Here is a 144,179-nt window from a genome sequence, read left to right as displayed (position 1 = left end):
CATGCACGCATACACACACATACATACGTACGTGCTGTCACATGCGATTCCTTTTTCAGACTCCCTGTTATCCCGTGGGCTTTTTTTCGGGTGAATACTTGACTTACCTTTGCATGTGTTTGTGACGGGTGTCACCTGTGGCGCAGGGTACGCTCACCTTTTCGCGAGCACCTGGTATCATCACTATTTGATGGTGATTCATAAATATTATACTCGTGTAATCGGAATCGTACAATTGTCTCTGTCTTAGGCAGAGAATCTGATGTATATGGAAAGGCCTTGTTGCTCTTATTTATCGTGACGGGAGCCACCGGTGAGACAGGATACGCTCCCCTTTTCGCGAACACCTGGTATCATCACTATTTGACAGCGATTCATAAACACATGATTTTGAAATAGTCGGAATCGTACAGTGGACTGTTTACTTAGCAAAACTTTCTTATGATCGTTGAAAGGGTTTTGTCGCTTTTGTTTTTGTTTGTGAAATAGTGGTGCATTTTTTTATTTGATTATTTTAAAAGATTAATATTTTCCGAATGTTGAACGGCATCGTTGATTAGAAAATTAGCAGACCGTGCAGAATCGCAAAGGAATGTTTTATGATTAATATAAGCACACAAAGAAAATATTTTAGGTTTTGAAAAATTCAACATGTTTTACAAATAAAAACACTTTATGAAAACATTTGTCACTTTGAGTTAGCGAGTCACGTGACACATACAATCCCACGATGTTGCTGAAACACCCTTTGTAAGTAACAAAGGAAATATGACCCTGAAGACTGCCACATGTCTTAATTGACTCCGTTAATTCTGAATCTGCATCTTTAACAAGAAACCTATGGCTTTATTTATGTAATGACGGTGCTCTCATTCCGAAGCCCCTATACCATCCCGGTATCCACATGTACCCGGGGGTGAGGCTGGCTGGTAGCCCCTGTGACAAGTGCTGCGGTCCGGGGATAATGATATATGTTGGTGGGGAGAGTGATGAGTGGCGACCACCGTTAAATAACGGTAATTGCGAGCTTAACACTCACATCAAAAGATTACCCTACTCTTTAATTCAACCACGACACCTGATGATTAAGACTTTCGCGACAATCTCGTTTCCACGGTCTCATGTGTTTTGGGAGAATTTCAAATCCCTGATAGTATAACGAAAAACAATGTACTGAATTGTCTATCTTTGTAGTAGCGGACTGAACTTCACAATATCAAATAAAGGTCTGGTGCTTAATTTATTTTGTCAACCGCTTTTTTAACCGGGCTTCTGTTTGAGGTCAGATTTTTTTTATTTTCAAATCGTTTAGACTTGACCCATAAGCAGTAAAAATTTGAAACATGTTAATGTTAATGTTTTCAGTGATCCATTCATATCATTTTCACCGATATTTTGCCTTTTAAGCCCGATGGTATCTGTTTCGGAGACTGGTTCTTTCCTGGCGTGGATGTTATACATTGTTCTTATGACGATTGTGATTTGTTAATATGCATCTTTTGTCAACTAATCATAGACTTAGTCCATTGTCGAGTTGTCTCTGTTAATTACAGGAACTTGCAGAGATGGAGGTTTCTGATTCAATTAGATACTAGTATTCAGTCTGTCCTTGGAGTCGAATAACATTATATTACCTATCAGATAATATGAATAAATCGTAATATTTTTTAAATATTAAAATGAGAACGGATATTGTGTTTTTTTTACGGTTACATTCAAATTTAATGGGTTCAATTTGCCGTACAAATACAATCTTGACACATTTAGTGAGCTACTATTTCCGTGGCATGTAGCGGTAAATAATTGTGACATTATAGCGCTGTCGTCATAGTAATATAAAAGCAATAAAGTAGAAACATACGGGGCATTACCGTAACTGTCAATCATGTGGCTCTGTGGCGCAGAACAAGTAGTGAATCACTGAATCATGAATGATGTGTATGCCGACTGTAATATTTAAGACACTACCGATTTTGAAACACACATCAAGCGGTAACTGTTTTCTTGCGTTTGCGTTCCAGGGTAAATATCCAAGTAAATTTGTCCTGGTGAAAATGATAAAAAGTTTACAATTCTTTAATTCTTCCTTATAACAGGAGATATATGTAACGGATATCTTTCTATGATATTCGGATTTATACCCGATTGGAAAATCTATACAGAGTGAAGCGATCTCGCGACTTTTAGAAAGTGCCATGAAGAGCATGTTATACTACTTTGTCCAAATAAAATACACAACATATGAAGATCATCCCTCGGTTATGTTCGCAAATTATAGTTACAAACGTCATCAACTCATTTGCATTTAAAAAAAAGGAGATCATATTCGAAGGTTATGTAAATTTACGCTTGTGGTTTATATATCCACTTTTGGAAACTTAAAATACATCCATACTGTTAGACATTGACAAAACATTCTATTGTGGACAATATTTAAAAAATAAACAAGAGCAAGAACTCTTTTTTTACAAATGCCATCAGGTCATTTACATATAATTTAAAAAAGAGAAAATATCAGAAGGCTATGAAAACATTACACTTGTAGTTCATATACGCACTTTCGGAAACTTAAAATAAATCCATATTTTTAGACTTTGACAAAACATTCTGTTGTGGAAAATATTTAAAAAACAAACGAGAACTTTGTAGTCTGCATTTGTAGTGTGTGAGTCGACAATTCGTAAAACACGTCAAATGTTTTCTTCGTCCTGAGTCGATGTCTACAGTGTTTGGTATAAGGCTCTTTTAAGTTTCGTTGGGTCCTAAACTGGTATTTAATCAATCACTTGCACATTTTAGAACATGTTGACAGGGATTTAAGGAAATCTAGAGGTCTGAAGAGGAATATACTCGTTTGGTCCTAAACTGGTATTTAATCAATCGCTTGCACATTTTAGAACATGTTGACAGGGATTTAAGGAAATCTAGAGGTCTGAAGAGGAATATACTCGTTTGGTCCTAAACTGGTATTTAATCAATCGCTTGCACATTTTAGAACATGTTGACAAGGATTTAAGGAAATCTAGAGGTCTGAAGAGGAATATACTCGTTTGGTCCTAAACTGGTATTTAATCAATCGCTTGCACATTTTAGAACATGTTGACAGGGATTTAAGGAAATCTAGAGGTCTGAAGAGGAATATACTCGTTTGGTCCTAAACTGGTATTTAATCAATCACTTGCACATTTTAGAACATGTTGACAGGGATTTAAGGAAATCTAGAGGTCTGAAGAGGAATATACTCGTTTGGTCCTAAACTGGTATTTAATCAATCGCTTGTACATTTTAGAACATGTTGACAGGGATTAGAGGATATCTGGAGGTCTGGAGAGGAATATACGTTTCTCCTGTATATTGGTTTTTCTCATCAAACGGTTCTGATAAATGGAACATGAACATCAGTGTACGCAGCATGTAACAACCTTTAACATATTTCCTAAGCTTCTCAGTATTATACACACAATTGGATTATTTAATAGTAATTTCACATCGTACTGTCATGTGTAGCTGTAGCCGAGGTCGACTATTTCACGCCGACAAATTCTGAAATCATTCTACAAGAGTCTCAAAATATAAAAAAAATAATTCCGAAAATTGTAGTGTACATTAAACGGAATATGAATTCAACATAATAAGGTAATTATGGTTAATCGACAACTAACTGCCCATTCGTAAATGACAATCCATCGTTTAAGCAAAAGGTGACGTCACGGATGTGTTGTAAATTCTGATAATATCATGGAATGGTGCCAAGGACATATAGCCCGAGCAAGACTATTTGAAAAAAACCCTTTAAACTTGAACTTCTTTTTACCATGAGGCTAATTAAGTCCCGTAAGTCACTCTATGTGATCTATTTATGTCAAAGATTATGTCACTCTTTGTTTTGTATTCCACTGTTATAAAGCCCTCTCGTCGATAGCCTTGCATACGAGATCAATCAAACATCTTATATTTAAGAAAGATACAGAGAGCGAGCTATGTACATCCATATAAATTTGTAAAGAATATAATTTGAAAAATTATCTTCACAAATGAACATAGGGAAATTGTATTAACACACATACTATACCTAATGAAATCGTACAAACGAGTAAACGTGTTTATCACAAAGACCCAGATCTTCAAAGCGAATTCCTTGTGTATTTGCCGATTTGGAAAGATATTTGTGTAAAAATGATAAATGGTCAGTGATTAATTTGTGTTTGTATCAAATCTTGATGAAAGGGATATGGGTGAGATCGTTCAAAGTGGAAATATGATCTGCTCAGGTCCGCGGCAATAATAAATCAAGGGGCCACGACAGTATCTTGCAGAATATACCGCCGACAGTAATACCGGTTCTCTGTACACCATGAAGCCATCTCCACAGGAGTACCTTCCGTGCATATATAGAAATGTCCAGTCTGTACCCATGGTGAAAACGAAATATGTGATGGCAGTACGTGTGAGGGTTGTGGTGAGGGGTCGACTGGTCACCACAGTTGAAACGACTCAAAAAATGTCTGACATACACCCGTCGCTAATAATCTAAAAAAAAACCAAACAAACAATTGTAAGGATTAAGGAATGAGACATGAGGCTTAGGGTCCGACAGTTCTACCTTTTGTTTGTTTGTTGTTTAACGCCACACTCAGCAATATTCCAGTTATGTGACGGCGGTCTGTAAATAAAGAAGTCTGGAACAGACAATCCAGTGATTGATACCATGGACATCGATCCACGCAGTTGGGATACGATGACATGCATCAGCAAAGTAAGCCATCCTGATCCCATTAGTCACCTCTTACGACAAGCATCGTCGCCTTTACGTCAAACATGGGTTGTTGAAGACCTATTCTACCCCGGATCTTCACGGGTTGACACTTCTACCTATCAGATGATATTACAATATGACAATGTTTGATTTATGTTATATCGTTAGAATAGATATGGAGCCCTGGGGTATTGATTTGTACTGGATATTTGCTAAATAATAGATTAATTATTATGATTGTGATCAAATCAGACGCTATTGCTATAATACAACGTTCCCATGGCGCTGACGTCATGGCAGAAAACCTACATACTTATTGGGCAAATCTAAAAATTATCCGCCTGGAAGTCAGACACTATGAGTGCACTATGTGGTTCTGAGATTAAGTGGAATCAATAAGTGGGTGCATATTGTCAATGCCTGTAAAACACCGACTCTGGACCAGTCAAATAAAAGCCACAAACCCGTTACCATTTTCATAAAAGCCACAAACCCCTTTCCATATTCATAAGAAATCTCTGCTAAAAGCACAATTGTGCGATTCTTATTATATCATAATCATGTAATTATGAATCCCTATCAAATAGTGATAATACCAGGTGTTGGCGAAAAGTCGAGAGTCTCCTGCTAAAGTGGTTGCACCCGTCACAAATACATACAAGGGCAAGTCAATTGTTCACCTGAAAAATCGCGGAACATATGGTACAAGTTAAAAAACGGAATTGCATCGGCCATATTTTTGATACTATGCGTCAAATCTATAAATGTTCTCCAGATGTCTACCATTAAAGCGTTTGAAAGGTGCACTGAGGCCTTGGATGTTGAAACCTTGATCAAACAACTTTTGAACAAGAGTCACATGACGCTCTTTGAAATCTTCAAATGCTGCTAGAATATTGCTTGACATGAAAGGAAAGTTGAATATTGGAAAGTTGAAGTCATCCTTCTTGTCATACAGTCTTGTGAAATGTATTGTGTGACTCTGAATCTTTATGCACAGATCTAAACATGAAACGGATGAGGAGTTTCACTGGTCTCTTTTATTTCTAGGTCAGGTGGAACAATCTTTTGAGAGAATTGACTATTTGACCGAAACTGAACAATAAATTGAAACCACACAGTAATTGATAACATGTGCGGTGATCTCCACGGTCCCAATACGATAATACACTCTCAGTAACCAACCGATTCTAATTGTACCCGACTTGACAGGGATAGGGTGCTGGTAAACTATTCTCACTGGTATTCCCGCCGGGAGCATGTCGACTTAACATAATGTGCTTCTTTCTCTCTCCTGGCAACAAAACATCCTGGCTTTCTTGTGTATGTGTTGTCAGTGTCAGTGGTCTTCAACAAGGAGCTGTTCTAAGGCACGGCCTGTTTTGATCGCTATTAATGACAAATGTGTTAATTTAGACAAGATAACAAGATGATTGCTAAAGACATCCACTCCTCATTAGGATTGTCTGCTTAGAATAATCAACTATTGAATATCAGACTCACATTAACATGAGTCCTGTCACATTTAGAGCCTTGTTCGTTTTGTCCAATTAAAAAATAATTTATGTCCTTCCTGAAAAGAAAGTAGTTCAGGAATAACGATTAATCATATTATTCAGGCGTTAAAACTCAACATGTTTCATTTGCGCAGTCAGAGTGACTATCATTTTTTACAATGTTTTTTGGGAAATTACGTATTTACTCGTTTCATTCACGTATCAAACATAGTGTGAGCTTCACTTTGAGATTATTATGCCAGTAATGTATATGTGTGCAAGTTCTCAGTGTATATTACGCATTGTGAGTTACATAGAGACTCTTATTTCATCTTTTGATATTAAATACATCTACAGGAGCTCATGAATTAGGAATTGTTCGCGAAACCGAGGTTAGGTTATATTATTTCTCCATATTTCTCCACTGAATTCATATCTACAAAAAAGTGATTTAATATAATGTGAACGTTGAAGTTTGAGGTTATTTTCAAATGGAACAAAAGTATCAAAATGCCCTTTTTTATTAGACTGAAACTGTTGCTGCCTAACTATTCCATGTACGCTATGAACGTGGATCACGCCACTCCCTTGATATTGTATTTGCATGTGGTCATTAATTCAATTTAGACAACACGTCTTTTATTGGTACAAACTGTGAATGAAAGCTTTGGTTTAATGTCGCATTATTTCTGTATATCACGGGGTGTCAGTTTACGGGGTGTGGGAGGAAAGCCCGAAGTGATTTAGGTCTTATGCGTTTACCACTTTGAAACCCCAGGAGCAAAGGTATGTTGACAAACATAGAAACATAGGTGGGAAGTATTGGATGAGAGGTCGCTGGCATGTGTAACTCTACACAGCGCAGTGCGCTGCCTCACGCCACCAATGTAGACTTGGAAAGAGATGTCTATGTTGAGAAATATGAAAGAATAAAATCGATATTTCGCTCGGGTGAAATAAAGCTTTACGGAGGAACTGCTTTCTGTGTGCTTCAATGACACTATGGTTTTCATATGAAAATCAGTTGCAAAATACATTATAAATAAAACATTTGACTTTTCTTGCCAAATAAAGAGTTTATCTCTTCTCGTCACCTGAGAAATGTTGACATTTTAACTCATAAATATATCAATTTTGGCAGGTCAGATGAGATTAACAGTCACACAAAGCGAGTTATCCCAGATAGTTCACCAATAATGAAGCGGTGAAATTGAAGTAATTAATCATTAATTGGTTAAACTTCCTAACGTTTTTTTAAAATATTTTGTATAAAGACCACAGATTGAGGAGCTGGTCGTGAGACTCTCCAGTACATCACCTGATTGTCTGGTTTGTTCACAGGCCGCCATCGCATGGGAAAAGTACTGCTGTGTGACGTCAGGCAACAAACACCTATTTTTTATGCAAATTATATGAGTGGCGGTTGATACCGGTAGGTGTCAGCACTGATGTCCAGTTATTCATTCATATATGTTTTACAGCTATTTTTACGTCCTATTAAATCTGTTTCGGGAGGAAATCACGACTGGTTATTCCCGGGTGTTGACGTTTTATATTTAAAATAACAAACTCCCCATTAGAATATAATTATTAAGTTCTAATTTCGCCCAGTTGATATTTGAGTCTTATAAACCTTGCCCCAGTGTGTATAAGGCAATGCGTCACCCACGAAAATACATGAATGATCCTTGGATATGCAAAACTCATACCGATTTTACTCTTAGAACCTTTGTGTCATTTTACAGATATACGTTCGTAGGTAAACATGATCATGCAAAACACAGAGTAAAATCCCATTTAGAACAATGTTTTTTTTTGACGAAGGGTAGTGGTAATTCCGATAAACGATAGATATATTGGCGTCCCATATTTAGACGTCATGATGAATGTGTTCGTCGCGACTGTCGCCTCACTCGATTGTATTGAGAATCAGTGCAACAATTATTTTACCAGATGAAGAGGATATTTTTTTAGATTTCGTATATTCCGATTGATTCTGTTGAATGATATTTGCGCAGATGTGATTTGTCATCTTGAAATCTGACTGGTCCCCGTGTTCTTGATAAAATACTATGTATCCCGCCTGTGAGGAAAATAAATTAATCAATGGGTGAATAAATCCCTTATACCCCGCCACTAGCAAGACAGGCTGCACGTGGATTTCTGAGAGGCAGAATATATCCCTTATACCCACACGCTTTTTCCTAGTCAATGAAAATCACGAGACAGGTCGGTTGAAGATCTGTTTTCTATCAATTTAGAATTTGTTCTAATTCGTTTACATATTAAAACATGTCGGTAAGATAAATTCGGATCACTCGGGGTACATAGGGTCTTTATGCGCCCCTCGTTAGGGTTTATACCTCTCCGGCTCGTGTATAAAAAACCGGTTCCAAAAATAAAACGAAATGAAACGATGAAACATATATCCTAGATAGAACTTTGCTTGAAATTACGTTCCTCGTGGCAATCAATGTCAAAACGCCAAAAATCAATTTGGAAAAACACCCACAAAGTACAAGACAACAAAAGAGAAAATTCTAAATTGAATTCTTGATTGTCTGAAGAAAAAGAAAGTGTGACAAGAAAATTATTTTCATAAAATAAACTCCTCAAATGTAATGAAAAACAGTTTTACAGGCAATTAAATGCAACCAATGTCAGTGATGAGAAAAGACCAACCATGGATTGCAGCTTTTGAAATCAGTTGTGGTCTATACCCGGCAAATGTAACCACGAGGAACCATGGGTAGATGATTACAATATTGTACATGACAAGATAAGGTCACCGTTGATGTGTTTCGTTACACCCGATTGCCTAAAAAATAAAATTAAAAAGGGCCTTATGGTATTAGAAACCGGTATTGGAAACGGTTTCCTTGTATCCGAACACCATTACTTAACTATTTAAATTCTCTTTTGGATACAGGATGTTCTTCCTTGGTTGTGCAAAAGTCGAACAATACTTCTCGCAAAGAAACATGATTTGACATTTGACTGATCCCCAACCTCCTTTACAGACCCGTGAAGATTCCGGGGTAGAATAGGTTTTCAGCAACCCATACTTGACGTAAAAGGCGACTATGCTTGTCGTGAAAGGCGACTAACGGGATCGGGTGGTCAGGCTCGCTGACTTGGTTGATACATGTCATCGATCCCAACTGCGTGGATCGATGCCCATGATGTCAATCACTGGATTGTCTGGTCCAGACTCGATTATTTACAGACTGCCGTCATATGGCTGGAATATTGCTGAGTGCGGCGTAAAACAACAAACAAACACCTCCTTTACATGAACGATCTTGAACTTATTGCCAATGGAGAATCCACTCTAAAACCAGATTATCATTGACGAGTCCTTTTCTAATGGATATTGGTATGTCCTTTGGACTTGAAAAATGAAAGATTCTTCATCTGAAAAGTAGAGACCGCCTCCGTGATCTAATGGTAGAGCGTCCGCCCGGAGACCGGAAGGTCCGCGGTTCGATCCCCAGCCGCGTCATACCAAAAGACGTTAAAAGATGGTACTTGTTGTTACCCTGTCTGGCGCTCGGCATTAAGGGGATAAAACAAGGACTGGTCGGCTCGGAGTCAGTATTCTGTGTCTGAGTGGGGTATTCATGTTAAACTGCGGCATGGTATCTCAGTGTGCTAGCACTATAAATCAGCATCAGTCCGGACTAGTAGAAGCAGCCACACACACACATACACGTGCATGCACGTCGCTATATAAGTGAAATAATCTTGGACGCAACGTTAAACCCCATTTCACCTCACCTCATCTGAAAGTGGAAAGGCAGAAGGATCAGTCAGGATATTGGTGTTGTTGATTGGACGAAACAAGAAATCCAGAGAGACAGACTCACACAAAAAACATGTCAGACAATAGATCCCACCACTCTCGCTCTTCCCTTAATCGCTTATATTTAACAATAATAACGGGAGGAAGTGATTTCAGTAAAAATGGTGATAGGACTGTATTGTGCACTTTTGCACACATTTATTTGTCTGATGATCCCCTTGTGAAGCATGTTCAGACACATAATGAAAACAAGGCATTCCACTGTTTTCTTAAACGATCCAAGGATGTGGGAAATAATCTCAATGTCAGTGTTGATTTTGTTGATGGTTCTGTACTGCTGGACGGTTCAGAAATGAGTGTCAACCATGCGGATCTTCATATCAAATCAGCTCAGACTCAGTTTATCAAGGAGAAACTATATGAACGACCACTGCATAGAGTTTATGCACAGTGTGTTGAGAAGAAAAGCAACCCCGCAGAGTCCTTCGCGTGGATGAAGTCGGCTGGCTTGAAAAGGGATACAGAAGGTTTTCTGTTTACTGCTCAGGACAAATCACTTCCCACTCGAAAACGTCAATGTGTGATTTTGCATCAAAATGAAACTATGAAATGTAGATTATGCAATGAATTTAATGAGACTGACCAACACATTGTTAGTTGGCACAAACACAGTATCTTAAGCGACATGATGCAGTGGCATCTTTTATCACCGTCTTCGCCATGCTTGTGGTTTTGACTCAGAGGTTCATCCATATGAAGATGGCATCATGGAAAATGAAAAATTGTGCTTTTTTATAAATCTAATGAAATCATTTACATCATTGACCCTGTCCCTAATTATGTGATTGACAAGATTCAGGAAAAACATGGCAAATATGTGAACCTCTCTGTCACGATGGCATCCCAAGTTCTTGGTGCCTGACATTGGGAGAGTACCCGAGTTTACTGCCAGGAATACATACCGTCTCTCTGACAATCTGGGTAATACAGAAGGCTGAAGTGTTGGGGAGTCTTCACATTCTCCGAAAAGTTCTGGGTGAGTTCGACTCGGCAGCACTTCCTGGGAGAAGTCCCATTCGCTGTCTGGGCTGCGTGTAGAGGGGGCAAGGGTCCAGAGCTGATGATGAGCCAAGCCAGCCTGACTGTGCCAGGATCACACAAACCGTCTTTGTTGCATTTTTTAATTTTAATCTGTAAATAATAATAATAATAATAATAATAATAATAGATATATAATGTGTTACAAGTGATTGTTCATGATGAGAATGTTTCGTATGTGTAATGTTTCAGGTATATAACAATTCGAAGATTTGACGTTGGGCCCAGGTGATCTAATCTTTTGATATTTAACTATTTAATATGTTCAAACATATTTGGTTTTACAACATATTTGTTAACTAGTGACAGACATTCGAGAACACCATGCTGAACTGAGACGCCACTATATATACAGGTATGTGCGCCCCTCTGTGGTGAATTGAAATGCCTTCCCTTGGCCTTTCGTATGTGCACTTCTTACAAAATATTTTTCAGTCATCTACATATTAATTATCCTTTTTGATGGGCCATATATGCGCAAACATGACCCTGAAAAGATATATTGTGTATTAACTCATTTCGTTCTACCAAGAATCTACTACCAAACTAAAAGTGTGCTCAATGCATCGGTTAAAACGTCGGTTAAGGAACTTATATTCATACAAATAAAGTCTGACTATTAGTCCTAGTGTTGATTTATTAAATTCATAATTTCACATAATTTCTTCCAGGCCAAGGTAGCAGAATGCTTATTTATTAATTGTGGACTGACTTCGGGTTGTGACGCCACTAGCGATATTGTTTGTCATTAAAATACTCTCTCATCAATGTAAAAATTCCTATGTTATCAAGCATTGTCTAATTAAAGTGAATTCAAATTTGAGTTAGTCTAAGGGTGAAGACAATGGATCCAATGGTTAGAAAGTATATATTTGATGAGACAATATATTCACTAGTTTGGAAGTTGAGGTATGATCATATATATCAATGGTTCTAAAGTTGATATATGATGAGACAATGGATCCAATTGTAAGTAAGTTGATATATGATGAGACAATGGATCCAATGGTAAGTAAGTTGATATATGATTGTATATCAAACCAATCGCCAGCCATCGGCTCCTACCAACATTATTTTCAATACTTGACGAATCGGACATACTTTATTATTTGCCATGAATTTTGTTTGTTTTGGTTTTGATGCCTATTATAATATAAAAACAAAGCTTAACATCTATTAGACGCATCAAACAAAATTAAACTTATCGAACATCTCAGAGATATAAAGAAGATCCATTTGAAACTTAATTTCACATTTCACTCTTACAGTCGATGATTTCAACAGTAATACAACTCCTTCATGGTGACGAGAACACATGTCAGTTGGACTTTCAATGAATCTAATTGCGTTTGACAAACAGTTTGTCAATAATTGCCCTTAAAGTTACATTTGATACACACAAACACGTTTTTATGTTTTTAAACTTGAGTACTGAATTGTATTCTTTAAAAACATATTAAGAAGGTAAAAATTAAAGGAGTGTGTAGAAAACTAAAAAACGCCTTTATGAACATATAGAAATATTGAACAAACCATCAAATATGATATTTTTCTCATTTACTAAAAGCCAAAATGAAAGGAGAGTATGGTATTTTCTAAAACAGATTCTTAATATCGTCCTACCTGTTTCGGCCACTTAAACGTATTAAAAACATCGTCTGTAATCCGTAGTAACTCATACCATGCACACTTCTCGGTTTTCAATAATCATAACATTGTTTCATTTTGCCAAAAATCTGGTCCATGATTTATGTATTTCATTAGAGCGAGATTTGTTGCAGGTAGCGGTTATGCGCCCGACCCACGGACATATTGCTGCTGGCGGCATATGCTGGCCCCACCCCCGGGCTCGGGTTCCCTCGGAAATGGATTACCCCGTTACTGACCTAGTAATTACAAGCTCGCGGTCCAGACTCAGGGCAAAGTCTCTATCTCAAGACAGAGGAAACACCGTGTAAATTATCTCGCTAATAGTACAATAGAAATACACCATATGTTGGTGAAAACCGCATGTAAACAACTACCACGAGGCAGTTCCGTGTTTCTCCGTCTTAGCTCCACCCCTTCCAAGAGATAGACGGAAAAAATACACGAGTGTGTAGCTACCTGTCAACCGTTCGTTACCAACTTGTCTTATTATACCAACGCGACTGCGCAGACGCACGCGCTGAGACTAATGAACCAATGAGAATCGTTGATATTAACACCTATCTAATACGCGCTTATAACAATTTCAGTCCTATTGGCAGCCAGCATTTGGTAATTGACTAGTGACATGTCTGTTCATTAAAGTAATTACAAGTGAAGTATTTGACTTGTTAAGTCTGCGAATCTTCACGGAAGATCAAAAGGGTTTGCATCAGTCACCACTTGTCAACAGCCATCGTTGTGAAAGGAAGACCAAACCGTTACCATGTTATCATCATTTCTGTCGAATACTTACAATTACCAGCATCCAGACAACTCGCATCTTTTCTTCCCAACTCCGCTCAACGTTCCCCAGTTCTCATACGGTAGACAGTCCATATTTCCCCCTTCGTCGACACCATCTTCATCAACAACACCGACGACACTAACGACGTCATCATCACCAACAGACGCCTGCAGCATGGAGGTGAAGCAAGAAGTTGAGGGAGACTCCATTCCTGTGGCAAACACGTCCTCCGCCACCATAAAGTTCTCCATAGATAATATCCTGGGTCTCAAGTCGGAGGCGGTCAAGAGGGACGGTGGCGGTGGCGACGTTCCACAACAACCCATGTGTGGAGACGAGGACGACAACGACGACAACCAAGGAGCTTTGGATGAAGAGTCTCCTAGATTCCCCTGGCTTCAGTGTACCCGCTACAAGCCACCAAAACTGCCAAGTAAGCCTATTATTCCTTTCTCAGTGATTCATTATCAGGTTCTTAAATTAATCATTCTTTGAACTTTCTTCTTCTTTTTGTGACAGATGCGTGAATATAACACTGTACTGAACCAACACTAATATGGTTTCAGTGATTCATTAACACATGCTCATGACATGGTCTGAATTATACAATCAACTCTGCTTTGTGCAGAGATTTCTTATGATTTCCTATGTGTTTCGTCGCTTCTATTTAGTTGATGTGTGCGAAAATATGTGGGAAATAATATTTTAGAGAAGCCAATCAATGAATTCATTCTGAGATTAAAATAGCATTAATTGCTATCTGTGAACATTCTAGCATCCGTGTTTTCGTTGTTGTAGAGATGGCTCCTTGTTTGGTTCGCACTGGGTTCCCGTCCGGCAATTTGACGTTTTAATTCATGTGTAATCATTTTCAGATCTTCATTTTGACATTTTGCGAACACCTGGTGTCCCCACTGTTTGATAGTGATTTATAGATATAATATAAAAGCCAACGCCAAAGAATAATTAGCCTCGATTACCTGCCGAAACAGATTCCGTGGGGCATAAAAGGCAAAATATTGGTTAAAATTATATGAATGGATCACAGAAAGTCAGTGCTGACACCAGGCGTTCGCGAATAGGGTACCCTTGTTCTGCTCTAATTGCACATGTTCATGATGTGTTTTTTGTTGTTGTATTATGATTATGGAAAGGGTTTTGTCGCTTGCATTTCCAATTCAAGAAATCTTCAGTACATTACTGACAAAGAGGTTTAAAAATCAAATATACTCGGTATATCGATTTTGAATGGATGTATGCTGATCAATGATTTTTGTTCACTCATGGACGTATCAAATATGCTTTACATTTATAAATACAGCGTACGTTTTTTTTGTGGTATTTGAAATATGTTACTGCCAATCGCAGTTCAACGATAGAACAAAACAAATATATAAAAGACGCATACAAAATGCTGACCACTGGGATGTGACATAACATAATATCAATGAACTTAAACAGCGTTCCACAGATATTGATTTGATACATAACCACACACAGCCAAAAACTGATTACACGATGTAGATTGAATAAGCAATGTACGGTGTCACAGTTTAATCAAATATGGTAACGCACCCGAGACAAGGTATTATATATAATCCTGTATTCTCCCTGGACTGAACGCAAAATTAACAACAGCGGTCACATCGCTCACTATTAGACACTTACACAATGTCCTCGTTGGAGAAATCAATGATTTTACAGGAATTGACATGACAAACCATGTCCGCTCTCTGTTCTTGCATATGTGAATTAATCACATACATAAGAGCTTTGATTGTAATTACCTGCTAGGTGTGTGTAGGTGTCACCCCCTGTCTGCAGATGGTGTCTCTGTCAATGAGAGAGGTTAATTATAACATTCGTTTCCTTCAATAGTAATCCATTAGTTAGTACAAGTAGTACATTTCACTTGTAGAAGAGAAAAAAAAGTTTAAAAATTGATTTTAACAGATTCCAATTTTATTGGTTTGATTTGTTTAAATGTATTTGTTTCTCTTTTATTTATTCGATGTTATGTATTGTGAGGTGGAATAAATTGACTTTATGTAGTATTTTGGGAATATATGTTTAGATTTGTTCACCTTAACGTCGTGCTCTATCAATGAAATAAACCAAATTAATTTCGCATAAGCATGAACGTACAGACATGCTGGTGGAAAGAACTTTGGATTTATTTTGTTTTAATTCTTATTTTCGGAAAACAAATACACTGTTTTCTGATCTATACAGTCCTTTAAATGGCCCTAATATATTTCCTAGATGCTTTAGCTCCTTTGGTTCATGAGACTTGCTATCAAATTATGAACATTTCAAGTAATGATGATCGGTTTATAGTAATCTGTTTCTTTTTTATTGTGATCTATTTGGATTTGCTTTTACGGCAAAAACTGGTAATTTAGATTATTCACGAGTTAATGAAATTATATCGTCTTCGACGATTAGACACCGGGAAAAAATAGTTTTAGGAGTAGGAACAACAGAAAATGAGAAAGTATTACTATCGCTAGAGGCAAGTTCTGATTATTGTGCTTTGTTCATTCCATACAGTGGGCCATTGTAAATACTGCTATTAGTATCAAAGATTAAATGAAAATTGAAAAAGTAAGTTTGATTAGACATTATTAATATTATACCTGTTACACAGATTTTAATCATAATAATAAAACACACAATTCTTAATTATAGAGTATTTGAAAAATAATCATTTTTCTATGAATCACATAAAAACCCTTTATAAAAATCAATTTATCGTTATTGTGTATTATCCATACTAATTTATATATTTTTAATTTACCATTAAATTAAACAAGTAATCTTGATGACATTTTTACTTTTTAGTACCGTTTCTTTATTTCCAGACATGCCATGCATTTGACAGTCGGACAAATTCTAGCGTTTTCAGGCTTGGTGTTAATATTTTTAAACGGTCATACGATTAAGAATATGACCTTATTTACATAAACATTTTCACGTCATCTTCGGTATTAATTTAACATAATTCATAAAATGCTTATTTTTTTCCAATGTCCTATTAATACTAATTGGAAGTGATCTGAAAAAACCCCACTTGAATAGTTACCGCTTCCTTTCTTTATTTTATGTTTCTGAATGAGTAGCGATTATTATTCGGATGTTGTTAATGTTAACTCAAATGATCCTTTCGACAATATTTCGTTTAGGTTACCATGTCCATCCGTTTCTTAAGCTTCTTGTATCGTCACTACAACTGTACAGTGATTCGTGTGTGCACTTGAATTTGTCACTTGTATTTTGTTTGCTCGTTTTCGTGTGACTGACACACAAAAGTGAACAGCCCTAAGTGGTTAAGGTTTCAATTATACACGGTATGTTATGTTAGAGTTGTGGTCAAAACTATTTCTTTATTAATGTAAGGTTAATTTTAAACTGCCTTGTGAAGAAGAAAATTACATAACAGTAACTATAAACCAAAAGTGTCTCTCATAAAGTGACAAAATGACTAGCGAGCATTAGGTGTACAATTCTTCAAAGGTTTAGCATCGCAGTTATCTAGCCTTATTTCATGTTGGTTTCGTCATCCGGTTTCCACATTACAAAATTTCAAGTGCGTTCATCAACTAGATTTATAGGTACATTTAATATCAGTTTCATATGTTAGCGCAGCACAGCCAGCCATCAGTAATAGTCGTACGTTATAATTCAACAGAACGTATGGTAGACTATGCGCGTCCTCGGTGAGATTAATGATTTCTCATTATTGTGTTTCTTCTTCCTCTACGAACTAAAATAAATATGTATAGCGTAAAGGGTTTGGGTGATCCTGGCACAGTCATGTTGGATAGGCTCATTATTAGCTCAGGGCCCTTGCTCACTGTACACAGAAAGCGAATGGGACTTCTCCAAAGAAGCGCTGTCTAGTCAATCCCACCAAGAACCTTTCGGAGAATGTGTAGGCTTCCCATTCCCAACGCCTAATACCTTCTGCATTACCCTGCTTGAAGGGCCGTGTTCCTGACAACAAACCCGGGTTCTTTCCAAATGTCAGTCAACAAATTGGGAGGTACCAAACCAAAGGCATCGAGAACAATGGTGAGTCGGACAACTTGGAATGCAAGCGTGACATTTCTCATTTCGTATTTGCCATGTTTTTTCCTGAATCTTGTCAATCACATTTGTGTCAAAAGGGACAGAGAATGCAATGATATGAATTATTTCTTTGGATTTATCAAAAAGGACACGGTCAGGTTTGTTGGCCTGGATATGTCTGAGGTTGTATAAGGGCCTATTCCTCAGAGTTTATAAATTTTCGTTATTATCATGACGCCCTCTATATATTCTCTCTCATACCATGGATGTACCTCTGTGTCAAAACCACAAGCAAGGCGAAGACCACTCCATCATGTCGCTTAAGATATGTTGTTATTATTATGTAGAGATTAAAATAAAAAATGCAGCAAAGAGGGTTTGAGTGATCCTGGCACAGTCAGGCTGGTTAGGCTCATCATCAGTTTTGGACCCTTGCCCCCTCTACACGCAGCCCAGACAGCGAATGGGACTTCACCCAGGAAGTGCTGCCGAGTCGAACTCATCCAGAATTATTATTATTATTATTATTATTATTATTATTATTATTATTATTATTATTATTATTATTTCTATTTCGTCTTCTTATACGGGTGAAGGGAAGCTAACATGTTTCTAAATTTTCGCTTTTCCTTTGTTCTTAGTGCAGTTCGTCTGTAACATTCAATACATGTAATATATTATACAGTTTTATAGCATTATCGATCATATCAGTACTGTACTGTACTGACATCGTGGCAGTGGGTCGCTTGAAGCGATCGCTCGTCATATCCGGGTTCGATGTCCCACATGGCGACAATGTATCAAGCCATGATATTGATGGGATATTGCTAAAAGCGGCGTAAAACCATTCTCCCTCACGGAAAGGAACAATGAAGAGGAAGATGGAGAGACAACTGAAAAAAAACTCCCACACCAACACGTTCCATCATAGCCATACAAATACAAGCCTGTTATGTTATCTGTTAGTATTTATAAACTTATTATATAATGTCAATACAGGAGAATAACCAGTCTAGAGTACCTGCCGAAGCAGATTAAAAATTGGCGCAAAGGTCAAAATGGCTGTGTAAATGATTAAATGGGCCACTGAATACCAGTGATGACACCAGAAAGTAATTAGCTCTAGGAATTAGATGGAATCAGATGTCTGAACTTTCTACAATATTTTTTGGGCATGATTTGCTGTTACTTTCATCGCTATCTGCATGATTGCCATTTAACAAGGAACTTTGTTTAGTAATTCAATATGTTTGATCATTTCGTGAGGCCTAGTGTTGCAGTTTGTTTCTCTTCAACCCAATACTACTGAGAGCTGTTGCAATGACATATAAAGGTTTGAACGTGCACCTTTTTTAATTTCTATAGTTAACAACGAGCCTACACTCTGTCGGATATAGGAGCCATGTTAAACCACTGATGTATATATATTAAAATGTGCCCATTGCTTGAGAGAGATATGAGGTAATGGCCTGTGTGTCTTCGTTTTCAAATCATTAAAGTATTGTGTTCACGTTTAATTCTGGACGTGTCAGATAATCCGCTCGTACGTATGTCACGTACATCGTTAGGGTTATCAGAAGAGTGCGATAGCATTCAGGGAGGCCGGAATACTGGAATCGATTTAAACTTATTCCAAAGGTTACAGTGACACCGAATGACTCTTGTATCATTCAACAGGAAGACATATACGCGCGCTTATATTTGAAAAAGGCATATTTATAGTAAAATTAAAAAAACCTTGTATCACTCATTTTCTTATTAAAGGGAGTTAGACACGTCCAGAGCCAGGGTAAGAATTCCTGCTCCTCTTAGTGTACCCCCCCTCCCCCACCCCTCCGTATCCTAACAAGGACCGGCTCCACCCTGTCCTGAGGCGACATTTCACATCAAATTCTCTTTAATTTCGCGGCTGCGCTAGCTTTAATGACAGGTGCTAGCTCCAAAGACGTGTGATGAGCTCCTCGCTAATACATAGCTATACACACGTGTTGATCACTGCTACTTTGACCAGGTAATGAAATAGTGGCGCGTTTCCGTCAATTAATTTAGAGAGGTGATGAGAGGATACAAGATAGTGCGTTGATCCTGTAAAGACCCCATGCATGGAGCTGGAGACTGATCTCAGCTGATACCATCTTGCACTGATCCCCAGTTCCTGTGTTGGGCTGCAGCAAGGGAAAAACTTACTGCCTGCCCTCATCGGGTGGATCTCTTTAGTGAAAGCCACTTGTTTAACTCGTATCAACCATGGACTGGGATATAAATATAATGCCACATAGAGGTATATGTATATTACATTGAGTGAAATTTGTGGAAATGAATTATTTTCTACCTTATTTAGTGAAAATGAATTCAGTTCTAAATTATCCAGTAAAATGAATCACTATCTACAATATCCGGTGAAGAGCAATTATTATTTAATTGACATAGTTATTTTAACGTTTAAAAATTATTTAACATCAATAAACTGCACTCAGCATTGTACTAAATTATTGTATTTGTTGAAAACGTCATATACAAAAGTATTAAAACTTTTATTACCAAATCTATGAATCGCAATTAAATATTTTAAAAAACCCCATAAAGTACATCAAAATCATATTGAGGATAATAAAATATTATTATAAAAGCAATATCTTAAATACAACCCCACTCTGAACTCTCTTATCGTGGTCATTTGTTAAATCTGTCCTCGTTTGATTCCAATTCTGTTTCTACAACTAATATTACCTGAATCCTCGCAAAGACATTTCAAAATAAACAAGTAAAAAATAGCAAATATCTGTGAGGAAATGTAATTATCTACGGAACATTGGTTCGATGTCTTTCATTACCTTAATGAAACTGACTACTGTTTGAAATAGATTTATTGACATCTGAATATCTCCATTAATTAGATTTTTCTGCAGTTATCACTGAGTGTATAGACGAACAGTACACCGCAATATAGTGCGCTGTCTCTACATAGACTAGAATGAGTGCGTTCAGTTGTGGGAATAATGGGGGACCCTAATCAGTCCGGGTTTTCTATTTCAATTCGCTTTCTCTTTGAAAATGATTTCATTAGCTTCTGATTTGATTGTATTTGGTCATTTTCCATAGGAAACGATTAATTAGAATGGGACAAGGTTGTTTATTGCTACTATATTTTATTGGCGACTTATTTCAACGAGGGAGCGAAGTAGCCGATACTGTTAGTCTTAACGGTAGGTTAAACTATTGCCATCATACGAGTGAGTTTTGACCAATCGCATCAGACTAGTCATCGACATTTCAAAAGAAGATCTCCAATTCTCCCTTACATCATATCGTCCTTGCGATCAGGTGTATGTTCCAACAACTCAAAAGGACGTTAAGGAATATTATACCAATGACTTTGTGTAATGAAAAGTTAAAGGGGCAGAATAAAATTGCTATCAGGCAAGTGGAGCTTAATATTGCTCAGCGATGCTTGTGATCGCATTAGCCTCTGTTAGCTCAGGCGTTTGTAGGATCGTCATGTTGACGCGAAATAAAGCGCAACCTATGACATTAAAGTAAATGCCCACGATGAAACCTCTTGTAGAAGTAAGTAATCTTATTATTAAATCATTTTTATTTTGGATATTATTTCAGCGATTATAGAAACTAGTGTGGCACTGAAAGGTGATACAGTATTAGACAAATCATTTATCGCCGCTAATGAATAAATCCGTTATCACATTGATATTTTCCTTTGTTGTAATGTTATATGTTTTAATATATATTTTTTATACAGTTTGCAAATTTCACATGCGTAAATTCATGTACTAGCAAAAAAGTGATCGCGTTTGTTCTATTCATATAAATTGTAATATCTTTTGGTTTTATAAGAACTGTATTTTATATCTTAGTATTTACTTCAATGTCCCTGTCTTAGCATGTAATGTGGTGTGAGAAATTTGCCCTGAAGTCTTGAAACAGTTTCTATAAAATGTGTATGATATTAAAAGTAACCTAAAAATATTGTGTTTTTTTATATCGATAACGCCTTTATGTTACAAATAAAGGACACAGTATAATCAGAGGCATTTTCATCCATCAAGAAATTAGCAAAACTTCTAAAAATCGTTATACAATAATTATACCATTTTCAAATATAATGGCAGTAAAAGTTAAGGCTAACGTGTTTCAGAACTGATTAAAGTAATTTTCGGCGTTTTCTGATTGTATCACGGTTATTTTGTTGGAACTAGGCAAAAATAATAAAAACACATCGTTCGAAAAATACCAAAATTAACCATGCTTATGTACATGCGGTTGAGGATGTCATAAATCATATCAGCATGTCCCAAAATAGTCATAACACTATTTATCATCCCAAACTGGTTCTCACAGGAGATATCGCTTGGGTGATATCAAGTGTTGATATATTTGATATCAAAAGGACACAAGGGTGAGATTTTATTTATCATTCAGAATCATTCTTCCAACTTTTTCAGTTTGTAGACAAAGGACATCAAGCGATATCTACACTGTAGATATCGCTGCAATGAAATTGCAACACAATGCTTTGCAGACCATTGTGACGTCATTGTTACATGACGTCACAATCAAATGACATCACTAATGGTTCTGCTACTGAAGCTGTTAGTACTTTTTACACTTAAGATTCTGCTTATTACTGTCTACAAGCTGAAAAAGTTGGACGAATGATTCCGAATGATAAATAAAATTTCACCCTTGTGTCTTTTGATATCAAATATATCAACACTTGTTGATAAAAGTGGAAAAACTCAGAGGGGATATTGAAGTAAATACTAAGATATAAAATAATAATAATATATAATCATTAATATATAGTATGTAATTATAAATAATAATTATTAATAACATATAATTATTACTTTTATCAACTTTTGTTGATATATTTGATATCAAAAGACACTCCGGTGAGATTCTCTTTTTCCAATAACTTAAATATTTGACATGTGGGCGAAAAGGGGCTTTTTGATGTATCCTCAATGCTTTGCTTATCACTGAAACACAAAAGGCCACGACGAATATACACTCACCGTTGAATGAGTGAGTGAGTGAGTGAGTGAGTGAGCGACTGCTGAAGGGCAATTGAAGAAACGAGTCACGAGTACTGACAGGAGAAGTGATTAATGACAACGTCCAATGATATTCTTCATAGAGCTGTGTCATATATGTTTCATATCCAATAACCCAGCGGCTACAGAGATACACAATTCAATACTTTTAACGAAAGTTAATTAATCAGATGATCGTGTTGAAACGTAATCCTATGTCACGTATATCATATATGCAGTTAGCTTTGTCACGTGTATCCTATAGGCAGTTAGCTATGTCAAGTATATCATGTAGATGGTTAAGTATATGAAGTATATCGTATAGATGGTAAGCTGTATCACGTATAGCATATAGGTACATAGCTATATCATGTATATCATATATATAGTTAGCTATGTCACGTATATCATATAGATAGTTGGCCATATGTATACCATATAGATAGTTAGCTATGTCATGTTTATCATATAGATGGTTAGCTATATCACGTATATCATATAGATGGTTAACTATAGCATGTACATCATAGATATAGTTAGCTATATCACGTATATCATATAGATGGTTAGCTATATCATGTACATCATAGATATAGTTAGCTATGTCACGTAAATCATATAGATAGTCAGCTATATCACGCATATCATATATATAAATAGTCAGCTATATCACGCATACCATAAAGATAGTTAGCTATGTCATGTATATCATGTAGATAGTTTTCTATGTCATGTATATCATATAAATGGTTAGCTATATCATGTATATCATATAGATAGTAAGCTATGTCACGAATATCATATAGATAGTGACCTATATCACGTATATCATATAGATGGTAAGCTATATCACGTATATCATATAGATAGTCAGCTATGTCTCGTTATCATATAGATGGTAAGCTATATCACGCATGTCATGTACATATAGGTAGTTAGCATATGACTACGTCACATGTGACTGTATAACAGCATTGATATTTGGCTAAAGCTGTCATTAAGCTCCATTCCTGTTTATAAAGGCGAAGCATATTCATTAGAAATCTCTGCTAAAAGCAGTGTCCAGTGCAGGCTTTCGATTAAATCATCAACACGTGTCTATGAATCACTATCAAACAGTTATAATACTAGGTGTCCATGCTAACCGTAAAAGGCGACTTTGCTTGTCTTAAAGGCGACTAACGGGATTGGGTGGTCAGACTCGCTGACTTGGTTGATGCATGTCATCGATCCCAATTGCGTGGATCGATGCTCATGATGTCAATCACTGGATTGTCTGGTCCAGACTCGATTATTTACAGACCGCCGTCATATAGCTGGAATATTGCTGAGTGCGGCGTTAAACAACAAACTAACCAACCAACAACTAGGTGTCCGTGATAAGGTGAGTTTATCCTGCCCTCCCGGAGGCACCCGTCACAAACACATGCAAAGGAAAGGTTTTTATCACCTTAAAAAACACGGGAACATATGTTTCAAATCAAAACAGGGAACTGCATCACACGAATGTTTGGGCACTGATGCGTCAAATTTGTAAATGTCCTCCACATATCTACGTTTGGAAACTTTAATAAGGTCTTGAGTACTGAAGAAGCAAGTTTTGAGCACGAGTCGTATGACGCTTTCTGAAAACAGAGCGTGCTCGATTGTACCTCAAAGGTTGTGACATGCAGACACCAAGCACTGGAGCAGCTGGAGAACTGCTTGACATAAATGGAATGTTGACTATCGGAAAATTGACTATTAATGCCTTTTCATATAGTCTTGTAGGGAGTCTTTTGTCATCCTGAATCTTCTGCATAGATCTAAATGTGAAACGGATGAGGTGGTTTATTTTATTTCTTTCGCCCCGATTAGGTTTCTAGGTTTGTCAGCACCATACCCGTGCTCGTGGGTTTCACCGAAGTGGTAAACGTCTGAGACCTGCATCACTCCGGGCTTTCCTTCCACATTAAGCTGACTCGCCGTGATGTAACTGGAATACTGTTAAAGGGGCGTTAAACCCAACTCACTCACTCACTCTTTTATTTCTGGTTCAGGTAGATCAATCCGTGGAAGGAAGCAGTACACTGTGGCGAATTAGGGGACTCGTATGTCCATTAACCGCCATGATGTCTAATTTATTTTTGTCAGTGTGATTTGTGAAGGTTGTTGAGTTGAAAATTTGATGATAGTCTCGTCTGCCTTATAAACTATCAAACTTGACGAACATATCAGAGAAGAATTGTCACGTACGGACATTCAATGTTAATCGTCCTTCTCAAGTATACTTCTTTGATGGTTAATTTATATGATGAATGAGTTAATGATAATTACAACTTAAGTTACCTGTCATTAACACAACAGGGGATATCCAGTTTGACATTTTCTATTCATACAGTCAAAGCAGTGTCCTTTATGGCCATGTGGAACCAGTAGACGAAGTGTCGTGTTATAACCTAGCTGTCTGGGCGTACTGTAGCACACACAGCATTCACCTCGTCCACACTATGTAGCTATCCCACTATCCCGGGTCAACCTGTTCCCAACAATATATTGGTCCTCACTCTATCCCGGTAAACCCGTTCCCACAATGTAGTGGTCCTCACGCTATCCCGGGTCAACCTGTTCCCACAATGTAGTGGTCCTCACGCTATCCTGGGTAAACCCGTTCCCACAATGTAGTGGTCCTCACGCTATCCCGGGTGAACCTGTTCCCTCAATGCAGTGGTCCTCAGCTATCCTGGGTCCCCTAGTTCCCCACAATGTAGTGGCCCTTACGCTATCCTGGGGCCCCTAGTACCCCACATGGTACTGGTCCTCAGCTGTCCTGGGTCCCCTAGTTCCCCACATGGTACTGGTCCTGCGCTATCCTGGGTCCCCTAGTTCCCCACATGGTACTGGTCATCCGCTATCCTGGGTCCCCTAGTTCCCCACAATGTAGTGGCCCTTACGCTATCCTGGGGCCCCTAGTACCCCACATGGTACTGGTCCTCAGCTGTCCTGGGTCCCCTAGTTCCCCACATGGTACTGGTCCTGCGCTATCCTGGGTCCCCTAGTTCCCCACATGGTACTGGTCCTCCGCTATCCTGGGTCCCCTAGTTCCCCACATGGTACTGGTCCTCCGCTATCCTGGGTCCCCTAGTACCCCACATGGTACTGGTCCTTCGCTTTCCTGGGTCCCCTAGTTCCCCACATGGTACTGGTTCTGCGCTATCCTGGGTCCCCTAGTTCCCCACATGGTACTGGTCCTCCGCTATCCTGGGTTCCCTAGTTCCCCACATGGTACTGGTCTTCCGCTATCCTGGGTCCTCTAGTTCCCCACATGGTACTGGTCCTCCGCTATCCTGGGTCCCCTAGTACCCCACATGGTACTGGTCCTCCGCTATCCTGGGTCCCCTAGTTCCCCACATGGTACTGGTCCTCCGCTATCCTGGGTCCCCTAGTTAGGATAGGATAAGTTTTATTCCATACTGAAAGGCCTCAGGCCCGTAGTACAATTCTGTTTTCGGGAGTGGTTACAGATCCGTTTAACAGGTCATATTCTAATTAACATAGCATGATAAATGAACATTGATAGATTTTTTAGAGTATCTTTATCAGTTGTTGACATGATCGTTGTAAATCTTTGAATAGTGGGATGTACATAACCAGGCAGATCAATATATTTTCTTCTAAGGTAGTCGTATTTTGGACAAACTAACAGAAAATGAAACTCATCTTCAATCACATTTAAATCACATTGCTCACATATTCTCAATTATCTGTCTATGTTTCTATGCCTGCCTACTTCGATCCTAAGTCTATGAGAGCTGCATCTAAATTGTGCTAAACTTATTCTAAACCTTGTAAAGTTGATGTCAAACAAATAGTATTCTGGGGAAATTGTTGTCTTGAAAAGCTTGTAATAATTGCATTTTTCTGAACTTAAAACATGCGATGCCCATTTTTGCAAGTATATATCCTTAAGTCTTTGGCGTAAAGATACTAAAAATGAATCTGGATTGTTTGGTACACATTGATTACGCCAAACATAACCATTGCCGCAATCATTTAATAACGACTTTACATCATATACCCAATTGCGGCTTCCATGTTTTTCATACAATAACATCATATTGTAACATTTTCTAGGTAATCTATCAATAGGCATTTTAAGAATCTTGAACCAATACTTGAGAATTCTAATATGTTGAAATATGTAAAGTGGTACACGTCCACATTCACCATATACCATAACACTCGATGTAGAGTTTTTTACGCCAAGGAATCGTTTACAAGCATATAGATGGACCAGTTCAATAGTTCTGTATTCTGTATGCCCCCAGACCTCTGCTCCATATAAAAGAATTGGAGTAATTTTTGTATCAAATATTTTAAAAAAGGTTTGATATGAGAGATCAGTGAAGTTTTTCAAACTATGTAAGATGCCCATTAGTATCTTTTTTGCCTGCATTGCTGCATTACTGGTGTGGTAATTCCACGTTAATCTGCCTGTGAAGGTTACTCCCAGATATTTATAAGAAGTGACAATTTTTAACGGTTGTGGGTTGAAGAACCATTTTTCCCTACTTGATAGTTTATTTCCCTTTTTGAAAACTAACACTTTCGTTTTCTCAGTGTTCACTTGGAGTTTACAATTAGAACAGTACAGCTCCAGTTGATCTATCAAATTCTGTAAACCTTTTATCGTACTAGAGGCCCTTACGCTATCCTGGGTCCCCTAGTTCCCCACATGGTACTGGTCCTCCGCTATCCTGGGTACCCTAGTTCCCCACATGGTACTGGCCCTTACGCTATCCTGGGGCCCCTAGTTCCCCACATGGTACTGGTCCTCCGCTATCCTGGGTACCCTAGTTCCCCACATGGTACTGGCCCTTACGCTATCCTGGAGCCCCTAGTTCCCCACATGGTACTGGTCCTCCGCTATCCTGGGTCCCCTAGTTCCCCACATGGTACTGGTCCTCCGCTATCCTGGGTCCCCTAGTACCCCACATGGTACTGGTCCTCCGCTATCCTGGGTCCCCTAGTACCCCACATGGTACTGGTCCTCCGCTATCCTGGGTCCCATGATAACCCACAAAGTACTGGTCCTAACGCTAATTGCAATAGATTCATACAATTTCACAGCCTTTAAGACTGTTGCATATAGTATATTCCTCTTATGAAGCTCTTCGTATTGCTGGCACATGAAAAGTACAAAATATGCAATTCAAAAATATTTTGAGGTACAATCGAGCGTGATCATTATACGAAAGTTTTTAAGAACGTCTAGATATATTCATAAAGATTCAGAGTGACAATAAACTCTCCACAAGGCTATGTGAGAAGAGGGATGATAAATCAAAGTTTTCCTTATGTCGAGCAATTTTCAGCAGGTCCAGCCTTTGGTGTCTTCTTTTCACAACATCTGAGGTAGAATCGAGCATCCCCTTTCTTCGAAGGTTTCAAAGAGCTTCATACGCCTCTTGCTGAAACGATGTATGGTAAAGGGTTACAATATTCAAGTCCTTAGTAAAATTTAATATATCTATGGTACACATGTGTGGGACTTTTTCCAAATATGACGCATCAGTGACAAAACGGATACCCGATGCAATTCCATATTTTGACTTGTACCATTCCTCAAAATGGCAGTGATGACGTCATGTTCTGCACTGCCGGAAATGGTCGTCATTTGTGAAGGTCAGGGACGTTGGTAATAGAAATAGCAGCATCAAAGTCGGAGAACTAGTTCTTTTTCCAATTCGTCTCTATTACAGGAGTAAAGTAGAGGGTTTGTCGTAAAGTGTTGGTATACTTGGCTTGAAGACTGGTAGGACAGGACATTCTCACCCGTTTCACGAACACCTGGTGGCATCATTGTAACTTTATGGTCATTTCTGAGTGTAGGTGTCTATGAATGTGTTTGAACCAGACTATGTTTGAACTATTAATCTTAACGACACAGGGGAGGTTGGGTTACCTGGTGGTTAAAGCGTCTGTTCTTCACACCGAAGACCCTGGTTCGACTCCCCACATTGAGTGAAGCCGGACTGGTCCCCCACCGTTGTGACATGTGGAATATTGGTAAATGCTGCGTAAAACTCACTTACACACTTGATGATAGAGAAACGAATGTGAACACACTTTAACGTTTTAACTGACCATTTTAGTGAACTTTAATAAATTTCAATATAATTCCAATTCTAGGACTAAAGAAGAAGGACGGCGTAAAAAGGAGAAAGCTCGGCCGCAACCCACGTGTTCCCTTCACTCAGCACCAGGTTGCGGTGTTAGAAGAGAAGTTCCGCCGAACTCACTACCTCAGCAGTATGGATGTTGCCGAACTGTCGACAGCTCTCAACCTATCGGACAACAGGGTAAGTGTCAAATTTTGCCGAACCATTAGATACAAAGTCCACCAAGGCAATCTTATTAAAATCAGACCTCAGTTCTCGCTACCGCTAAACAAAGATCTGAGGACATCACATTAGGGGTCACGTTAGAACGACCTTTCATCCGACCAATCAGAGCATCGCTTACCAGATTATGAAAGTGACAGCCGGAATGTGATTTCTAACCATGCAACCTCGAAAACTTTAACTCCGAACGATAGTTACGGGTTTAACGACTGAATCCATACAATCTAGACCATCTATTAGCCATTCCAGAATGTTCTTTTGTTCAGGTTTCAAATTTATAATCGAGAATTTGTCAAAATATATTTCGAAGCGTAGTCGCCAATTTCAAATTAGTGCCGAAAAGCACGAGAAAGCTGCCTTCTGATTGGTCATTCCATTGGTCGGTCAAAGTTGGCCGAAGGTCGGTCTGACGTGACCCGTAATGGGATGTCCTCAGATCTTTGTTTAGCGGAAGCGAGAACTAGGATCTGATTTCAATGAGATTGCCACCAAGGTGAACGAACACTTCTCTGCATATTTGCACATATGTTGCAGCGAGTGTCCTGATAATATTGACTTTGGTCAGCTATACCAGCAAGATGAATTGACGTTTTTCATCGGTAGATGTTGTTGTTTCGAGACAATGGATCTAGCGTTTATTCAAAGGGGTTGGGAGGAGGGTATGGGGTGATATGGAAAGAATCTTCTGAGGCAAACAGTTTGAGTGGTTGAGTTTGTTTTAACGCTGTTTTGAACAGTATTTAAATCACAAAACAGCGTGTCAGCTTGAAGTGGGAGGAAAGCTCGAAGTGAAACAGGTCGCAAACGTTTACCACTTTGGTGAAACGTATATGTTTCTGGCCTAATCAAGGCGAAACTTGGAATCTAAACACGATCACAAGATCCTGACACGTCACAGGGACGCAACTCTACAAGAGGATTAACGACAACTGGGTCCCCCCGTGTCCCCCGGATAGTTTGCATGCCTGGTTGGTTCCCCGTCGTTATGACGTCACAAGTCTCCGATCGGTCCAACATGAAGTGTGTGTGTGTGCGTACGTGAGTGCGCGTGCGTGTGCGTCCGTGTGTGTGTGTGTTGGGGTAGGGGTAGGGGTAGGGGTAGGGGTAGGGGAGCAAATGTCCCTAGTGTATCTCCATAAATGGTTCCCTAAATTCATAATTCTGTCTCTGGCGCTGCTCCCGTCATCTAGATTACCAATGACCTATTTATGGCATTTATTTTCACGTAACTTACATTACTGTACACTTGGTCAAGTTTGACGTACATCGAAAAACAACTGTAATAACGCTTCACTAAAGATGCGTAGTATATGTACAATTTATGTCGAGTGTCAAATACAATGTAAATAACTTTATGAGAAAGTTTGGAACTTTCTAATGAAATATGATACGTCGTATTTCTTGGGGCTCTGCGTCTATTATGAAGCCTTCTATTATCCTGCCACATATTAATTTATACATCTAATAACATTTTACCTCGAAGGTATCTCTGAACAAACTGCTGACATTTTAAAAATAATAAATTTTCGACAAATTGATGAGCTGTCAAACGTAACTGTTTTTCACTTGGGTATTAATGTTTAATCTAGTTGACAATATTGCTTCTCCGCTTGTCGGCTATTGTGTGTATTTCTTGCCGTCATTGCTATCAGATGAAGAGCACGGTAATATGACAATATACATGATTTGAGAATTCATTTAGTGCACTGATTAAAGGAAACTCGATCCAACTACTAGAAAGGCATATCGCCGCCATCAAAGATTAGAAGAAAAGAAATCAAGGCAATATGATGAATTAACTTGACCAAACTACTCTGCGTTATAACTTTTCATAAGCACTTATCACAAACTAATTGTCTACTCTCTGAATCGCTGAAAGGTTATGTGTAATTCTCTTGCCAGACATTTCGCTTGCCATGTTTTAAAGAAAGAACCTGCCGCCATGGGCAGAAATTCTCCAAGGTTGAAAGGGGATAATCCTTAATACGAGCTTTAACATACTGAGCGTTCCCTGACAAATTCTGAATGTTTTGTAAACTCAACTGCCAGGCAAAAAAAAGTATGCCAGTGAAATTTGAATTTAAGCAAATATTACGAACGTTATCAAAACGTTCCTGAATAAAAACATTCATTTAAACACTGCAAACACAAGGTCCATATCACAACTGTGATACCCGAACCAACGACATCACCATCGAATAACTATTTCTTGTTTGTTTCATTTTTAGCCACCATCAAACCTGGTTGTATACTATCCCTTGTCCGGCGGATAAAACACATAATAAAACCCGTATTCAAGTTACTATAGAAACCCAGCTACCACTGTAAATTTAAGTCCGTTTGCTGCAAAATCGTATTGATGATATGCAAAATATACATCCGAAAGCAACAGTTCGTCTTAAATGGCATAAAAGTTATTTATTTGTTTGTACCAACTCGCCAACATAATTTCAGACATTGTTGTAATGTAGAGAAAACGTTGTTGAGCCAACTTTCATGTATTTGTTCGTGTTTCAATGCCTGGTGTTACAAAGGGCATCGCGGAACACAGGGATGATTTCAAAATTCTATTCTAAAATATTTTATTGTCACTGTCACTGTTGCTGCCAGTTGAAATATTAATTTGACTGACAATTGCATGATCTAAACCATCTCTTTTACAGTATGAAGCTTATTATTCGCTCTCCACTTTGTCAATCCCTCCGACTTGCAAATAATCACAAACGTGAAATAGCAAGGTTCTTGAGATCAACTGTCAATTTCATCATGTATCGTATTGCAATGATATATTGAGCTCGTTCTGTTTATTTTATTGTTTGCCTTTGAAATTAGCTGAATAGCAATACCAGGAGCATCCCTTACATTGCTTTTGGAATGTTTTACAGATTCTCATTGTATATTCCATTTAATAGCTCTTACAGAAATATACGCTTCTGATTTAGATTTTTCCTTTGAGATGTTTTTATTACAGAAATGACCGTAGTAGGTGGGCCTAACACGTGTAAATTTCACGTGCAAATGTAGGGCTATTCAGTTTACAGTGTTCGACGCCCTTTTAACAACATGCATTGATACCCTTCATGACTGAAATTGTGGTGACGAGTTGGTACGGACAAATAAAGAACTTTCAAGCCATTTAAGACGAATTGTTGCTTTCGAATTTATATCTATTTAGCATTTCATCGGTACGATTTTTCATCCAAAGGACTATAGTTGAGAATTCTAATGAAAGGTTTTTGTCGCTTTTATTAATACGACATGGATAGCGTTCCTCCTAGAAAAAAATATAACAAAAGTAAATAACAATATAATAAATGACATTTACTTGACGTATTCGTTCTGTGAGTATGTACTATATTTACGTCTTAAATTAAACAAGGATAATGCGTGTCGTGGAAGCAGCTGTTCCCTATACACTCTATAGTACTATGTAGCGATAAACAACTTGAGTTTGTGTCGGGGGCTTATCGTTGATGGCGTACGGCTTCCTGGACATGTGTCTGTGTTTAGAGCACTTGAGAAAGACGCTGTTGGGAGTTTAACCGAGCGACGTCCACCCTCACGACGACAGGGGCGTGGTCAGAAAAGTATAGATTGCTTTCCAGTGGGCGTGGCGGTCAAGCCAGATTGTCGTCTTCTCGTTGTCTAAACTAAAGAGACATGCCCCGGGTGGATCGTTGACGTTTATCGGTCGGTAATGACTGGTTTGTGGCCGGAGCTGACAAATGTAATCTTTCTGATTGATGACAGAGCTGACTTCTGCTACTGCCTCATCAAAACAGAGTTACCGCTTCACTTTGATACGCCGTTAAATGAAAATACTGAACTTATGTTCACTTAGTTTCAAGACGTTGTTTTAGAGTGCAATGTTTCACAATACATTTTATTCATTTTCTGACATTTATATAGGACTACGATTCAAATCAGGATCTGAAAATGGAACTATCGCCTTGGGTTTCTGAGGCTGAATATGTTTTCAGCCCATGTTTTCTCACTGAAAGGATAGACCAATCTTTTGGGAATATTATTTTCACATCCAGTATTAGATTTAGTAAAATTGATGACATCCTCAACGTTAAATGGTCAGCTCTTTAAAATCCTGACCAAGGGGGATTGTGGAGAAGATACTGTTAACTTCACAATGACTGTGTGCGGATGTCTAACTCTGATAGGGTCAAATATGGTATGCATACTTGAATAATGTCTTAAACTGTGACCACCTCCTCCTTTTCGTGTAATAAAAATCAACCCTTCCCTTACCATTTAAATACAATATGCCAGAGAAACATTGAATTATGTTTATGCAACCGTGAGGAATAAATCAATGCGGCTAGTATATGTTGGTGTGATGTCAAGATTTAAGGGCTTTATTTCAGATACAAATTACAATGATTTAACTTTCAAATATTAGGAGTGAGCACATATCCCTCGTTCGCAAAACATGAGATACACGTTTGAACAATTTAATCATATTAACAATCTTTTGTATGTATGCATGGTACATCGATTGCATGTTGGGGAGTAGTTTATTTTTATTCCTTTATTGTTAACAGATGGAAATTTGGGGATTACACATTTAAACAAGCCGTGGGCATCACCATAGACACCAAGTGTGCTCACCATCTGAATTTTTGCTTGCTTGGATTGGCAAAATTAGAACAAGGAAATTTAGCCAAAAAGTTAACTGAAGCTTTAGAAATATCGATGATCGGATATCGTTCAATATCGGTTAAATAGCCACTTCCCTTCCACTGATTTACCCACCTGAACTGGAAATATACAGACCAGTGAAATCGCCTCATTTTTAGATCTATACTTAAAGATTTAGAGTGACAGAACACTCTACTCAAGACTTCAACTTTCCAATAGTAAACTTTATAGTTGACCAATAGTCCATGGTGATGTATTTGATACCGAAAACATAGTTGTGTTTTAGACCTTAAGTGTGCAGTGGTCCAGCGACTGTTTTCAGCCTAGTAACGTTTTGATATCGCTTGTAAATATTGGGTCAAATTCAATTTTCAAGTTTATACAGTATTATACTTTCGTTTGCCGGAGAATCTAGTATCCTTATTTTCTATCACAAATACAGTGTATGCATATATACATGAATATTGACAGACCTTTGTAAGACGGATACAACTGATACTTTTATTCTGTGTGCAATGTAGGCATTATTCAAAGGTCTCTGAAATAGTGGTCCTTCACTTTATCTAATAACATGTTTCTAACCCGCAGCATCATACTTGCTACCTTGCGTGGCTTCCCATTGTTTCATGCTTTGTGTCGGCGTTTGACTTTAGTTAGGACTCAACCGGCGACCGTCCCCACCCCTCGACTCACTTCAACAACCGTCCCCCTCCCCACGGCTCACTTCAATAACCGCCCCCACCCACGGCTCACTTCATCCTTTGTTTTTCTCACCCACCCCACAATGAGAACAGTTTCTCTGGTCGGAACCCGCAGTGGGGGCAAATAATAATTAGCTCTGTACGGCAAGAATCACGTATCTAATATTGTCAGGTAGCAGACCGATACTTTCGCATCTCGTCATTATCTCCGGGCGAATCGCGCGGGTAACCTTACCTGTCCAGCAACTCGCGTGCGTTGTTGCTCCAGTCCCATCTGTGCCGAGCATATTAAAGGCTGAACCAGTCGAGCCATTAACGACTTTCTAATCTCAGGTAGAATCGCCTCAAAACAAATCCCGGCTTTTGAAGCCAGTGTAACATTTAAACACCAGCTTCTGCTACACCTATCATTTGGACAGATTTGTTTAGGAAACTAATTTTGCGCACAGTTGACATCGACGCCGCTAAAACCATTGTTTCACGTGTCGCAGGTGTAGGCCATTGTGTTTTTTATCCTTTGCCATTCGACTTCAGACATATACTGTTAAGAAACAGGTAATGTATCAATGTGCTTGCTGGGGACTAAGTATGTTCAACGTCCTTGTTAAGTCGTTTTAAAACTGCACATCTGTTTTCTGTTACATTCATTACACAAATGTGTCAACACGTTGTTCACACCCAAACAAATCATACTACTAACAAGACCAACAGTCGCTTAGGAGCATCACCGTGAATTTGAAGCCTGAACTACTAAACTAAAAATACCTGATTAAAAAATTACTAATTCTTCAAAACTCGTCATACAATAAAAGAATTATAAGCTACTGGTTTTCGTGTTAGACTGTCTAATAGCAGTTTACTTACCACTTTACATATTCTGATTCCAATCCCAGTAAACCATGAGTTACATTTTTCAAATATACTAAATGTAAATTAGATCGACTGTTTATCAATCTGTCAATTTACTTCATGTTTAAGATTATAATAGGACTGTATTGCAATGAAATCGCTTATTCTTTTATTCGACCAGACAGTCTCGCAAATAAATTCGTGTAGTTTGAAAACAAATTGATAAAAGTGATTTTCGTATTTAATTGAATATTGGGTACTAAAAAACTTGATTGTTTGAACACGCAAAGGTCTTATTTGATTCCAAAGTTCTGTGAAGATTTACTTTCCTGATTGATCCGCGCAACATGAAATAAGGCGCCATATTGCCGGTAGACGCGACAAGTAACATGAACGACGGAATAGGCATGATAGACATAAGAACCGCCTACAGCCATCACTCATATTTAAGTAATATCTGAAATTGTTCATATATAAGTATAAATACTCGTATTGAAGTATAATTCTTCATTCGGGAATGCCATGGGCAAATTTCATACTTGTTATAAAGCAAAGTCTATTATACAGAAACTTGCAGATATCAGTCCCCGTGTCAGGTTACATATTTTGACAATTTAATAAAAACTTGTTGTTCTAAGATCTAATATAGGATATCGTATTTACCTACCATATTTCATTGACATTATATCATGGTTAAAGGCATTATATTCTGAAATGAGGTATGCCGGAACGATATAGAGAGATAATAAAACTAGGTAACGGGCTCATAACTATTTGTTCTGTGTAGGGTTATGTCAGAAATGTAACATCATGGATTATGTTATTGGCTTATATCTTATATTTGAATGTTCAAAATATCTCGCAGATGTCTTATTTGATAAATGACATGCGGAATTGCGTTGATTAATATTTGTATCTGAATATAATATATATTATACCACTAATTCTAAATATATAAACATTTCATAATTCTGTCTGGAATATATCATTTATATGAACAATGATATTGATATTCTATAACTTATCTGTTTGATAAGTTGCTGTTTCGTTTCCATGTCCAGCTGTCTGTTACACGTGAAAGATGGTAGGTAGACATGGGATAGAGCTAGTTCTACCTTCGATTCACAACTTGTACGGGAAATACGACCCTCTCACTCGAATCATGATGATTTAAGTGTTAAGAAGCTTGATAAAATTTCATTCATTCCCTCACTAAAATTTGAAGACGGATGTGACGTATTGGATTATATCAAGTGAGTGAGTGAGTTTGGATTAAGGCCACCATGAACGGTATTTCAGTTATTTCTGGGCGTGTCAGCGTCACGGGTGTTGGTTGGTTTGTTGGTTTGTTGTTTAACGGCGCACTCAGCAATATTCCAGCTATATGACAGCGGTCTGTAAAATAATCGAGTCTGGACCAGACAATCCAGTGATTGACATCATGAGCATCGATCCACGCAATTGGGATCGATGACATGTATCAACCAAGTCAGCGAGCCTGACCACCCGATCACGTTAGTCGCTTTTTATGACAATCATAGTATGGGTTGCTGAAGACGTCACGGATGTGGGAGGAAAGCACGGCACGGTGCTGACAAACCTAGAAACACTATTAGGGTATCATAGACTACTGGCACGGTTAGGGGACGCAACTCTGCACAGATAATATGCGCGAGTGAGTCTCAATTTAATGGTCTTTCTCAGATGTGTCAATCTCATTAAAATGATCTTTGGTCTCGCTATCGCTAAACAAAGTGGCAGCGAGAACTTAGATTTGATTTTAATGAGACTGCAGATGTGTTCAAATATGATTTTTACGGAATCACCAACGACAAGATACGGATTTAACAATACCCTAGTTAGCGCATAGACCACGACAACCCTTGTTCAGTTAGATCATTTAACGAGTGTTGCGTCTGGATTTGTTCTTAAAACATATGTAATTTTTGTCACAGGTGAAGATCTGGTTCCAGAACCGACGTGCGCGTGAACGTCGCGACCGAGAGGCAGCGCAGACATCAGCACTTTTCCCGCCTAAACCCTCCCAGCCACTTATGGTGCCCTCAGTCACGTGGCCCATCCCTTCCACCACGACCAACACGGCTTTCGCCCAACTCCGCACAGCCATCCAGCAGAGTCGGGGGGGCTTCCTCCCCTCAGCGTTCAGCCTGTACCTCCCCCGTCCCGCGGGCCAGGAGGGGGTCAAGTGTGGCGTGGACGCAGATGACCGTGCAGACCAGTACTGTAGTTGAAGTCACGAGGCGGGTCGAGACAAGCGTCGTACTCGAACTGAAAATATTTCTGTATGTCTGCTGCTTTGAAAAATAAAGGTAGTAGACATGCATAGACTTGTATATCTGAATAAGGAGATTCAGACTTAATGGTACCGCAGTGGTGAAAAGATGACAGCCGGTTGGTTCACCGTATACCATGGTACATTACATAGAAGAGGACAACGCAGTAGACACTGTCATGATTGTAAGGGGCGGTCAGGTAGTCTAGTGGTTAAAGCGTTCGCTCGTCACGCCCGAGACCAGGGTTCGATTCTTCTCATGGGTACAATGTGAGAAGCCCATTTCTGGTGTCCCCCGCCGTGATATAGCTGGAATATTGCAAAAAGCGGCGTAACACCATACTCACTCACTCACTCATGATTGTAAACATTTGAAGGCCCCGGAGTATACAAATACAGACTAGAACAATGACTATGAAATCAGCACCACCAGAGGCCACGCTGTGCGTAGATATCTGTCCAGTTATCCGTGTTAGCAAGGTAACATGTCACCCGATTCTACACCTGAATACTGACTGCAGTTCTTGAAGCCGACCAGAGCGACCACCACGGGAACAAATCATGAACTTGTTCATGCTGAGCCATGATTAAAACGAGTGTGTCTCGTGGGGAGCGGGGTTGCGTCATCAGCAATGATAACATTCCCAGATCTGACGTGATGATCACATGGTCAACATGACATCGATGTCACAAGTAAGGCATGAGAAACTGTCAGCGTATCGTTTGTAAATAAAAACGTCATATTCAAATGCCGCTTTGCTATTTTTCATTGTATAAATGGAGAATATATTATCTCACAAAGACCACAAAGACTCTATGATTTAAAGACTCTATGATTCAAAGACTCTATGTTTCAAAGACTCTATGATTCAAAGACTCTATGATTCAAAGACTCTATGTTTCAAAGACTCTATGATTCAAAGACTCTATGATTCAAAGACTCTATGTTTCAAAGACTCTATGATTCAAATGACATACACGAGTGTGTCCCGACAGTGCGCTATCGACTTTCCTGGACTGCACGTTTTTAAGCCCTGGGCCTAATTACGGATTTTGCCTATTTTAATTGAGCAACATTTTATACAAATTTAAGCCCATGGCTTAAAAAGGAAAAAGAAGAAGGAAAAAAAAACAGGATGGGAAGATTGAATATCCCAAGTTTAATGAACCAATACTCACAAATGAAATGACAGATCAATGCTTTAAGATAAGACATTATTTCCTTTTTCAACTTTTTCAAATTATGAGTCGAGAACACATTCAAAATTGAAATGACAGCTGTCAAGAAGTCCCCCCAAAACAAATATCGCAGTTATGTCATCACTATACGTTTAAAATGTCAGTCTGAGTGTCTGAGACACCACCAACGTTAGGAGTCCAAGTGTCTTGTATATATTGACACGTCAAACAGCGTTTAAGGTCTAATATTGGTGCAAATTGGCCATATAGAAGCGTGCTACAACACGTGTTTAAGAACATCAGGACAGGGATATCAATCATTTTATCATTTTTTTAAATTAAGCCCATGGGCTTAAAAGCGTTTTATTGTTCCTTTTTGAAGCCCGTGGGCTAACGAAGGGCATAAACACGTGCAGTCCCAGAAAACTTCGACATACTGATTTGCTTTCTTTATCCAAGTGGCGATGGGGTAGCCTTGTGGCTACAGTGTTTACTCGTCACACTGAAGACCCCGGGTCGATTCCCCTAATTGGTACAATGTGTGAAGCACATTTCTGGTGTCTCCCGCCCTGGTATTGTTGGAATATTGCTAAGAGCGGCGTAAAACCATACACACGCACTCGCTCCTTTTTCCAAAAGTCTATATAGCCAACACATTTTATGAAAAATAACCATCCATGGGTATGTTGTTTCAGACAGGGGTAAATGCACATGTTCTTTTTCAGATCCTCGATAGAGATTAAACAATTGGCCGTGTTTGGAGCCTGTATGGATCCACACTGTCATTGCAGCCTACTCAAACTGGTATAATGCTGGTTAATAGAGAGGTACAGTATCAATGGTGAACAGTATCAATGTAGACTGCGACTTATTGAGTGAACATTGCAATGTCAGATGTAAGACGGCGCCCTTAAAGTAATTTAGTTTGTACTAAGGGGCTAAAAGTATGGAACCTAGAAGGGACACTTTTGCGTTATCGTCCTTACGAAAAGAGAGTGCAAAAAGTGTCTTAATTAACCAAAGCGCCACATGGCGACAATGTCCTGAGATTTACTATATTGACACGTTTTGTAATTGCGACAACACGACAATGTTCCTTCTAGGATTTCATATTAAAGCTCGAACAACAGCCAGCTACGTAAGAGCACGATGGAATTAATCACTATGTCGCAATGTGTCCTCAATAGTAAGAAGCACCTTGGCGCTCTATGTATGCGCTATATACTAGTATGCTGTTCCAACGCGGGTCCTGGCGGGTCAAAATCATGGCATGAGCAATGTTCCGTACCATTGGGTCTTTTTTAAAAGTCGACTCTTAAAACATGCATGGAGTACAGAAGTTTCTCCGATTCGGATTCCTTTATTATTTCAGCACAACTTATTCTTCATAGAGTCGACGTTACATCTTATGTGTTTATGTCACGCACGCAAAATTTATAGTCCCATGATTGGATTCGGGCCTTGGATCTTCTGATCTGAGCTGGGACGCCTTGTCCACATGCCAAAGAGGTTACACCCCCCCCCCCCTCCCCCCCAAGCTGACAAGGTATGGGAGTCATCTGGGTGAAAACTCCACGCCTTCGACATCTATTCTAATATCTCATTCTTGAAGTTTGTTCGTTTAGGACATCTAACGTTGGCAATCCATGTTTTTGTCTATTTTCTGCTTTTATAAATTTTCCCTATCAAGTAACATTTGGGACCTATAGCGTTCGCTTCTGGAACCGAGTATTTGGTTTGATTCTCCAAATCGGTACATCGATAGACCTTAAAATGGTCAAATATTCGAAAATCATCGAAAAATACATTCATTCAGTTAATAGCCCATATGCCCTGATTATCATTTTTTTCGAACACTCAAAGCGTTGTTGTTTTAGGGGAGTGGCGGTTTCTGCAAGTTGGGCAGGTCATGCTTACCCTTTTCGTGAACACCCTGTGTCATCACTGATTTAAGAGTGGTCTTGTTCGCGTATATGTTGCATACTTGCCCATTTCCTAAGGGTAGCAACCAAAACCGTGAGCATACAAACATTTTTTATCATGTCAATATCCTATATCAAATAAAGACGTCTGGTAGTATAATGTGACGACCAATAAACCAACTACCTGCTTGAAGCCATTCTCCTGTAGATTATGAAAACTTAAGCGTGTTTCTATTAAACAAAGTAATTATTAATATAATGGTATTCCATTGGCTATATTTCATGAAATAGACGTTTTGAGTTTCAAGAATTCTAGTCGTATGTCCTTTAACCTGATCAGGTTTTATCAGAGTTATTGCAGGTACTTGTAGAATGTCATAGTCTCGATTTTCTGACCGGTTTACAAAAAAAACCAGAATTTCTGCCACACATATTTAAATTGAACATTGAACTTAAATACAGGGACACAAGGGTGGCCCATTCGTTTAAGGCGCCGTCGATTCGCTGTGTAGCGTCCCTTGGGCACGCCAGAAACCTATGATTGTGGGTTTTCGCCCCGATTATGTTTCTAGGTTTGTCAGCACCATACCCGTGCTCGTGGGTTTCACCGAAGTGGTAAACGTCGGAGACCTGCATCACTTCGGGCTTTCCTCCCACATTAAGCTGACACGCCGTGATATAACTGGAATACTGTTAAAAGCGGCGTAAAACCCAACTCATTCACTCACTGAACTTAAACACAGACCGCATTAGAGTGATGTGCACTTTAGGCAAACAAAAGCGACAAAGCCTTTTGCATAATCATTTGACATCTGTCGGGGATGAGTGGTAGCCTAATGGTTAAAGCATTCGCTCGTCACGTCGAAGACCCGGGTTCGATTCCCCTGCATGGGTGCATAGCCTATTTCTGGGGTACCCCGTCGTGAGGCGTAAAATCACATTCACTCACTAGACTGGTTTCTGTCAAATCCACCATATGCAGTAAGGATAATTTTGACGGAACTATTGTCATACAAGTGTTACCTCCCCTTAAATTATCTCCCTTTGTCGTGTGTGACCAGCCCCTACACAAACTGTTGACGTCCTTTTCACGTTAGGTCCACTTTGACATGGCAAAACAATGACGGACAGTCGTTTATGGAGTTAATATCACTTCTTGTCGTTTGTTATTCTCGCTAAAATGTTTCCTTATAAACTGTAAATTTCTCCATTTAACTCGTCAATCGAGACTGTTCGTTTCGCAAAGCGCCATTTTTGTTACTTGACCCGCATGTATTCTTTCGCTTCCAACAGCGGTCTTCTAGTTTTCAGGAACATTTTTGGTTAAAGTTGTTTATGTATATAATAAAATACTAAATGTATGTGAGTGAGTGAGTTGGGTTTAACGCCGCTTTTAACATTATTCCAGTCATATCGCGGCGTGTCAGCTTCATGTGGGAGGAAAGCCCGAAGTGATGCAGGTCTCAGACGTTAACCACTTCGGTGAAACCCACGAGCACGGGTATGGTGCTGAAAAACCTAGAAAAATAATTGAGGCGAATCGGGATTCGAACCCACAATCATAGGTTTCTGGCTTGCCCAAGGGACGCAACTCTGCACAGGGTATCGCGGCGCCTTAGACGACTGGGCCACCCGTGCCCCAGTATATTCAAGAAATTTCGTGACCATAAATATTTTTGTCCTACTTTGGTATATATGTTTTAAGATTTTGCAAACACGAAACTACTTTTTAAGTCGCAAATACAAGGGGTGGTGAACCATGCCTTTGTGTTAGGTAGGGAGAATTTACGTTTCAAGGTTTTACATTTGTAATGAAATAATTTAATCTTCTGGAAGACAACTACACAAAAAGTATATGATACATAGGATATTCCATGTGCCGAAAAAAATATCATATTTCTCTCATCTCGTGGTGGGAAAAAGGAGATTTTTTCACTCGTGGTTACGCCAAAATCTCTCTCTCTCCCCCCTTCACTCGATGAAAGAAACTCGACACATGAAATATCCTCTATCTATTGGCCTCTTGTTGATGACAGAGTTACCTTCCACAGATATCACCAGGACGTCACATCTGTTGTTTATTCGGTGAACTTGGCATTTACTGCGATCAAGATCGGAGACCTGCCGTGCTCGAAAAGTCAGAAGCACATTTAGGTGTTTTAATAAAATCGATATATATACCTCACACATCAAGTTGGTTTAATTCCATGGCTGTTCAGTTTTTAAAAACACATTAACCAATTGAATGTGCTGTAAGAAAATCCATTCAAAATTCTACCCAAATTCAACAAGATTCACTGGACTAGATGATTAGCCTTGGGTCTTCATGAACATAAAGTACTTCTCCTAGACAATGGAATAGATGTTCCTTTGTGTGGAAAATTGGCAACCATCCAGGCGACTGATTTGTTTGTCTTTCATTCAGATACAAACAAGCAAGAACAATGGCGTCTCCAAGCACGTATAATTTCAATGCTAGTAAAGCAATGTACATTTTCTCAATTTAAGATACTGTGATATCAGCTGAAAAGAAAGTTTTGATACAGCGATAAATTAAGATCACTCCAGTGCTCAGAGCAAGCGGACCAGAAAGAAATCACTCTGTTATCTCAAGTTTCAGGATGTAGGTCAGTCTATAGCAGTTAGAACTTAACTGCACAGATATAAGGTGTTAATTACGTCTTGGCCCAGACTGAAGCCCTACCTTGACCCGCGGGACAACAGTTCTACTTTAAATACCCAAAGAAACGTGGAGATTAGAATATAAAATGTCAGCGCCAGAGAATGACCAGTCTCGTTCATCCGCCGAAAAGATTCCATGGGGCGTAAGGCAAGATAGCGGTGAACGTTATATGAATAAGGATCTATACCGAAACGTCGCTTTTCACTGTATTAAATAAGTTGTTATCCATAAAATTGTGTCTATCTTGTCATCCGTCAACTTCTAAGTAATGCCTATCAAACAAGTTATATGAATGGATCACTGAAAATCAGTGACGAAAGCAGGTGTTTGCGAAAAGGGTAAAGTTGTCCTGCCCCACCGGTAGCAGGTGTCGTCGCTGAAGCTGGAGATTCAGCGAGATTCATTGCTTTGAAAGTACGGATAAAGTATGAAGTTTCAGATTGGAATATATGATTTCTTTGATTTTCACTTCTTGGGATAGCCTGTATATATTTTCGGAAATTATGAAGATTTTATATATACATATATTCTGAAAGAAAATCTCATTCGTAGTTATAGTGAAAAGATCCGACTTTGAAGTGGGGTGTGTTCATAAATATAAAAAGCACAAGTTTATAGATAGCATATAAGGCTTTTTTTATAAAAGTTGGTTTACGGGGAAAATGGACTTCAAATGAACATGACGGAGGTCTTGTTTCCCATATCGGATGGCATGTAATCCTTTCGTAAATGAAAGCCATGAAAAAAATTTAATTAAAGCAATATATCAAAAGGCGTGCTCTTATCATAGATTATCAATTAGAGTTTCTTTTAGTAATCAGGCTACACTCCAGACAATGAATGGAAGAATACCTTAGCTTGTGCAAAATCTTCCATGTTTTCATTTTCAGTCATATTCAGTGCAGGTCTACAGCCTGGATTTAATAACATAATGGTTTAAATGTGGGGTAAAACCTAGTATGTTACTTTTTAGAGGATGCAAGTTTTTGTTTTGTTTTGTTTTTTTGTGTGTTTTTTGGTGGTGGTGGTGGGGGTGGGGGGGTGTGTATTTTTCGAATATCATGCGCAGTAAAAAAGGACATCTTATCCTTTCAGATGAACGAACAGGTGATAACAAACATGGTCAACAAGATTATGAAATTGGCGATAGAATATCACTAGACATGATGATTTACCATTTAAATTGTATTTCCTATTCTGTTAGGCATCGTCTTATATGCAGATATTAAGATTACTGTGTGTATTTTCTCGTAAACTAAGCTGGAAATTTTAATCAGCTGTACACGATTTTTTTAACGGAAAGAACAATTTGACCAAACACATCTAAAACTTCCCGCATTCTTGTATGTATGTATGTATGTATGTATGTATGTATGTATGTATGTATGTATGTATGTATGTATGTATGTATGTATGTATGTATGTATGTATGTATTCTATCACTATCAACTTAAGTTCGTTTCAAGGCGTTAATAGCGGTTATTTGTATGCTTGCTGTAAATCTCGATCACTTCACCGAAAATTATGTAAACACTTTAACAAATAAAATTTTGAATCAAATAAATGAAAGAGAACGATTTTATAACCAGATAGTGTAATAACAGGATTACGATGCGTCTGGGCAAAAACCAAATTGTAGGCGTGTGTTATTGGGGGAGAGTGTGCACTATGCTCAAGAAAACACAAACCAAACTGTAGGCGTGTGTTATTAGGGGGAGAGTGTGCACTATGCTCAAGAAAACACAAACCAAACTGTAGGCGTGTGTTATTAGGGGGAGAGTGTGCACTATGCTCAAGAAAGCACAAACCAAACTGTAGGCGTGTGTTATTGGGGGGAGAGTGTGCACTATGCTCAAGAAAACACAAACCAAACTGTAGGCGTGTGTTATTGGGGAGAGTGTGCACTATGCTCAAGAAAACACAAACCAAACTGTAGGCGTGTGTTATTAGGGGGAGAGTGTGCACTATGCTCAAGAAAACACAAACCAAACTGTAGGCGTGTGTTATTAGGGGGAGAGTGTGCACTATGCTCAAGAAAGCACAAACCAAACTGTAGGCGTGTGTTATTGGGGGGAGAGTGTGCACTATGCTCAAGAAAACACAAACCAAACTGTAGGCGTGTGTTATTGGGGAGAGTGTGCACTATGCTCAAGAAAACACAAACCAAACTGTAGGCGTGTGTTATTAGGGGGAGAGTGTGCACTATGCTTAAGAAAACACAAACCAAACCAGTATGTTTATGCCCCTCGACTGCTCTAACGAATTTTGTCAATTTCCCTTACAGTAAAAATTTGGCTATGCATTATTTTGTATTTTACAATGAATTCTCCTTTCAAAACAAACTAATTTTAGTGATATTTCACGTCAACTCTTTACATATGTTTATACCCTTAGAGTCGAAGGTATTTAAATCATATCAGAAGAGACATTTCAATTTTATTTTCATTTTGCTATTTTTCATTGTGGCGGATCCGCAAACCAACCGAAAAAAATATCGTTTTGTCAGGGTATTCAACCTTGTTTTTCTCCCTTTTCTCAGAAAAAAGCAAGGCACTACACTGTTAAAATATGAGGACAAAAATAACAATTTTGAAAATGTTTTTGGTTTTATTTTTCAACAGAATCTCTCTGCTTTTCAATACACTTCTCTTTTCGATTGTGAAGCTTTTCAGCTCCAGTCAGGAAGAGGTTTTCTGAAGCCACCCTGAAAAACCCATTCACGGCCGCTTTGAGATCATCACAGCGCTTTCCACGAAGGTATTCTTTCAGTTTAGGAAACAGGTGGAAATAACTTTGCGCCATGTCTGGCGAGTATGGAGGGTGAGGAAGCTCCTCGAACCAACATTGTCGCACAGCAACCTTTGCAAGTCGAGGGATGTGAGAAGAGGCATTGTCATGAAGTAGAAGAACTCCAACATTCGGCATTCCTCGCCGCTTTTCTTTGATACAATCTGTCAGGCGATGAAGCAAATCAGCATAGTGGGGACCGGTAATCATATTTTGACTTTCTAAGTAATCAACAAGGATCACACCCTATATGACAGTATACATTTTTCTATCACCTTCATTGATGGAAGCCGAGGGGCGTCATCAAGGTATGTTTTTCCAGGCTTAAACATAGCTGCCCAACGTTTAACAGTAGAATAGCTAGGGCACTTATCCCCATACACTTGTGACACGCGGTCATGAATTTCTATGGGAGTACTTTTCAAAAATCAAGAGTAAAAAAATGACGGCTGCTCGGCACTCGTTCCTTTCCGTTTCTATGTCCATTTGGACCCCTATCGCGTTCAACTGGCTGTCACTAATATACAAACGGCCAAAACAGACCCAATACACTTGCAATGAACTACTTAAACAATGTACTACAATGCCTAGTTCACTTTGTTATGGCCCATAGTTGAAAGTTAGTCAGGCTTAGAACATTTTGACCAGCCCTCCTAGTATAAGCCGAAGGTGATCCCGAACATAATCTACCAACAAATTTAGTTATTACCTTAGTGCAACCGTAATCAATTTTGTAAGGGTTCCACCAAACTTAATACAGTCATTAAAGGTTAACAACAAAGACCAGATGAAATACCAGCCGTCTGAAAAGCGTATTCAAATTACGATGACTCATATCACGTATACATCTGCGAGTTCAGTATTGTTGAGTGTGAGTAGCTGATCGGTATACGAATCAGCATCAGACAATGGTGTTTAAGACGAATTGAAAACGTGATATCTTCTTACTTTTTTTGCAAATTGTGCGAGTGGCGTGCTAGCGGTAGGGCAGGACATGCTTACCCTTTTCACGCACACCTGACCCCGATTTCTCGAAACAATAAGTGATCCATTCATATACTGAACCTCGAAAGAAACGTCACCATAGATAGATATATGAGAAACCTTATTTGTCCACTGTAAACATACTTTGAGACTTATTTAAAACACGAAACTTGGCAAAACTGATCATCAGTGTTGAAATTAAAGTGTCAAATGTTCTTAAAGTGAAACTTAACACTAGTGTCTTCATTTCAAGTCAGTATCTCGTGTGTCCGCCATGTGCATTAAAGAGGGGGTTGATGGAGGCCATAGGCACTTGAGCCCACATTCTGAGGAACGCCTGATGCAGTTCAGCTGCAGTTGTCGGCCTTGGTCGGACGTCATTCAGTCGTCTTTGAATCACGTCCCGCAGATGTTCAATGGGATTTCAATCGGGACTGAGGGCAGGCCACATGTATGGTTCTGATGCAATTCTGCTGGAGGAAGTCTCTTGTTGCTCTCGCAGTGTGAGTACGGGCGTTATCATGCTGGAACTCATGGTTGCGGCGACGTGCCAAATGAGGTATGGCGTGTGGTCTCAAGACTTGATCAATGAACCGAGCTGCTTAAACCCCATTGCCTCTCCCTGAACCGATGTTCTGGAAGACCACAGGGCCGACCCTCTGTGCAAGACCAATTCCTACCCACTCCATTATGCTCGGACCACCCCACGAGTCAGATTTGGATTTTTATAGGGCAAGAAATGGGGGAACGCATGTACATTTCAATTTGCACGGAACTGACGTGCATCGGGTCACCATGGCCGTTGCCGTGATGCGTTTGGGCGATCGGTTTTATTGTCATCTGCTTTGTTTTTTTATCATCAAATTTCATTTTTCCGGACAAGGTAATGTTAAATTTTGGAAACTTTGACAAATATTACCCTGCTATTTAAATGACAACTTTTCATGCAATGTTACTTGGGGTGACGTTTCTTTTGCGGTTCAGTATATAATTTTCACCGCTATTTTGCCTTTTACCCTAACGTAATCTGTTTCGGCGGACAAACGAGACTGGTTATTTTCTGGTGTTGACGTTTTATTTAAGGATAACATACCTCAATGAACCGAGAAACGTCCACAGTCAGTCCTTGTCATTAAATTCGAAAACGAAATCATGTGTTATCTGCAATAGTTTAACCAACAGTTGTATATATCAAAGCAGACAAAAACGACTAGATTGATAAACATTCCATTTGTAGGAATACATACTGTAACATGAATAAGGTGATTTTTTAATTTATGCACATAAGTTGACACGCTCACAAAATCAGTAGCCAATCAACGGAGAGTAGGATCAAAAAAGAGTTCATCGGGCATTTCAATAAAGGCAAGAGACGAAAAGAACTGCAACAGTCAGTCTGTAACGAACCGGAACAAATATGTCTGTTTCCTTGTTTCAAATGACATTATCAGTTCCTGCTAGATTCAAACATTAGTTACCCGAAAACTGGAAGACACAGTTGAAAAATGCGGGTGAGAAATGAAACACGAAGACATGAAATTTGTGGAACCCAGAGAGAGCAAGCCTGCACGTTTGCTGTTTCTTTCCTTCTCGGCCTTCGGTCTCAAAGGGTAGTTGGAACAATGAATATGCATTGATTTTGATAAATGACCTATGCATGACGATACACGTGAGCAGAAAGGAAATTCCCTCGACTGTAACATTGGGATTCCCCAACAATCCGCTACGGTGGGCATGGCTTAATTTTGTACATTCATCTGGAAATGAATGCAATAACAGGTGACAAATTCAGCAAATCAGAATGCAGGAATTACAATGAACTCAACGAAAATTTAATTATATTCTAATGGCGAACGGGTCGAACGGGTCGTGGCGTTTATTTCATGATAAGACATCGTTCTATAATGATGTAATTTCTAGAGATTCGACTTGAAGACGTCGTATATTGGACGACGTTATTTTTGAGAGGGGGTGTCTAGTGAGTTGTTCCCCATATAAGTTGTTGGGCAACGCCGGTAAATGCGATGGCAGAACTATCATATCCAAAAGCGGGAGAGATATGACAATCGGTATTGGGAGAAAAGGTACAGGTTATTGACGTCAGGATTGTGAGAATATTTAGGAAATACCCACCTGTGCATAAAATGGACTTGTCCAACATTGCCGGGTCGGATTCTAATGCGGGAGTCATCATTATCAAAATTCTCCCTGCAGTGTTTTATTGTACTACAAACAACTCCCATTCGTCGTTTATTTCTTAAAATAGAAAACCTTAGTTGTTTACTCTCGTGTGTGTTTCAAATTATGCCACTTACGTTGATATATTTGTCATCCTAATCAACCAAATCAGCTATATAATGGCGCCGTGGCCAAGTATATGTAACAAATGCTACTATTTATTCATTTAGCATTTTCACACACACAATGTCTGAATTCTCCAAGCTGTACGAGTATCAAAGTGAGGGAGAGGGTCAGTTGGCCAACTCGCGTTATTCCGGGACAAGCCGAATAGCGACTCGTGCCCCTCTCATTGCCATTTTTTGCTACCGGGTTCCGTCTTAGCGCAAACGGGCATATCTAAAACAATTGTCAATTTCCCCATACATTATATATATATATTTCAGATGCAATTTAAAGCACATCGGGACGTGCGGAATTATACAGTATGATTAACTGTGTCTTGGGTATATCTTTAAATGCAAGATATATGTAAAATCAAAAATTATTTCTGAGGGATTCTTTGACGAAGAACTTGAAATCATACACGCATTCTTATTGGGTTGTTGTATTTTCGCACATAACATTCATCGATAGGAGAACGAGTCTTTTTACAGGTTACGGAAAGAGGCGAGTGGTGACGAATGGGTCAGTTGGGTTTAATGCCGCTTTGAACTGTATTCCAGTTGCATCATGGCGTGTCAGTTTCATGTCAAAGCAAATTTAAAATGCCAATGCAAGAGAATACCCAGTCTTGATTATAAGCCGAAAAAGATTCCATTTAGCGCAAAGGGCCAAATAGCTGTGAAAACTGAATGTGAATTGAATATGAACTGACCACTGAAAATCTGTATTGACGCGAATAGGGTAAACATGTCCGAAAGACCGAAGTGATGCAGGTCTTGGACGTTTACCACTTTGGTGTGAGTGAGTGAGTGAGTTAATATTTAACGTCACATCGGAAATATGGTGAAATCCACGAACACTGTTATGGTGCTGACAAACCTAGAACCAAAATCTGGGCGACACAAGTATCCAAACCGTATAAGCTAAAAGACTCGTATATTGAGCACCAACGGTGCCATCTTGTCGCCATTATGGTCTGCAAAATGATAGTGAATCGCGTTTCAAGCTTAGCAAGTTACAAATATATCTTCACCTGAACTCAGAAATGAACAGACAGGAGTAGGTACATTAATATAAAAACAACTCCTTATTGTAATAACAAGGGAATGGTTTGAACATGCGATTGATTTCATTACTTGTATCCTACAATAACTCCCTACTCCCATCAGTCATCAGTCAACAGAGAGCGAAACTAATAACCCCGGCCTGTCAACACAATCATTACTGCCTTGAGATGGCGCGGTTATTAAGGTTGGGCCTGCATTGACGAGTGTCGGGTATCAAGGGGTGGGGACAAAGTGAGGGGGGAGGCACAGGCAGAACCTAAATCAACGGCATCAGAGGATCCGGCGTTAGCAAGGCGATGTCTTTATCGTGCAGGTTGTAACATGAGAACATGATGAAATTAAAACAGATGAGAGGGAAAGAGAGAGATGCTTCAGAGATGATTCTACTGAAGTTGCTGAAACCGCCGTCCTGGCTGCACGCGTTGTGATGAGTTGTCACAAGAACAGTGCATGGACACTTGAGATTAACCCTGACTGGGGAAGGTACACCTGAGGCCCTGGGGGTGGAGGAAGGGGGAGGTGGTGACGGTGCTTCGACAGATTGGAAACTGGATCTCTCAATGACATATCGGCATTCACACGCGCATCTCCTTTATAGAACACAGCCAGTGCAGTCTTGTTATTAAATTTCCACGTTTGAAGAATTAATAATGAAATTGATTTTCTTCCGGTGTCTTTACTCGATATTTAGCGGCAATAAACTTCAGAAACAAACAGCTAGTATCGTGTGTTGTTACAGCATTTCCGACACACGTGAAGGGACACTTACCTGCATGTTCAAAGTTAAAAATATGATTTACATAAATAACATTTGACTAATGAAGTTATTGCAGCCTTCTGTATTCTACTCAAGCCGCCATTACTTCGATGACTTAACTTGAACATCGGCTTTCAAGATTGAAATAGACCCCTCTAGTGTGTCTACAGTAGCGGGAGGTAACAACGCGCTTCTGTCCTTCTTCTTAGACAAAGCAGCCACTGTGAGATGTATCTGAAATCTGATGTAATATTCATCGGACTGATTAAGACAGAGGTAAAATTGCCAATTTGATTGAAAGCTAAACTGCAAAAATGATCTTATATTATATGGTATAATGACAGCATTCGCTTCAATGATAATGTATTAATTTTGGAACTAGAAATACGAGAACTAAATGTATCCTTCCTAAATACACGGCATGCTGCAATGGAAATGCAGAGATGACGAGAGTCCGTATCCAAATGAACATTCTGTCTAGCTGACAAGTATCCAAATATTTGTTTATTAAGGGCATGTTACTATTATGTCTTTCCCTTGAAGATAGGAGTAAGAATTGGTCTTCAGCAAACCATGCTTGTTGAAGGAGGCGACTAACGGGATCGGGGGGTCAGGCTCACTGACCTTGTTGATGCATGTCATCGTTTCCCTGTTGCGTAGATCGATGCTTATGATGTCAATCACTGGATTGTCTGGCCCAGGCTCGATTAGTTACAGACAGCCATCATATAGCTGGAATATTGCCAAGTGCGGCGTTAAACAACAAACAAACAAAGTCTATTGTCTGAATAAGAGTTTAAATTTATTGAAGCTTCTATTTCAAACGTAAATTAGAAAAGGTTCAAATCTTTGTAATTGAACAATGAGCAGGCATATATCTACAATGACAAACTTCACCGAACGTTTGACAAAGAAACTAATGATTGCCGCGCGTACCTGTAAATCTGAGAGTTTATCGGGAGATACCATGTATCATCATATGAAAAGAATCGGAATGTGGGTGAGTGAGTGAGTGAGTTGGAATTAACGCCGCTTTTAACAGTATTCCAGTTATATCACGGCGTGTCAGCTTAATGTGGGAGGAAAGCCCGAAGTGATGCAGGTCTCAGACGTTTACCACTTCGGTGAAACCCACGAGCACGGGTATGGTGCTGACAAACCTAGAAACATAATTGGGGCGAACCGGGATTCGAACCCACAATCATAGGGAACGTGGGTGGGTGATGCTCTAAACGTCACTTCTGTTATTGCACGAGTATTGTTCAGTTATAAAGATGGCGGAGGGAAGCCGGAAGGAAGCAGGCCGTAAGACGTCACGACTTTGGATAAACCCCATTAGCACGGATAATGTGCACACAGACCAGGGATCATAATGGGGTGAATGAGGATCCTGACTCGGGGAGGGGGAGTGTCCATTATGATATTTATCAAATCTATTTAAGTCCATGAGAAAATAGTTTATCTCAACATGAATTAATCACTTAAATGTTTCCATATATTTAAAAAAAGGAGTTAATTGTTTCAGCTTATTTATCAAGAAGAATTGTTTTCTTGTTTGAATTCTGAATCATAGTGTTATTTTGGAAGAAGTCAATCGTATGCCGGTTTAGTCAGTTGGATTGATAAGTAACAGTTCCAATGATGTGCATCGTTGATTGAATGACACATTAACTGTACTTTACATTCTCCTAACGGCATATTGTGAACTTGTAAAAACTGCTTCCTAAATCTAAACCTGTGGATGATTAGGAACTAAAGTTATTTAGACGTTAACTTGTGACCTGAGAAGTGAATTTGGTTTTACGCCACTGTGAACAGTGTATTTCAGATACATCACTCTGTCGGCTGAAAGTAGGAAGAAAGGATCCGTCTAAGGGACGCAACTCTGCATGGCGAATTGCTGCGCATTAGACTACTGGACCACCTGTGCCCCCATATGGGAGAGTTAAGGAACCAGGTACAATGAAATGTGTTTGATATACGTATCTTCTTTATAGATAGTGACCTTACCATAAACACACCAGCATGTGAATTATATCATAAGTCATTATTAACGCCTGTTTTCGTTACATGGTTTGCAGTTACGTCGCGTAAAGGCTAGTTCATACACCCCTGCAATCAATGTGTATTGACTTGGTTGATGCCGTGCTTTCCTCCCACATCCGTGACGTCTTCAGCAACCCATACTTGTCGTAAAAGGCGACTAACGGGATCGGGTGGTCAGGCTCGCTGACTTGGTTGATACATGTCATCGATCCAAATTGCGTGGATCGATGCTCATGCTGTCAATCACTGGATGAATGAAAAGTGGGAATTCACTGAAATACATCACATCCCTTTCCTTTCGGACTTTTGAATAAGTTGGTTATTACCAAAACTTTAGCAAACATGTAAAAGAGCATTTAAAGAAAAACAAAAGTTAACAAAATGGACGGATTACACCACTACTTTGCGATGTATCTGTTAAAGCCACTGTCTGTATAGTAAAGTTCTGCAAAAGTTCAGTGTAATGTCCTGAAAAGAAAGAAATTGGCCTTGATTGGAAAAGGCCCTGTGAAGTCTCTTATAATAATAAAACACTGAAAACAGATTCACACTGTGGCACTGACTAGGAAATGTTCTGTTAATGTCTATGTAACATAGTCTTTGTACTTTGCAGGTGGCACCACTATTCTTCCTCTACTTGTCTTCTGTAAGTTGTCTGTCTCTGGTAGATCTACTTGCTGACTAGTTGGGTTGACCGCAGGATCTTTCAAGTTCTCTTCGGTCGTATTGCCTGATGAAGTCTTTGTTTCCGTTCTTTCCATGTCCTCTGCTGTAGCCCTCGTTGGTTTCAAGTGTCTCCTGTTTCTGCGGTATTGACGGCCATCAGGGGTCTCCAGTACATAGGATCGAGGTGTCCCATGCTGACTCATCACTTCTGCACTCACCCACTTCTTATTAGCTGTCTTCATCATTACCGGATCACCCTGGTGAAAGGGAGATAATTCACGCCTGTTTGGGTAATATGAGAGCTGCCTCTGTTGCCTGGCTTGTAGTTTCAGCTGCATGTCCTCCCCATCCTGAGGCTTTAGCAGAGGTGTTGTCACCGGTAGTTTAGTTTTCAGTCTCCTACCTAGGAACAGCTGTGCCGGGGACTTGTTCAAGCCTTCAAGTGGACTATTTCTGTAAGTCATCAGGGCTATGTATGGATCCTTTGCCTTCCGTAGCAGATTTTTTACCGTCTGTACCATGCGCTCCGCTTGTCCATTTGACTGGGGGTAATGTGGGCTGGATGTCACATGCCTGAAGCCATATGAACTTGCGAAAGCCTTGACATCAGCACTAGCATACTGAGGTCCATTGTCGCTGAAAACAATGTCTGGGATTCCATATTTGGAAAACTGGCTCTTTAATTGAGTGATTACTTGAGAGCTTGTGGTTGTTGTGAGCTTAGCGATTTCTGGCCATTTAGAGTAGTAGTCAACAGTCAGCAGATAGTGGTTGCCATTAAATTCGAACATATCAGTTCCAATTTTGGACCATGGACGATTAGGCAGTTCAACCTGTATTAGTGGCTCTTTTGGACTTTCTTTCTGGTGCTGGGCACACACTGCACATTTTCCAACAATGTCCTCTATTTGCGAGGCCATTCCATTCCAGAACAAAACTTCTCTGGCATGGCTTTTACATTTTACTATACCAAGATGTGACTCATGGATCTTGTTCAGCATTTCACCCTGAAGAGATCTGGGTACAATCAGTTTGTGGCCTTTGTAGAGGAGTCCATCTATGCATGATATTTCTTCCTTGAAGTGCCAGTATTGTCTTAAAGTTCCTGAAAGTGTGTCTCTGGTAGCTGGCCATCCATCCATTACCAAAGATCGGAGTTCTCTTAAACTCTCATCCTCATTCGTAGCTCTTTTGAAGTGGTCATACTTTTCTTCCGTGATTGGCAAGTAGCTGAGGATATTTACCTCCAAGTCTGGCAGCAGTTTATCATCCATGTCTGGGAGATATGACCGACTTAGCTGGTCTGCAATGTGCATCTCTGATCCTGGCTTGTAGGATACCTCAAGGTCATACCTTTGTAGCACCATCAACAGCTTTTGTAGTCGTAAAGGGGCCTGATGCAGTGGTTTTCTGAAAATAGCCTGGAGGGGCTTATGGTCAGTCTCCACCTTCACAGTCTTGCCATAGAGGTACTGGTGGAATTTTTTACAACCGAAAGCTATCGCAAGAGCCTCTTTTTCAATCTGTGCATATCTTGTTTGCGTTGCAGTTAGGGCACGTGAGGCATAAGTAACAGGTTTTCCTTCTTGAAGCAGTACTGCACCGAGCCCGGTAGAATTAGCATCAACAGACAGGGTGACTGTCTTATCAGAATCATAGTAGGCAAGGACAGGAGCACTTGCCGCCATTTTCATCAGCATGGCAAAACTTTGTTCCTGCTCATGATCCCAGTGCCACTGAACATCTTTTGAGATGAGGATTCGGAGAGGCCTGGCAACATCAGATATGTTTGGCATGAACTTTGCCAAATATTGGATGAATCCTAAAAACGTATGAAGTTCTTTGACATTTTCCGGTCTGTTCATGTTCTGAACAGCTCTTACTTTTTCAGAGTCTGGCTTCAAACCATCACTGGTAAGCAGATGTCCGACATATGTTACTTGTTCTTTGCGGAATTCACACTTGGACTTGCTCAGTCTTAGGTTGTACTGTCTGGCCTTGTCTAGTACTTGCTTCAGCCGTTCATCATGTTCCTGTGTGTTTGTTCCCCAGACCAAGATGTCGTCCATAATAGATTCTGCACCTTTGATATCTTCAACCATCTGGCTCATAATTTTCTGAAATACTTCAGGAGCAGACTTTACCCCGAATGGAAGCCTTGTAAAACTGTATCTTCCATATGGTGAATTGAATGTGCATAGCTTTGTGCTATCTTCATCAAGCTGTATCTGCCAAAACCCTGACGTGGCATCAAGCTTGGTAAAGACTTTTGCATCTGGCATTTGTGCTACAACTTCTTCAATTGTCCTCAGTGGATAGTGCTCTCTCTTTATTGCTCGGTTGAGATCAACTGGATCAATGCATATCCGGATTTTGTTGGGCTTTATGACCGTAACCATACTGTTTACCCACTCAGTGGGTTCTGTTTGCTTCACAATAACTCCTGCCTTCTCCATTCTGTCTAATTCGTCTTTAATTCTCTCTTGTAAGGCATATGGGACCTTTCTTGGTGGATGTACGACTGGACGGTAAGTTTTGTCAATCTGAATGCTGTGTTTTCCAGGCAGGCATCCTAGTCCCTCAAACAAATCTGTGTACTCTTCTTCTATGCTAGGTTCTGAGATTTGATGTAACTGCTGGACAAGACCCATCTCACTACTATGTGGCTGGCTGTCATATCTACAACATGGAACAGGACGTGATGTTCAACTCCCTTTACCATACAAGGCAATGTTACTGTTCCTTCAACTGGAATGATATGTCCAGAATAAGATTTCAAGGGAGTTGATGATTTTCTCAGTGGCCCTGCTGTTATCGTCCTAACAGTTGCCAATGGTAACACATTACACTTGGCCCCTGTGTCAATCTGAAATGTTACAGTGTTTCCATTAATTGTTGCCTCTGTGGTCCAGTCTTCAGATTCCTCGTCCAGACCATGTATATTTAACATTCCGATGAAGAAGTCATCTCCATCACTGTCATCACACACATAGTTGTGGGGGTCTTCCTTCAGATCTAGTTGGTTTACAGTTTGGCGCTGTGAACTGCTGTGAAATGGTGGTTGTGAGCGGCATACAGATGCAAAGTGATTGAATCGGCCACATTTGTTGCACTTCCTGCTGTCAGCCGGGCACTTTTGGTTTCGGTAGTGATCGTAACCACAGTTGCCGCACATTTTCTCTCGGTCTCTTTTCACAGCTCTAACTATCCCTCTACCTCTACCTCTCATATGCTGTCCACCTAGGGGACCTGGCCCTCCATGTCTGGAAATTGCATCTATATCCTTGGTTTCTGTCGTCATGGATTTAAGTTGTGCCATAGTTGTCTCATATGTTCTGGTGATGTTAACTGCCTTATCCAGGGTAAGGTCTGATCCTTCACTGATGAGCTGTTCCCGTACTTTGTTGTGTCGGGTGCCAAACACAATTCTGTCTCTCACCATTTCATCTGGATTGTCATAGCCACAATCTTTAACTAAAAGTTTGAGCTGCGTGACAAACTGTTCACAAGTTTCCCCTTCCTCTTGTACCTTGCAACCAAATTTGTATCTTGAAAACACATGGTTTGTTTTGGGTGCCACATATTCTTCAAACCTGTCGTAGTAAGTTTTCAATAATTTTGCCTCTTCTTCGGTTAAATCCCATGTCGAGAATATCATTCTTCCCTTTTCTCCTATCCATATCATAAGGTAATTGCAGCTTTCTTCCTCTGTTTTCTTCTTCAGAGGCCCATTAAACATGAACTGTGCATGCGTTTTGAATGACTTCCATGCAGCAAACAAGTCAGTACTCTCCCAGTTCATACTTGGATAATTACTACCAGCTCCCTCCATTTCAACATTTATTTACCTGCTTGATCTCTATTCTAGCTTCTTACACTAGTGTTACCACTTCTGACACCATGTCACGTATTGGTAATCAAGACTCAACAGGAGAGCTCATCTGACTTAGTTTATTCAGCCATGTGCTCATTCCAGGGACACCCAAAAGTTGCACAGGCAAACTCAACTGAATGGTTGTAATGAAAAGTGGGAATTCACTGAAATACATCACAACAGACACGACACTTCAGAGGATATTTCCTCATCTAAAGGTAAACATGTATTTGAGAACGTGCGTTTACAGGACCCAAAAGACTCCCGATGCAACGACCATACATGTAAGTATATACTCTTCAAAAAAAAGAAAAAAAAAAGGCAAAGCTAGATTTGTGTGAGATAGGAAAATACATTTATACAAAATGTTGTGGAGTGAACACTGGAATCGATAGCGGCCTGACTCCTCTGCCCATGGAAGAGATGAGTATGCGAATCACGTTCTGGGGAATGGTAGCCTACTCGGCCTGCAACGCAAAAGTCAACTGCTGCAACGTCTAGGGTTTTGGTTGACGTCGGCGTAGCTGTCTATCCAATTCATCCCACAGGTGCTGTATCAGGTACAAACACAGGGATCTGGAGGGCCTGGGGAGAGCATCAACGTTGTTGTATTGTAAACAGGCTCTTGTGATCCGCGCCGTATGCGGTCGAGCGTTTCCCTGGGATACACCGTTGCCGTTGGCTGCAATTGGGAGGACGTGTAGTAGGAGAATGTCGTTGATGTATCGTTGAGCCGCAAGATTGCAAACCGGTCCTGCCATGATGAGAGATAGTTGCCCATATCATAACGCTACCCCTACCAAACCTGTCCATTTTCCGGCGTAAAACTCTCCCAGATGTCTGTAGACCCGTGCTCTTCCATCCCCTCGACGGAGCAGAAATCTTGATTCGTCGCTGAACCAGACATCTCCCCATCGCAGTCGAGGCCATACCCTGTGTTGACGACACCAATGAGGTCGTTGTTGACGATGTTGTCGAATCAACATGGTGGCTTAGTCGGATGTAGCAATCTTGGCCGGGGGTAGTTACTCTTGGTCGTTCCAACCTTGGCCGATCACGTGTTGACACATGCTGTTGAAACCGATCCCATAGCCTTGTGATGGTGCTGGGCGCTACATTGAAAACCCTGGCTACAGCTGATCGGGATTCCCCTGCCTGCAAGCGGTCTATAACATTGTTTCTTTGCACTTTTGTTAATATTGGCATGTTGTTGAACTGTCACTGTTCGATTGACGAAGATGCCAGGCAATCAAAAACCCTGCACATTAATACCGCTCATTGTGCTGCTGCACGTGCAGTACGTGCAGCTCTAAGGCCCTTTTTTAATGCACTGGGTGAGGTTTTCCGAATCGTACGTGTTTCCCGACTTATGGTTTGCATGTCCTTGTTGTGATCATTTTGATCCGGGAAATTTGTCACTGACACTATAACACATTAATTCTCTTTATTTTGCACCTCTTCATCAGCTAATTTTGCTTTTATGGCCAAAAATATCCGTATTGCGTTTCTTTTCTTTTTGAAGAGTATATATTTGAAAGTTTACCTAATAAGTAAATATAGGTATTTTGTCAAACCTTTTATGTGGCCACTTTCGTTTACCTTTGTCTCGTATATGTATATTGAACATATGCAATTGTGTCCCTACAATCGGAGCTTAAAGCGCCGCGATTCTTTCTGGGCTAATATCGGATTCGACCTGAATATATTTCAAGGTTTGTCAGACACTGTACCCGTGCTCGTGGGTTTCACCAAGACCTGATTCACCGTTCGGGCTTTTCACCCACCTAAGCTCGAGATAAATCTCACATACTGTTCAGAGCGGCGTTAAACCCTCTCAAACACTCCGTTCACACGGGCCAGACATGGTCAACAAACAGTGGTGTGACGGCATGCAATGGCATGAAGAATGAGCCTTAATGTGGGGATATACCACAAAAATAACGCAGTTGCGTCCCTTTGGCGCGCCAGAAACCTATGATCGTCGGTTCGAATACCGGTTCACCCCGATTATGTTTCTAGGTTTGTCACCACCATGCCCCTGCTCTTGGGTTTCACCAAAGTTGTAAACGCCTGAGACCCCACATTAAGCTGACACACCGTGATATAACGAATACTATTCAAAGCGATGTTAAACCCAGCTCACTCACTCAACACCAATTCACCTATTTTTGAATACGAGGCGACATGTGAATAAGATTGAATTAACCAAAAAACGCATTTGACAATTTGTTCCAAATCTTGTGTTCCAATTTGTGGATAGATTGAGCGGATCATGGACCCATACACATAACTTCCAAAATATTTACACAACCGATGTGCATCAAACATGTTTTTTTCTTCTGACGAACCATTAAAATATTTTTTAAAACATCTTTCTTTATCATATTCTACTTGATATGCGATATTTCTGTGAATAATTTGATATGGAGGAAACTTATTATGAAACGCAATTTCTTACTAGAAAAAATATTTCTCAGTATCCTACACAACCCGTTGTGATCACATTCACTGATACCATGTCCTTATATAGACATTGTTTTTTCCTATCCATACTAAATACATGACCGCCTCCGTGGTCTAGTGGTAGAGCGTCCCATCCCCGGCCACGGCGTCATACCAAAAGATGTTAAAAGGATGGTACTTGTTGTTACCCTGTCTGGCTGTAAGGGGCTGGTCGGCTCGGAGTCAGTGTGCTGTGTCTGAGTCGGGTATTCATGTTAAACTGCGGAATGGTATCTCAGTGAGCTAGCACTACAAATCGGCAGCAGTCCGGACTAGTACTAGCAGCCTGGTTGATGCATGTCATCGATCCCAATTGCGTGGATCGATGCTCCTGATGTCAATCACTGGATTGTCTGGTCCAGACTCGATTATTTACAGACCGCTGTCATGTAGTTGGAATATTGCTGAGTGCAACGTTAAACAACAAACAAACAAACATATTAGTCTTATAAAGGTTTATTTTGAGAACGTGATATCTAATTAAATAGTGCATGGTGGGCAGATTCTTTGTCAATATAGCTGGAATATTGCTGAGTCCAGCGTTAACCAACTACAATCTTTATCCAACTGATTTGGGGCTTGTCAAACTCTCGTGTCAAAAAATCCAGTGTACTACGAAAGGCACGGGTGTTCCAGTCATTTAAGGATTCCCATGTGCAGAGTTGCGTCCCTTACGCATGTCAGAAACCATTGATCGTAGGTTCGAATTCCGGTTCGACATGATTATGGTTCTAGGTTTGACAGCACCATACCCATAGTCCTGGGTTTCACCGAAGTGGTAAACGTCTGAGACCTGCATCACATCAGGCTTTCCTCCCACATTAAGCTGACACGCCGTGATATAACTGGAATACTGTTAAAAGCGGCGTTAAACCAAATTCACTCATTTACCCATTTAAGTTCCTTGACTATATACTTAGACGTTGCTTAACGATACAACATTATTGTGTTTTATTATTACCACAGTGAAGTATATTTTTCATTATGAACAATCTCATTAAAATCAGATCTTAGTTCTCGCTATCGCTAAACAAAGATCTGAGGACATGCCATTCAGGGTCACGTCAGAACGACCTTTCATCCAACCAATCAGAGCGTCGCTTACCAGATCATGAAAGTGACATTCTGAATGTGTTTTCTTATCATGCAACCACGAAATATTTAACACGGGGTATTCCGAACGACAGTTACGTTTTTTTAATATTATATCCATACAATCTAGGCCATCTATAAGCAATTCCAGAATGTTCTTCTTATCAATTATAATTTTTTTTAATCGAGAATATGTCAAAATAAGTTTCGAAACGTAGTCGCCAGTTTGAAATTAGTGTCGTAAAGCTCGAGAAAGCTGCCTTCGGATTTGCTTCTGTCGATTTCTTGTCAGTCAATTCATTGGTCGGTCAAAATTCGCGAAAGGTCGTTCTGACGTGACCCGTAATGGGATGTCCTCAGATCTTTGTTTAGCGGTAGCGAAAACTAAGATCAGATTTTAATGAGATTGCATTATGAACCAACTGAAAGAAAGAAAATGAATTATCATGGCCATGAAAACTGAACAGGAACCTGAAGAGTTAAGTTGGAGGGGAGGATTCTTCATTTTATTACAGTAATAACAATTATTGCAACAAACATAATGCAAAAACATCAGTTACATTTGAAATATTGCTCTTAAATAGTTATGAAATAGATACTGGGAGAACATGTATTTGGTTCTTCTTTTGGAACACACCAGGGACGAGGGAAAACTATATCTCTGAATATTTATATATTAATTTTGAAAACAGGGTTCTGTTGGCAGCCTAGTAATCTATGAGCCCTTCCCATTACTAACTGATGTTTATTATTGGGTTTAAACTTGATATTTCAGTGTATAACTTGAATTTTCATGTTTATTAAATGTAAATCTTACTTGAAGACCATGTCCTTGAATCCGGTCAACCCGTTAAAGTGACATTCACTGGTACCTGGACCTAATAGCAGTTACAATGCCAGTTTACATTTACATTGCACCAACCCTGTTAATCCGGAAACCCCGCCTTCATGCGATCGTTATTATTAAAAGGAACATTACTGTGTCCCATGATTCGTTAATCAGGACACTTGTTAATCCAGACGATTTCACTTGAAACGTTACAGTCCGGATTAACGGGGTTTTGTTTATAATCCTTCACTCTTACATGGAAGCATATAGGCTTAATGATAGTGACATCAAACTCCCTATCTGCATCACACAAGGTATTCAACGTGTAAAATGCAGGCGTGTAAAAGTAAATGGTGAGTATGCCAAGTGCGTGCACAAGCTGTTAACGGTATATCATATATCGTATATCGTGTATCCCATTTGCGTAGATCGTCACCCATATCTCTATCACTGGATTGTCTAGGCCCAGACTCGATTATTTACAGACCGCCCTAATAGCTGGAATATTGCTGAGTGAGGCGTTAAACAACAAACAAACAATGCATAGCAAACTGACAGGAAACAAGGATGTTTCCAATGTCAAATTAAGAGTTTAAAAAAAAAGAAAATTTAATGTTCACTATATCAAAGGAAGGCATTTTAGAATAGCATTTATAAAGTCCTGTGTCAGCTCTTATTACAATTTATCACCACACTAGTTACAATGTCATTTTGCAGAATGTATTTTGAGACAGAGAAAAAGCAACAGCAAAATCACGGCAAAAAATATTAAAACTTGGCTTTTTTCTGTAAAAAAGTATCGACGCTTTTGGATGTGATGCTAAGCATAAATGTTTAGGTTTTGTTCAAATTTAAAAGTGTAATAAAACGAGAGATGCATATCAGTCTGATTTTATAATAATATCGATTTCATCAACCACATGATCTCGAACGCGAGGATTAAACATGTGCAATCTCATTAAAATCAGATCTTAGTTCTCGCTACCGCCAAACAAAGATCTGAAGACTTCCCATTAGGGGTCACGTCAGAACGACCTTTCATCCGACCAATCAGTGCGTCGCTTACCAGATTATGAAAGTGACAGTCGGAATGTGATTTCTAATCATGCAATCTCGAAAACTTTAACGATAGTTACGGGTTTAACGACTGAATCCTTACAATCTGGACGATCTATTAGTCATTCCAGAATGTTTTTTGTTCAGGTTTCAAATTAGTAATCGAGAATTTGTCAAAATATGCTTCGAAGCGTAGTCCCCAATTTGAAATTCGTACCGTGAAGCACGAGAAAGCTACCTTCTGATTGGTCATTCCATTGGTCGGTCGAAGTTAGCGCAAGGTCGGTCTGACGTGACCCGTAATGGGATGTCCTCAGATCTTTGTTTAGCTGTAGCGAGAACTAAGATCTGATTTTAATGAGATTGAAACATGTGTGGTAACAGTTTTTCATGACGTTCTGGCGCTTTGAGTGACATGGGTATTTTATGAGCGTTTTCGTCAGATGCGTTCTGCAAACACATTGTTGCAGTCACGACGTGACAATATTAAGGGCAATAGTCTCTACAACTTCTGTTCTACGATCAAATTTGATCTTGAAACAGTTAATATATGTAAGGTCATAATCAAAAGGCTTTCTCCGTGTTTTACTTAAGAACCCACATTAACGGATAGAGTTGCATTGCCTACGTTTCTCGCAGCGGCGGGTTAAGCTACGTGGGGTCCGCAGCAATGCTCCATGCTTAAGCTTAACCGAACAATCAATATCTTGTTGATGACATATATGACATCTGACAAGTGAAATGCGAAGATCTTTGAATTTTCAGAATTAATTAATCCTACCACTTGATTACTTCAGTGTGTTGTTAATGATTATCTTCAAAGTTCTTTGAAGTGTAAACGAATTTAGTTTTACACCATAGTCAGCAATATTATGAGCGAATGAGTATGGTTTTACGCCCCTTTAGCAATATCCAAGCAATATCACAGCGGTGTTGGTTAGTTGGTGAGTTGGTGAGTGGCTAGGTAAGTTTGAGTGAGTGAGTTTGGGTGGGTTTGGTTCGTTTGTTTGTTTGTTGCTTCATGCCGCCCTCAGCAATATTCCAACTATATGACGTCGGTCTGTAAATAATCGAATCTGGACCAGACAATCCAGTGACTGATATCATGAGCATCGATCCACGCATTTGGGATACGATGACATCCATCAACCAAGTCAGCGAGCTTGACCATCCGATCCCATTAGTCCCCTCTTTCGACAAGGATCGGGTGGGTGGGTGGGTGAATGAGTGAGTGAGTGGGTGGATGGGTGAGTGAGGTAGGTTTTTGTGGGTGGGATTTGGGAGAGTGTGCGGGTGGGTGAGTTGGTGAGTGAGTGAGAGAGTGGCGGGTGGGTGGTAGGGATTAGCGAGCGAATGAGTGGGTGGGTTTGGAATCCAATAACGTGACCATTTGGGGAATCAATGCGATCCTCTGTTTAGTACTGATGTAAGTTGTTTGTGTTTGTTAGTATCGCTATGGAGGGGGGGGGGGGGGGGGGGGGGGGGGGAGTTGCCCACAATATCGGCCTCTTGTTTTCTGGTCTAGACTCTTGATCCCCTAACAAACATCCGTATGTAGCGGTAAGTCGCTAGACCAACGCTCCACACACAATCGTCCTAATATGTTTTCAGTACTCATGGGAAGCATTGTACGGAGGCTTCAATAGGTATTCATTGACCTGTTACTATATATTCCGTATACTGATCACAAGAAATGTCTAAATGAGATCCCTATCATATTTACATTATCAGTAATTAGTGTATTGTCGAATTAATTAAACCTGGAATATGACATTTATACAGCACCATGCTACCAGTGGCTGGTCGCTCGTTCATAGTTTGCTTTAAGTAACCGACCGCCTCCGTGGGTAGTGGATTGGGCGTATCCCAAGAGAGCGGAATGTTGGTGGTTCCATTCCCGACCTCGTCATACCCAAAAACTTGTTACCCTGCCTGTCGCTCAGCATTAAGGGGATACAACTGGTCCGCTCGGAGACAATATACCGATTTGGGGAAGTCAATCCAATAACGGCATTTAATGTCCTGCGCTGATGCAAGAGCGCATTGGTTACATAATGAAAGGAAATTCAAACATGACAATCGCCCCCACCCCCAACCCCCCACTCCCGATTAGTATGAGTTGCAGCAATGATGCCCAACTGACCAGAACATTTACTTGAATAACAAGAAATATATGCCACTGACATTTTCACTTCTTATAGCACACAATCTTTAGTATCATTTTCATGCAAAAAATCGATTTCTTAATAAAAAATGCCAACTAAAATCTCAAAATATTTTTGTTCCCAAAAGACCCATTACTAAGTTATCATAACAATGGAATTAATGTATTGACGTCACATTGTCATTGGTGAAACACTAATTTAAGATATGTTTTATAGTGTTTTGATGTTGTTCTTTCAAAAATAATTAAAATCCATTTTCTGTGATACATGAAAAACACAATTAAATCACATTTACCTTTTATATTTCATAAAAGAGTTTGTTAGACATTTTATAATACCAATGTTATAACAAATTAAGTCATTGGAACAACAGAAGTGTTGAATGGTAATCATAAGTTCTCTTTTGCATATTTGTTTATGACGGGTTTTATTGTTATGAAAGAACATTTTTCAGTTTGTAGAAGCTTTACCATGACAATAAATATATAGATTTGTTTAATTAGAAGGACCACGCTAAGAGATATCGCTAAAGTGTCAGTTGGGGCATGAATTATGTCAAGGGTGTAACAAAATCAATCGACTCAAGTTACAAAATTGTTGAATTTTTTTCTGTTTCCTTTCAGGACTTTTCAAATTTGAAATGAATAAAACGTGCATGTATTACACTAAACTTAACTATTTTATCAGTTACATGATATTTTGAACTATTCATCATATTCTGGTTAATGGTGTAACGACATTTGTCATAAGTATAACCATATACCACTGACATATTTTGAATATTGATGCATTTTTTTAAAACTACTCAAGAAAATAATAAACAATCTCTATGCATCTAACAAACAAAATCTATTGAATCAGCGCACATGTGATATATATGAATGCTACACTAATGACAGCAGAAAAAATATGGTGCAAGTCAAGCTTAGTAATTCTCTTTAACTGATCTTTTTCATGTCGTCCACTTTGCCTCAGAGCAGGTGAACCAGGAGAAGGGACCATTCAGTTTCTTCACAATTTTCAAAGGGTGATTACTTCTATTTCAGCTATTTATGATTTGTTACACGTCTGACAGAGCTGTTTGGACAAGCATATAATCGCCTATATGTATGCCTTAAATAAACTGTAACACAAGGCGATTCACGAGGTATTATGTAGAGATTATAAACGATGAATTATGAAATTCACTAGTGGGCTAGTGTTGATGTTAATGTTAATGTAAAGACCTGTTAAGGTTCTGATTTATGTTTGTTTGATGTTTAACGCCGTACTCAGCAATATTCCACTCTATATGACGGCGGTCAGTAAATAATCGAGTCTGGATCAGACAACCCAGTGATTGACGTCATGAGCATCGATCTGCGCAATTGGGACACGATGAAATGTATCAACCAAGTCAGCGAGCCTGACCACCCGATCCCTTTAGTCGCCTCTTACGACAAGCGTAGTCGCCTCTTACGGAAAGCATGGGTTGCTGAAGACCTATTGTAACCCGGATCTGCACGGGTCTGATATTCTGAACAACATGTGGGACGGTGTCTGGTATTTTAGCACTTAAGGGCGATACCAAGCCTGTAGCTCTGAGGAAGCGTGGCACTATGTCTATATACAACTTGGGACGGGCGCATATATATTTTAGAAGAAAAAAAGAGTTGTCGCCCTTTGGCTAAAATCCTGTCTCTCGTCTGTCTCTGAAAAACAATCAACCCGAAACATTATTCAAACCTGAATACCAATCTCGTATTGTATTACATGAACCGCTGAAAGAAGGGCGGGTAATGTAGCGCAACAGGACAATGTGTTACCATAGCAACGACACAGTTTCACTACCAGGTATCCCTGTCCGCACGTTTCGTGAAGATCCGGGTTATAATAGGTCTTCAGCAACCCATGCTTGTCGTTAATGGAATGCTTGTAAGAGGCGAGTAACTGGATCGGGTGGTCAGGCTTGCTGACTTGGTTGATGCATGGCATCATATCCCAATTGCGTGGATCTATGCTCGTGATATCAATCACTGGATTGTCTGGTCCAAACTCGATTATTTATAGACCACCGTCGTATAGCAGAGATATGCCGAGTGCGGCGTTAAACAACAAACAATAAAACAAGCAAAACATTTCTTGCCAAGTATTGTCTTTTTGGTGGTCATAGGAATATATATAACGATTCATTAGAGCAGAATCGATGCATCTCCTGAACCTGGGGGAGACAGACATAGCCTAGTGGTTAAAGCGTTCGCTCGTCACGCCGATGACCTGGGTTCGATTCCCGACATGGGTACAATGTGTGAAGCCCTTTTCTGGTGTCCCCCGTCGTGATATACCTGGAATATTGCTGAAGGCGGCGTAAAACCATACTCACTCACTCCTACATGATCTGAACCTGCGACCTTGAGAACAAAGAGTCACACCAATTTGCACAACCATGACAAAACCTAATTTCGCCAGATGGTTCAAGTAGGCCTGTAGGCATTAGTTCATACTAAACATGTTAAGCAAAATATTGTTTGGCGAGATGTGACTAAATGTGTGACGACTGTCAATGTGACGATACATACACATACACATATATACATAACGTGTACCACCATTCAATTATCACTACATACCGATAAGCATAATTGAATTTTAATGATAGCTTTTGTTAAGCGCGTCTTCCGTCATTAAAGTGGGTGATTTAGTTGTATAGCCGCTTTCAGCAGTATTCAAGAAGTAATGTTTCACAGAGCCCGCCTCCTAATTAAAGGGAGACAACAAGATGCAATTTACTAAACTTGGAGTGAGTGAGTGAGTGAGTTGGGTTTAACGCCGCTTTTAACAATATTCCAGTTATATCACGGCGTGTCAGCTTAATGTGGGAGGAAAGCCCGAAGTGATGCAGGTCTAAGACGTTTACCACTTCGGTGAAACCCACGAGCACGGGTATGGTGCTGACAAACCTAGAAACATAATCGGGGCGAACCGGGATTCGAACCCACAATCATAGGTTTCTGGCCTGCCCAAGGGATGCAACTCTGCACAGCGATGCCTTAGACGACTGGGCCACCCGTGCCTCCTTACTAAACTTGGAAGAATCGTGAGTCCTAATTCTGTCTTAGAGTACAGGAACAACACTACACTAACACTCGTGAATGTTTCAGCACAATGTATATAGATCTACATTGGTAATATAGTGTACGTCAGAAAAATAGCTGGACATCCAGAGGGTTAAGTGAGCGGTCAGACCCGTCAGGGTGCTCTCGATGTAGTGACAACTGTGTTGAGTTGTTGAAAGCACTTTTGTTGGAAAAGATTCAAAGCAGTTGTTGCATGGTGTCCGAAGTGTCCACTGTATATACACACGCAATCATAAAAGAATGGCTGAGAAAACTTCATCCGCATGACGTCTTCCTCATTTCTTTGTAAATATTGGGGGCACGGCTGACTATATACACATTTGTGTTGAAAGAAGGAATGTTTTTGCCACCTTCTTCCGACAGAACACAAGTGGTAACGCGCGACGTTCTCGCTGTGAGGTTGCACTTCCAACTCTAGATGAATGGGCAGTTCTCTGTTTAACGCGTCGCCGTTGCATGAGCGGCTGCAGCGTTCGACTTGGGATCGTTACGTTGGTATAAGTGGATTGAAATCAAACAACTAGTTGTACTTACAAAATTGCATTAGTATTACTAGTATATCATTAATAACATTTTCGACTTGGTGGTTCTGTGACAGCACTTCACAGTGAGTGAGTGAGTGTGTGGGGTTTAACGCCGCTTTGAACAGTATTCCAGTTTTATCACGGTCTGTCAGCTTAATGTGGGAGGAAAGCCCGAAGTGACGCAGGTTGTCTCTAAGTTCAACTCTTCTTACTACGGTAAACTACGTTTATAACGAACACGCTTAAAACGAACTGCCTTTTTTGGTAGCGACAACTTGCTGTATATATACTGCATTCATGCATTAGAGTTTCCTTTGAGTTTGTTATATCCGGAGTTTACTGTACTTCTATGAAACGGAAGATGTTGGGATGATGCTGTGGCAAGGATAGGTTTAATGTATTGATGAATCCTTCCAAGAGCAAGGGAAACCTGGGGGGTCGGGGCAGCGATTCAGCTTCTCCAACACTTGTCCCTGTAAGATCAGGTCGTGCACTACAGAATATTGTACAGTAAACTACGGTTATAACGAACTCAAAGGGACCACTAACTTTAGTTTGTTATAACCGTAGTTCGTTATAAGCATATATACAGTATAACGATAGCAAATAGTCGGGACAAAAAATCAGTTCGTTATATCCGTCAGTTCGTTATAAGCGTGTTCGTTATAAACGTACTTTACTGTAATTTAATTCCATAACTCAGGGCAGGATGTGCATGTTCCATCCATGTAGATATATCAACAGTGTGCAAGGCTTGTATCTGATCAAGGGTAGAGAAGGTAAGAAACTTGTTATCATCTTGTGGCGATGTCGGTAGGCTAACGCTTGGGAAGGATTTAAAAACTGCAATGTGGTCTCCATCTGCTTCAGTCAACTGATCGTTGTATAGAGTATGCATCCGTGAAGTCTCCGTATAGTGCTGAGAAACTTCACTGTACTGGTGTCATCTGCTGGATGGTTATGCTCCTACTCATTCCAACAGTAGAACATCTACCAGTACAGGTCTTGACAACACATCGCCAGTAGGTGCTGATTTCCTTTTATCGTCCTAAACTGGCTTCAATGGGAGATGTCCCTTGGGAGAGATCAAGTAATCTCTCCTGGGCACAGTGAAGAAGAGAGAGACCGAGTGATTTGCAGACCATTATTATCATATTTGTTCCTGGGACGTTACAATCAAATGCAATTACTTAATCTCACTCCTACTGGAGCTGGTTAGCTGTACGTTTTACACTCAAGACACTGTTTTTGACTGTTTGCAAACTGGAAATACTAGAAGAATGATTTCGGATGATAAATAGAATCTCACCCTGTGTTTTTTTAAAATCAAATACATCAACAGTCATTGCTAAAAGTGTAGAATCCTCAGTAAGCCTTGAAGTTTTAAACTGTTATCCACTTGTGTTGATATATCTTATATCAAAAGACTCTCAAGTGAGATTCTGTATGTCCTGCGATGATCCCTCCTCGGGGTTAAAGCGGCGTTAAACCTAAAATGTTCATTTACCCACACAATGCTATTTATGAATCTAATCTACAGATTGGTACGACAGTGGCTCTTCTGGAAATATAGTTAGAAACTTTCGGTTGACTCGCTTCACGAAAGCGGTAACTATCGGGTATAATGCCCATGTATTTTCCAAACTTTTTATGAACATGTTTAAGTTTGAAACACGTTTAGACTATGTACATGTTTAGATTTTGGAGATATGCAATGAGATCTTAGTCCATTTCATGTGTTCAGATAAAGCGCGCAAATTCTTTGTTCCGTTTCAGGATAAACACAATCCTAAATTCGTTTAGAGCTTAACGTGTCTAGCATGTGCTTAAAACCTAAACACATTTTCACAGTGCATACTTGTCGTAAGCGCCGACTGAATGGAAGCTCTGGGATTACAGTAGGTGACCTGGTTGATGATGTGCAGCGGCAATCGTTGATGCTATAGTGTGTCATCCTCATCCTCCATCCTTTCACAGCCCGTCGTGTCCTACAAATCTGGAATACTGCTAACTGCGGCGTAAATCAATATTCACTCAGGTTCGTTAATGTTTCGGATGTTCTTTAATACTACACACTTAAACTAATGTTAACAAACTCCTTGTATTTGACCTACAGATCGTAGTATGACAAGGAAATCTAGAAATAGACTGGTTTAAACCGATGCAGAATAAGGGCACGAGGTAACCCTAATGTAATTGAACAACGGGACAGGTGGGGAAAAGGTTCCAGTTGCTGAAAAATACGAATGCACTTCACAAACAGAGTCAACAGGGATGGAATCCAAACAGCGCAGTCAGCTTAATATTCCAGAGGACGGCAACTGTGAGACCTCGGAACACTCTTCTGCCGCGCGTCTCGCATAGTGACAATTTTTTTGGCAGACGTCATCGCATCAGGTCGGTCCAGTGTGGCGACCCCCGTCTCTCACTGTCCTTCTTCATCTAGGTTTTTACCTCCACTATGTCCCCGGGAGGAGCTTATCGACTGCTGCAAAACAACTCCATGATGAGACTGGTTTTGACCAGATGCATCACTGTCGTCTGCTCGGAAAACTAGTAGCACTGGAATAAAGTTCTACTTGAGTGAAATTTGGGTGTGCAGCCCGATTGCAAAATCACAACATAATTTTCATCATCTTAACTTATTCTCTGTTGCCAAGTCTACATGGCGGATACTATAAGCCGAAATTCGAACCTGTGTCTTACCGCAAAAAGAATAACCCAACCTACTGCCCGACCACTCCACCCCTTCAAACTGATCAACTGCATAATAAATAAACTGTAATAAAAACGCTTTTTGTTTTTTTATGTCCCTTTTCTGTAAAAAAAACCCCATAAATATGTCAGCCCTCCTCCGTTCATAGTTGATAACCTGTCATCCTGGTAACACAACGGACGCGGACGCTTGGTTACCCAGATGGCAGTGCGCGGACTGAGGCGGACGCCTTGTGTTGCGTATATTGTGTAGTATTTCCTCGTACCTGGAGGGGGTAGCAGAAGTCGCCTTGAGTATCACATCTGGCTGACTGTACTTGTGGACGCTCTGTATGTTGTGATTCCTACCTGCAGATCTTCATCCACCCATCACACCACCAGGTATGTTAACGTGACTTCAGTGTTGACTGTTAATTCACTTAAATTACATTAATATCGTATCCAGTAACACCATTACAATAACCCACACTTAATATCTCTGTATGTTTATCTAAACATAGCATTGCATTTGTACCAATATGTGATATGGTTCGTTTATATATTTAATCTTTTGAAAATTAATAATATTTATGAATTCACCACAATCCCACGGTAATAAATCTTAAAATGGCGCGCTTTTTACGCGCTACTGACTTCCTCGTGTTGATAGTCCGTGATCCAGCTGGCAGAGAACGAACTGACATGGCTGTCCTGACGGTGTTTAGCCCTTAACAACATCCAACTAACTCCTCTGTAAATGTAGCCCAATGAATGAAGAAATATGTTACAAAGACGGGTACTGTCTTAGCGCCGACATATTGACACGAGGGACGTTGTGCTGCAGTTGTATAAAGTTTAACTTAACTCCATGCAATTATAAATTTCCTTATCAATTTAATTAAGTTCATGCCGTACAAAAGTAATCTTTGATAAGCAAATGTTTGACCAGTGTTCACATCATCAAACGGGTACCTTGCCAATAACATGCAGCGTTTATTACAAATCCTGAGTCCACCTGCTATAGGAATGCGTGTACGTGCATATGTTGGATGTTGGAAACTTGGTGACAAGGCTTTAAGACCAATAACCTATAAGTGGCCTCTTATATGCAATATATACGACACAATGATTTATAGTTATCAACTTGTTTACTATAAAACGTTTGTGTCCACGTATATAATTATATATATTTCTGGTTGTTGCGATTTCAAGTCTTAAAATGAAAACTGTATAGTGATAAAATATATGCGCACTTATTTGCATATATAACTTTCTAATAGGCCGCATGTAGGGATAACGTACTTCATCGTTTCCTATAATGTGACTAAAAGGGCGCATTTAAGTGACTATTAACTGGAGTGACCGTAAACTCGGTGCCGTTGTAGATGAGTCCGGAGACGTTACGGATAAGCGGAGAGACTACGGGCGTTCACAACACGACCACAAATCAACACATACACATTAATCATGGCATTCATTACAACGTTATGCCTCCCGTTAACGGGGCGACTACCATTGCCTGCAGCGGCTGTAGACATTAAGACAGTGAAACGATAACACGAACTAAATATATTGAATATAGTGTTTAAGATACTCACATGTATACAGTGAAACGTTAACTCGAACTCATTAATTTGAATATATACTATTATGCGGATATACCTCGTTAACTCGAACTTCATTAAATCGATATACAGTAAACTACGGGCATAACGAACTCAAAGGGACCGCTAATGTTAGTTCGTAATAACCGTAGTTCGTAATAGCATATATACAACAAATGGCCGGGACTAAATATAAGTTCGTTGTATTGGTCAGTTCGTTATAAACGTGTTCGTTATAAACGTAGTTTACTGTATCTTATGAAACCATATTATCATATTGTCCCGGTATTATCACAATCGGCTCTGTTGTTATCGACGCTCCTGTTGTCTCGAGCAGTCGAACAAGGCTGCACTGTATACCCGAAGCTATACTCTGTACACCCGAACAATACATTGCACCCGGATGTCCTTTTACCTTCAATTCAATGGAAGAAGGATATGAATTATGTAATAAACATACCGCATCGACATATTCGTCAGTATTTTTCCTCCCAAAGAATATATACCTTACTGGGGAAGAATAGACTTTAGCGGAGACTGTACAGAGGGTGGTGTGGGGGGTGGGGGGATGGGGGTGGGGTGAGGGTGTGGTGTGGTGGTGCTGAAATCAGTTTGGTGCTATACGTGGGAGTCGAAACAGGCAGTTAATCCGTCTGTTGTTTAACGTCGTAAGCAATATTCCAGCTTTATGGGGATGGCCACGTTTCCAGTTTTAACTCGGAATCCCGACTGGGGACTGTCAATTCGAATTACGCAAGTTTGGTGTTACGTTGCACCATTCATCGCATCATATACGTACTCTGGTGTACATGCTTGATGACGTGGCTGACGTCGTGGGATCGAACCCCGACGGGTGATCCAGACTTGATGATATACAGCCCGCCGTCACACAGCTAGGATACAGTTGACTGCGGTGTTAAGCAAAAAACATACAAACCTGTTCATAGATTGGACCGAAAATAAACGTGTATAATCTCTTTTTCCAATTACACGATTTTAAGCTGCATTATCGATAGGTGTCAAGCATATGATATTGGTATTAAAATGACAAAGGTTTTCAAAATGAGTGATGTGCATGCGAATGAGTGTTCGTGACATTTTTATGAATCAGACTCATTGTGTCACATCAACTAGTCAATAACTATACGTAATCCCATCACTAAGCCTCGGAGTGATTCCCCCTTTTCCGCCCTGCCTAGAGGGCGTTGCTTTCATCAGTTTCCGTCACAGGCTCTCAACTTGCACTGCGACTTAATTCGGCTATCTGTCACCTCCAGGCACCGTAATGTTGTGGAGCATGTCTCGTCTGAAAGTTATATTTTGAGAAAAATTCCTCACTTCTTTAGATCAAACAGATTATCTGTTTCATTACCGCCATTAGTAGTTCCCGTTTTCAAATCAATCACCTTTCTTTTCTTTCTGAACTCAGGGGAGTATCAACATTGGCCTCGATTATTATTCATATACTTCACGATTCTAGGCCATGTCACGGTAAACAGATTCTGTATTTTGGTGTAGTCATATTTAGCAACATGTAAAAAAGCACATGTTAGCGAAATTAGCACATGAGTTTATATGTCTCACAAGATTGCGCATATCCGAAAGCCTACCATTTTCATTTCCAGAGTCTCGAAAACAATTCATTTTGTGGGTGTTTAACCTACAGATGCCAGAAGTGGTATGTCACCCCCCTTGCCGTTTTACAAATAAGTATTGATTTCAAGCAAATATAAACGCCTCACACATGACCTTTTGTAGTACTTTTATTTGAATGGGAACATTCGATCCGCTAACTGGATTATTCCTTCCCGGGTGATTTAAAGCTTCAACGATACGATTATCAAGCATAAACAATATTGTTCAGGCGTTGGAGTCGCCTTTCTCCGGCTTAGGTAGAATAGGCATTTATCCAAACATTAATGATTGACGTTTCATACAACTTATAAAACAGGTACACTAAGGATATATGGACGTAATTTATTAGCTTTCAGAGTAGAACGGGCTATATAATAGCTGCCACAGGTGATGTATACACTCTGTACACACATCAATCATCCTCGATCTTTCAGGGCGCTATACCTCGTAGTGAATGTGTTAATATGCTCCATATAGCATGACCCGTTTCCTCGTGGGCTAAATACACTATTTACAGCTAAACCTAGTCACTGGTTTTGTTTTCTTCCTTTATTTGCGGTGCCGACAGTGTCCGGATTAACGTAAGACCATATCCAACTGCGCCCTCGAACGTGTGACCCCGGAGGAACGAGGTCGTGTGTGCGGCGGATTGGCATGGTGATGTGATGGGAAATATTGCGGTTATGATATCTGTTATCGTCTTGATGTTATTTATTGTTGATGTTATTGACATTTTTAGGTCAAATATTAACTTCGTGATTGTTTCACGAGTTGGCGGAGAATATTCACGAGTTAGCGCCCAGTAACTGAAAGCTACCGAATATTTATTTACACATGCTTAATTCGATGTAAACGTCATATTTTAGCCTATCTTTTTGTCCATTGATTCGGCGACAAATTTAAATTTATTGACGATGTTCTTAACGTTTTCTATTTCAAAACGATACATAGACTGCCGAGCAAAAGAAAGAAAATTGGATTTGACATAAAAAGGTACAAACGTTATCAAAACGTTACTAGGATGAAAAGAGTTACACTGCAAAGTTAAGAACCAAAAAAATACCTATGATACCCGTATTCAAATACACGTCTATGAATAACCACTTCTTGTTTGTTTCATGTATTGCCACCATCAAACATGGGGGTGTACTTTCTTCTGCCCGGCAGTGTACTTAGGGATTTTTTTAAAATTGCGCCTCAAGGTACCCCAGAGCTTGTCTTCGTCATTTAAACACAGCGACCATACACCCCTTCAACACAAGGTTATATCATAGACAGGCGTGTGTATTATCTATCGAGTTGTGAAAACATATTTATTCTCACGTTCGCTCATTCAGCGTTTGTGAATTATATTCTTTGCACTCTTTATATGTTTTTGCCTCCTATTTACATGGTCAGCCCGAAAAAACAGTACGTAAGGAGTATATGTTCCTATCGCAAGGATGAAGTATAGCCCCGGGTGATACGAAAATAAACCACGTGGGGAGAGAACTGCTCCCTTGCTCACCCCTGCGTTGTCAGTACGTACAGACATACATTAGTGTGTGACAGGTACAATAAACACACACAGAAGCTGTTGTGACACACACGCTAGATTGGGTATGTTGAAGGGTGCACATTATTCGGCATCAAGTAACAGGAAGATGCACGTTTTGTGGCAGTCCACAAGCATCGAGGTGCATGATGTGTTGCTAGGATACGACACATTCTATCTGTTGGGTCAATGATCGTCCGATAAACACAGAGCTACACGAAGAATCTTTCTTAAAAAGTATTATAAACTTTAGGTGACCGTAAACCATCAGCATACAGGTATATGTGCACGACGAACATGGGCATGTGACGGAGGAATGACGTCACCTCAATATATATAAATACTGTCTATAACAATTCTTATATGCGTCCGTTTTCACTATAATAGTTCAGGGCAAAATAATACTTTACTACGCTAGACATGGGGATACAGCAAATATATTTCTTAAGCATATTAATATTTACGTTTGTGAAAAACATTTAGAAGTGATACACGTAAGGAAAAGAATTTATGGATGTCAATTTCTTTATCTATCTGGCTCCCATTTGTCCATTGCTATTTCCATTCGATTATCTTCAGTGCTAATTCCCAAGGCCTCCCGTTTGCCCATTGTCCATTGCCCATTACCAATAATTCATATTTAAGTCCTGGCTTCCCATTTTTAATCATGTATCAGCGCGATGTCCTGATAAGTGTTGGCTTCCATTTGTCTATTGCTAATCTCCTATCAGCGCCAATTATCTGTTGGCTTCCCTTGTTAGTCCCACCTTTGTTAGCTTATTACTTTTGTTGTTCTTACAGCTACACATATATGTTCTCTGGCTCATAGCGTTTATTCACCTGACGAAGGAGTAAGTATATACTCCAAAATCTTGTGTTCCTCGTAATAAAGAAGCTGACATCCATAAATTATCTTCCTTATTAATATTTAGAGTGAGTGATTTGGGTTTAACGCCGCTTTTAACAGTATTCCAGTTATATCACGGCGTGTCAGCTTAATGTTGGAGGAAAGCCCGAAGTGATGTTTAACACTTTGGTGAAACCCACGAGCACGGGTATGGTGCTGACAAACCCAGAAACATAATCCGGGCGAACCGGGATTCGAACCAACAATCATAGGTTTCTGGCGTGTCCAAGGGACGCAACTCTGCACAGCGAATCGCGGCGCCTTAGACGACTGGGCCACCCGTGAGTAACAACAAACGGAGTAACTTGTTTATTATGTAAAACCCGTCGGGATAATATGAATATTATGTGGTACAAGGTACAAAGTGTATCATTGCAATATGTGATTATTCGGCTGAACAAACGTTATGCTCCCCTCACATTTCCTTGACTTTACCTCTTTACCCTTGCCCCTAGATAGAGAATAAATTGAAAAGGAGTTCAACTCAAGTCCAGAATGATTTGGCAAGTATAGTTTGTCTCAGCCCCTCCTGAAATTTAGGATTTTTCTGGGCTCCATTTGGATTTTCGAAATTTTATTTTGTAGACATATATTTACAATAAGATAACTATATTTTGGGACTAAATGTCAGTCTAACCCCTTGTCCTTTAACTGTTTTAAAGCGTCATTATACACTCATCATCCCTACCCAATCTGAGGTATCGGTTTCACAAATATGTACCCACGAGGCATGCCGTATAAATCATAAATATTGCCCATGCTTCAAGTAGGACAAATAATAAGGAAAAAAAGGCGTTCTTCTCTTTCTTGCGTCAGTCACCGTCAATGACGACAATTTGTTCAATTGATGTGTTTATGACGGTAGACAAATTGTCGTTTATTACTATTTATGACTTTATTTTATCACCATTAAAATAGACTTTTGTAAAAAATTGCGCCCTCTTCCTGTCAGCTGTTGTCAAGTCGTCACGCAAGAGTGGAGGGGTGAGAAATGCGAGTTATATGTCTTGCAATCACAGTCAGCATTCGTCAAGCATCAATCAGGGGCATTGTAGCTTTTACGGTACAAACTGTAATGACATGTAAATATTATTCTGAATATTAATTCTATCCGGCTTTTTATACCTGGTGGAGATGCACGAGACAGATGTATGGACACGGACGTTTACAGAAGCGCACATCACTCCACACTGTTCACGTTTCCTTGTCTTTACAAATGTATGTTATACACGGAAACTTCAATTATAAAGACGTCAGTTAAATGTTGAAAATGTCATTATATATTCATGAATAAAATTCATGTATTTTGAATTTAGAATTTTGTTCACAAGAACCACCGCTCTGTACATACTGAGAGATATACTAAGCAACAAAAGTTAGGGATCATTATCATTATTATGAAATTGTCTTGTCTTCATCTCAAAAACACAATCCCCAAAATATTGATAACCCCTAACCCTTTGTGTTCGATATATAGAAATACCATAATAAAAATGTCGATTTAAATGAATGTTTTTGTATTATTGAAAGGTGTGACTGACGTGTCTTAAACATGTAACGCACTCACTTAATCTTATGAGTGTGCTACCATTTCGGATACAATCTGACACTACTCATAACCAGACACATTTATTTTGCCTATAACCATATGTACTTATGATAAAAAAAAACCAAAGTCTACGTACGTTATTAGCTCGCTATCTTATTGCACCTTCAACTTAACCATGCATGACGGTGAAGGTTGTAGTCATTGATGCGGGACAACTTTACCGTTAATATTAACTCTCGTTACAGGAAGATTCAAATCTCGCGTTGCCCCGTAGGCGACATTTAACCTTTCACCTGTGACATATGACACACCTCATTTCCCTAATTTCCGAAAAAGTGCGATATGCCTTTAATTCACAAAAAGATGTTTGATAAGGTACGACTAATACCGGAATGTGCTTGTCTCGAACTACGGGTAAATCGAACTATTTTCGATGGTCTCTCGGCCTTCAGGTTAACGGGTTTCATTGCATTTTGTAAATTTCAAGAATTTGATTTATCACAAATTAATATATATCACATATATCAAAACAACTCCTCTGAGAATAAAACCTACGAGTCTGACAACATGTGGTTTTCCACTTCTTGTAAGTAACGGAACATGTATATAACCTGGTTCTCAGGCTGCATCAGAATCCCAGCCTGACCTACATGTGGAGTGTCGCTGTTCTTGTGTCAGCTTCCAGACCAGTCATTCTAGATGTCTACACGTTGTGTTGCAGATTATTCCAAGATGGCGACCGTCCCCTCATTCATGGACTGGAGCAGGCGACGCCGCAGTGAGAACTTGATGGACACTGCGGAGGACCTGCTGGAGAAGCTTGAGGATGTTTCGGACCTTCTCACAGAGATAGAGGACAAATATATCAAGGTATGTGATCAGGACTAGTCTGATAAAGTAAGTTAATTCTGGTTTGTTTTGTTTGATGTTTAACGCCGCACTCAGCAATATTCCAGCTATATGACGGCGGTCTGTAAATAATGGAATCTGGACCAGACAATCCAGTGATTGACGTCATGAGCATCGATCTATGCAATTTGGATACGATGCATCAACCAGGTCAGCGAGCCTGACCTCCCGATCCCGTTATAGTCGCCTCTTACGACAAGCATGGGTGGCTGAAGACTAATTCTAAACCGGAATCTTCACGGGACGATTCCAGTTTGTGTCACTTCGTAGGTCCTGTATTATTAATGCCGTTTTTTAATAGCTTGAATGAGTATGGTTTTACGCCGCCGTTAGCAACATGCCACCAATATCACGACAGTGGACACAGGAAATGGGCTTCACACATTATACCGATGTAGGAATCGAACCCGGGCTCTCGAGCGATCGCTGTGACCACTTGGCTATCCTACCGTCCCGAATAGCTAAAGTGAAAAGAAAGAAGCTTAAGTGTAACAGAGAAGAAACGACCAGTGAGGGTGAGACTGTACCACCAACTACGATACACAACTTGAAAAGCGATCCTCGTATTTGAACGTCACGCACCCCTGGCCTCACAGAGATAGGCATCCGCTCCCCGCCCCAAACAGTGTAATCTCAGGGGTATCGTTTACCCACATAACAGCACCATGGTCTGCTCATGGTTGATCGGTATTTCCTATGCTTCATTGTGCTCGCGTTATTACGAATGATTGGGTCCTCTGTGTGTACCGTCGTTTTGGACAGTTTTTCAGTTGTGTCATAATAGCATTATGTAGGAGGGAAGACAAACGTCACGCAGGTAGTAGACGTAGTTTGTCACTTGCGTAGACTATTGAACACGGGTATGGTTCTGATACTCAAATCACCTTCTGTGGATCCTGAAACAGCAAAGGGACGCAACTCCACCAGTGGCCTGAAGCAAGAAAGAGAGCATGGCTTGGCTGTATACATAGTCGACTCGGTCTTTCGAATGCTGATATGTGTACAATGACGCCAAAAATGCATAGCTGTATGGGCTGGATTTGATATGTTTGTATCAGGGTCTGTAAGACAGACTTAGTTGAAGGTTCTAGGGATCTGAACACTTTCATTCAATATCACCTAGACTCATCTACTCTAATTGAAATACTGAAGGACCACTCGATTATTTCATATTACTATATAGTTAATCATGCCATGACAGTTTGACTATATTAATATGGAAGAATCGGATGACCCTTCACCTTTTTAGTAGTATAAGTTTTCATGGCGAGATTTACATTTTTCAGTGTTCAACTACAACGGGAGAATCCTTATCGTTTATATCTCCTAAGTCATTGTGGACACATACGATAACTTCACCGTGTACTGATCGATGGTGGTATGTCGACAAACCAGATCTTAATGGAGAATCCCATCTTCGATATAGTTACATTCAAGCCGTAAGTTGCCCCTATCTGTGTGGAGTCCAGGGTCACATTCCAGTCACCAGGGAACCCCATACAGTCGACTGTGTCGCTGTTACTAAGGATGTAGATTTGGATAGCCATGGAACGAAGGTTTCTTTGTGAACAGGTCAGCTCGATGAAGTGATTTATGCACTATCAGCAGAATTCCTCCCAACTACGGGACAATATTAATCAAAAGAGAAAGCCGGTCAGTGACATTATGTCAACATTGTCTGATTGGATACTGGATACTGCACATGGAGTCTAACTTCTTAAGCAATATGGTACAATGTGTTTATTGTGTCGATAAACAATCATAAAATGTAATAAAATCCCTTTTAATTAAATCTGCTATGTTAGCGTGTTATATGTTAATCTATGGAAGTATATACAGATTTCCGTATACTATATAACACTATGAAAAGGAACTGCTTTATAGTCAATAGTCGCCAGTTTAAGGCGGATCGAGGAAGCCAAGTGGTTAAAGCGTTGGCCCGCCACACCGAATACCTGGGTTCGATTTCCCACGTGAATACGATGTGTCACGCCCTTTTCTGATGTCCTCTCGCCGGGATATGGTTTGAACAATACAGCCAACGACATAATACTCTCCTCACTCACTCATACATACCGGCACATTTGACCTAGGACCCTATTTTTTTTTGTTTTCCGCACATTCTGCACCATTATAGGACATTGTCATTGTTATTTGATTCTCATTTTGAACAAATTTGTTTTGTTTTGCTAATATTGTGTAATATGTCTCCCAATTTGGTGCTTTTGTTCTTACCTATGGTGGTGTCGACAGCTGAGCCGTATTATTATCTTTTTTACTGTATAACACACAGTAACATTGTGCAGTGGTGTCGACATACTTGTGCGAGGGATGGTGTTGAATGGTGCATTACTATAGTGACAAAAACACAGGAACTCGTTATCGGTTAGTGAATAAAAATATATACCCCATTACATATAGGGTTATATAATTGGTTATTTACCGACCAATAACGAATTACCGACAAAAGCCTGTGCTAGACACTATGCAGTGTGCACTTTCCAAACAAAGAAACACACAGGTAGATATTTAATAAATTTATTGTACCTAATAAAGTTGATATATTTAATTTAATATCATAGATATAAATATGAAGCCGTAAGTTGCATTGAAAACTGTTCATTGTCATGTCACATAAGGCCACAAGGTTGCGCTGAACTCAGTATCTCGTGTGACCGCCCGGGCAGCAATCACGGCTCTGCATCTCCTCGGCACTGACTGGATAAGTGTACGAATTCTGTCCTGCGGAATTCTGCTCCAGTGTGCTTGTCACGCGCTGTCCAGTTGTGGGAGTGTCTGCGGCGTGTTCTGACGTTGGCGTACCCGTCGATCGAGTTCATCCCAGAGGTTGTTCGATTGGGTTGAGATCTGGAGATCTCGACAGCCAGGGCAAGTCGTTGATGTTGGCATCATGCAGGTAGTCTACCGTGACACGAGCTGTGTGCGATGGAGCGTTGTCCTCTTGAAACAGCTCCCTCTGACGGTCAATGATTGGAAGAAGGTGAGGTTGAAGAATTTGATTCATAAAATTTCCCTGAATCACAACCAAGTCAGATCTCGTTGTGTAGGATATGGCGCCTCACACCATGACACTACCGCCACCGAGTTTGTCGAATTCACGTAAACAATGTGGGGCAAGACGCTCATTTAGACGACGATAAACACGTTGTCTTCCATCTCGCGCTGAAGAAGAAATCGTGATTCATCGCTAAACCACATTCGTCTCCAGTTTATGTTTTGTGTAGTCAGGTTCAATGAACTACATACTACCTGTGCGTTTCTATTTTTGAAAAGTGTAAGTAAATATCTCACAATGGACGTTCGTTCCCTACTTAAAGTGACCCACACACCGTTGACACACGCTTGAATATAAGATTCAATGCACAGTCTGTGGGAAGTGTCGAGTGTTGAGAATCTATCCCACATGTCCTGCGAATGTGAAAAGACCCAAACAAAAACCACTCTCCTCTATTTTCCGACATTTCCCATTCCAGCCCTCGTGACACAGTTCTGGACCGTGCAGATTTATTCCCGTCACTACCGCCAAGTCAAATATTGCAACATGTAATAATATAACACGTCTTTTATTTCAGCAAGTATTTTTGTTTGCTTTTTGTGAGGGTTGGGATGGGGGTGAGGGTAGGGGTGCGGGGGTAGATATATGGTCTTAGACGCCCATATATACTTAGACCTTCAGCTACCAGGATCCGCTTACCCTCAGTTCGAATCCCTGTTTCGCACCGATTAATATCCTTGACCTATCATCACGATACATTGCACATGGGACTCACTACGATGGTTAAACATCACTTTGGGCTTTCTCCCACAACAAGCCAACAGACAATGTGCCTCTCGTATTCAAAGTAATGTAAACCCCAACCGATTCTTTAGCTTGCTTTGTTTAACAGTGTCACTGAAAATCTAAAGCAATTCTGGTATCCTTTTCCAACAGGACCCGATAGAGCGTGACGTCACAGAGAATGAGGTATTGCATCTGCATGTAAATGACAGCTCAGTGTGATAAGAGCATGCGCGTTCAGTTGTCAGTGTGCATTCTATGTTTGTGAGTGTGATTGACGTTATGTATATACTTTGCATACGTCTCTATTCATATGTGGCATTTATAAGCAACTCTATATACGAATGTGCTTTGAAGCAATATGCAGCATGCAAGGGATATAAATAGATATAGGATTGCATGGCGTAAGTCTAGGGGTGTGAGCCCACACCGCTTTATGTAACCACTATATGTATATTTGCTGTATGCTTTAGGGTGTGAGACGATGGATCAATTTAAGTGTTTCGACCAAAAACGTGTTTCCTTTATCATGTCTTGTATGTGTTTACGTTCTCAGAAACACATTTGTTACAGTGTATCATGGCAATCATACACCACCATGAGATAAAACCATTATCATATACCAATAATATGTAGCAGGGAAAATTATAATAATCATATATTGAATATGTATTACAGGGAACATTATTATTATCATATACTATGTATGACAGGGAACATTATCATGTACTAAATATGTATAACAGGGAACATTATTTTTATGATATATAGGGGCGGTGGGGTTGCCTTGTGGTTAAAGCGGTTGCTCATCACGCCGAAGGCCAGGGTTCGATTCCGTACATGGGTCCAATATAGGAATCCCATTTGTGGTGTCCTCCGCCGTGATATTGCTGGAATATTGCTAAAAGCGGCGTAAAATCATAATCACTCACTTATTATCATCTTAAATATATATTACAGCGAACATTAAAATTATCATATGTTGAATATGTATATCACGGAACATTATCATCATCACCATATGTTGAATATGTATTACAGTGAACATTATCATCATCATATAGTAAATATGTATTACAGGGAACATTATCATTATCATATGTTAAATATGTATTACAGGGAACATTATCATCATATATTAGATATGTATAACAAGCAACATTTTCATCATCATATGTTAGATATGTATTACAGTGAACATTATCATCATCATATAGTAAATATGTATTACAGGGAACATAATCATCATCATCATCATCATCATATGTTAAATATGTATTACAGGGAACATTATCATTATCATATGTTAAATATGTATTACAGGGAACATTGTCATTATCATATGTTGAATATGTATTACATGGAACATTATCATTATCATATGTTAAACATGTATTACAGGGAACATCATCATCATATATTAGATATGTATAACAAGGAACATTATTATCATCATATGTTAGATATGTATTACAGTGAACATTATCATCATCACCATATGTTGAATATGTATTATAGGGAGCATTATCATCATCATCATCATGTGTTGAATATGTATTATAGGGAACATTATCATCATCATATGTTAAATATGCATAACAGGGAACTTCATTATAGTAAACCAAATATGTATTTACATGGAACATTAACAGTATCGTATACTAAATATGACATTGTGTAACAAGGAACATCACCAGTATCGTATACTAAATATGACATTGTGTAACAAGGAACATTACCAGTATCGTATGCTAAATATGCCATTGTGTAACAAGGAACATTACCAGTATCATATGGTCAATATGACATTGTGTAACAAGGAACATCACCAGTATCGTATACTAAATATGACATTGTGTAACAAGGAACATTACCAGTATCGTATGCTAAATATGCCATTGTGTAACAAGGAACATTACCAGTATCATATGGTCAATATGACATTGTGTAACAAGGAACAATACCAGTATCGTATAATAAATATGACATTGTGTATCAAGGAACATTACCAGTATTGTATACTAAATATGCCATTGTGTAACAAGGAACATTACCAGTATCATATGGTCAATATGACATTGTGTAACAAGGAACAATACCAGTATCGTATAATAAATATGACATTGTGTAACAAGGAACATTACCAGTATCGTATACTAAATATGACATTGTGTAACAAGGAACATTACCAGTATCGTATACTAAATATGACACTGTGTAACAAGGAACATTACCAGTATCGAATACTAAATATGACATTGTGTAACAAGGAACATTACCAGTATCGTATACTAAATATGACAATGTGTAACAAGGAACAGAACTATTACCAAATACAGAATATATTGCAAACTGGGAAACACCCTTTTATCTGATGTATGCTTCATCAGTCCTCGGTCATGTGTTGCATGTGTGCTTTATGTCATAAGCTATCTGTAGCTTGCTAGCCTGTTACTCTGCTTGGCCACCAATGTCCAGTGCTGACACCAATGCACTTCAAACATTTAAAAATCGACACATTTGTTATTTGGAACTTTTTCCGCGGGTAAGTACTCATAACAATGCTTTGCGACATATTTGCAGTGATAGTAACCTCATGCAGATTGAGCACTTTGTTGAATGGTGTCACCGAAATATATTACCTGACAGGGGTACACAATAGTTGGTCTGCAGTTGATGGTACAGTCTAGCGAACATCGAATAATTCACACACATTACATGTACGTCTCGCCGTCTGTTAGCACAGGTGACTCAGGCATATATTCTTGCCTTCTTTAATGTTTTTGACTTAACCATTTTGCTGAATTCATAGTGAGATAATGTGAGATGTGGTAATCATATTGTGTGACATTGTACGATGTAGTAATGACATGGTGTGACACTGTACGATGTAGTGATGTTGTAGTTGAATGTAGTTTATTATCGTACATGAACTAACACATTGTAATCCACCAATGTCCGTCTGAAATATGATATGGACAATTTCGAATAAACAATTCGGAATAAACAAACAACTAGCGACGTAGACTGACAGAAAATAACTGGGAGGGGGGTCAGTGATGGCTTCAACTGTTAATGATGTTGGCTCTATGACTAACGTATCTTTTATGGTTTTATATATTATTATCAGCCATTATCTTTGTTTTCTTTGACATTAATCTGTACATAACATCGTCCAATCTGAATTTCCTACAAACTTTTGATCGATATATATAGCCAAATACATATAGCCGTACATAACCATATACGGTCATTGATTACTGAAGGGTGTTTTTGCAATGCTGAGAAGAATCAGAATATTGTACATGAACAAAATAAAGATAATGCAGTGATTTTAACTGTTGTCTCCAAAGTGAACACGCGCAGGTTCAGGATTGTAAAAGGATTAAATGGTAGTATTATGTGGTACTTTAGGAAAGGCAGTAAGGACACCATGGTTTAATGGTTGATACATGTCCTCTTTCACCCACATCTACAACTGTGTTTCTCTTCTCCAGGCTGGTGCGGACGATAAGGAAGATGCCGAGCGGGACTCCACCCTCAGACAGTTCAGGGACGGGCTGGATTCAGCTAGAAATCTCGTTGGGGTGCTGAAACGCGAGAAGTGGCGACTCAACAAGCGAGAGATGAGCGTTGAACTGCGCATGGGGGAACTTGAGGACTACAAGACCCATCTGAAATCTGACATGGTAACGCCGGCATCGTCACGTGACATCATCCGTTTCGCTGATAATTCCTTGGGTTTATTGCTTACTGTTAGATATTTCTGTAATGATTGGCAGTTTGTGTTAAAGTGGATTTCATATTTTGTCTGTGTCTCTGTCTCTGAATGTGTCGTTATTTGTGTCTATGTCTTCCCTGAACGAGACAGTGGACGCCCTGAGTGTGCATCTGTGCCTCTGTCCCTGAATGTGTCTTTATTTGTGTCTGTGTCTTTCCCGAACGATACAGTGGGCGCCCTGATAATGTCCTAGTATCTGTGCCTATCTGTCTGTGATTATGTCTGATATGTGTCTGTCACTTCCAGTCTTTCCTGTACGAGACAGTGGACGCCCTGAGTGTGCACTTGTGCCTCTGTCTTTGACTATGTCTTATCTGTGTCTGTGTCTTCTCCTAACGAGACAGTGGACGCCCTGCTGTGTATCTGTGCCTTTGTCTTTGACTATGTCTTATATGTGTCTTCCAGTCTTCCCTGAACGAGACAGTGGACGCCCTGCTGTGTATCTGTACCTCTGTCTTTGACTATGTCATATCTGTGTCTTCCAGTCTTCCCTGAACGAGACAGTGGACGCCCTGCTGTGTATCTGTACCTCTGTCTTTGACTATGTCATATCTGTGTCTTCCAGTCTTCCCTGAACGAGACAGTGGACGCTCTGAGTGTGCGCGTGGTTCAGCTGGAGAACAGCCTCTGTGAGGCCCAGGAGATACAAGAGACCCTGGAGGCGGAAGTGAACGACGCCAAAGAACAACTGGAGAAGTCAGATAAGGAGAAGAGAGGTAAGGAGATGCTTATAAATATTATTTTTTCTCATCAACGGATTCACAGCTATTGTGAAAATACATAAAACATATATTCGTTACGTTATGTACTTGTCATATTCGAGTTCTGGCATTATTTCATCTGATGCTCTATTTTCCCCAGAAATACTAGCGTCCCGGAAGTCGCTAGAAGATGAGTTGAAGACACTCAAGAAATCAGTGGGGACTATGAGCCGAGAAAACGATCAGCTCCAACTCACGGTCTTGCAAGAGGAAAACCATAAGCTCAAAGAAATGATCAGAGACGCTGAATCCAAAATAGCTTCCCCCGCCCCGAAGGACTCTACTCCTATCCCGCCACAAAGGCACAAATCCAAAGCGGCGGCGGCAGCAGGAACGACACTGCTGAAGCGACCAGTGGAGAACGGCGACACGCCGGAAGTGTATCTGTAGCATGAGTACAAACATACACGTGGAATTACAGATGTTATCAGGGGCACAAATTAATAGGACGGGTAAGACATGGAGTGAAATTGGTAAATCCCTTTTTGACACGAAAAATCAATAGTTTTTTCATTGAAGGTTTGGAGCTAGAAAACGATTTGTGTTTAGAATCAAAAGACGTCAAATCAAGTTATCATCCTCCATATGCATGTCAAAATAATATGCAATATCGTTTCTGATTGTAACAAAGCCTTTTTCGTTAACACATTGGGTGAAGCTATTTGTCTTCCTCTGAATTTTAGTAATTACGCTTGGTAATGGTAATTATGTGCTTAATATAAAAACGTGGTACTATCATTAAATCAAAAGAAGGCAGCAATTCCGACGAACAAGTCGCATTGGTCGTCTTAGTCCCAAATCTCGGAGCTCCACTTCCGGTTACCCGGGGCTTGTGACCTTGGCGCATGGAATGGGTGACCGGATTGGGGGTCGGAACGAGACAATGGACTTCGATATTCCAGGTGTTCATTTGTGTGAATAAGGCAGATGCATGAATTGTGTGTGTGTGTGTGTGTGTGTGTGTGTGTGTGTGTGTGTGAGAGAGAGAGAGTGTGTGTGTGAGAGAGAGAGAGTGTGTGTGATTTCCAATGACGGACAGTATACCGAGGGTTAATTAGTCTACACATTTCTACCGATTGATATGTTGAGTAATGGCGTGTATATACTAGTATATCCTACTGGAAGAGGGGGAAAGGGGTAGATCTCCTCATGTACATTGTACAGACGACAATGCGATATTTGATGATGTCTTTCATGTCAATTCATATACCCCTCCAACAGAGTCACTTATTTTATCGAATGTCCTACGGTGTGATATAGGTTTCTAGAAACTATTTGAAAACAAACAGTATCGAAAATATGAACGATGAATGTACCTATATGTTCCATATTCCATCAACGACGAACACGTCAACGAAATTATACCATTCAGCTTGTTACTCATGTTGTTTCAAAGGGCAAGATTGTGTGCGAGAATGCTGTGATAAGCAAGACTTTGAGTTTGTTCTTGTTTTGGCTATGAATACTGGCGCTTAATGTTACTTTTTTGGCTTAGGTGTAATCACACCAGCTTAGATATCTGTAACACCATAAACAATTTAAACATACTTTACTGTAATTTCTGAAATTAAATATACCAATTAATTCATCAACTTTTGAAGCCATCGTATAGAGGTGCAGGGTTCGTCACCACTACGAATACAAATCTTTCTGAAATGATTATTTAGCAGGCAAACCGTATGATGAATATCCATATTTATGCAAGATATAGTTATTGTGGACATAACACGTAGTTATGGGACAGAACAACGTGAAAAGGAACTGTATCTGTGATGCTGGGCGAGAGAACCTGTGGTGTTATAGAGGGCACCTGCTTACTATGCAAGACACCGATCTGTCTGGTGTGACCAACAGGGACTATGCAACCCCTACTCTTTTACCCTTTAGGGGCTCCATGATTGTACCAAGGACACACAAGGAAACCCAAGGACCTGTGTCACGTGATTCATGGTGTATAGAAGGTGCTGGAGATATTTTGCTTTCCAATATTTTTATTTCTTGATTAAAAAAGTTCGCATGATGCCTAGGTTTGTGTTTTGTTTGAGAGGGTGCAATGCAGCTTTGCGTCGCATCATTTAGTTTGCGTGTTGTTTAACGCCGCACTCTGCAATATTTCAGCTATATGACAGCGTTCTGTACAAAATGGAGCGTGGGTCAGACAATCCAGAGATTGACATCATGAGCATCGATCCACGCAATTGGAAAATGATGACAATGCATCAACTAAGTCAGCGAGCCGGACCACCCGATTCCCTGAGTCACTTCTTACGACAATCATGGGTTGCTGAAGACCAATTCTAATCCGGATCATCACGGGTCGCATCATTCAGAATGCCTTGTGTGATGACGTATGGATCATACGAACCTTGCAGTGTTATAGGGCGAACCATGCACATGACGTTAATATATTAGATCTCTGCCTTTATGGCCAGTAACATACGGGTATTCGTTAAATTTCGTTGAGTCCCCACGCCGGGCGTTGAAGAACAAATATATTGTAGAAACCGGTCTTTGACAAACATCCACTACATGACACAGATAGTGTTCGGGGTTGAATTCACCTCACTGAAGCGTAACTCTACCCTGTCTTTCAAGGCATGATCTGACGATCACCATAAGGCCAGAGACTAAAGGTAATGGGTCCCCAGACCTTCCACGAAGCGATATCTCACGATCTCCTTTACAACACAGTGATCAAAGGTTATATATAGAATCAGTGGAGACATACTCTACTATGCCATACATGAGACCTTATGCGTCGCATTTTTCAGCTGATCTTCGATCTATGAAAATAAAATGTGAAAAAAAGCGTATTGTTGAAAGTCTTTAATTAGGAATATCTGTAAGAGATACCTATGTAACGCATTTTGCCTTATAAGGATGCTATTTCTAATCGACTACATCTTCCCGAGGCAAGGGAGTTAACTGACTATAAAGGTCCAGTTTGGACTTTTAAAGTCAGTTAACTCTCTTGCCTCGGGAAGATGAATCGAATATCGTGGGTAATGACGTTAGCTGTGACGTCACAATGAAAATGGTGCTTTGATTACTGGTTCAGTTGTTTTCAATCGAAATTGTATTGTATCGAAAAAAATATATTGTCCCTGAGAATTCTTGAAAAAATAATGATGCAAATCAATTGCCTGCCACAAAACTTACATTTATTAGAAGGTGTATATATTTTTGCTTAAAATAAAATTCAGGCTCATAGTTTTAAATAAAAACATATCTGGTCTTGCAGTTGAAGCTGTTCAAAAATATCTAATCTCTATGCAAAATCTCCCATCTGTTACACACTATTTTGCAAAATAATCTCCAATCTCTTGGTCCAGCGTTGTTGCAGCTCTGTTATCCCTGTCCTATAGAAGGCTTCAGCTCATGGTTATTTGTGTACACAGAGTAGAGACAATAAGTCAGGGTGCTAGGTCAGGAGAGTAAGAGCAAGGGGACGTAATTCAAAGCCATACCACGCAGTTGCAGCCACTGCCACTTGTGGTGTGTGCACAGGCGGATTGAGTCCATCAGTCCTCCTTTTAGCCCCGTAATGCCGAGCACCAGGCGGGGTAACTACAGGGACCATCTTTTAACGTCATTTTGTATATATGACGCGGCCGGGGATCGGACACCCGACCTTCCGCTTTCCAGGCGGACGCTCTACCACTAGACCACGGATGCGGTCTCAAGGGGATGGACCTTGGTCTCTTCCTCTGTTCCAATTCGCATCACAACTTTATTAGAATTCTGCTATGAGGACAGGAACTTTCGATTATAAGAGGCGGCTGGGACAAAATGATATTTGTTTGTCATCGTAACCTGACGGCGTGGGAATACCTGGGAATGCTGCTGCTAGTATCAATCACTGGTTTGTCTGACCCGATACACACACATTACACCGTCATACAGCTGGAATATTGCAACAACCAAACAAAGCATCCTGAAATGTGTTTATCCGGACGATTTAACAGGGAACAGCTAGTATCGTTCGAAAATAGGGGAGGTCACTGTATACTGTCTGTTCTTATATGGGGTTCCCTTAACTGATTAACATGGTTATGCAGTGTCGTTACAATTGATTACCAATCCAACCAAGCACTGAGGGACGGTGGGGTAGCCTTGTGGTTAAAGCGTTTGTTCGTCACGCAGAAGGCCCGGGTTTGAATCCCAACATGAATACAATGTTTGAAGCTCATTTCGGGTGTGCCCCGCCTCGATATACCTGGAATATTGTAAAAGCGGCGAAAAACCACACTCACACCATGCACTGTCCTTTTCTGAGTTTCTGCTTCATGCTACAAAACATCATTGGGTGCCATATACTCACGGGACACGGGACGCTCGGTGTCGAAACAAGAGTTGCACCCCTTAGATATAATGTGGATCAAAGTGTCGCTCTGATGGTCTGTCAGAGCTGTTCTCGTGTTCACAGGATTCACTAACAGTTGACAACGCCTAAGGCATGTGCTGCCATTTAGGTCTGTCCTCCCACATTAAGCTGACCCCCCGTGAAATAACTGAAATACTGCTCAAATGTTCAAAGCAGCATTCTCCTGTCTCTCACTCATTCCTGCTCGCACAATCCGTGCAGAGTGCAGGTGGGAAGTTACAGGCAGATTTTACCAATGCCTTATTTATTCATATAATCTAGGGTGCTAATTAGGATTGCACATCTTTATTTCGGATCTCGAGTCTTTGGAATCTAAGCCAAACTTCCCGTCTTAACAGATCAACCCTGGAAGGCGAACACCTGTGTCAACACTGCCTTGGCCAGTTCCGGAAACAATTCGAACAAAGCGCCGTACAATCATCCCATTTAACAGTGTTATCGTTTGTTTGTTGTTTAACGCTGCACTCAGTAATATTCCGGCTATATGACGTCGGTCTGTAAATAATCGAGTCTGGACCAGACACTCCAGTGATTGATATCATGAGCATCTATCTACGCAATTGGGATACGATGACATGCATCAGCCAAGTCAGCCACCACCCGATTCCGTTAGTCGCCTCTTGCGGCAAGCAAAGTCGCCTACCGTTACATTGTTGTCTAGATCTACTTAAATCTGAGAAGGTCAAAACATATTTTATGAGACAAATCGAAAAGACAATCAGGGCCTGTATTCATTTTCTGATCAGTCTGGTTGGTCTGAGTGTGTTTGGTTTATTTCAGTGTAGAGGCCAAGGTCAATTCTTGTTCGAAAGTGTGTTTTTTTAGATATGCTGTGGGGCAGGTTGTAATATACTGATGGAAATATATAAGGGGACACTTAGTTGTAGACACAGTAACACGATATGCTATCATGGGTTCCCAGCCTTGTCTACTAAATACGCGTTGAAAACAATGCACACAAACACATCTCAACATTTTATTCGAACGTGTTGAATTTACATGGGCGCTATTTCAAATGTACTGACAAATGTAGTTTATATCCCTATATTTTTCATCGCTCTCTTATTTGTTTCCATCGGTATATAAATGAAGTAGGTGTCGATTTAACAACACACAACATGGTGTAATCATTAGCAATATAATAATTAAGGAGGGCGGTTTTTTTCCGTGCAATAAACACTACCTGAATTTTACTCATCACCATCTGTTTTAATTCGTTTTACAGTTCAACACATCCGTATTTCTTTTCACAGCTGTATTTTTGTGATAAAGGTTATTGACGTAAAAATAATATCTGGGTACCGTCTCAAACAACCCAGTGAAGCGCATGGGAACAACATGTCGCATAACCAGTCAATGTCGCATGTCTCCTACTCAAAACAGTTGTCATGATGCTTAAATCAGTTTTCGCTAATTCTTTCACGAATGGACTTCTTCTAATCTAAGATGCAAAACTTCAATGGTTTTACATCCAAGTGTAAAAAAATAAATAGTTTATTTTCTTTTTCACATGCGGCATGAAAAACTCCTAACAGCGGTAGTCTCCGAACTGGTATGCGTTATCAGTTGCGCGACGCCTGCTCCAACATGTATTTACATCAATTTTCCTTCTTGACAAACGTGTAGCATGCGCTGCTTTGGAGCGTTTCCATCATCCGGTGTAAATGCATGCAATTTCGCGCAATAAGAGTTGACAATTGTGTGTTACACGACTGTATCTTGTATTTTTTTGGTCCGAGTTAGTGTTTCTGAAACTGTTCACATATTATGTATTTCTTGAAACACGGATAAGGGCACCAGATGAATATATGCGAGCCAATGGGAGTTAGATGAGACAATTGTTCGATCTCAAAATATCGTGGCCCTGGATCGTGTGAACCGGCGTGTTGAAAACCCTGCGAAATGGATTTGATCTGATATGTTTCGCACTTTTGTAACATAGTGTGTTGTAGTCATCGTTGGAGAATAAAGGGAGAGAATAGTCTCACCTCGACCAGATTAGGAGACATTACCGCTGGTCCAACCAACCACAAAGATGGATACCAGTGGTTTCCCCTCGTATGGGACTGGCTTGACTCCAAATCCACAAGTACAGGTATGATATGCAGTCCCATAGCGTTTTGACAATACAGTTAGACAGATGAGTCAGGGAGACACTTCTTGCTTGTCCCTGTCCTTGCTAACCTTTCCCTTCTAACCTTTCCCTTCATAACCAGTAAAATAACCTTTAATAGACACATTTCACAACTCATATAGGCCCCTACATTCAGTGTTTGAAAGTCAAGCTGTGTTTGTCTTGTCCATATTGTTACAATATGAAGACTTAGGGGTCCTTAGGTTCATGACTTCGGTAAACATGGTGAAACGTTTTAACTTACATAACACAATGACATGTGGTGAAGTTTAATTAGTTTCTCATCCCTGTGTGTTTGCTATGTCTTTTTGTGTCCTGATGTTAACAAATGTTCAAAATTAAAGGGGGCACGGGTGGCCCAGTCGTCTAAGGCGCCGCGATTCGCTGTGCAGAGTTGTGTCCCTTGGGCACGCCAGAAACCTATGATTGTGGGTTCGAATCCCGGTTCGCCCCGATTATGTTTCTAGGTTTGTCAGCACCATACCTGTGCTCGTGGGTTTCACCAAAGTGGTAGACGTCTGAGACCTGTATCACTTCAGGCTTTCCTCCCACATTAAGCTGACATGCCGCGATATAACTGGAATACTGTTTAAAGCAGCGTTAAACCCAACTCACTCACTCAAAATTAAACATGAAAGTCACGGGGTCCTTGTCATAAGCCTAAAGTTGAAAGTTAAAAATTTATGGCGTCTCTAGAGAAGGCCTCAATTCCCTTTGGACAACCCTTAATTTCGAGTGATGTGAACATGGAAGTTCCTCTGAAAACTTGCAGTATTTGTAATGTAGTCATGGTAATGGTCTTATATTTTATTATCCGTGAAGATCCAGGGCAACGGTAGAAACAAACAGTTTTAGCCAGCTAGTCCTTATAATGATAACATATAGCAAAACATCTAAAAATGGCAAATTTTCTACTTGTCCTTTTGATATTATTTGGCAGTTATAGGACAAGTGCCAATTTCTAACGTTACAGTGTAGAATAGGTCTTCAGCAACCCATGCTTTCTGTGAAAGGAGACTATGCTTGTCGTAAGAGGCGACTACCGGGATCTGGTGGTCAGGCTCACTGACTTGGTTGATGCATGTCATCATATCCCGAATTGCATGGATCGATGCTCTTGATGTCAATCACTAGATTATCTTGTCCAGACTTGATTATTTGCAGAAGGGCATTAGGGTAGCCTAGTGGTTAAAGCGTTTGCTCGTCTAGCCTAAAACTCGGGTTCGATTCCCAACATTGATGCAATGTGTGAAGCACATTTCTGGTGTTCCCCGTTGTGATATTGCTGGAATATTGCTAAAAGCGGCGTAAAACCATATTCTCTCACTATTTACAGACGGCGTCATATAGCTGAAATATTACTGAGTGCGGCGTTAAACAACAACCAAACAAACAGACAAATCTTATATTTCTTTTGTTTTTAACATATGTCTTGTTGTTTCAGAGTCCACTTATGTCTCCAGCACTCAGTGGATATGGCTTGGGGGCCACACCCAACCCTATGCTCCCACCCTCAAATGTCAGTTTATACCCACCCACCCCAGGGGGTCCCATGACCCCCGGAACTCCAGCCACACCTGCATCAGAAGGATCAGGCATTCGACCACAGCTACAGTAAGTCTCAGAGTTGCAGTGTTTGTGTCATAATATTAATATATTTAGCTGCTGTTCAATCTATCCTTCTATTGCTATTATTATTAAATACTCTAATTAATGGTAGCCATCAACATGATCAAGTGCTCATTCCAAGAAAAGCTTATTCTCAACACATGGGAACATTATCATGCCTTTTTAGCATTGGCGGGCATTTCTATACATATACATTGAGACATGCCATCTTATTAGTATTACTGGCATTCTGTTCAGTCCATTCATATTATCTGTGTCATGGCCACATGATGTATTTCAAACAAATCCACATGGAGTTATTGTTATGAAAATATTTGTTCATCATGTTGAAATCATCATGCATCCCATGGGCACACCAGAAACCTATGATTTTAGGTTCGAGTCCTGGTTCACCCAAATTATGTTTCTTGGTTTGTCAGCACCATACCCGTGCTCATGGGTGGCAAAGGTCTGAGACCTGCATCACTTGAGACTTTCCTCCCGCATCAAGCTGACACTGTGATATAACTGGAATACTGCACAAAGCTGCATTAGATCCAAATCACTCATCACTGACTCATTCTATTTTCCCGGGGGGCACGGGTGCCCCAGTCGTCTAAGGCGCCGCGATTCGCTGTGCAGAGTTGGGTCCCGTGGGCATGCCAGAAACCTATGATTGTGGGTTCGAATCCCGGTTCGCCCCGATTATGTTTCTAGGTTTGTCAGCACTATACCCATGCTCGTGGGTTTTACCGAAGTGGTAAACGTCTGAGACCTGCATCACTTCGGGCTTTCCTCCCACATTAAGCTGACACGCCACGATATAACTGGAATACTGTTAAAAGCGGTGTTAAACCAAAACTCATTCACTCACTCACTCTATTTCCCCAGTCATTTTGTAATCCTTCTTTCCATGTACTAAACACATGGCAGACAAAATGATTATTACACATACATAAAACATGAGTCCTATTTGCCAGGACCACCTCTGTGGTCTAGTGGTAGAACGTCCGCCTGGAGAGCAGAAGGTCCCGGGTTCCATCCCCGGCCGTGTCATACCAAAAGACCTTAACAGATGGTACTTGTTGTTACCCTGTCTGGCGCTCGGCATTAAGGGGCTAAAATAAGGACTGGTCGGCTCGGAGTCAGTATACTGTGTCTGAGTGGGGTATTCATGTTAAACTGCGGAATGGTATCTCAGTGGGCTAGCACTATAAATCGGCATCAGTCCGGTCTAGTACAAGCAGCCACACACACACACGTGCATGCACGTCGCTATATAAGTGCAATAATCTTGGACGTGACGTTAAACCCAATTTCACCTCACATCACCTATTTGCCAGCTGTAGGGACAGGAAGAGTCAGGTATTCTGTTTGTTTCAGGAATATCGTCTGTACAGTCAACCTTGGCACCAAGTTAGACTTGAAGAAGATAGCGTTACAAGCCAGAAATGCTGAGTACAATCCCAAACGTTTTGCAGCCGTCATCATGAGGATACGAGATCCGCGGACCACCGCTCTCATTTTCAGTTCAGGAAAGATGGTGTGTACAGGGGCCAAAAGGTATGTACATGACACTGTGTCTTGCTACACACTGGCAGTCATATTGCAAGAGTTTCTGACAAAATTCTTGGGTTAACACCAGAATATTAAAAGCTGAAGATTCCGAGGTCCATGTCCATAAATCCTTTACTCCAGCTTCTGAATCTCCTTACAATCTGACAGGGCAAGTTATATTTCCTGAAATTTAAATACTGTAAATCTTGAAATTAATGTGTCTCCAAATTAATACGACTGCTGACCCTAGCCAAAAATGCGACTCCCCCCACTCCATCTCCAGTGGAATGATACATATCCTTACCTTAATCCAATGAAACCTTAAACAGCACCACTTATAAACGCTGAGTTGAGCACTTCCGTAAAAGCAATGAACAGTATTTTCATAAAAACATGTTTATTCTGTGATTGACATTAAGGAAGTTCCAAGGCAATAAAATAATTGTACCAACAAAAGTTCACTGATTGATATTCGGAGAAAGTGTCAACAAACGTGAAGGCAGATGACAAGACAAAGGCTGTAGATCTGAGGAGTGTGGAGAAGCCTATCTGTTCGCATTGGGTCATGTCGGCCTTTGACGAAGAGTTGCGTCTGTTTAGACTGCTGGAGACCACTCGCATTTTTCGTTTTTAATTCACACTCACATTAATTTCAAGATTTACAGCATGTTGCACAAACCAGTAAAGTAGTTGAGTCCAAAATGAAACTTCATACTAGATTAACTTTATCACATGGTGTCTATTCCTGACATTAGACATTCCAGCAGAAGAGTTCAAATCTTGTTTCAAATGACAACATGCTGACTGACTAGGACAAATATGAACAAGGAAGATAGTTCTATGGACATGCAACTTCTTTTTTACAACAAATGCAACATTACAGTCAAACCCTGTAAAATACGATTTATCAGTGGTTCAAACACTACAAGTCAGCTATTTCTGACACTGTTATATGCATGTATCATTGTGAAATTTGGTATGCAGTATATTTGTGGTTTTTCGGAATTAAATATACTTTTTTTTAACATTTTGATTTTTGATCCAGCTACAACCTTTGGCTTTCACGTACCCCCATTTTCTTGGTGTTATCACATTTTCGACCTCCTCTGAAACTACAAGTTCAGAGTACAAGGCCTATTGAGCTGATATCTGTATGAATGATTTCAGCTATGCTGTTTTTGAAAATTACACACAGAATTCCAATCTGAGTATAAACATGGTGGCCATATTGAAAAGTTATTTTTGGTCATTGTGAACTTTTGTTATTGTGAAGTTAGTTCTAGGTATCACTATTTGCAGTCAACATCGTTGTCCTAAATGATACTTGTTATTTCTTTTTCTCAGAATCTTTTGCACCCCCTTGGACATGACGCTTATTTGTACGAAAATATTGTTGCTCTTGTGAGCTGAATTGAGTTTGAGACAACTGGATATTTGACACATCCAGGGTAGAATAGTATATATGGATAAAGTTTGCTGTGACTGAACTGTGAGTTTGACATAACCAGGGATTTGAGACATTCGAGTTCAATAGAACAAAGTTCGACTGTACTTAAACAATGTTTAACATGTAAAATGAGTCTTGCAAGTCAGTGAATATGGTTAAACAATGTCGTATTTTGACTTCAGGCCTCTAGATTCTGTTTGCTGTGAATGATGATTTTACATTGGTTAATATTCAGTTGTTGTGACCTGTACACTTGACTCTGGTATTTCAACAAATTGATGCATAGTTCAGTTTGTGTGTATATATTTTCTACTGTTTCATGTTTTCAGTGAAGAACAAGCCAAGCTGGCAGCAAGGAAGTATGCCAGAATTGTCCAGAAACTTGGCTTCCCGGTGAGTATTCGATAATGATTTGCGAGCATGGAGGGTGACATGGGGTGAAATGACAATTGGGATGCAACTTTGTTTCACTATACATGCTATAAAATACATTTAAAAGTGATGGATTAAATTTTTAAACACCAGACCACATGTGTCTAAATAAACATGATAAATGAACCTTTGATGCAAATTGGACACCCAAAACATGTTTTTTAAAAGCCATATCATTTATCATATTTATGAATGTACTTTCTATTCACAGGCCAAGTTCCTTGACTTTAAAATTCAGAATATGGTAGGAAGCTGTGACGTCAAGTTTCCCATCCGACTCGAGGGCCTGGTCCTAACACACAGTCAGTTCTCCAGGTCAGTTGCCTCCCTTTGTGGTCTAGTGGATAGAGTGTCTGCACAGAAAGTGGGGGGTCTGTGGTTCGATCCCCTTGTCTCATCATACCAAAAGATGTTATAAGGTGGTACTTGTTGTTACCCTGCTTGGCGCTCAGCATAAATGGGATTAAACAAGGACTGGTTGGCTCAGTCAGTATAATGTGTCCATGTTAGAGTGTTGTGTCCATGTTAAAGTGGACCACCTCCGTGGACTAGTGGTAGAGTGTCAGCCCAGCTAGCAGAAGATCCGGGGTCCGATCCCCAGCCGCAAGAACAAAAGACGTTACAAGATGGTACTTGTTGTTACTCTGTCTGGCAGTTGGCATTAAGGGGCTAAGACAAGGACTGGTCGGCTTGGAGTCAGTATATTGTGTCTTCCCTATTGTATATTGGGGTTTTCATGTTAAACTGTGGCATGTTGGGGTGGAGGCAGGGGGAGGGGGGGGGGGGGATGTGCTAGAGGGGGATATATCATCTGTTGACTCTTGTTTGACTTTAATTTCAATTTATGTATGTATTCATACAAAAGTGTTAACATAAGCATGATAAGTAATCTTAACTTTGCAACATTAGAAAATGCAGGAAACGATAAGCACGGTTTCAACAAATAAATCCATGGCAACAAGCCTGGAATCAGTGTAACTCCTAGCCATGATTGATATGGTACAGTACATGTCCACCTTGATAGATGTCAGTCCCAAACATGGTGGACTACAGTAAATGTCCTGGATTTCTATTCTCCTTTCAGCTACGAGCCTGAGCTGTTCCCCGGCCTCATCTACAGAATGGTCAAACCCAGAATTGTGTTGCTCATATTTGTGTCTGGAAAGGTTGTATTAACAGGTATGTTCTCGTTTGTTATAGTGAGTGAGTTGGGTTTAACGCCGCTTTTAACATTATTCAAGTTATATCACGGCGTGTCAGCTTAATGTGGGAGGAAAGCCCAAAGTGATGCAGGTCTAAGACGTTTACCACTTCGGTGAAACCCACGAGCACGGGTATGGTGCTGACAAACATAGAAACATAAAATTGGGGCGTACCGGGATTCGAACCCACAATCATAGGTTTCTGGCGTGCCCAAGGGACACAACTCTGCACAGCGAATCACGGCGCCTTAGACAACTGAGCCACCCGTGCCCCCCTCTCGTTTGTTGTTATAATTGATGTGATTGTTAACTGTTTGACAAAATGTCACACTTTGCAAGTTAACCTAGAATATCATCACCAACACACACATAATTTTCATCCACAAGTTAGATGTTGCTGGATATCATTTAGAAACTCAGTTCTTGTTCGTGGAAAGCATACCTTTTCTGATACAGTACAAGGCCCATCAATGTTCTATTAAGGATAGGAAAAGCTAATCACAACCCTTTGTTTCTTAGATATTGTTAAACATGTTAATCAGACTGGGACATTACATCCCTTGGCTGTGCCAGGATCCTCTGATCGTGTATTGGGGTTTGTCAGCAGCATACCCATTTCCCTTCCCTATTTAAAAGGCATTGCTAAGCTGAGATGCTGTAATGTACGTAACAAAGTAGACACAATTTATGGATAACAACTTCTTTAATACTGTAAAGGTGACGTTTCGGTATCGATCTTTATACCGTCGTCTTGCTTGACAATGGTGTAAGGATCTATACCGAAACGTCGCCTTTACAGTATGAAAGAAGTTGTTATCCATAAATTGTGTCTACTTTGTCATCCGTCAACTTCTAAGTAATGCCTATCAAACAATGTATTGTAAGTGTTTGTTTGTTGTGTTTTGCTGCTGTCAGCAGTATTCCAGCTGTATCCAGTCTGTAATCTGGCCAAGAGAAACCAGTGGTTGATATTATGAGCACCCCTTGCCGTCAGGTTATGAGGACAATAATCAGTCACAGAGTCTCGCCACTCAATTCAATTGGCCAGTGTCCACATGCACAAAGTGTCCTTAGCGCTAAAATGATTGTAACTCTCATACTTTAACACAAAATTACGAAAGTCGTAGCGCTTAGATGGCTTTGTGCAAGTGGACCCTGGTCCAGATGCATTATTACTCACTCTTCCATGTTTCTGAAGTTTGACGCTGGAGTGTTTTTGTTTCAGGTGCGAAAGTAAGAACTGAAATCTATGATGCATTCGAGAATATTTACCCCATCCTGAAAGGTTTCCGGAAATAGCACTGGTTGAAGGCCTGCTAGATGTTGGTGTTATAGAGCGAATCTGTAGCAGTCGAAAAATCCCTTCTGGTCTCACTGGGATACATGGTTACCATGGCTATGTATGTAGCTGCTTGTTACCATGGAAGTGGTTGTTATGCAGGCTCTGTGGAGTAACGTGACTGCACAGATCATTCCATTTGGGCTTGGTTTCCATGGATACAATAAACAAAGTGTATGTGGACACATAACAATAATGCCAGTCTACATATTTGAAATCGTCCAAGTCCCCAGTGGGAGAACAGAGACGTGACACCAGTCGCGTGTCAGATGTGGAGTGTCCATTGACGGTCTGTCACTTATCATGCAACATGGAGATTCAAGTGTGTGTGTCATGGTGGCGCTAGACTTCGTCAGAGGAAGCTGTCTCCTGTTTGAATATTTTTATATGAAAGTGCTATGTTTGGAGGCAGTGGTTGAAACTTACAAAATGAAATAAAGATTTTCCCATCTTTACACTGAAATAGACCAGCTGAAACAAGAATACCAACTTCCCGAGGCAAGAGAGCTAACTGACTTTAAAAGTCCAGTTTCCACCCTTGCCGAACTAGGCTGGAATAACTGGGCTCAATCTTTAGCGCCACCTGTGGCTATTACCAGCTATGTCCCTTCTAAGCCTCTCCTATGGACCAATCAGATTCCACCATTCGTATCACTTGCGTTTGCTTCACACAAAATGCCCAGTCAGGACGATCTGATCGATAATCAAGATCTTTATTGTGATAAAATGGGTCTTACATCGCGAAATGCATTAAATCACGCGAGCACATTGATTAAAAACATGAAAAGATTTGGAAAATATCTGCTGACAACGAGTTGGTGGTGCACATGCTTTGCTAATCCTGCAATCGACCGAAATCTGCACGACGGTTTACAAACCGGATTTCAGTGCGCGATTTTGATTGGACTATGCATAGACTTGTTAGTCCAGCCAAAATGTAACTCCATAATACCAGCCTAGTTCAGCAAGGGTGGAAACTGGACTTTTGTAGTCAGTTAACTTTCTTGCCTCAGGAAGATGCAAGAATACTGATTTAGTTCATTTTACTGTATAACAAGAAATATGATTCTCAAAACTTGATAGGAATGCCTAAAGTGTTTCATACTGAGGGGCCAAGTACTTATGGAAATGTGAATTGTGGAGGTCAAAGTTCAGCTCCATGGCAATATCAAGTACCTTTGTTTGAGATCTTCGCCATCACCTTCACCTTCACCAAATCTTAACAGTCAGCATTCAGTCCCCATCTGGTGTCCGGGTCACTCACAGTCGCCTTATGAAATATTGAGCAGTATAGTTCTTGCCATCTCATCTTCTCTTTTCATAAAATGAAGGTATGCAGCTGTGATTTGTTTGTTGCTCAGTTTCCCAAGTGTTTGGCTGTGAAGTCCTGGTAATCATGTCCCTGCTCCACCCTCTCTGATCCAGTGTATTATTTCTCAGTCCTATTTAAATAAATATCCTGGACCCATTGCTACCAAAGCTTCAATTTGGAAATGACGACACAGCCTCCATTGCTCCTGTCATGAATGCAATTTGATTGGATGGCTATTTTTAGCAGTTTGCTATTTGAGTCCATCTCCAAACGAACTTTGACAGTGAGTGGGTTCAGAGTACCGTATTTGACGTAATAGGCGCTCCGCTCTAATAAGCGCCCATGGCGATATTTGCTAATATATTGGCTAATGAACAATCCAAATTAGCACCCCTTCCGATTAATCAATGTACACAAGACTTATTTATTCGCATATAATATGCATTCGTGTGTTATATGCACCCTTAGTTGCGGGCAATTCAATTCTGGAAAAATATACCTGTTGTATATAAACATTTCAGATTGTCAGCATAAACCACGAAATTTCTGACTTTTCAACACTTTTTTCACCAAAATAAAATGCTAATAAGAGGCCCCCTATTTCTAATTTTGAGAGCACCCTGGGCGCTTATTACGTCGAATACAGTATTTATTATAATAGATTGGAGATATATATGTAATTCAAGAGTGAAGGAACACCTGATTTGTTCATATGACTATAATCAACAGTACTGTAGCTCAAGACTACAGTGAAATATGTTTGCTTGATAAATACTAAATGGTACACCTCTTCTTTTCATTCACATGATCTGGGACATAGATCTTGCCAGTGGGAACAGGTCTGTAGCAGGATGTGGGTGCAGGGCTCCATTAAAGGAACTGGATTTAAATTGCACCAGGTGCATGTTGACATGAAAACCTATTTGCACCAGGTGCATGTTGACATGAAAACCTATTTGCACCGGGTGCATGTTGACATGAAAACCTATTTGCACCAGGTGCATGTTGACATGAAAACCTATTTGCACCAGACAAAACCGAGATGCATAAAAATAGTCTAAATATGTAAAACATCATATCACAAAGATGAACAATCAATATGCTGGCTAATCATGCTATGAATTTGATGATCTCAACAATTGTCAAGACTCTTTTTGTTTTGTTTTTTGCTACAAACTTGATGAAAATGAATTAAGTTGAGCTCTTGTTCACAACAAAATCTTCAATACATGTCAATCAAGCAAAACTAGTACTAATTTGTATTTATTGTTTGCAGTACATTTCTAGATATCATGGGAACTCATTACTATGGTAAACAAACCTTAAACTTTAGTAATATTGAGTTTAACAATATTTTAAGGTATTTTTTTGTAATACACTCTCAAAACTCTGATGTCCATGTTCAACATTTGTTTCTCATAGGAACAGACACACCATGGCTTGTACAATGTGTCCACACTCCTATTCAATATGTTCTTCTCCTATTTTTTTGTCATTGAATCTGAGATTGTGATATCTGACAGTTCTTGTGGCAGGATGCCATGATACTGCTGGAATATTGCTAAAAGCGGCGTAAAACCATACTCACTCTTGTGGCAGGAGCACTGCTTGTACTGAATGGATCTGAAGATGGTTGAAGAAATGACTTTCAATCAGAGGAGTATATCATTCATTGCATGTGCTTCAATGATTTGTACATATTGTATAATTTTGAAAATAAAAAGGTCCAAATAATATTCACTTGATTATCCTGATAATTGTGAACCGTGTGCACCTAGTCGCTTGTTATCACTGCCCACTGTTGTGTGGAGGTTTCATCAATATTAAGGGGGAGCGGGTGGTCCGGTTGTCTAAGGTGCCGATTGGTTGTAGTTTATAGTGCATCTAGAATGATCGGCATCTTGGCCCCTGCGCCCTTGGATTTACGTCTTCACTCAGCAACAGTATGTGGAATAAACACAACAACAATAAAAATGTGCTAGCAAGCACTAGATGAGCCTTGTTGCTTGGGGTATTAAAGTGTGGAGGGCGCCACCTGTAACCCCACTTGCTTGGCTAAACACATGCATAAGATATTTTTGGTGCAGGGGAGGTAACTTTTCCAAACTTAAAACATTTACACCGTCAGATGCTGCAGTCCCTTGGGAGAGAGTTGCGTCCCTTGGGAAAGCTAGAAATCTCTGAGCATGGGTTTGAATATCAGGTTTGCCCTGGTTATATTTCTAGGTTTGTGGGCACAATACCCGTTCTCTCGGAGTTTACCAAAAATGGTAAACATCTAAGACATGCATCCCTTTGTGCTTTCCTCCTTAATTAAGCTTACATGCCATGATATAACTGGAATATTGTTAAAAGCAGGTTTAAACCCAACTTTTCTCATCGTTGTCCTCAACATCATCATCATTAAGATCCGGGGTAGAATAAGTTCAGCAACCCATGCTTGCCATAAAAGGCAAGTATGCTTGTCGTAAGAAGTGACTAACGGGATCGGGTGGTCAGACTTGCTGACTTGGTTGATGCATGTCCTCAATCCCAATTGCGTGGATCGATAATCATGATATTAATCACTTGACTGTCTGGTCCAGACTTTATTTACAGCTATTTATATAGCTGGAATATTGCTGAGTGCGGCTTTAAACAACAAACCAACCAAGCATGTCCTCAGGTTCCAGCCACATCGCGCCAAACACCATGCCAAACTGTCCCTGACAACTTGATAGCATAGGACGCTTGATCACCCTCCTTGACTTCAAACCTGCAGATTTGAGTTGATTTCTTTAAGTCTGTGATGGCAGCTGTCAGTGGGGTTGCCAGTTCTCCTTCAGATAGGTGCTAGTAGTGAAGCGTTATCGCCTAATCAAGCATAGCGGGTCAAATTCTGCTTGTGTTTAGTATCAACTGGCAGTGGTGCGTGGCTTGTTTGCATATGCTTCACACATTAGAACTAACAGCAAACATCCACATCTTAGTTATGCATAACATTTCATGTCATTACCATAATGCTTTTACCAATTATACAAACAGTGGTTAACCTTTTACCTATTGTCCAGGTGTATCTGTGACAAGACTGTTTGGGTTTTACATTTTACACAATATGTCAGTATTCAGTTTGTTATATTGCCTTGAGATAACTTCGGCATAGATTTATGCAATTTGTCACTATCATTCCACACCAGCCAGGTTTAAAATGACCATCATTCTGCATGTCATGACTACCAGACATTGTAGCCACACAGAAATCTAAGTACCAGTATCAGTATCTCATACACACTTCACATGCATCAATTTTGCTCTGGAATCACTGAATGATACAATCAGTTTAAAACCTGTACCAAAAGCAGAAAAAGCAAGAGCATGCTGATAATAAAATCATTTTAATCAATACATGGAAAACTGCATGGATACAAAATCTCACATCTCCGTTGAATTTCAAAATAGCAACACAAGAATACACCAAGTCTGTCCCAGGATCACATGACTTGTGTATCAAACTTTCTGATTACCCACTGGCTGGCTGACTGACCATAACCTACATACAGTAAATCATAATTCTTCATTTATTTGGGGGATTCAACACACAACATCTCATTAACACACATGATTATAATTACAGAGGCCATTCCCAGTGCTTCAGAATACTGTGAATACTAAACATACTAAAGGTCAAGTAACCCAATTGCTCGGGAGAGTATTGGCCTGGTTTCAAAAATGTATAGAAAGGGAAGACAGAGGGCTTCAAAGAAGTTGTTTCAAAAACTAAGGTTCCAGTTCAGTCTGAAGCACTTGTACACATTCACAATGTATACATGTCAGACAGTTTGTTCTATTTGCGACACCTACAGATACAAAGCAAGTGGTTAGTTTCAAATCTCAATACATGAGCAGGGATGCCTCTAGGCTTGTGTAATTGTTTGATAACCCTAACATCTTGCACTACTACATGTGGCAAATCATACACAAATAGGATGCAAAAGGTAATAAAGAAAAAAAATCACCTACAACATGTCATACTAAAGGCCCAGCCTTCACTATGTCTGTAGACCCATGAAGACCCATGAAGATCCAGGTAAGAATTGGTCTCCAGCAACCCATGCTTGTCGTAAGAGGCGATTAACGGAATTGTGTGGTCAGCCTCGCAGACTTAGTTGATGCATGTCATCGTATCCCCATTGCGTAGATCAATGCTCTTGATGTTAATTACTGGATTGTCTGGTCCAGAATTGATTATTTACAGACTGCCATCATATAGCTGAAATATTGCTGAATGCGCCATTAAACAACAAACAAACAAACTATGTCTGCATTATTGCTGTTTCTTGTGCGTCCGACAGCAGTGTTAGAGTTAGACACACTCACATGCTGGATGAGGTTTCAGAATGTTATAACCCTACTTTAGTTAACTAAAATGTTCATTCCATTTGGGCTTATACTCATCGGGAAAGTGCAAAAAATAGTAACAGCTCTTCTCATCATATTTGACATTTAACAAAGCGAACTATCCATAGAATATGCCAATGACATAAAAACACATGTACCGGTATGTCATCAGCACATAAAATAAGTAATGGTAGAAAAGTTGCAAGGCTATTTCAGTCTTAGTGCTTGTCAGAGGGTCATTGCATTGTGACATCACCAAAATGGAATGGCATTTCTCTAAGCGACATCATGGTCACAACACCTAGTCATCACACACTACACCTGTCATTTAATTTCAGCCACCATTTACAGGATTACATTGCTATCCTCAAACAGATTCAATCTGTCTTAAATTTGAACTGGCATTGTGTGAAAAACCTCAAAAGGTCATCCAGGGGAACTGATCATTGCAGCGGTAGAAACTAACAGTTTCAGTCCACTAGTCCTTATAATGATAGCATATAGCAGAACCTTTAAAAATGTCAAAATTCTACTAGTCCTTAGGATACCTTTACTATTGGGCAGTTTGGCAAGGACTATAGGACTAGTGCCAATTTCTAACCCTGCTGATGTCTAGACAGGCTTTACAAAAGAACCTGCAATTTGAAGTGAGGTCAGGGTAATATTAACATGATGGAAGGCCACTGCTAGACACCACACTTGAGAACAGTTGTCATAACAACATTCCCCATTCTGAGACAATTAGCGGAAAATAATTTGCCCAAGTGACATTAAATTTGACTCATGTCCAAATGGAAAAAACATTTAAAAACTAACTTTTGGGTACTCAAAAACAAAAAATAATTCTCACATATGCCTTTACTTTGTGAAATATTAACCTCGGACAAATTAATCAGTATTTGACTTGATATTTCCCATACACGATAGAGCAGATGTTTTACCCCTCTTTCTGTGAAGGATTTTACCTCTCTTTCTGTGAAGGATTGGGAACATGGTGCAATTATGTAACCCTAGGGACAATCTTGAAGTGATAGTAAATTCATTTTCACATTAGTAAACATGATCTCTCAACATTAACAGTACATAGTAATTAAGAATAGTTGAATATCAAATCACTTGAATCTTCAAAACAAGAGTCAGAGATACATTTTCACAAAATAAAATAATATTTGTTATAAAATTATATTTTTCTGCTTAATGAACCATTATGACCTGTCTGACATGCAATTTCAGGCAACCATTGAATTTAGTTTAGACATTCTGACATTCACATTAGGACTTCCACAATAATTTTAAGAATGCCAACAAGTAAAGTCCACCATGGTGATTCCTCCTCTTCTACATCTTTTGGGAAATGAGGGGGAACTCTCTTCTCGAAACTATACTCTGAGCCATAATCATCGCTAGCACCTTCTGCATTCAGATGTTCATATGAACCTTCATTTTCCTCCGAAACAAGTAGGATTTCAAGTTTATATTGTGAGAGTGCATATGATATGTGCCCGTATATGGCAACCCCAACTGGGCGAGAGTAGTAATATGGAATCTCCACAATGTCAAGGCCACAAGTGACAGATTGAGCTTCATAATCATCGAAGGTTGGATTCAGCGTGACATCGGAGACAAAAAGGTCAGCGTCACCTTGGATGCTCTCTAATTGAAGAATAATTGTACCGGGGCGGTTGAGGCGGTAGTAGGTGTAGTTCTCTGCGCCAATGTCGCTGTTGACAGTCTGAAGTAGGAGATGTGCGGAACATGATGTTACTGTCGCCGCACAACATAGGGCCAGAAAGAGCGCAGAGGGTCTGTTGAGGCTGGGGTCACCAGAAGTCATCTAGGCAGGGTTTTTCGGATCATCACAGCCACTTGCTCACACCTGGAATACCAAAGTTGGCAATTGTTAGCTTCTTACAGTCATAACTTTAACCAGAGACCATATAATAGAGGGACGGCCCTCCCCAACAGTTTATCACTAACCATCAGTGCTATGGTCTGGCATGTAACTGATACACCCCGACCCCCGCTGTTAACTTCCCGGAACCGCTGCACGTGCGCAACAGATGCGCAGATATTCACGACTGACCAGTCTGGTAACCACGTAAACAATATTACATAATATCCGGGGCTAGAGTAAATTCCCTTAGTCGAGATTTCTCCAACTGCGACCAGCGACAATCCAATAAAACGACGACCCTAAACAGATTACAATAATCTTTATCTATCTCTCATTAGCACATGTCAATTGGCTGCAAATTACTGCTAAACATGTGTGTCTTCCGGGAAATGCATGTCTTTATAAGCTCGCGTAATTGCTTTTAAAATTACTATCAGCCAGTAAAATGACGCTATTAATTCCCCGTATATTTTTTATGTCTTGTAAAGTTGTTCATCCATGAATTCCTATACTCCAACTTCTAAATTCCCATGAAAGAAGTCTTGTAAATAGCTAATAGCAGAGACCATATATTAATCTGTTATATGGTCTCTGCTAATAGGCATTATTTCCAAAGAAATTATAATTTCACATATCTCCGAGCGTTGTTGAGCGAATTTTCCATGTGACCGATAATGCGCTTCGCTGTTTATCCAAAATTATTAGATAATGCAAGTTTGGGGCTAGCAGTGATAATGGTGTTGGCCGTAACGCGACAGTTTTTCAAAGGGAGGTTACTATTAAATTCTAAAGTCTAGACGATTTTAATTTCATGTTGGTTATTTTATACTACCCGATCGGAAAAGTTCCAAGTTCAGCATCCAAATAATTCGGTCTGGCGTGTGAAACAGTGCAGCAGCAACAAGCTTAGTACGAGATATAAATATCGCATCCAGGAGTAACGGTTGTAATATTCTAAACTGTGCTAATTAAGTTTTCTGTTTACTTCTGATCAATCAAATACCAAGTTAAACTTCAACTTGGCACGAGACATGCAACTACTATTATTAAAACAAAACAAAATACCATAAGTTCTGATATGAATATATATTTATTATAAAAATTGACAATAGATGTATGAATGATATTTTATTTTTAATACACCATTAATTTGGATTCAGCCACAACTAAAACATATACATCAAAGTATGAAAGACAAAATTGTAATTCCAGTATAACAAAACTACAGAATAAAATAATTTTTGAAATTAATTAAAACTTGATCTTGGTAACTTGGTGCAACACAAAATAGTTTTCAGTTGTTGCTTCAGGATTTGAAATGCAAATTAAAAATCAAAAGTAAAAATAACTTCACTAGATCTAAATATTTTAAATATACAATAACAAATAAGTGATGATTTTTTTACATGGGATTTTGCCTATCCCCTAGGTAATTTCTACACATTTAAAAAGAGTATATGATTACATTTGGTAAATATCTTAATGATTTCAGCCCATGAGCATAGGCAAGCAAGCGCTACGACAGGCAAGCCACCCATCTCAAAATCGGATGAAAAACACAGTACAATGTCTATGCCACTTGCAAATGTAACTGAAATGAAGGACGCATTAAAGAATGGAGTACCAAAGGCACTGAAATTGATCATTTGCGACCCAATGATGGATGCATTGCAGTCAGGTTCAACGATTGGTCAAGATCTGATCCAAGTTGCCAAGTCCCTTGATGAAGATGCAGATACCACTGATGATTTAATTGACATTGTGACACCAAAGTTCCATAAAGTTTTCAAGGGGTTCGGCCACGGGAGCTTGCTGTCAAGTGACCGAGAGGCACTCTGGAGCAGTTATCACCAGTTGTGTCTGGAGGAAGATTTCATTTCAAGCATGTGCACCTGTATAGAGGAAGTCAGCAGCCAACCAATCAGGATAATACACATCTTCACTCAGTGTTTGCTAGATCGGATTATTCAAACCCTCCTTAAAGTTCTATCAGATTCAATGAAGACAGCTGATGAGAAGCAAGCCAACCATATCAGTGAAAATGACCAGGCAGTTTTATATTACATCTCAGGGTACATTGTCCATGCTTTGCTAAAAAAGAAGACAATCAGCGGCAACAACATCGAGACTGTCATTGACAATCTTCGCACATCTTGGACCTCTCTTGGAGTACCCTTTCCGACGACGGCCAATACAAGTCTTCTTTTTTCTTGGCATCTACAAAACAAAACTATATATTAGACACAATGTAAACAAATTAAACTATATATATATATATATAGAGAGAGAGAGAGAGAGAGAGAGAGAGAGAGAGAGAGAGAGAGAGAGAGAGAGAGAGAGAGTATTGGTTTACGCCGAGTATTGGTTATTTTAGCAATATTCCAGCGATATCACGGCGGGGGTCATCAGAAATGGGCTTCACACATTGTACCCATGTCGAGAATCAAACCCGGGTCTTCGGCGTGACGAGCGAACGCTTTAACCACCAGGCTACCCGACCGCCCAGAGAGAGAGAGAGAGAGAGAGAGAGAGAGAGGAATATAGGAATGTATATATTTATTGCATACAATGAAAACAATGTTGAATGATGATTTTATTGTTGTCTAAATACACAAAATGTGTAGTTCCTTAATCATATTTACATTATTAATGATTGTCCATATAACTCATAATGTTTATTTAGCATTTATTAGGGAGAATACATATAAAATATTTTAATAAAAGAAAAATTAAACAAAGACTTTTTCTAAATAAAAATATAATCATTGACAAATTATCTAAAGTTTTCTTCAGCAGGTTTGGTTCAAGAGACCAATTAAAGTGAAAAAAGTTAATAGTAATGTTAGACTTACAATGAAATGGCTGAACAAATCGTCAAAAACTTAATATGGATCTTACAAAATATATTCTGATATCAATACAAAAATAGAAAATTATTACAATGCCTTGAAAAATATATTTGTACCAAAATCACAGACAAAAGAGGTGTTATGTCGTCTGCTTTAGGGTACACTAAACTGTGAATATATGACGAAAATGTGGGTTAGCGCCAAAAATCATAAAAAAATAAATACCGATGGTAGCAAAATAAGGGTGGTACCAAGCCACGGAGGAAATCGTGACGAATTTAAACATATTTATTTCAATACCGCAAATAGAACAAACATTAGTCTGAACGCATGCGAAAATTAAGTGTTGTGGTATAATTATTTCGGGAAAAGTCAGATTTAGTGTCATTTCAGCAGTCAAAATCAGACATAACGCGACTGCCACAGATTTAATAATACCACTAAGCCACCTTTTGACATATCCGCTTTGCACACAACTTGGTAACCAAGGACTTTTATTGATATTTAGTGGCCGTTATTGAAAGTCAAAATACGCACTTTTCCCGAATTTACATGTTCGCCATTTTGCTCACACGAACAAAAACAAAGCGTGACCATTTCATCGAATACAATAACAACGATATGCTTTAGCGCATCAACAAATCTCAGTCGTAATGTTGACAATGTTAAGAAATACGTGAGCATAAAAATATATTTTGAAATCTTACCTTTGTATGGTAAAAAAGGCGACTACGATGACTGCAGTGAACACACGTTTTCGCTCACTTCCGGACAGGTTGCGCAGTACAAACTGTAGCGCTGATGGTTTCGCGCATTGGCTAGAGGGCCGTCCCTCTCTTATATGGTCTCTGCTTTAACTAGAAGAGTTTCTTTACTGTTTGACAAAATGAAAAACAAAACACAACCTGCCACTTGATCTCAGTGCATTGGCATGACAGTTTTCAATCTAGTGACCAGCTCAGTTTTCAACTGTTATCATTAGGGTTATTTCAAGGAGCTCTTGACTTTGATACTTATTTCCAAATATTGGTCTGGTACATGAAGTTAGGTCGATGATTTGTGTGACTCTGAACCATAAATATGTCTTTTTACACATTTGAACATTTATCTTGATACAGATACGCTTATCCCTACTTCCTTGGCCAGGACGACCAATTGGCCCAAATCTAGCTGTAGATCTTAAACCTATTTCTAATTCAAAGTGTTCTGTGAATGACTCTAAATATGTTTGCATATTAATCAGCTGTGTCCATTCTGAGTTGTGATGCTCTTATGTTTATTATCTTACAGCAACGTAGTGAAAAAAGATACTTTTGCTCTGGACTGCCTCACCAATGTTTTGATCCGTACCACATGATGAAACAACACATTTCAATGTAGACCCCCAAATAATGGTGTAACGCCATGAGCATCCACTTGGTGAATGGAATCTGGCGCATTATAAATGCATTTATTATTATTATTATTATTATTATTATTATTATTATTAAATCATGTGACAGACACTGACCTTAAATATTGACTCGTCACATGACCAGTATTGACCTGTTACGTGATTAATATTGAGAAAGCAAGATGGTGTCTGGTATACTAACATTTTACAGTTCGCAGCTAAGTTACTGTAATGAAACTAAGGATGGTTTAAAGGTTTCATAAACTTTAAAGTGAACTTCAGTATAACAAAACGAATGAGTACTCTTCACGAGATCAATATGTGAAAACAAGGACCCTCAAACCCGACCCTTTCATTTGTCTGCCCGAACCTCTGCCTGTGGCCTCAGTCCACTCAGACCACCTCAGGGGTTGGGTCCTCGGGTCGCATGTTTTCACATATTGCCCTCATCAAGAGTATTTGCACTTTGTGTGCTGTCATTCTCATGGAGGTAGAAGAGGATCAAACTTGCAATGCCATTACTGCTCATTTATCATCTATTAACACACATGTGTACAAAACTAATGTAAACAAGTGTGCAAGTGGTCAAGTTACTTTTTTCCATGAAAATAAAATGAACATAAATGAAGGGTTACCTTGGAAAACAAGTAAGATAGCCAACTCCTGCTAACCTTTAGCCTAATTCAAAACTAATCCTGATGATTGGAAAAAGGATCACAAGGGGCTGCAAGATCGGTAAGGCGATCCAAAGTCTTAGAATAGAGTTGGGGTAAACCTACCTTAACTAGAATAACCAACCCTCAGGATCGGGCCAATTTTCAATAAATTGCTGCAACCGGTAAACTGCAGTCTGGGCACTAAACCGTTGAATATTGCACTCTCCAACAACCCTGGTCTCCACATTGGCCAAACAATGCATTTGCCTCATTAACTCAACAGCTGCTATTTTTCTTTCTCACATAACTATGTGTTCGAAATAGCTGCCTGCCTGCTAGCCTAATGCTGTAAAGCTGTCCCGACTGTATTGTTGAAAATTCTAGTCAATACCATTCCAAAAATCATCACGAAATTTAGGCGTCATTAAATGTCAAAGTCTGTTTTCATTTTGTTTTCATTTCATAGTTTATTGGAAGTGTTATCAAGGGTCTAGTAAAATATGATGTGGACTTGCAACATTTTTTTTCTTAATAAGCTCTCCTGACCATTGAACTTTGGAAAGTATCCATAATTCAAACACTGCGTGTAGTATTGTGTACCCAAAGGGCTAAGGATAGAATTGGTGGTAATTTAAACTACCCTCACCCCAACACAAGTAAGTCTATGGATCGGAAGAGGCACGCGAGGTCAGTGAAGCGAGAGCCACAACAGGCAGCCGGAGGCAATTAGTGCTGCAAGCTGCGCCCGGTAAACTGCAATACTACAGCGGCAGTAACTCTTGTGTGAATACTATAACTGTATTCGAAAAGCCAAACAATAGTCACTCCCTTTTCGTACACGTCCCACTCAGATAGTTATCTGTCAAACGATGCCATGTTTGTTTTTGAGTGAGGAAAGAATTGTCAACTATAGCAAATTACGATGTTTATTCATGGTCAGATATGAAAGTAACAGGCACACTAACCTCCTACAGCGGCATGAATACCAACTTCTATTAGTTCATCAGTCCGACCAGCGTTGCAGAACTTCCGTGCGGTCTACCCAACACATTTTGTGAAAACGTCACTTCCGTTTTGTTTTAAAACATTATCGTAACAACTATTAAATATGAATTCATTTCTTAACAACACTCAAACGTTTTTCGCCCGTGAGTGAAACATGTATCTTTGATCTCTCTTTGGAATTACAGATATAATGTATTTACAACACCGAAGAAGACAAACATTTAAAGGGCGTGTGACCTAGTGAAGCCTATGTTAGAAATCTCTCAAAGTGGTTATTGGGTCTGAAACATCAACTATATAGGCGCTGTAATAACATCCTGGCAGGGATTCCGTCTGTAGGAATGACATCAGCACCAACGATGGCTACTACTAAACAGTCATGGTATTGTGGATATTACACTTTGATAGTCTGTTAAGATTAAGACGTTTTTATGACATCGAGAAATCGTTTAAGCCACAAGCTTTTCTTATTTTGCTTTTCATAATATGGCTTATTGATGAATCGTAATATTGCTATATTTAGCTCGGAAGTAAGCAATTGTATGCGCTACCATTTTTGTTTCGTATTTCGAAAACACTTAAAATAATAGCATTTTATTTTGTGTTACTGAAGGGGGAATGTATTTATTCTTTATATCTTGGATTTTAGGCAAACATCATATATTTCATTTTGTTTTACATATTGTCTATGCACAACGTTTCCAGGTACCTTCGTCACTCTGCCTTCACAGAATACAGAATTAGAACTCCATATCTTGTGTCTCTTTGAATTTACAGCTTCTAAATGCTTATCAAAGACATGTTCTGACTTCAATAGCATTTAATTAACTACTTTGTCGCCAATTATCCCCATCAATTTATAAACTGCTGGGCAAAAGAAAATATACACCCATGTTTGATGGTGGCTAAAAGTCAAACAAACAGGAAATGTTTTTTCGATGATGTATTTGATACGGGTACCATAGGCGATGTTACAAGCATCCCCTCAATGAGTATCTTACAATAGGTGACGTGCACATGACGTCTGGAGGAACAAGGGACATATCAACATGACTATGTATACGAAATATTTGACGTAATGCAATATCGTGCAGTGCATAAGCGTCGACGATATTACTCAGCGTTAAAAATGGCACTAGTCCTTTAGTCCTTGCCAAACTGCCAAATAGTTAAGGTATCATAAGGATTAGTAGAAATTTGCTTTTTTAAGGGGTTTGCTATATGTTATTATTATAAGAACGAGTGGACTGAAACTGTTAGTTTCTAACGCTGTGTAGGTGCGACCACCAGCCACACGACTCAGTCGTTATACTTTAGGCTTAAAAATATTGATAATAAGAGTAGGTTAGAATATTTCAACCTTGAATAATGTTTCTACCCGTAGAGTTGGATACGGTTTGATTTTCACCCGTAAACGAGTCTCTGAAATCGCTTGCCCTTTGGCCAAATACTTTTGTATGGGGCTGTATATACGACGGGGAAATGTTTGTGAGATATATGGTGAATAATCTCCAGGGGCGAAACTACCATTGTAGGAGAAAAGCAATTGCTTACACCTACTAAAAAAGCATAATTTGTTAAACCTTAAAAAGCACATTTTTTCATAACTAAACCTTTATTTACCAGCTATACAGTAAAGTATTAATTCAAATTCTACACGGTTGAACGTGATATTTATTGTCTAACTTGAAAATCGGAATCTTCACGCGCTTTAGGAATTTAGTGCAAGTAGATGGTATACAGTAAAGTATTAATTCAAATTCTACACGGTTGAACGTGATATTTATTGTCTAACTTGAAAATCGGAATCTTCACGCACTTTAGGAATTTAGTGCAAGTAGATGGTTGTTGACGTAAGTAAACCGCGCTCTCACATTTATTTTCATTATAATGACAGGCTGGCTCGCGATAAAATATAACACATAAAAAACCCATCACATACTACGAATGAAAACATGTAAAACACATAAAAGCAATATTATCGATTCGTTTTAATGTTCAAATTGCAATTGTCATCACAGATGTTTCTTGAATGAAAGTCACTGTATATATATATTGCGCACTGTGTTTCCACAATGTGAAGCTTCAACTGTAAATTGTTCATTTTCATTATGCAATTTTATGTATAACTGTATATAGGGAGAAGGTCGTAATAAGTGCTGCACTTGTGCCCAATCCCTTTGTCTTTTTGGACAATAAAATATGTTTAATAATGATAATGAAAGTTGTAAATATGTTGGTGAAACACCTATACAAAATTATAAAAAAATATATTACTAATATTTGTTAAAATAAAATCTAATATAAACGGTCCCAAAATGCATTCGGTGTGTATATGTGGTGTGGGTGGGTGGGATGGGGGGTTGTGTGTGTGTGTGTGTGTGTGTGTGTGTGTGTGTGTGTGTGTGTGTGTGTGGTGGACCAGAATGGCCTTTATACATTGTACCCACGTGAGGAATAGAACCTGTGTCTTCGGCGTGACGAGCGGACAATTTTAACCACTTGTCTTTCAAAGTTTTTTATTCACTTCACTTTAACCACTTACTACTGCGACATCATCCACAGACATTATGCAAAATGAAACTAACATGATGTTTTTCTTGAAATAATTAGTTGAGACTAGATATTTGTTCGGCTGTGCATTGTAGAGAACAAAATACATATCTTGAATGAGTGACCGAAAAAAAGACTGTCTCGACCAACAATGAAGACCTTCCCACCATCATATTTTTTAATTTACTTGATTACGCCGTGCAAAAATATTAAGTAGTCTCTTTGAACAAGAAAATCTTTATAGCAAGGTAACTTTTCTTGACATTTCCCTAAATCATCTGAACGTCTTATCGATCGAACTTGAGATAATATTATCATAGACAGCCTTCGGCCACCTCCTCTTTTCAATAATCCGTCTGTTTCATGTAGCCAAAAATATTTCATAAAATAAAGAGGTCAGAGGCCGATTTAGAATTTGGAGAGCGGGAGATCGAGGGGGCAGGGGGTCTGCCCGCCCCTCCCCCTTTTCTTTCAGTCTATGTTTGTATGACTAACGTCCCGTGAGATCCACATATGCCCAAGTGTAGTTTTCATCTAAGATCATTTCTTAAACCACAATACAGCTATTCCAAACTTACTCTCAATATTCAAATACTTGTGAAGTGAAATCTTTTTTTCTGTTGAGGCGGTATACTACAAAGACAATTTATTATTGGAATATCTTTGATAGCACTATCACATATATAGATAGATTCTAACAGCTGATATTACAAGAAAGGTATTGGTTCTTAAGAAATGTACACTAGAATATGACATGCTTACTTAGTTATATTTATTACTTCATACCGTATAAACACAGGATGAAGATACGTTGCTTTTTTTCCCTGGTAAAATGTCATCTTGTGAAAATTCTGTTTCCGACAATTTTGTGCCGTTTTCGCTTGGTGAGGTTTTTACGCGGTGCTCTTTTAGCTATAACTTTGACAAGTATATTTATGTACGTAGTAAGAGTTCAAACTTAAGGTTTGTTCAAATGTTTTATATACAGCCGGCGGCCGTATACGACTTCATCATTTGGCATTCTACCAGACCATTGGCTTGCCATAGTTGTTAGGAATGCAGTTACTTGTGTATGTGTGAAACGTCATAAGTTTATGTGTATACAATTTGAAGCAATCACATGGCGAAACAGTTGTCATTTACAGACCAAAACAATAATACCGGCCAACAATCATGTACCAGACATGGCATGATGTGTTAAATGAAGTACAATGGACACTCTAGATTTCCCACCTGTACCAAACTCGGACGACCAGGGGCTGGTAGGTCTGTTTCCTTTATCTTCAGCAAAGACTTGGTAATCTGACTCCGAGCAGGTTAATGGGTAGAAAGAATGATGTTCATTGCTTTTGTTTTTATGCTGTTTGGCTATTTTTGATACACTTCTTAACACGTTGTCTTATCATGGAATTTTTGGGGATATGCCATTTTACCAAGAGAGCCAACTTATAATCACTTTTTCATTGTTATAACTCTTATAGAATCAAGGATTGAACATGCTTGTGAAGCATTGTGTTGACCATGAAGAGTCTTCAAGCATCTTTTTCATTTGTCTAGTCGCAGACAAATAAAATTTGTGATGACAAGGACCCTTGTCCTGTTAGTCATGAAAGTAAAGAGCGTTGTATTTATTACTAGACACTCAACATACTCAAAGATTTGCCACACAAACTTTAACATTTATTAATCCACACAGACACAGTTTCACGAAAGACACACTATACACTTATTTTACACAAATAGGCTACTTGCCTTTTCCAACATGTATGAATATTACATATGTCTGAGACAAACACACTAGACGTATGATACACTTACGCTTATTAGTCCATCAGACTGACACATACACGTATGTATTAGTGTGGCCAATTTGCATGCAGTCCTATCAAGTTTCATTAAAGTCGTCTTTGATATGTATTTAGAAGCTGGAAGAATATGAATACATGACATTTTTTATGGATAGCAACTTCATTTATTCTTCGTCACAATGTTTCAGAGCCACTTCCTGCTCCTTCATCAGCATTCACCAGATGAAGGAGCAAGTAGGAGCTCTGAAATGTTGTACCAAAGAATAAAAGAAGTTGCTATCCATAAAAAGTGTCATGTATTCATTAAAGTCATTTAAACAAAATTGGCAATAATCAATGCCATTTGAGTATAATGAAACATTATTATCTAACCAACTGATCCTCACTTTAGTGGGCAAAAAGCATGTTTTGTCGTGTATGTAGGACCTATGGGAGATTCTCACTCTCACTGACGATGACTGCATCACTGGGATGACCATTTTTTACCATGTCAACTGAATCTACTTGTTTTCATTCAGGACTGGGCGTACATCATGCGGAGAGAGATGCAGGTAAGCTTCATGTCACATCACATGTGAAGTTCCAGCGCAGGGTGCACACCTTTTTGCCCCACACTATACATGCGGACCCGTGAAGATTCCGGGGTAGAATGGGTCTTCAGCAACCCATGCTTGCCGTAAAAGGTGACTATGCTTGTTGTAAAAGGCGACTAACGGGATCGGGTGGTCAGGCTCACTGACTTGGTTGATGCATGCTATCGATCCCAATTGCGTGGATCGATGCTCATGATATCAATCACTGGATTGTCTGGTCCAGACTCGATTATTTTACAGACTGCCGTCAATTAGCTGGAATATTGCTGGGTGCGGCGTTAAACAACAAACCAACCAACCAACATGCTAAACACGATGTACTGGGAGGTTTTACAGGTAGTCATGTAGACTAGCATGTAAAGTGTAACATGTTACAGCACTATAACTACTAGTATCTCAATTTAGTTATACATTGTATACTTTCAACAATATTACAGGACTACCCAACATCAATTGGCAAATTAAAAACCCAACACAAATTTAAAAATTTAAAAATGCGAGTGAGTGTTCTTGTTTTGAGCTGTATACAATAGCAGCTTTAGCAGATGTTTTTTCTCATGGCTTATCCTTTAGATTAGACATCCAGTCATTAATCATGCTAATACCAAGTGGATGTTAAGTAATTTGATTAATCAATTTGATCAGATAAACCACAAACAAACAAAGAATTTAGTCCTTAACCTGCTGAACAGCAATGTTGATACTCATTTTGTGTTACCATGGTTATGCTTTGTGAATGCTGTGGTAATTTCGCTTCAGGAGATTATCCCAGGCTTGTTTCTCGGTCCGTATGGTGCTGCTGCCAAGTCCAAGGTAAACAACAGTTGTTCTCTGTTGATAATGTCTTGCCTTCATTTTGTCGGGGCGGTAGGGTAGCCTAGTGGTTAACACGTTCACTCGTCCCACAGAAGGCCTGGGTTCAATTTCCCACAAGGGTACAATGTGTGAAGCCCATTTCTGGTGGCCCTCGCCGTGATATTGCTGGAATATTGATAAAAGCAGTGTACAAACATCCTCGGACAACACTTTCATTCAGGGACCTTATACCGATTAATCTCTGCTCTCATTACTTTGCAATTAAATTTTTTTTTAAATTTACAAGTTACCCACACTGTCCTTGTTAGAAATGTCCATCTTCCTGACTACCCAGACAACTTCATGGAAGATAAGGTGCAAAGATTTTGAGCATCACAAGTTTATTTATTTATCTTTTTTGACCAAGTGAAGCTAATTGATAAGCAATACTGTGTAGAGTGAGGCCTAACGCCAGACGAACTTGCTTCACTTTCAGTTTCCCCTGCTCCAGGGACTCGGGATCACACACGTTGTGTGCATCCGCCAGACCAACGAGGCCCGCTTCATCAAGCCCAACTTCCCAGACCACATGAGGTGGGCATCCTTTGCTTTCCTTCAACACTACTTGTTACACATTGTCACATTCTTATGAGTGAGTGAGTGAGTGAGTGAATGTATATCATGGCAGTCTGTAAATAATCAAATCTGGACCCATCAATTGGTGATTGAACTCATGAGTAATAATCCACACCATCAGATGACAGTGACGTACTATCAACAAAGTCACAGATCCAGACCGTCTCCACTCCCCATTATTGACGACCGCCTCCACAGTCTAGTGACAGACTGTCCGCCCGGAGAGCGGAATGTCCTGGGTTTGATCGCCAGCTGCGTCATACCAAAAGATGTTAAAAGATGGTACTTGTTGTTACCCTGTTTGGCACTTGGCTTTAAGGGGCCAAAAGAAGTCCTGGTAGGCTCGGAGTCAGTATACTGTGTCTGAGTGGGGTATTCATGTTAAACTGCGGCATGGTATCTCAGTGAGCTAGCGCTATAATTCGGCATCAGTCCAGACTAGTACAAGCAGCCACACTCACACAGGTGCATGCAGGTGGTTATATAAGTGTAGTAATCTTGGATGCGACATTAAACCCCATTTCACCTCACCTTCACCCCATTATTGTCACTTTTCACAAGCTTTATGTTCTGATTCCCCACATAGTAAGATGTGGAAAGAATGGACTTTTAATGTAATTGAGCTTTTTGTATTTAACATGAAATAGAAAACGAAAGTCTATTGGTACACAAGAACATGGTGCTTATCATGTCTGTGATTGTATGTTTGGTTGTCACAGGTGTTCATGGGCCCTCTCTGTTACAGGTATCTGGTGTTAGACATAGCAGACACAGTGACAGAGAACATCATCTGCCATTTTGGAAAGGTATGCATGTTACTTTAACCATGGTAACAGACAAGTCTTAGTCATGGTTCCCAAATGTGTGTTTGCTGGGTGTGAGCAGTCCAGTGATCTAGAGTGCCACGTTTAGCTGTGCAGAGTTGTGTCCCTGAGTAATACAAGGATCTGCTGATCATGGGTTCATATCTCAGACTGATTCCTTGTATGGCCTGTGCTTTGTCAGCACCATACCTGTAGGTTTCTCCTAACTGGTAACCATCTATGACCTGCATGACTTGCAGTTTCCTCCACATGAAGCTGACATGCCCTGGTATAATACAACTGAAGTACCGTTCAACTCACTCACTGTAGTAGACCAATGACTGCATGCTATGTGTCCTCAGTGAGGGTGAGCGGTGTTACTGGTATATGCAGTTTTCTCCACATGAAGCTGACATGCCCTGGTATGATACTGATACAACAGAAGTACTGTTCAACTGACTCACTGTAGTAGGCCAATGACTGCATGCTACATGTCCTCAGTAAGGGTGAGCGGTGTTACTGGTATATGCAGTTTTTTCCACATGAAGCTGAAATGCCCTGGTATAATACAACAGAAGTACTGTTCAACTGACTCACTGTAGTAGACCAATGACTGCATGCTACATGTCCTCAGTAAGGGTGAGCGGTGTTACTGGTATATGCAGTTTTTTCCACATGAAGCTGAAATGCCCTGGTATAATACTGATACAACAGAAGTACTGTTCAACTGACTCACTGTAGTAGACCAATGACTGCATGCTATGTGTCCTCAGTGAGGGTGAGCGGTGTTACTGGTATATGCAGTTTTTTCCACATGAAGCTAACATGCCCTGGTATGATACTGATACAACAGAAGTACTGTTCAACTGACTCACTGTAGTAGGCCAATGACTGCATGCTACATGTCCTCAGTAAGGGTGAGCGGTGTTACCGGTATATGCAGTTTTCTCCACATGAAGATGACATGCCCTGGTATAATGTAACAGAAGTACCGTTCAACTGACTCACTGTAGTAGGCCAATGACTGCATGCTACATGTCCTCAGTAAGGGTGAGCGGTGTTACTGGTATATGCAGTTTTCTCCACATGAAGCTGACATGCCCTGGTATGATGCAACAGAAGTACTGTTCAACTGACTCACTGTAGTAGGCCAATGACTGCATGCTACATGTCCTCAGTAAGGGTGAGCGGTATTACCGGTATATGCAGTTTTCTCCACATGAAGCTGACATGCCCTGGTATAATACAACAGAAGTACTGTTCAACTGACTCACTGTAGTAGGCCAATGACTTCATGCTACATGTCCTCAGTAAGCGTGAGCGGTATTACCGGTATATGCAGTTTTCTCCACATGAAGCTGACATGCCCTGGTATAATGCAACAGAAGTACCGTTCAACTGACTCACTGTACTATGCCAATCACTGCATTCTACATGTCCTCAGTGAGGGTGAGCGGTATTACTGGTATATCAGTAAACTGAGGTTCATTCTTTCCATGATGCGGATCACAGTATCATGTTTCAATGCCCGGTATATCAGGTTATTTCAAATTGCGATTATTATCATGTGTTTAATGTTATACACTTGCCAAATACAGGTACCCTCAAAATGTTTCCATAATTCCAAAATGCAAGTTCACATTTTGGCAGTGGTGTAACATCAGAAAATATGGGGATACACTTCAATCTCATTAAAATCAGATCTAAGTTCTCGGTGCCGCTAAACAAAGATCTGAGGACATCCCATTAACGGTCCATTCAGAACGGCCTTTCATGAACTTTGACCGACTACTGAAATGACTAACAAGAAGTGGACATCAGTTAGAAAGCAGCTTTCTAGAGCTTTACGGCACTCGTTTCAACCTGGCGACTTTCACCTCAAACTACGCTTGAAAAATATGTTGACACAGTTCTCAATTAAAATTTTGAAAACTGAACAAACGAACATTCCGGAATGTCTAATATATGGCTGAGATTGTATGGCAGTCTTTCCCACAAACTGTGTAACGCCTCCTCCATTCAAATGTTTATCCCACGGAAGCAAGAGATAGATGATAATTTTGTCGGAATCAGTCGTACGGGCCGTAATTGTCGTTCGGAATACACCGTGTTAACGTTTTCGAGGTTGCATGATTGGCCAACACATTCCAACTGTCACTTTCGTGATCTAGTAAGCGACGCTTTGATTGTTCAGGTGAAAGGTCGTTCTGACGTGACCTGTAATGGGATGTCCTTAGATCTTTGTTTAGCGATAGCGAGAACTAAGATCTGATTTTGATGAGATTGGGATACACTTTTAACATCCAACACCCATCCCTGGAACCTGTTCCACAAAGTGATCTTAGTGCTAAATTGTTCGTAACTCCCATACTTTATCATAGGCTTACAATCAACGTAGCACTGAGATCGCTTTGTGGAACATGGTCCTCAATACTCTGATGTCAAGTGTTGAATCCAACCATCCATTGATAAACTAGTATAGCATGACCCTTAAACAACGCAGTACAGGGTGACCTTTATACAACCCGGTACAGGGTGACCCTTAAACAACCCGGTACAGGGTGACCCTTATACAACCCGGTACAGGGTGACCTTTATACAACCCGGTACAGGGTGACCCTTATACAACCCAGTACAGGGTGACCCTTATCCGACCCGTTACAGGGTGACCCTTATACAACCCAGTACAGGGTGACCCTTATACAACCCAGTACAGTGTGACCCTTATACAACCCAGTACAGGGTGACCTTTGTACAACCCGGTACAGGGTGACCCTTATACAACCCGGTACAGGGTGACCCTTATACAACCCAGTACAGGGTGACCCTTATACAACCCAGTACAGGGTGACCTTTATAAACCCAGTACAGGGTAACCCTTATACAACCCAGTACAGGGTGACCCTTATACAACCCAGTACAGGGTGACCCTTATACAACCCGGTACAGGGTGACCCTTATACAACCCGGTACAGGGTGACCCTTCTACAACCCAGTACAGGGTGACCTTTGTACAACCCGGTACAGGGTGACCCTTATACAACCCGGTACAGGGTGACCTTTATACAACCCAGTACAGGGTGACCCTTATACAACCCAGTACAGGGTGACCCTTATACAACCCAGTACAGGGTGACCCTTTTACAACCCGGTACAGGGTGACCCTTAAACAACGCAGTACAGAGTGACCTTTGTACAACCCGGTACAGGGTGACCCTTATACAACACGGTACAGGGTGACCCTTTCACAACCCGGTACAGGGTGACCCTTTTACAACCCGGTACAGGGTGACCCTTATACAACCCGGTACAGGGTGACCCTTTTACAACCCGGTACAGGGTGACCCTTATACAACCCGGTACAGGGTGACCCTTATACAACCCGGTACAGGGTGACCCTTATACAACCCGGTACAGGGTGACCCTTATACAACCCAGTACAGGGTGACCCTTTTACAACCCGGTACAGGGTGACCCTTATACAACCCGGTACAGGGTGACCCTTATACAACCCAGTACAGGGTGACCCTTTCACAACCCGGTACAGGGTGACCCTTTTCCAACCCGGTACAGGGTGACCCTTATACAACCCGGTACCGGGTGACCCTTTTACAACCCGGTACAGGGTGACCCTTATACAACCCAGTACAGGGTGACCCTTATACAACCCGGTACAGGGTGACCCTTATACAACCCAGTACAGGGTGACCCTTATACAACCCAGTACAGGGTGACCCTTATACAACCCAGTACAGGGTGACCCTTATACAACCCAGTACAGGGTGACCCTTTTACAACCCGGTACAGGGTGACTCGGTACAAGTCCTACACAGCGAGAGGGCAACCTGGTACAGGGTGACCCTTAAACAACCCTGTACAGGGTGACTCTTTTACAACCAAGTACAGGGTGACTCGGTACAAGTCCTACACATCGAGAGGGCAGCAGGGTCACTGGTAGTGTTTGCATGTTGCAGGTGAAGTGTTTTCTGGACGAATGTTTCTCATACGGCGGCAAGGCGTTGGTTCATGGCAATGCAGGCATATCTCGGAGTGGGGCCTTGGTCATCGCCTTCGTCATGGAGAAGTACGGGCTGACGTACCGGTGAGCACCAGCAACCACTCTAATCAGGTTTTCCCATGCTTGTATTTAGACAAGGTGGGTACTTTACAGAATTAAGGGAAAATTTCAGTTTAATTAACATCAGATCTTTTACTTGAAACATGTGATACCTGTCTGTGTCAAGAGCTGAAGACACCTCCATAGGAGGTTGTGTGAGGTTAACTCACACGATTAGTCAATCAGCATGAAGGCTTTCAAATTCTCGGTATGAGTGAGGGAAGAATTCAAACCACCATATCTGATCTCTGTATCTCAAAAAGGAACTAAAATGTCAAGTTCTGAAAGTACAGCTGCACCATTATATTCTTGTGGATATTTTATACATCCTATCGTTTTCTGTGTGCCGTGACATCGACCCCTAAAATGGAGTTCCATCAGGGAGTTAATTGTGTTCTGTTTTCATTTGTAGAATCGTTTTAAAAGCTGAGTCTTGATTGGCTAGGATTTGGAATTTTCTTTCTTTTCCAATATTAGTTTTATTGTAGAACCTTCTTAGTGATAAGCATCTTCCTACATTGTTTCAGAGATGCCTTTGTCTATGTCCAACAACGCAGATTTTGTATCAACCCAAATGAAGGTTTTGCTCAACAGCTCATGGTAAGTCTGTTGATCTGTGTACTTGTGCCCCAACACGGCACTAGCTTGTAGTATTATCTGTACAACTGTTTGTGGTGTTGCCGGAGTATGATCCTCCTAACACTGCACTAGCATGTAGTATTATCTGTACAACTGTTTGTGGTGTTGCCGGAGTATAACACATCTGACACAATTGCGTTGATCGATGCTTATGATATTAATCACTGGATTGTCTGGTCCAGACTCGATTATTTACAGACCGCCGTCATATAGCTGGAATATTGCTGAGTGCGGCGTTAAACAACAAACAAACCAACCAACACTAGCGTGTAGTATTATCTGTACAACTGTTTGTGGTGTTGCCGGAGTATAACACATCTAACACAGCACTAGCATGTGGTATTATCTGTACAACTGTTTGTGGTGTTGCCGGAGTATGATCCTTCTAACACGGCACTAGCATGTAGTATTATCTGTCCAACTGTTTGTGGTGTTGCCGGAGTATGATCCTCCTAACACGGCACTAGCATGTAGTATTATCTGTCCAACTGTTTGTGGTGTTGCCGGAGTATGATCCTCCTAACACGGCACTAGCATGTAGTATTATCTGTCCAACTGTTTGTGGTGTTGCCGGAGTATGATCCTCCTAACACGGCACTAGCATGTAGTATTATCTGTACAACTGTTTGTTGTGTTGCCGGAGTATAACACATCTGACACAATTGCGTTGATCGATGCTTATGATATTAATCACTGGATTGTCTGGTCCAGACTCGATTATTTACAGACCGCCGTCATATAGCTGGAATATTGCTGAGTGCGGCGTTAAACAACAAACAAACCAACCAACACTAGCGTGTAGTATTATCTGTACAACTGTTTGTGGTGTTGCCGGAGTATAACACATCTAACACAGCACTAGCATGTGGTATTATCTGTACAACTGTTTGTGGTGTTGCCGGAGTATGAGCCTCCTGACACGGCACTAACATGTAGTATTATCTGTCCAACTGTTTGTGGTGTTGCCGGAGTATGATCCTCCTAACACTGCACTAGCTTGTAGTATTATCTGTACAACTGTTTGTGGTGTTGCAGGAGTATAACACATCTAACACGGCACTAGCATTAAGTATTATCTGTACAACTGTTTGTGGTGTTGCAAGGAGTATGAGGCTTCTAACACGGCAATAGCATGTAATATTTTCTGTACAACTGTTTGTGGTGTTGCAGGAGTATGAGCCCATCTACCGCGCCCGCCTCAGTGCTAGCAGCAGCTCTACAGACACAGGTGGGTCATGGAGGTGTATCATCCTTCGGCTGGACATTAAAAAATTGACAATATATTTTACCGGGATATCATTGTTGAAGAAAAAAATTAACTCTAGATTGTTGTCTTCTTTTTCTTTTCTTTTTTCCACCCATTGACTATGAATATTAACGAAAATATATGTAAACCCACTTATGAAATTTAAAATTTAAACCTTGCATTGATAGGTCATCATACTCACATGACTGATGTGTGCATTGCACTTCTGATCTTAAAATATTTGAATGTAATTGTCTCAATACTACTTCCATGGTAATTCTAAGGCAGTTTTGTCTCTGGCTGTAGCACAACATGTCTTAATTAGGTGTCTAAAATAAAGATGTCAGTGTGTCTTCAGCTTTGATGGCATAGGTTGTTAGATACTGAACTGCTACTTCACCTGGCGAATACTGTAAATCTGGAAAGTTTTGCGAATGGGAAAGGACTGCAAAAAGTACAGTAATAGTTTCTTAACAACAACAAACAGTAAATGTAAGGCAGCAATTTTTTAACTTATCCTGCATTACTCCGTATTGCATTTACTGCTGTCTTTGACAGAGTGACGAACTGTGTGAGATCCAGCTGCTGAAGAAAGTTGTCCCAACCAGCTCAGGAGGCAGCGCCCTCTCACAGTCGGCACGTGACCCGGAAGTCATGACGTCACACAAAAACACATAACTGCTTTGTCACCTCCACGGACGGACGTACTGTGTATCCCTTGTGGAAATTAAAGCTTATTATTTGTTTTTTTATATTTTGCGTGTTTCTACATTCATTATATGCTGCTACATTGTTACCTGTTATGGGCCGTGACCTTAGGGTCTTCCCATTCGTAAATTGTAACGTTTATCGCTCGTCTGTGGCTCACGTCACAGTAATTTACGGGCGCAATGTTGTTCCCGCCATTTTGTTTTCTTTCCCGCCATTTTGGCCATTCACCACGTGGCCACGTAATGTCGTGTTCTGCGTTTTGAATTCTCTCTTTGGCTTGGGTAATACATTACATTTATGTATGTTGTTTTGGTGTGCTTAAAGCCTTGCCTTTTCGCTACCTCTCAGCGTAATTGTTTCTTCTCATAAACTTCAATATAATACGAAGTTTTTGAGTTACATTATGTCTCCCGTACTCTGTGGTTTTGCCACATGGTTACGTGTTTGCACATGGTTATGTGTTTGCTTAAAGCTATGCTTTTTCGCTACCTTTTAGCGTCATTGTTTGATCTCATAAACTTCATTGAAATACAAAGTTTCTGAATCACATTATGCTTCCCATACTTTGTGATTGGCCACATGGTTATGTGTTTGCTTAAAGCTATGCTTTTTCGCTACCTTTTAGCGTCATTGTTTGATCTCATAAACTTCATTGAAATACAAAGTTTCTGAATCACATTATGCTTCCCGCACTTTGTGGCTTTGCCACATAGTTATGTTTTGCTTAAATTCCAGATTTTCTGCCTCGCTGCACTTGTTGCCGCGGGAACAAATCTGGTCGGGGCCGCCCCTTTCTGCCGTGATTGTACGACGCCCTGTACTTTCACAAGGCAGTGCCGATGTTGCAGTCATTCGTCGCTGTGATCCTTCAGCTCATGCGAGTATCCAGGACACACCTCGCTCAACGTGCTCGTCGACCCCCACCTACGTTGACGGCAGCAGCGCTCAGCGGAGCTTCGCAGTGCTCCCAGCACCAACGGCGGCTCCCAACGTAGAGTCTGCCTCCCATGGCACGACATACGACCGTTCACGGTCTCCTACTCCACCGGCGGCTCCAGCGCTCCCAACGTAGAGTCTGCCTCCCCTGGCACGACATACGACCGTTCACGGTCTCCAACACCACCACATCAACGCTGATGTCTCCGGCGCTCCCGGCGCCTCTGATGTCCCGGCGCTCCCGGCGCCTCTGATGTCCCGGCGCTCCCGGCGCTCCCGATGTCTCGGCGCCTCGTGCGCTCCCGGCGCCTCCGGCGCTCCCGGCGCTCCCGGCGCCTCCGGCGCCTCTGATGTCTCGGCGCCTCGTGCGCTCCCGGCGCCTCCGATGTCTCGGCGCTCCCGGCGCCTCTGATGTCTCGGCGCCTCGTGCGCTCCCGGCGCCTCCGGCGCTCCCGGCGCCTCCGCTGTCTCGGCGCTCCCGGCGCCTCCGGCGCCTCTGATGTCCCGGCGCTCCCGGCGCCTCCGGCGCCTCAGATGTCTCGGCGCCTCGTGCGCTCCCGGCGCTCCCGGCGCCTCTGATGTCTCGGCGCCTCGTGCGCTCCCGGCGCCTCCGGCGCCTCCGATGTCTCGGCGCCTCCGGCGCCTCTGATGTCCCGGCGCTCCCGGCGCCTCCGGCGCCTCAGATGTCTCGGCGCCTCGTGCGCTCCCGGCGCCTCTGATGTCTCGGCGCCTCGTGAATTCCCGGCGCCTCTGATGTCTCCGCGCTCCGGCGCCTCCGCATCCTCTGATGTCTTCGGCGCTCCCGGCGCCTCTAAGGTCTTTGATCTCATGATCTTCGACGCCTCTAATGTCTCTGGCGCCTCTGACTACTCCGGCGCCTCAAGAGTTACGGAAGAAGCGCCTATGATATATCCGGCGCCTAAGATGACCTCCGGCGCCCAGATCAACAAGCTTTATCAAGCTCAGATCAACGAGCCGACTATCCGATCTTCTACTGCGGCTTAAGGGGCACCATCGGCAATCGCCTCCCCGGCGCCACTGCCCTCTTCTCTTGCTGCCCTCTTCTCTTGCTGCCGTCTCATAACTCGTCACACGGAGAAGCATGGTGAAACAACTGTCGCCGCTCCTGTCGCTACTCTCCCGTCGGTCTTCGGGATCGTGACTATCGTTCTACTTCCTGGGTGGAATCTTTTCAACCAATAGACAGTTGGTCTGATTCAACTTGCCCACTGAGACGTTATCCATAATCCCGTCGTTTAAAGCGCTATGATTCCGGAGAGATGACCTGCGGGTTTCCATCGAAACAGAGCGTCATGTGAACAGCGTCTGTATCAGATTCGACGACGACATCCACTTACAAAGAGTTTACTTCGTCGACATCGCCGACACCAACGCTGTTCTACCCTACCCTAGCGCCAGCGCTCCTGAAAGAGACTCTTCCTCGGTGCTCACCGGGTTTTCCACGACGCCCATGGGGTTCCGTGTTTTATCGCAAAACTCGGGTACACCACTTGATCGCCTCTCACGCAGTTCATTGAGGATTGTCTGTGTGTGGAGTTTGCACCTCAGTTCCGACTCCAAGGCGGTTTTCTCGGCTACTGCGCAGTGTGATTTACATGTCACGTGTCAAGTACTCGGACTGTCAACAACTCCGACCGGAATTAGGTCAACTTACCATGGCAAGGGGTGCCATGTATTTCTACAGATTGGTTTCCATGTCTAACTGTACGCTTGGTGCTACCACTCGACCAGGCGCCTGTCGCAGTCCATCCATGTACGGATGTTGGAAACAATAGACCTCCTCTACCAACACGGCTGTCACGAGGAACCTTGTTTCATCAACCCTTCGCTGTAAGAACGATAGCGCCTATAGGCGTTCAAGGGATGGAAAAGATCGCCTTCCTTCGTCCGGTTTGATCTTTTCGACTACGACACCTTCCTATCTTCCGCCTTGACTACCGGACACAGTGTCGATTTGATACTTAAAGTCCCTCGGCCGTCCCACTGACCCCTGTTGCATACCTGCCTCGTATCGTGTTGTCGTCCTCCATCGTCACCTCGATATAAGAACAGGAGTACTTATACGCCGCTTCAGGGATGAAAACGATCTCATTACTTCGTGCAATGGCCATATTGCCTCGACTTCCTACTACCCGGTTACGTCGATGCCCCGGCGGTCGATTGTGAAGCTGGTTTACTTCGTCTACTTGAGGTTGGCTCGCAGGCTATCACACCTTTTTCCGAATCGTACCGACGGTACGCAATCGCAGACCCCTGTTGCTGACTACCTCCCCTGCCACCTTGTCAGTGGCTAGTGGCCCACACCAGCCCACATTGTGACCACCTGTGATCCAGAGATCAACACCATTGGCACAGCAACAGCCTCGAGATAAAGGCTTATCCAGGACGTCGCTTGCTGACAGTGCTTTCTCGGTCACGCCCTGTTGATCGTGTCCACTGACGACGTCACCGTAGTGTGGTGTTTGCGGACCCAGAGTACTCGCCCCTCTCCCGGCGCTACAAACTCGACCGGCGCCCCCGAGAATCACCATCTTCGGCGTTCCAGGCGCCTCAAGCTCTCCGACGCCTCACGCTCTCCGGCGCCTCGGGCCAGAATATGTCAAACGGTCGACACCCCAACCCTAGATCTGTTTGCCTCATATCTGAATGTGGCCAGCTGTCGTCTTCCATTCCACCTGTGCCGGATACGACCGCTGTGGCAGTCGAAGCCTTCCATCGTTCCTGAGAAGGATTACGCGTGTACGCTTTTCCGACTCCGGTTCTCCCTCCCATGGTTCTTCAGAGATCCAGGCCACTCGACCCCTGCCATTGACTTTGGTCTCGCCTTATTGGTCAGCCAGAAGTTGGGTTATCGACCTCCGAAACATACCCAGAGACAACCCCTGGAACTTCCGGGGTGGTCCAACCTTCTGCTCCATCCACACGGTCTGTTGCCACACCCTCATACCCGCATGTTATCGTCTGCACGCCTGACACACCTGCAGAAAGCCAAGGGCTATTCGGCTATAGCGACCAAGGCTATTGCTTCAGCCCACCGTCCATCTACAGGGGGACTGTATGCTGATAAATGATGCTTGTTCCAGGCATTTTGTTCTGACAAACACCAGGATCCGATGACAGCGTCACCGCAGATCCTGGATCAGTTCCTTCTGTACTTGCGTAGCACCCGTCGGTTGAAGGGCTTACCACCCCCACACACCTGGTCGCCATCTACTCCGTTCTGGCCATCTCGGACGATCGGAGAAAGACGAAAATTCCCGACCTACGGGCCTGGCTGCGCTCGTTCAGTCTTGAAGACCTGAAGGCCAAGTGCGGACCGCCTGCGTTGGATCTGAATGTGGTCTTCAACGCCCTTCGAACCACTCCCCTCGTCTTCCTTCTACGACCTTAAGTAGAAGACGGGTATCTCTACTGGTTTTGACTACTGCCGCTCGAGTCCATGTACAGCACGCCCTCGACGTCTCCCGTGCCCGGTTCGAATGCGGTACCCAGGGCGCCGTTCATCATGGACCGTACTGGGACGTCAGCGTAAAGACTCAACTCCCAGGACAGCCTGATAGATCATTCCTTGTCCCCTCCCCCCTCGTCCAGTGTGGGTGCCGAGGATGAGGATGAACGTCATTATGCCCAGTAAGGGCACTGAAGGTTATTCTACGATCTAAAGACTGCCGCAAGTCTAGGAAACACCTTTTTCTGCCGGTCTCCCCTTCGTCGCAGTCGTTGGTCAGCCGGAATACTTTTCCCTGTGGCTCCGGACGGTCATCCTTAAAGCTTATGAGCCGCCGGATTGGACCCTCCCCCCAAAGGCTATCACCTGAAATAAAATGAGATCAGGGCGATCGTATTTACACTGGTTCTTCACGGTATACTGTTCCATCCAGTCGTTCGGGGAAGCCTGTTCGTGGCGATCGGACACCGCCTTCACCAACCACTACTTCCGTGATGTAGCCTTGAAAGTTGTCGCCGGCGTTCACAGTTTTGGTCCCTGGTTGTAGCCCAACAGGTCATCTATCTCCGACGCCACTGATTCTCCGATACCCTGAGCGGGGCCCGTCGACCTCTCTGGTGTTTATCACCCCAGACGAGACGGATCTCTTGCGTTCCGCATTCGCTCTTAGGTCAGTTTTAGTTTTGGGTTACCCGACTCATTCTATTGCTGTCACCTATCCGGGTTTTACTTTTTGCATCAACTCTCGTTTCCTGACGACAGGAATGGTAGTAGATGTGGACACCGGCGCCGACGCCAACGCCGCTGCTTCTCTGATACCTGAGCGGTGCCCGTCGACCTCACCGGTGTTCCTTGCCTCCAGCCTAGAGGGCTATCCTGCGTTTCGCATTCGCTCTTGGGATTGGTCGTAGATTTTGCCGCCGACGCCGCTGATTCTTCGATTCCCCGAGCGGGGCCCGTCGAACTCTCTGGTGTTTATCGCCTCAGATTAGAGGGCTCTACTGCGTTTCGCTTTCGCTCTTCGGTAAGTTATATATTTTGGCAACACGCCTCATTGTATTTCGGTTACCTATTCGGGCGTTTCGTTTTTGCATCGACTCTTGTTTCCTGAAGACAGGAATGGTCGTAGATGTTCCGGTCATCACTTGTATGCGGTGCGGATTCATCGGACCTAGACGAGGGTTTAATATGGTTCACATCTGCAGGTATGCCCACCGGCCATGCCGTCTGATAAAGATGCAATACGGAGTAATGCAGGATAAGTTAAAAAATTTAGTAAAATCTAAATATTTTTTACATTTGTATACTTATCCTGCATTACGAAGTCTAAGTGCCCTCCCTTTCGCTACGCTACCTCCCCACGAAGTTTCAGATGTTATGTTTAAAGCAGTTATGTGTTTTTGTGTGACGTCATGACTTCCGGGTCACGTGCCGACTGTGAGAGGGCGCTGCCTCCTGAGCTGGTTGGGACAACTTTCTTCAGCAGCTGGATCTCACACAGTTCGTCACTCTGTCAAAGACAGCAGTAAATGCAATACGGAGTAATGCAGGATAAGTATACAAATGTAAAAAATATTTAGATTTTACTAATTTTACTATTATTCACTTCCAGACATTGTCAGACCAGCCAGTGCTTGATTAAATACATAACCCCTCACATCCGGTGTTTCTTGAATTATACATTGTTTTTCAGTGTCAGTCGTCAAATCATGAAAGTTCACTAACATGCCACATCTCGTCAAATTGCTTCCATGACACTGAGGAGAAATCCAGACATACGCCAGCCAGTCTGTTCTGTTAGATAAACACGCTACTGCAACCACCCTTGTCAACTACAACAACACATGCATCTAAATCATAGGTTTCTGGCAAGCCCAAGGGACGCAACTCTGCACAGTGAGCACACCCGGGCATACCAGAAACCTGTGATTGTGGGTTGGAATCCCGATTCCCCCTTATTATTTTTCTAGGTTTGTCAGCACCATACCCATGCTTTTTGGTTTCACCAAGGCGGTAAACGTCTGAGACCTGCATCACTTCGGACTTTTCACCAACATTGAGCTAACACGTCATGATAGAAGTGGAATACTGTTCAAAGCGGTGTATACTCACTATAATGAAGTTGTGTTGATGTTTACTAAATGCGTGCTCCAAACACAGCTTTGCAATATCAGTTAGTGTGAGGGTTTTTCTGTAGGCTGTTAACCATTGTTGTGGGATCTTTCAGGTTTATTGAAACGGAAAACCAGACATGATGAAGACGAGGAGGATGTGATTCACAGCCGTCCCTGCATGACGTGAGGACTATGTTTTCCTCGGGTCACCAACAGTGAGGCGTCGCCACATGAGGATCACGGTCTCCATGGGACAGCATGGCCGCATCACATGGGCAGACGTGTTGGAAAATGTGCTTGGCGTGAGCTGATGAGTGACTTCTATGGATGGACCGTTTCCACGTATAACACTGAATGTGCCAACTGTTTACTTAGCAACAACCATGTGCAGGGTTCCCACAGACTCATTCAGGGAATTATAAGGCATAAGTCGTGACACTTGTTCGGGAATTTCTAAGGAAGGAAAGATATTGAATTAGCAGTGAGGGAAGTTTGGTATGATATGGTAAGCTGATCTCATATTTTACTGCTTACCTGGTTGTACTCATTAGTGTTTTTGTATCGGATCTGTTTAACAGCTTCTGTTTAGATTGGAGTGGTTTTATGTAGTGACAGAGCTGTTGGCTTACATGCCTTGGACATTATTAGTTCCCCTTTGCAGGGACAATGTGGTCACTGATGGTAGGTAAGGGAGTGAGTTCAATTTTCTTCACATCAGCTGTTTCAACCACATAGCGAAGTTGCTGATGGAATTATTGGGATGATTTGGTCAAAAAACTGTGGAGACCCTGTATATGTTAGGCTAACAAAAAACAGTTCATTTCTGACATGTGCAACAGATGCAGTGCCATATACAGAAACAAAATATACTACTCAACTTGTGATGGGAACAACGAGATATGTCATTCTATTTAAATATACACTTGACATGAGGATCAGGGGTCCGTTCCACAAAACGATCATAACACTAAGGTGATCGTATACTTTAACACAGACTTACGACAGTCGTAGCCCTACGATTGTTTAGTGGAACGCGGCCCAGTTTGGTGTAGCATTGAAAGATACAAAAATCCTCTATCAAAAGTAGAGTAGCACATTTTGTTTCTGCTCTTTTCTTTACCAACATTTAGAATTCTTCCTCTCGGTAATCCAACTTTTAGAGCCACCACACCAGAGTTTCAGTGTTTGTGCTGTAGAATCAGTGTCAGCCAACCTGGGACGGAGTTACGGCTGTAAGAGGTCACCTAGTGGCAACAATGTGACCATAATAGCAAAGACCTGACTGTCAACAACAAGTGCAGCGGTCGGGGGTCTGGATCATTGGGGTGATCACTGAGGCAGTCAGAGTCCCCTTGAGTACAGAAGCCATTATTGTAATTCTCATCCAGAAGAGATTGCACCTCCCGGCCTCCTGTTGGAGGTGAAAGGTTTTCAGTGTAATCTGGTTTTGCAGTTGACCGTCAGTATTTCCTTGTTGGTTCTGTTTATGGAACTTGCTGCTGCTGGTTATTTCAATTATTTTACCAGCTTTAAGCCAATGAAATGTTTCTGAGAATGTATTGATGATTTATTTTAGTCCTGCGTTTGAGGACATGCAATGAATTAATGACTTAGTGATGAAGTTGAACACGGTTGTTACACAGATGTACATCTACTGTTACTTCTGGAAAATATGTTTTTGATGCTGACTACAGCATAATGTATGTTATTTGGGATGGATCCTTGCAACGCATGTCTGTTACTACATGTATGGTTGAATTCCCCACAGCTTTCACGAATACTGGTGGGATTCATTGTAGTTATCAGTAGTGGGGAGGAAGGTTCATATGCCGTGTGTTTCAGTATGTCAGTACATCAATATACATCATTGGAAGTCAATGGGTACACAAGTATGTTGTCAGTTTGAATGATCAGGAGGGTGTTTGGTAGCCTTACGAGGATATGGAGTGAGTGAGGTCATGAAACCCTGAGAGCATGTCTGTAATTATCATCTTGGACTCTGACTAATTAGGATTGCGTGGTAACGTTATGGGACGTGGCTGATTGTAAGTCATTGTACCCAATGACATTGATCATTGCCCATGCTGTTCACCCTTGGCTTCTCCGCCCCAAGTCTGTGAGTTCCATGTGTAAGTAGACGTGGACATAGGTTTTTATGAGCCAAATGACTTACACAAATGTTCAAATTGTAAATTCCCATACAGCTTGCTATTGACACAAGTTCATAAGTAATAAAGACATATTTTCAGTGAACTATTTGTGCCAGTTAGTCAATCGTGTTGAGCCAGCTGCCTGTCAGTGTGGCCAATAGCCTGGCTAGATCCGAGTAATATTATTTACAGTTTGCGATGATGTGGCTGCAACGTTGCTGACTGCGGCGTACGAGTTACCAACTCATTGTTATCAGTATCATTTTATTTTGATAAAGATAACCTTGCCAATATGTGTCATGTACATTGCCTGAGATAATGCTAATGTTTGCATATGATTTTTATATGTAGAATCGAAATCCCAGATTTGCCCTGGTTGAGCCTTATTGGCTTTTAGTTGGTTTACTAGACTGACCAACCCCAAAATACTGAAATTAGGACTTTGGACCGTTATGTATTTTTTTTACGGGTGGTGGACTCAATTACAGTTAGATGACATGAAAACCTCCAGAGATTTTATCATCATAAGAAATGGTAAATAAAATGTTTAAAAGCTTTATTCTAACAAAACAGCAACAACAATCAATTATCTTTTGGGGTCTTGTCATGTTAAACCTTGTGTGTTTTTCATTAATTAGTAGCAGTACAAATGTGGAAGATACATTTTTTAAACTTTGAATTTAAGGCCAAAAATATTGTAAACCAACTGATAAAAAGTAAAACACCTGACATTGCAAGGTTTGTCAGCACCATCCACATGCTCGTGGGTTTCACCAAAGTGATCACATGGACCCTGAAGGGAGCAGAGGATGTGGGGTGGATAAGTCTTTTGTTACTCCCCTTTCAAAAGAATTCCAGTCATATAACGGCGTGTCAGCTTCATGTTGGAGGAAAGCCTGAAGTGATGCAGGTCTCAGATGTTTACAACTTTGGTGAAACCCACAAGCATAGGTATAGCCATGACAAACATTATCACCACAAATCTGGACTAAACCCCCATCACCTATGTTCTATCAAATTAATCAAATAGATTGCATACACGAGTCCAGATATACAATATTGATGGTGTAACAACAGGATTTACTTGCGTTATTCAAAACAGACTTGTTAAAGTTCTTTTTCTGATGACTGATCATGACGAGGCATAGTTTTAGGTTGGGGGTCCGGCTTATCTACCGCACATAACATTTTGATACAGATTTCAAGGACCATGTTAATACCTTGGCTTATCTATGAGATCGGCTTATCTACGATCATATACTGTAGGTTTGTGGAATCCTAACACTCCAGCGCTGTGCCCTCAGCAAAGTATGTACTTTTGTCATGTCCTGCCATAGTAAAGGCTTCATTCACAACATGTCTGCTGTTAGACCTTCCCTTCAATGATCATGAACAGCTTCCGTTGAGGTTCCAGCTTTTCTGGTTTCATGTAGCCTGGCATTGTTGTTGTCTCTTGTATCGCCATAGCGATGGTTCCGAGGGTGGAGAGTCTGGAGGACCAGGAATACATCTTCACCCACAAACATAATAAATTATTTTGTGATACCTTTTAAGAATTTGTCTTGTTTCAAATTTGTTGACAATTATTTAGTAAAGCCGTATTGCATCCTCAATTATCCATTGCAGTGCATGTATACTGAAACACATTGGAAACACATAATCAACTTCAAGTCAAAATGAATGACAAAACGATTTGGGCAGTACATCTCGACACATCAAATGAGAGTCAAACCTGTATGAAGACATGCCAAAATACCCAGGGTGGTGGGGTAGTCTAGTGGTTAAAGCGTTCGCTCGTCAAGCCGAAGACCCAGGTTTGATTCCCCACATGGGTACAATGTGTGAAGCCTATTTCTGGTGTCCCCCGTGATGTTGCTGGAATATTGCTAAAAGCAGCGTAAAACCATACTCACTTACTCCGTAAATACCCAGAACAACTTAATTGCGTTTTAGCTGCCATTTTGCCAAATATTACATGAATATGCGTTTTCAAAGTGTGTCAGTATATATCAATTTTGTTTTGATAAATACTGTGGCCCCATCTGCGATCATAGGCCAAGTGTGGGTTACTTGTATTATTCCATGCCGGAACCCTCCTTGTTGGGCCATGTATAGCAGACAGACAACATGCACATCTGAATGTGAACTTTATTATAAAACCAGGACAACTGGTTGTGTACAGTGAGTGACAAGGCACAGTATGGTATCGACAGTGGTGACCAGAGAGAGGTGTACCAGTACACACCTGCACAGGAGTTCTACAAGTGGAAATGTCTGGATCAGCATATCCTTTCAGCAGTGCCCATGACCACAAATACAGCTCCGAACATTTCTGTACACACGTCTGCCACGGACTGAAGTCCATGCAAAAGGAGAATAATGATAGCTAGATGTGTACTACCTCCTGCCTAGCTGTTTCTTACAGTGGCAACATGGTGGGCAAGTTAACATGTAAACTTGTGCTCTAGAGAATCGTCCACTGGGCTACTTACTGACGCAAATTTGTTTCTTAATTATTGACGCTCTTGCAATTAATTTTATCAAAATTAACTCAGAAGGGAAATATCAAGATCTATATTATTCTATATACATTATTTTGAAGGAATCAGATGTTCTTTAACTTCTTTTGAGAAGTATTTCTTCCGTCTTTTTGTTAGAGTTCAAAATGTGTGTTTATCAGACAACTTATTGTGCCATAAAGTCAAATAAATTGAACTTCAATATTATCAAGAGAAATCAACATTGATGAAAACTGACAAGGAATAACAAAACCTGATTCAAGTGGCTATTTGGTTAGTATTCTGACGCTAAATAATGTGACTGATGAAAAAGATATCAATCAGTTGTACAAAACAATGTGACTATCAATACTTGGAATAAGCACAACAAAATAGAATAAAGCACTCTTCACCAAAAGAGGTAGAAGATCTGTCGTCTACGTAGCTGTACTCTACACAACCACAATGGCATGAACAGCTTCCGTTGAGGTTCCAGCTTTTCTGGTTTCATGTAGCCTGGCATTGTTGTTGTCTCTTGTATCGCCATAGCGATGGTTCCGAGGGTGGAGAGTTGTGAGGACCAGGAATACATCTTCACCCACAAACATAATAAATTATTTTGTGATACCTTTTAAGAATTTGTCTTGTTTCAAGTTTGTTGACAATTATTTTGTAAAGCCGTATTGCATCCTCAATTATCCATTGAAGTGCATGTATACTGAAACACATTGGAAACACATAATCAACTTCAAGTCAAAATGAATGACAAAACGATTTTGGCAGTACATCTCGACACATCAAATGAGAGTCAAACCTTATGAAGACATGCCAAAATACCCAGGGTGGTGGGGTAGTCTAGTGGTTAAAGCGTTTGCTCGTCAAGCCGAAGACCCAGGTTAGATTCCCCACATGGGTACAATGTGTGAAGCCTATTTCTGGTGTCTCCCGTGATGTTGCTGGAATATTGCTAAAAGCGGCATAAAACCAGCCTCACTCACTCCGTAAATACCCAGATCAACTTAAATGCATTGTAGCTGCCATTTTGCCAAATATTACATGAATATGCATTTACAAAGTGTGTCAGTATATATCAATTTTGTTTTGATAAATACTGTGGCCCCATCTGCCAAGTGTGGGTTACTTGTATTATTCCACGCCGGAACCCTCCTTGTTGGGCCATGTATAGAAGACAGACAACATGCACATCTGAATGTGAACTTTATTATAAAACCAGGACAACTGGTTGTGTACAGTGAGTGACAAGGCACAGTATGGTATCGACAGTGGTGACCAGAGAGAGGTGTACCAGTACACACCTGCACAGGAGTTCTACAAGTGGAAATGTCTGGATCAGCATATCCTTTCAGCAGTGCCCATGACCACAAGGGCAAGTTAACATGTAAACTTGTGCTCTAGAGAATTGTCCACTGTGCTACTTACTGACGCAGATTTGTTTCTTAATTATTGACGCTCTTGCAATTAATTTTATCAAAATTAACTCAGAAGGGAAATATCAAGATCTCCATCATTCTATATACATTATTTTGAAGGAATCAGATGTTCTTTAACCTCTTTTGAGAAGTATTTCTTCCATCTTTTTGTTAGAGTTCAAAATGTGTGTTTATCAGACAACTTATTGTGCCATAAAGTCAAATAAATTGAACTTCAATATTATCAAGAGAAATCAACATTGATGAAAACTGACAAGGAATAACAAAACCTGATTCAAGTGGCTATTTGGTTAGTATTCTGACGCTAAATAATGTGACTGATGAAAAAGATATCAATCAGTTGTACAAAACAATGTGACTATCAATACTTGGAATAAGCACAACAAAATAGAATAAAGCACTCTTTACCAAAAGAGGTAGAAGATCTGTCGTCTACGTAGCTGTACTCTACACAACCACAATGGCATTCACAGAGAGCTCGCTGATAACCTTGAAAAATAACAACATTGCTTAATACCAATAGTGGCCTTTATCATAGGAAAGGGAGGGGAATTGGTCTTAGGACTACCGTATTTTCTTGAGTATGGTGCGCACCCATGTATAATGTGCACCCCCCTCTAGCGGGTTCAATATTTTGGAAAAAGAGAAATTTGAATATCATGCGCAGAAATAAATTACACCTGCGCCCCTTCAGAAGTCTGGCAAACGGATGATGAGAAACTTTGTCAGTACAAATTCGAAATTTGAGATAAAATAATCACCAGACATTTTGATTTACCGTTTAAATTGTATTTTTTGTTCAGCTAGGCATTGTTTTATATCCAGGGATTAAGATTACCTTGTGTATTTTCTCGTAATCGAGCTCACGGTAATGTCTTTCCATGGGGGGAAAAAACATCAAAACTCATTAATTCGTGTATAATGCGCACCCCCTTCTACACAGCTGTGTTTTGGGGAAAAAAAGTGTGCACTATACTCAAGAAAATATGGTATCACATTGCGCCCCCACTAATGTTCAAATTTATAAAAATGTATATTTATTTGGAAAATAGAACTGTGTCATGTTTTCAATTTTCCTCCTACAGAACCTCATGCTGTAGTAAATGACAGCATTTCCTACACATGTTATACTTACATTCCTACAATCATTAATATCTTGGCTGTAACATGTTGCCAGGATCTAAGAGAATATTGGATGGTTTTAATCTAATACTAAGAGTTAATAAGTGACCAGTCATTTATTATGGGGGCCAAAGAGAATCAAGGGAGGGTCACCAAAAAATATTAGTCTCTAGGGGAGAGTCATAAAAAATAATACACATACTTAGGGAGTGTTATGTAAAATGGACATTTTATAATATACAGTGCTTTTGCATTGCATTTTGACTTTTCAGGGAGGTCCATGAAAATGTGAACAAGGACATGGGGAGGGTCATTCAAAAATATGATAAGCATTACGAGAGGGTCATTAATTTCAGTATATTCGTGCATTAAAAAAACCTCTGACCGACCCCCATGATAAATGACCGGTCCCCAAGGGAAAAGTCCATTAATGTAATTTTCGTAGAACATTATAAAAATATTCTATTTCCTTTTATGATTAATGTGTAATCACTTCATTCCACATCAGAAAATACATTATCAAAATCTCTGAACTGTACAAAGCTGTACAATGGTAGTATAAGCTGTAAACGTCTTCTCTCTACGAAGATGAAAATAACAACC

At 40.5% G+C, this 144,179-nt stretch overlaps 4 protein-coding genes across 5 annotated transcripts; 3 read left to right on the top strand and 1 right to left on the bottom strand.

Moving 5' to 3' along the window:
• Positions 1-13,565: 13,565 nt before the first annotated feature.
• On the top strand, positions 13,566-37,540 carry LOC139441975 (uncharacterized). Its single transcript, XM_071222719.1, has 3 exons — positions 13,566-14,019; positions 28,877-29,046; positions 37,244-37,540. The coding sequence occupies exons 1-3, from the start codon at positions 13,566-13,568 to the stop codon at positions 37,538-37,540; spliced, it is 921 nt and encodes a 306-aa protein (XP_071078820.1).
• Positions 37,541-72,168: 34,628 nt separating this feature from the next.
• On the top strand, positions 72,169-90,356 carry LOC139442694 (cingulin-like protein 1). 2 transcript variants are annotated; one of them, XM_071223572.1, is made up of 6 exons: positions 72,169-72,269; positions 79,818-79,966; positions 83,958-83,990; positions 87,302-87,493; positions 88,151-88,301; positions 88,447-90,356. In XM_071223572.1, exons 2-6 carry the CDS (start codon positions 79,829-79,831, stop codon positions 88,734-88,736), a joined length of 804 nt encoding a protein of 267 aa, XP_071079673.1. In that variant the 5' UTR covers positions 72,169-72,269; positions 79,818-79,828; the 3' UTR covers positions 88,737-90,356. The 2 variants fall into 2 exon arrangements, with proteins under 2 accessions (XP_071079673.1, XP_071079674.1); XM_071223573.1 differs by lacking the exon at positions 83,958-83,990.
• Positions 90,357-94,381: 4,025 nt separating this feature from the next.
• Positions 94,382-140,037, top strand: LOC139441971 (TATA-box-binding protein-like). The gene is made up of 15 exons (XM_071222716.1): positions 94,382-94,825; positions 96,309-96,478; positions 97,856-98,035; positions 99,806-99,869; positions 100,120-100,223; positions 100,993-101,087; positions 102,336-102,343; positions 120,815-120,847; positions 121,649-121,702; positions 122,181-122,278; positions 123,066-123,126; positions 127,098-127,225; positions 127,768-127,840; positions 129,050-129,107; positions 136,469-140,037. Exons 1-15 carry the CDS (start codon positions 94,766-94,768, stop codon positions 136,540-136,542), a joined length of 1,260 nt encoding a protein of 419 aa, XP_071078817.1. The 5' UTR covers positions 94,382-94,765; the 3' UTR covers positions 136,543-140,037.
• LOC139443409 (UPF0669 protein C6orf120 homolog) lies at positions 107,813-115,982 on the bottom strand. Its single transcript, XM_071224398.1, has 2 exons — positions 115,896-115,982; positions 107,813-110,014 (listed from the first exon to the last, which is right to left on the bottom strand). Exon 2 carries the CDS (start codon positions 109,970-109,972, stop codon positions 109,406-109,408), a length of 567 nt encoding a protein of 188 aa, XP_071080499.1. The 5' UTR covers positions 109,973-110,014; positions 115,896-115,982; the 3' UTR covers positions 107,813-109,405.
• Positions 140,038-144,179: the final 4,142 nt, after the last annotated feature.

This window comes from Haliotis cracherodii, unplaced genomic scaffold, assembly GCF_022045235.1.
Source record: "Haliotis cracherodii isolate W230 unplaced genomic scaffold, xgHalCrac1.p SCAF_5, whole genome shotgun sequence".
Classification (NCBI taxonomy): domain Eukaryota; kingdom Metazoa; phylum Mollusca; class Gastropoda; order Lepetellida; family Haliotidae; genus Haliotis; species Haliotis cracherodii.
The sequence above is the reverse complement of the archived record's forward strand: the minus strand, read 5'-3'. Positions and strand labels throughout refer to the sequence as shown.

Excerpts from the sequence above, each read along its gene's own strand:
- LOC139441975 (XM_071222719.1), top strand. The coding sequence starts at position 13,566 with ATGTTATCATCATTTCTGTCGAATACTTACAATTACCAGCATCCAGAC. Across the intron at positions 14,020-28,876 it reads CAAGCCACCAAAACTGCCAA|GACTAAAGAAGAAGGACGGC; the intron begins GTAAGCCTATTA and ends TTCCAATTCTAG. Across the intron at positions 29,047-37,243 it reads TCAACCTATCGGACAACAGG|GTGAAGATCTGGTTCCAGAA; the intron begins GTAAGTGTCAAA and ends TTTTTGTCACAG.
- LOC139442694 (XM_071223572.1), top strand. The coding sequence starts at position 79,829 with ATGGCGACCGTCCCCTCATTCATGGACTGGAGCAGGCGACGCCGCAGT. Across the intron at positions 79,967-83,957 it reads TAGAGGACAAATATATCAAG|GACCCGATAGAGCGTGACGT; the intron begins GTATGTGATCAG and ends CTTTTCCAACAG. Across the intron at positions 88,302-88,446 it reads GTCAGATAAGGAGAAGAGAG|AAATACTAGCGTCCCGGAAG; the intron begins GTAAGGAGATGC and ends TATTTTCCCCAG.
- LOC139441971 (XM_071222716.1), top strand. The coding sequence starts at position 94,766 with ATGGATACCAGTGGTTTCCCCTCGTATGGGACTGGCTTGACTCCAAAT. Across the intron at positions 96,479-97,855 it reads GGCATTCGACCACAGCTACA|GAATATCGTCTGTACAGTCA; the intron begins GTAAGTCTCAGA and ends TGTTTGTTTCAG. Across the intron at positions 127,226-127,767 it reads AAGTACGGGCTGACGTACCG|AGATGCCTTTGTCTATGTCC; the intron begins GTGAGCACCAGC and ends ACATTGTTTCAG.
- LOC139443409 (XM_071224398.1), bottom strand. The coding sequence starts at position 109,972 with ATGACTTCTGGTGACCCCAGCCTCAACAGACCCTCTGCGCTCTTTCTG.